Genomic DNA, 132,714 nt, shown 5'->3' with positions numbered 1-132,714 from the left:
GTGCCTCCGTCGAGTGGCGCCGCCGCCGCCGCCCTTGGCACCTCCACCGCGCGCCCCGACCGCACCGGCCGACCCTGCCGTGCGCGCGTCCTGCCATGCACCCACCGGCCTTCCGAAAAACCTCCATTTATCACCGGAAAACCTATCCATCTTCCGGAAGGTTGGATATCATTGAACCTTCTGGTGTTTGAGATTTGTACAAGTAATGCCCTCCCTCTCCTGCGCCGCCGCCGCCCACCCCTCCCTCCCCTACTGCCACCGCCGCCCCCCGCATGGGCCACACTGCCGCCGCGGTCGGAGAAGAAGGTTGGATTCAACTTTTTTTTTGAAATATTGCTGGTGCATTTTTTTTAAAAAATGTTGGATTCAATTTTTTCTAAAGAAATGTTGGTTCAACTTTTTCGAAGAAATGTTGGTTCAACTTTTTTCCAGAAGAAATGTTGATTCAACTTTTTTGAAAAAATATTGAACAATATTTTTATCCAACATTTTTTCAGTAAGCCATCATCAAATCGAAGGTGGAGCCGCTGCATGCCTGACGGGAGAAGCTCTAAATTTGCATGGCTACATGCATATGCATGCATGCAAGTCTAGTCTCTCACACCATTAGTTGTTGCAATTTATACTCTCGTTGTAATTAAAGACATGTTTTAGTTTTTTACAACTTAAGGGCTTGAAGTACATGTATAGCTCATATCTAACAACAAGCACCCTACGGCTTGAAGCACACAAACAAACACATAAAATCCATCCATTCTTCCGTGGCATCTCTCCCTTCCAGCAACCGGTAGCGGTCAAAGAAACTTCAACATCTCATGCTTGTTCATCATCTTGCTGTGCTCACCGGAGTTGCCGTGCTTAGACTACTATTACGCAAGCTATCTGCCTATTGACAATTCATTTGATTTCTCATGCTAATTATACTTTTTGGTGCAGCCACGTTGTTTCGCTCTACGTAATATAGCACTTGAGTTTGTGTATCTACTGAGATTAGGATGAAATTGGCCTCCTTACTCTAATCTTAGCTCCGCCACTGATGGAAGGATTTGGAAAGAAGGTGAGGAAGAAAATAAAGTTGAGATGGATTTTGGTGGGCTGAAAGTTTCAACTTCTATCTATCGTCCAAAAGATAGATAGGAGCCCCTTTACCACCCCTAGTCTTATCCGAACAGAGGCCAAACATTTCGAACGCAACGCGCGCGACGACGACGTCACGCCGTGATCGACGCACGTAGGCTTCAGGTATGCGATCGAGAAATGCGACACGACAAAATGAAATGGAAAAAAAAACATGCCTGCTATGCCATGCACGCACACGTAAGCGATCAGGTAATAAAGCTCATCCGTTCGAGATGGGCAGTGCTACGTGTGCTGTGTGCAGTCCAGCTAGCTCGAAAATCAAATCTGACTTCAGGAACACGCACATAGAATAGAACGAGCACGACCGACCGAGGAGGGAGGGATCGTCGCGGCGGTCAGCGGTGGAGAACTTGGAAATGTCCAGCCCAGCCAGCAAATCGCGCGCGGCGACACACGGGACGTGGGCGCTGCTCTCTGCCGACGCCATCGCTTGTGAGTGTTGTGAGGAAAGTCACAGGCTCACAGCACTGTTATAATACAACTCAAAGCTTCCACGACTCCGCGGCGCTGCCGCCGGCGGCCGTCACCGGGTCCCACGGAGGGCCAGCCAAGCGTCACCGACCACGTCACCTCCCACGCGCTGCACGTTCCTCGCGCCCCGTCACGCTCCCCCCCATTCCTTCCGTCGTCACTGATCGTCTGATCGGTTGTCCGGGCGGCCGGGGCGTGGCGGGCCCACCAAACCACCTCCAACCGCGGCTGACGCCCCGCCACGCCACACCGCGCGCGCGCCGCGGTTGGCGCGAACGCCGCGGTCGCCGTCCTCCTCCGGCTCCGGTCCTCCCCACCGCGTGGGCCCTCCCCCACGGGATGACGCCATCCCCTTTCCCCGCTGACCTCACCGCCCTTTATATATCCGGGCCCTCCTGCCTCTGCCCGTCACACGCACACACAACACAAGTCGCAGCTCGCATCGCAAACCGAACCAAGAAAAAGGAGAGCGAAGTCGTGCAAGCAAGAGGACGCCAAGGAAGGAGAATGTACCAGGCCATCCCGTACAGCGCCGCCAGCCGGCCGTGGCCGCCGCGGCCGCGTCCCGCGCCGATGGCCACCGCCGAGGCGGCAGCCGTCGTCGATGCCGTCGCGGCGGCGGCAGCGGAGGAGAGGCTGCAGGCTGCACAGCAGCCGGCGGTGGCGAGGGAGGAGGTGAGGCGGGCCGTGGCGGAGAGCCCCGTGCTGGTGGTGGGGAGGCGCGGGTGCTGCCTCAGCCACGTCGTGAAGCGGCTGCTGCAGGGGCTCGGGGTCAACCCCGCCGTGCACGAGGTCGCCGGCGAGGCTGAGCTCGCCGGGATCGTCGCCGCCGGCGACGTCGCGCTCCCGGCGGTGTTCGTCGGGGGCAGGCTCCTCGGGGGCCTCGACCGGCTCATGGCCGTGCACATCTCCGGCGAGCTCGTGCCCATACTGAAGGAGGCCGGCGCGCTCTGGCTTTGAGGAAACATGGGGCTCCGCTGGCTCGTGGCCGTGCACATCAGTTCTTCCTGCTGGCGGTGGCGCTCCTCCTCTTCTTCATCATTTTCTTCTTTTATTTTACTCCTTCGAGTTACTGAAGGTGTGTTAACTTATCTTAGATAGGACTTCGATTCTTTTAGAGAAGCATATACTATATAGTTAAGCGATTTCTATTTATTTTCCATCATGTGAATATGAATTGAAGAGTGCTGGGAATTTACCTGAGCTTCTGCCAGTGTGCACATTCTATTCGTGAATCATGAACGCTACGAGTTCGCGGTCGGTTGGAGCTGCAAAAATCGCATGATTGGGATTTTCAGGGGTTAGTTCAGGTTCCATCGACTAATTTTTAGTTTGGGTCACATCAGATGTTTGGATAAGACTAAACGTAAAATAATTATAAAATTAATTGCATAAGCCGTGGCTAATTCGCGATATAAATCTATTAAACTTAATTAATTCATGATTAGAACATATTTACGGTAGCATCACATGGTTAAATCATGAACTAACTAGGCTTAATAGATTCGTCTCACGAATTAGCTTTCATTTATGCAATTGATTTTATAATTAATCTATATATAATACTCCTAATTAGTAAACATTCAATATAACATGATTAAACTTTAATCCCTGTCTCCAAATGAAACTTTATAATTAGCGTTCGGTAGTGATGGCTGTGGCTGCCGCTGCAACAGCCTGCCAGCAGCTACAACACCTGCAGCTAGCTGCCGAACGGCTCAGCCACAGCTGCAGCCGAGGAAACAGCTGAAGCGAACAAGGATGAATGTGTGATCATCATTCCCCTGATGTACCCGGCAGCATAACATGACTGCAAAATGAATTGAAATAAAATGTTTCTGATCAAAACATTTACCGACACAATCAGTAAGGAAATCCTCATGTGAGACCATGTACTGTATTCAATTCGCTCGCATCTTTGTCATTGTCGCCTGTTCCAAAATCCACGTTAAGGCTAACATAGTGACACAATATTACCAACAGACAGAAAAAGTGCAAATTGTAAAAAAAAATACAAAAGCAATGCTGCCAGTTTGCCACGTTGGCACGTCGCACCATGTGCTCCAGCATCCAGGAGGTACACGAGCTTTCCAAAACTAACCAGACAGAAGCCAACGGCACGTACTATGTATAATCACGCATCACTAATGAACAAAGACTAGTACCACGGAGTAGGAACCAAACGGGTGCTTGGGTACGCATATTTCGCTGCGGCTGGCCCGGCCGGTGCGAAAAATAGCAGCGGATGAGTTGTCACGGGACAAAGCTTGCACGGAATGATCTAAAAAAGAAAAAAACTTGCACGGAATAAAAACCTGGATTAGTAGACGTGTGCGCATCCATCCGTGCTGTCAGATGCCATCTGAGGTGAATGTACCGTACAAAATCGCGCGCACAGAGTGCATCACAGTACACCGCAACGGCGAGTTTGGTAGAGCTCCAGGATCGGCTCACCGAGCCGTTTTAGGTGAAGCAGTGCGCAAAAGTTTCTTTGCAGAAGCTATCGTGAAGCCGGAGCCATTTTTGTATGCAGGAGACGGAGCCGGAAACTGTGGTTCCGTGCGGCTTCTCCCGCAGGCCAGCTCGGATGCTTATGTAATTGCCCATGAACTTCGCCAAAATTACATGGAAAATACCACCGCACCACCTATCCCAACCGGCCATCTTTCGCAACCGGCGTGTAGGGAGGCCACTCTGGGTGGGGAAAACAGTGGATCCACCGTGGTTGACCTTGATCTAGGGATTGGGGCGCCGGAGCCTCCGCATCTGGTCCTTATGGCGCCCTGCCCAGCCTGGCGGCGACCGGCCAGGCAGCGGCTCACCAGGACGGCGGCTCATGGGCCAGCGGTCCGGTGGTTGCCTCGACCACGGGCGCAGGAGCATGGCCCGACGGCCCCCGCTGTGGTGTGGGTGCCGGCGTGCTTCCAGGAGAGGTGTCCATGGCGGGCGGCGGAGTGGTGCTGGATTGGTGGAGCAGCGCAGCGGCCAGCGGTGACCGTGGCTCTCGGACCGGAGTGGCTCTCTAGCATCTTGGTGACATTGTCGCCATCGGCGTCGGCGCCGGCATCGGCCGTGAACCAGAACACTGAGGCAAGGGAGGCAAGGGCGGTGCCATTTTGAGAAGCCTTTGCTCACCGTGGAGGAGGATGTGCTGGCCGGGCACCTAGACCACAAGCGCCAGTCCCCGCTACCCCTGCAACCGTCGACGTTCGCAATGCCGATCCAAAGTAAGAAATACTTTGTCATACTAGCAATTCATTGAGCATAATTGGAATGTCGTGTCATACATCTCTGTGTGAAAATGGAATTTGTAGTATGCTTGGAATGTGTAGGTTACTTGATATTTGGTGCTTATAGTACTGATTTTATTGGCAACAGAGATGTCGCTTGGTGTGATGAGAATACTAGAATAGTCTGTGAGATTTTTGCAGATGAAGTTCAAAAAGGAAATCGGTCAAGCACTCATTTGAATAAGACCGGTTACAAGAATGTGATACAAAGGTTTCATGAGAGGACCGGTATTCTATATACTAGACAATAGTTCAAGAACAAATGGGACAAATTGAAAACTGATTATGGAATTTAGAAGCAACTGACCAATAAGAAGACTGGTATAGAATGGGATGAATCAGGAAAGAATATAGTTATGTCAAAAACTTGGTGGAAGGAAACAGCAGCAGTAAGTGCAAGTTATTTTCCATGCTAACAATGCTCCATTGTGTTGCTGCATGCTTTGTTTCCATACTGATAATTATTTCTTGCATTACAGAAAATAAAGAGATGTACCAGATTCAAAAATAGAGGGCTCCAAAATGAGGAAAACTTGGGAATTATGTTCGAAGATCTTCGTAACACCAGTGACGATCATTGGTGTGCTTCTAATGGTGCAAGACCTTCTCAAACAAATCTGTCTTCTGGTACTTCTCCCATTAATCTTGATGATGAAGATGAAGCTGACAATGACGATGATAGTGAACCGGAGGAGGTGACACACCTACTAGTGGGAGAGGGAAGAGAGGTAGAGGGGCTGATAACAAGAAGGGAAAGAAACCTAAGACAAGTGTAGGTCATTGGTTTTAAGAATAAATGGGGAAGATTGTGGAGATGAATGAGCGAACAACTGCATCTTGTGAGTTCATTGTAAGGAGGGAGGACAAATATGGTTATTCTATCTAGGATGTCATGGCTTTGGTGAAGGACTATGGTGCTGTTCTAGGAACAAATGAACATTGTATTGCATCTCTTGTTTTTTTTTAAAAAAAGGCTGAAAGACAGATGTTCATGACATTGGACACACCTGAAGAAAGATTTGATTGGTTGACTAGAAAGCATGAGTGGATGACTAGAAATGATGTGCCTAAGTTGAGCATTTATGGATGTTATTTATTTGTTGGTAACCAGTGTATCCTTCCAATTAGGACTTTTTATTTCTGAATGTTATTTATTTGTTGCTTCCAATGGCACTAGTTTAATAGCTTGTAATAATTTGTAGGCTCTGTATGACTTTCCAATGCTACCATTTCGACTTGTAATAATGGTACTATTTTAATGATTGTTCTCTGTCTCATGCACAGATCTGATAATACTTCTCATGAGACTGATGATAGTGCTTCTGATGGTGATGAATGGAGTGTAAAAACTCTTGCATTGTTGAGGGGTGCTCAAAATATTCAATTTATGACTACTATTCTTACTTCTAAATATTTCATGACATACCATGACAAAAATTGGACTAGAACTCTAGCACAGAGTGGCTTTGGTTGGACTATGGAAAAACTTCACACTCCAAGATAGAGCCACAAGATGTTCAGGATGGATCCACACCTATTCTACCAGCTGCATGATTTGCTAGCGAGTACATATGATCTTGAGTCATCTGTTCACATTAATTCTATAGAATCACTTGCTATGTTCCTACTTATGTGTGGTCAAGGTATGTCGAACAGTGTTATAGATGGTATATTCAACCATTCTTCAGAGACCATCAATACAAAATTCAAGGAGGTATTTTATTGTGTGGTGGCTATGTGTAAGGACTACATAAGACCTATTGATCCTAATTTCGGTACTATACACCCAAGGATCAGTAATGATCGTAGAATGATGTCACATTTTGGCAACACCACCTCCTGATGACTTTATTAGATATATTGGCCGAAGTGGCAAAGCGACACAAAATGTTCTTGCTGTTGTTGATTTTGACTTGCGATTCACATATGCATCTATTGGGCAGTCTGGATCTATGCATGACACCAATATGTTGTTCCATGCACTGAGGCATGATTATGACAAATTCCCGCGCCCTCCTGTAGGTATGTTCATATTTCGTTATTGTTGTCACAAGTGTCTACATGGACATATTTGGAATGCAGCCATGCGTTCTTAGGAAAATATTACAATGTTGATGCCGGTTACCCAAACAGACCAGGGTACTTGGCTCCATACAAGAGCGCAAGGTACCATGTGCCAGAATGAAGGAGGGGTCCTGCTCCAAGCGATGAGCATGAGCTCTTTAACCATTTGCATTCAAGTCTTTGTAATGTGGTAGAGCGTGCTTTTGGAGTGTTGAAAATGAAGTGGAAAATACTTCTCAAAATGTTGACTTTTCCGTTGGAGAAGAAAATGATGATCATTGCCGCAACCATGTGCCTCCATTACTTCATTCGTGAGAACAATGCACAAGATAAACATTTTCACAAATGTGATCGGAATCTTGACTATGTGCCCACCATACCATCAAGATATGCAAGACATCTTCCTTCCCAAAATGCAAGCGATACATCAACTTCAGAATTGAATGATCAGGCAATGGATAGATTCCGTGATGACCTTGCAAGGGTGATCTTTCTTTCTAGATCATCATGAGCATCTATGTTGGCTTGTATGGTTTATGTGAGGATTGTGCCTCATCTTCTGTAAAAACCACTACTATTATTGCTGAACAGCGAGGAGAGAGTCAGAAGCTCTTGTGCTGCTGCCTTGGTTACTACCATTGTTTGTTGTTAGCTACGGTACTGCTTGGGTCCAATTTCCGTTTCTTTTTTATTGATGTACAACCGAAACTAGCAATTGGTATTACTAAGTAGCTAGTAATTGCATACCAACTACAACAAATGAGCAAAGACGAGGCCATCACGAAGACACAAACCTTCTGTGCATGAGATCTAGAAAATATTTCTATTTATTTTTTTAATTTACATGAACTAAAATTACAAGCGGAAGGGAAACATACAATGCAGCTTAACAATCTAGTCATATATCAAGGGGTATATTGGACATTTGACATCTTCAATCCATTCATGAAAAATAGGATGAAGCAGTTTTGCCAAACGTTTTTCAAAACGGCTTCAGCTCCACCAGAGAAGTCACTCCACCAGAGGAGCTCGAGCCGGAGCTGTTTTCAGAGGAGCCGAAACCTTACCAAACGAACTCCTAGTGTATCCTTGCTCAAAAGAAATGGTTACTCCCGCTTTCGTTTTAACAAGCGCAACAGGTGTAGGATCTGCCGTCGTTGTGGTTAATTGGTACCAAATCGAACTCAAACGCATGCATGTTGACATGGACTTTGCTTCAAACAAATTGTAAAAAAAAAACGGGGTGGCGCCCGGGGGGTGGGGGGTGGGGGGGTTGGGTTTAACACGTCAGCTTCATCACAGTGAGGATTAGCTCATTAGCATGAGCACGCAGGAGTAGGAAAGTAAGCAATACTGCAATTACTCGAGAAGCACGTGGCAAGAAAAAAGAGACAATGTAAAGGAAAATGGCTGAAAAGCGAGGAGCTTCACACATCAGCTGCAACTCCACAACCAATCGGAGGAGAGATGCAAAATATCAAGCTTTAACCAGCCCAGCGTCTAGAAGCTGAAAAGGCCCTGAAAACGCACTCGCATGGTCTTGCTCCACCCAGCTAATACGTTGCTTCCAGTTGCGGCCGCTGGGGGGCGTCAGCAAAGCCGAAGCACACGCAGCATCGATCTGCACAAGAATATGGTTGGCAGTTCACATCCATGGAACAACCAACCAGGAGACGTGCAGGCAAACCAGTGGCCGGACGAGGGGCGTCAAGATCTCACGAGCAGTCACCGGCGCATTAAAAAAAAAATGGGCGTCGCCGATGTAATCCGGTGACGACGGCAGTGTGCTCGGTCTCGCGCGCCGACGTGGCCCGAGCACGGCCACGGTCCAACGTGGGACGGAGATCCGGGAGGATCGCGCCCTGACGCCAACAGGTTTGACAAGTAGCAAGTGGTTGGGGGCGGCGAGTGAGATCAGACAGGGCTACTGGGAATGCGTTGCCAGGACTCCTGTTGACGTCACCGCCTCCGCGGATCTGCGGGTTAGAGGACGTCAGCTTGATTTGTTTGTGCATGGTGGTCAGCTAACTAACGCCGCCTGAGGTTTCCAGCGCGTCCTAATGGAGGACTTTGGGTGGGGGTTAGGACCTGGTCTCTGTTCAACGAAGTGTTGTCAAGACCCGTGGTGTGGTTGGAAAATCTTGCGGTTTTCTCTTGTTTCTTCAGTATGTCATTCTTTTAGTATTGATAACCATGGAAGGAATCCAAAGGCATATTACCGTGGAACACCGTGTATTGGGGTTTGGCCAGTCACAACTTGCGTAAAAGATGTTGGAACAAACAAGCAGGCTTTGCTGTGCAAGACAGAAGCTAGCCAGGCAGTGACGAGTCATTATGCTGAGGTCCTTTATTCTACAAACTCACAAGCAATTTGTAAAGTAGAAGCGTCCACGTTGTAGGGCGGATAGCCTTAGACACAAGGGAGGGTGACAAAGACTCAAAAGTAAGTAAAATAAAAATGCTTGACTCTGGCTGGCCATTCAAGTTAGGTATGGTTTGGTACCATCATTATTTTCTTTTACCGTGCCTTGGCCTCCTAATAGGTTAAAACCCACCCTAACCCGCAACAAAACTCATTCACCCACCCGCTCCGCTTCATACTTTCTCTGGTTTTTTACATGTAACATCAGGTTTGTTCTAAGTCAAACCTATCCAACTTTAACCAGATATATAGAAAAATACAACAACAACAACTATACATGCACTATTAAAAGATATTCCTTAGTGCATTCAACGAAACAAATTAGGTATTGTAGATGTTGTATTTTTCTATAAATTTGGTCAAAATTGAACATGCTTGACTTAGGATAAACCTAATGTGACATGTAAAAAAATCCAAAGGGAGTAATTCTATTGTCTAAACCCAACCTGCCCCACCCCACCAATTGATATAACCCATGGGTTTGGTATATGAACCTATAAGTTTATATAAACCTCGTATTCACACCTTAAAACTTTAGAGAAATTGACTGAAATTTGTTGCAGATGAATCAGTTTGACATCCGCTACTTTGTGCAAAGTAGTGTGGCTGGACCTATATGTGAGCTTTGCATCAAGAGCCGGACCCTAAAACTAAAATCTCGCGTTCACAGCTTAAAATTTTAGAAAAATTGATCAAAATTTGCTGGAGATGAATTGACAGTCTACTACTTTGTACAAGGTATTGAGGTAGTGCAGCTGGACTTACATGTGGGTTCCGCATCAAGAGTCGGATCCTAAAACTAAAACCTTGCGTTCGCACTTTAAAATTTGAGCGAACTGAATGAAAATTTGTTCCGGATGAATCAGCTTGACAATCCACTATTTTGTTCAAAGTATTGTGGCTGCACTTACATGCGGCCCCGTGTCAAGAACCGGACCCTAAAACTTAAACCTCGTGTTCACAACTTAAAATTTTAGAGAAATTGATCGAAATTTGCTGGAAATAAATCAGTTTGACATTCTGTTTCTTTGTGCAAAGTACTGACTAAATCTATATATGGATCCCACGTCAAGAAGCCTATGAGGCTATGAGTTAAACACATGCAAACTCAAACAAAAAAACCACTTCAACCCGCATTTGTGATGTACCCAACCCGTTCAACCCATTAGATACTAAAATCCATTTTAACCCATTCAAACACATCTCGCATCACAACCCGTTCCGTGAAACCCATTCCAACCCGCTCCATAAGCAGGCCTACGTGCCTACCTATTTACCTGTTACAGGGTAGAAGATCCCGTGCGATGAAATAAATTGTACTGTGTCTTATACGTAAGTCGAAGACCTTATCTACAATGTTTGAGTTCAGACCACTTACCCAAACATGGAGCTGAAGTCACGGGATCAGCAAGAGCAATGTTGTCATGTGGTTGGCCCACGAAAGTAACTAGTTTTGGCTCTACTAGTCTAGCCCACGTAGCCCCTGGGATAAGAGCCACATCGTCTCTAGCCACGTGATAATACCAGGATCTTTTTGGATATGGACAGAAGGTGTCAAGAATCAAAGATATGCTCGAGTCTAGGCTACGAACCATGCACGAGTGCAAACCAAACGAGCGATGAAATCAACAGACCTCACACTGAAAATGATAAAAGCCAAGCCAATTTAATTGAGTCACTATAACGACAATTATATTCTTCTATTCAAAACAAATGAATACGTCAAAAGCAAGCTTTCATCAAATTATTTTACAGTTCGGAAAAGATCAGTTTCGCAGCGACAACTGGTGAAGGACGAGACATCGTACCTTTTCAACAGAGATCTACCTTTTCTTTCTTTTTCCAGATGCTAGCCCACGAAGTAACCCATCTTAAGTGGTCTTCAACAGAATCATTGGCCAGCGGGAGTAGCACACAGATTAAACATCTGAATCAGAGGACAACGCTAAGAAGGACCAACTGTTAGTTGCGCAGGTTTTGAAGTTTGGTGATTGGGTCCCACCATATGAGTCGTCTAGCTCAGTACAGTTTAGCTTACATGTAGCATAACAAATTGCGCATCAGGAAACAGACCGAATCCCGGAACGCACCCTTAAGTCTACTGCTAAGAAGGGGGCACGAACTGCGAACTGTTTGCATTAGTTTGTTTCTGAAACAGTTCGCAGATAATGGTACAACAGCAAAAACATGCTTAGTTCAAGGAGGTGCATATCCCATTCAGATTTCACAGCAGCCAGCCAACTGAATCAATATGAACCACACGATGAACCAGCACAGATGACCTTTAGCTTTTATACAATGCTCTATCCACTTCATCACTTCCCATGAAAACCTAACACAGAGATAGTTCTCTGGTGGACCTCCATAAAAAAAAAAAAGAGAGAGAACTTTGAAATACAGCTCCCTGAACACGTTTACCAGTTAGATTCAAGAATTGAGTGAATAATGGCACAAAGGACCTTTGCGTCACAGAGAAGAATCCCTCAAGTCAGGCATCACTTCCTCACAGCACCAACCTTTTTCTCCCCTATAGGGAATCAAACCATGAATCAAAATCATCTGATGCATTTGAGGGGCCAGAATGAGTGGGGACACTGTCATGTGGGGTGGTGTTTGGTCCTTGTACCGTTGTAGTCTCCTTTGGCTCACTTAAGCACAGTGAAGTGCCTTCAAGCAAATTATCCACTGAATCATCAATAGATGCAATCACATCAATCTTCATAGCATATCCGGAGTCAAAGTTCTGGCCAGATCTAACAGTTGGTTGAGAAGTTGAAACTTGTGTAGCAAAACCTTCATTCTGTTCAGGTATGGAAGTCTCTGAAAGCAAGTCATCTAGAGCATTGTCCACAGGTGCAAGAGGTGATTGGGAAGACATGCTAGGTGTAACTTTCTTGTTCGACCAACTGATCTTTGCACCTTGAGAAGTTGAATCATGTCCAAATGATTCATCCAAGTTGGAGCTAGAAAGGTGAGTTCCACTAAATGAATTGAGGAGCATGTCAAGTTCTTCTTCTGCAGAGCCCACCTCAAACTTCAACCCTTTGCTAAGCCCTGTATCAGGATCAGTATCCATGGTTCTTTTATATGTCTTATCTTCTTCACTGTCCGAATTCACTAAATGAGTACTAATCTTGGGTGATGTAGTAGCTTCATGTTCAAAACATTGCGACTGACGTTCTGATTTCATTTGATCATCAGAATAGGTGTTGCCGGCACATTCATGATGACTTGCATCTTTCCATGGCTCAAAGTTCAAGTTATGCCCAACTGAACTGACTTTAGCATCACTTTCCACAGAAGTGTCACATTCAATCAGTATTTCATTGTCTTTCGATGCATCAGCCTAGAAATAATCAAATGAATCCAGAAAGATGAAGTCAGAAAAATGGACATGAAAAAGCCTCAAATAAAATGGCATGCTTATAAAATAAAAACAATATCAATGAGAATCTTGATAGAAGGCATACAAGGGAAGGTAAAACAGCTAATTACAAACTAAAATGCAATAACAAGCAAAAAAACATTAGTTTCACCTACTTAAAAATTGTATATATCATGCACAAAACAAGATAGGAACAGAAGTTTTAATCATCAACGCAAATGGATCAGATAGTGCAGCACTGTTGTGATGTAACAGCAAAAACACTCTGATCAGAAACTTTGGAAAGCTAAGATAAGCTTAGCTGCCACAAATGATAGCAGAGTGAGCCATTGAGGCAATTCCCATGATGGCTAGTTTTTGCAGAAGGAAGTGGTTGTGACCAAAACAGCAAGAAGTGCACATGTAGCTGCATGACAGGAAGAGCACCAAAGCACCATATCCTTGTCATGGGTGATGAAATCGGTTGCAACTAGGGGCGAAGCCACGTTAAGCTTCTCTGGTGCCAATGCATCATGGCAAATAAAACTTTCCCAACAAATAGGCTCATATTTACCATATACTGGCATATTGCTATTAAACGTATTTGTGCTCTTTAATGTCATATCTATGGTCGTTTTGTCACTAGCTTTGCCCCTGGTTGCAATGGAAAAGCCAACGTGTGTCGACAATAACAGTAGCAAGAGCTCTAGTTCATGCACCATGTTCGCAAGATTATAAAAATAAAGCTCCGGAAGAAAAGTGAAGTGGTGGTTCTGTGGTTGCGGATTTAGTAATCAAGACAATATTAATCTTAGTGTGTGGTTGGAAACCTGGCAAACTTAGGACCCCTGATTGCTTTAGCTTTGGATTGTAGATTTTGGTTCTAAGAGTTGAAGCTAAAACATGCAGGCGATTTTTAAAAGCAGATTGTTAGAATCCAACCCTGTTTATATTACAATCCACAAGCTGCATCCCTTCAGCTTACAGCTTTTAACAACCCACAATCCACAGCTAGCTTTTAAGGTCCTGTACAACGCAATGATGTGGCAGACCACCTGTGGGTAGTTGCTCAAAAATCATGCCAGGGTGGAGGCCAGGGAGGGTTCTTATGGGCAGCATTGCCTCTCAGCCTGGCGGTTGACAGCGGTAGCGGGCTCCATCGATCCTAGGGAGCCAGGCTCTTTGCATCACATTTCAGTAAAGTAAGTAACATGAGCAAATTAGCACAAAAATTGGTCGGAGCAAATCAGATGCATTGTAGGCTGTGGCTGACTGGATGAATGCTTAAACAAGCTCTTAAATTACCTGCTAATCTAAGCATTCTCGGAATAGCTATTTTCCTTGTAGGTTAAGGTACTTCACAGACACTTAATGGCCTAGCATTTATTCTCTCTTTATATTATAGTCTTTGCACTGTGCATGCCCTAAGAATCCAAGTCTAAATAACTAGCTTCTTAACAGAATAGCTATAAACAAGAGCATACCAGATCCTCAGGTAGTAGATCTTCTTCTACAAAAAGTCTCTGAGAAAGCTTAAGCTTTGAAAGCTGGTTGGCCAATGCATGCAAATCCATTGAAAGAAAAGGCACCTGAAAGTTGGGGAGAAGAAGAGTTGTCATGTGAGCATGAAAAAAAATAGGTATAGTAAGCCCACAACCACAGAGGAAGAGAATGCAAGAGTTAATTGTTTCTATATGCATGGTAAACCCAGAAACCACAGAAGGTCCACCAATCCAAAAATGTTTCTACATTACTTCACATACAATATTCTAACTGATACTCTACTAGGACATTATTGTCTGGTTAACCCATGCAAAACTTCCTTCCACAAAATCAACAATAAGCCAAAAGTGTGGTTACTGTCACAATCCCTCTACGTTTTAACACTGTATTAGCTACTAGTACATCATTGGATGCTAACAATTTAAGATGAGGCACATTCTGTACAGCAAAGTAAAATCCACAGGGTTGATATATTGTACCTCGAAATCTGGTGCTAAATCGTCCTCTAATATGAAGTTATCATCAGCACACCAGGACAAGATCCCTTCACCTTTAGCTTCGAACATAGATGTAGAGGCTTGCATAAAATCTAAAACATAGCGAATCAACAATCATGAAGCAACATCAGAAACAAAGACTCTACTTATCAATTTGAGTAACTATTGAACAATGTATATGCAGAGATTATGTGCTAACTGAGTGCTGCAGGAATCTCAACACTATATCAATTCAGTTTAGGATATATGGGAGCTTAACTCAATGGGCCCCCCGGAGGCTTTTTCTAAAGCAGCCTCCACGTAAGGTGCCAATATTTTGAATTTGTCTCATTCGCTATCGATTGAGTCAATCAGGAAGAGGAAGACTTGATAAAAGACGAGTTTCCCGGAATCAGTATTGCTAGAATTCCCCACACCATCGGATTTCAGCATACTTATGGGAATTGGGATGATAGCATCACCACTCCTACTTGAAGCGAAAATATCAATAAGCTTGCTCCATGTACAGGTAATGGCAGAGCAGGATGAAACTAGCAATGGAAATGAAAAGTCGCGGCGCTCACTCACCAAACGGCGAATCCTGGGAGGGGAGCCACGGCGCCCAGAGGCCCCGGGCCTCGCGGGGCTGCGCTCGCGCCTGCTCTAGCAGGAACCCGAAGTCGGCGCCCTTGCTGCGCGGGGCCACCTCGCCGGTCCATTCCGCGGCGGGTGCGGGGTCTTCTGCCTCGCCCTCGGCGTCGTATCGGTCCCAATTCGAGGGGAGGTTGCGGCTGCGGGGCCCGGACGAGGTGGCGGCGGCGGCGGCCCGCTTCTGCCTGTGCGCTGCCGCCGCGGCAGGGGTCTGGTGGGCGCGGCGTCCATGCACCGTGTGAGAGCGCTTCGACTTCGCCGCCGCTTTGGGATCCATCACGGAGGAGCGGAGGAGAGGCGCCGTCCGAGATGGGAAGACTGAAGAGAACGAGACGGAGGGGAAGGTTTCGGCGGTGCGCTGTTGCTTTTGCTGTTCGACCCTTTAATTTTTTTTATTACAGTTTGTGTCGCTAACTTGCTTTGCTAGTACTAAGGGCGAGTTTGGATTCACCGTTTAACCTCCTCGGATGGAGTGTTAAAATTCAACATATTAGGATATTTGGATGATCTGTTAAACTTTAACATCTTTGATGGGAATTGACAATATTGCCCCTCCTTTCCCTCCTCTCCTTTGCCCCTCCTGCTCATCGAGGCTGCAGCGTCGGTCGAAGGAGGACGAGTCGCGGCGGCGCCAACTGGCTGGGGAGGACGTGGCTGTGACCGGGGAGCCGGCCGCCGCCCGCGCGAAGCTGCCAGCTAGCTTAAAGGCGCCGTCCACCGGCTCGCCGCGCCGTGGATCTGGGGCGGCGTGGGGAGGAGACGAAGGTGGGCGGAAGGGGAGGACCTGCGGGCGGGGATGGCCGGCGAGATGGATGGCCCGGCGCTGCTTGCTTCCGCCGCCGCCCTCCTCCCGAGATCCCATCCCCACGAATTGCGACGGCCCCCAGCGCGGCGGAAGACAGCGTGGGAGCAACGGCTCACGGCGCGGCGTCCTTGACGGCGCAGCATCCCGGCGCGAACCGGCGGTGCGCGACGGGCGGACCGGCGGCGGCGGGCACAGGCGCACAGGGAAGGGAGCGCTGCGCGCGGATCGGGGGAGGAAGATGGGGGGCAGCGAAGGAGAGGGGGGCAAACCAGGGGATATGTGAGCTAGGGGACCACTTTTAACACCTTTAGCAAGTTTTAACACCCCTTCATGTGTTTATGAAAAATAGGGTGTTAAACTTTAACCCAACCCTTTTAACATAATTGTTTGGCTGCCAATATGTTAAAAAAGTGTTAAAAGCGGTGTTAAACTTTAACACCCCTTCCCAAACAGGGCATTCTCTCCAATATGCCTACATGAATGTTCAGGGGCTCGTATTCAATTATAAATTTAACGAGGGCCTCGCACTTAAGATTCTCTCCAAGCCGGCCAAGGCCAAAACCCTTCGCTTCGCTTCGGTGGACTGACGGGCCGGCGGCGGCGGCGGAGAGAAGATGCGATTCACTGCATCTCCGGTGGTGGAGCTTCCGGTGGGCGGAGCGGTGCTGGCGTTCGAGCAGGACAACGACTCCTTCGAGGTGGGCACCTCTGTGTGGCCCTCGTCACTGGTCATCGTCAAGTTCGTCGAGCGCTGCCTCGGCGACCCGGCCCTCCCCTTCGCCGACGTGCTCCGCTTCCCCGGCACTCGGGCCGTGGAGCTCGGCTCCGGATGCGGCCCGGCGGGACTCGGCCTCTCCCGCCTCGGCCTCACCGACCTCGTCCTCACCGACATCGCCGCCGTCCTCCCCGCTCTCCGCCGCAACCTGCGGCGCAATCGCCTCCACCTCCCCCGCGCGCCCCGCCTCGCCCAACTCCACTGGAACTGCCCCGCGCATCTCGCCACGCTAGCCACCCCGCGCCGCTTCGACCTCGTCGTCGCCGCAGACGTGGTCTACGTGCAGGAGTCCGTGCCGCACCTCATCGCGGCCATGGACGCGCTCGCCGACGCCGAGCGCGGCGTGGTGTTGCTCGGCTACCAGATCCGGTCGCCCGAGGCGCACCAGGCGTTCTGGGACTCCGTCCCGTCCGCCTTCCCGGTGATCGAGAAGGTGGCACGGGAGCACCTCGACCCGGATTACGCCTACGAGGAATCCGATGTTTACATACTCCGGAGGAGGCCACGGCAGTGAGGTCAGGTGGTGAGCTATTTGGCCTATTGCTAACAATTTACTCTTGAAGGTTGCTTATTCAGCTCACAAGTTATGAGCTTTTAGTCATGGTCATTGATTAGTGAGGATATGTAACAGAAATCCTATCGCTTTTTCTTGATGATGAGTGGACGCATTGTTTTGGGTTAGTCGACAACTTGACATCTCTATGATGCATTAGATACTCAGATCCCGTTGATAAGAACTCTGCTATAGTACTTTATGGAGAAGTCCTTTATGTGGAGAAGAGCTTGCAGCATTGGTTTGGTTGCAACTTGCAAATGCTATACTTGTATTGTTTGTTGCTGTTGTGTTCAGAGAAGAGTTAAATGGTTTTAAGGATGTTTAATGTTGGGATTATTCTAAGTTTTTCATGTTTGTGGTTGCCTTATGCATTACATTGTGTGATTGACGAGTAAGAATTTAACTTGTACACTAAAGGTCACTAGGCATCTCAATACTCAACATTTGCAGTAAAATCGAACATCTTTTGTGAGTGACTAACCTTGCGTAGTTTTATGCTTTTTTCTGGCTGATTGATGTTTATAGTAAAATCGAACTTCCTGGCTAGCATCTGTTTGACTTCAGCTCCGTCCTGCCTCTAGTATGCAATCCAAACTGAACATGTTGGTAGGGCAGTCTTAACAGCTTATGTTGTTTCAAATAAATATGTGTTATCAAAGATTGGTTGAATCTTGGGAACAGTGGTTTGAATTACTTGTCTCCTGGTAGCCAGATAAGATTAGTAAGACACCATGAGTTCTGATGCAGCAGTGCTTGTAGCACTGCAAGTTCATGTTCTTAATACCATGATAACTAAAAACAATGTGGAATGTAGTCCTTGGATGAGGCTTGAACTGACTAATTCGACGTGAACGTTTTGTTATGTAGAATGTGGAATTTTAAGTGCATCGAGCACTGAATTTGTAATACAACTGACTATATATATCCATGCATATATCTGATGTAATAAAACTACGAACCAATTATTACGCTTATTGGACATGTACATATGTATAATTGCAGACCGCATAGTATCTTGGTGTATCCCTTCACTTAGGGAGTTGAATTGCTCAGATAAAATGTTAGGAGTTTTTTTTTTTTTGCATGATGCCACCATAGCGTTTTGTCTTGTGTTTATCTTTTTCTTCAGTTCTGTATCAGTTCGTGCTTGGGCATTAGCATGTGTTTATATTCTCCTTCAGTTCTGTATCTGATCATGCTTGAGCATTAGCATGTCTTGCTTGCCCATATTAGGAGAACTTTATACATTTTTCTGGCGTTCAGCGTTAGGGGTGGCAACTCTGTTGTGTGTAACCGGAGTTATGTCTGACAAAAAGAGTTGATCGTTTATCATCTTCTGATTCTGATTCCGATGCCGTTCTCGTTCTTTTGCCAGTGTTTTATATCATTGCTCGATGGCCCGTCGATATTATCGCCAGTTGTCATGTGTGGTGGTGGCTGAAAGTCTTGAGACTTTCGTCCGTCACTGTTATCGGCTGGGGTGCTCCGCGACTAAAGATCGGAGAGCTAGTGATCCATCTATGCTGCTGGATTTCGATATGGGTGGATTTGTTGTGCATGTGCCTACTTCAGGGCTCGGTGTTATGCCGATGGTGGAAAGTAGTATCATTAACATATATGATATGCGTTTTCAAAAACAATTACGCACATGATATGTTGCCTTGAGAACCCAAAATTTCATCTAGATCGTTGAAAAAGGGTCTGTTTTACTACCCCAAGTAATTTACCTTATTCATTTTGACCCCATGAATAAAACATCGTCTTGATCTATACATCAAATTATTTCAATTAGTTAAACTAGCAAATATGTCCGTACGGCAGCGAGGAGCTCCTCGCCAGTCGGCTGGAGCCGGAAGCCCGGCGGCAGCGGCCGCCCAAATGTTCTCTCCATCCTGATTCCTGAATCAATTTCACACTGGGTGGAGAATCTATAGCGAGTTAGGCGGCCGATCGGCCGGCAAATTTGTTGCTGCTGGATGGATGCATATGCACCCGCGCCGCGACACTGGGTAATCGTGAGATCGACCTGCTGGGGAAGAAGAGGGATGGGCAGAGACGGCGGCGCAACCGTCCGGCGTGAGTAGGACTAGACACTTCCTCACCGAAAACCTACCATCGTACTGACGATTTTTTGATTTTCGGTGTCGGTTTTGATTTTTGGGACGTTCGGTGGTCGGTTTCGGCGTCGATTTTCGAGCACCATCGAAGCGAAGCAACGATAAACCAACTTGGGCCATCAGCTCCTTCTCAAGTCTCTTGAACACGAGTATGCGACACCCAAATGCATGTTGCCCCTGCCTAAGCCTCCTCGATCAGTTCACTTCGGCCTACTACGGGCTACGGCCCAGGGCCACCTCCTCCTAGTTCGGCACCGACGACGGCACTCGACGAGAGGACTGCCACCTCGCGACAAGCGAGTGGCAGGTGGGGCGCCGGCCGCGTAACGCAACCGAGCGGCGGGACGAGGAGGCATCCGCGCAGGCATGAGGCAACCGGCGCATTGCGATTAGAGGCGACGCATGAACGCAGCCTCGTGTGCGTGTTTTGCTTCCTTGTTTAATTCAATTTCCTTGCTTGCTTCTTCCATTTGGTATTTGTGTTATTGTTAAACATGAGTGCGGATTGGGACGAACGAGGAGCGCGGCATGAACCTGAACACAGCACCGACTAAATCAGCACCAAAGATGTTGGTTTCTCTTATGTGCATGCACCGTGCGATAGGGAGGGACGAGCGGAGAGGGAGGCGCGGACGGGGAAAGAAGCTCCCGACGTAAACGAACGTCCCGAAATAACGGAGTCTGAACGGCTGAACCCACATGGAAATCATAACAAATCAATAAGCATGTCCAGCAATTTCTTAATAAATATTTTTCAATAAGTAGTTAATAGAGATATTCTAATATCACTTTCACTGTCATTGGAAGAGTTGCTTTTGTAGTCTCCCAATAATCTCATCCCAATCCAACTACCGTATTGAAAGAGTCACAACTCCTCCTTTAATTAGCGAAAGTTTAGGTGAATTATTGGGTTGTTCCAATAATTATTGGGAAATGGAAAATGTAAAAGCAGACTATTGGAGCATTATTTTCTTATCAACTCTCCTAATATGATTGTTAGATTGGGGAAAGGGAGATTGTTGGAGATGCTCTTAGTCCTTTTGTCAGTGATATTAGATCGGATCAAATCAAAAAATTAAGCAGAAACATTACTATTTTAATAATAATTTAATTTAATAATAGGTAAGATACATTCTCTAACTAGATATATTTTTGTCACTATGTACAAGTTGAATTTTAAGTTCAAAAGAGACATCCTAAGTTGAACAAAATACATTCAGAATGTTTTTTAGCAATAGCTGAAAGTGAAGACTATGAGCGTATAAAACTAAATTAGTCGTATAGTTACACATTTACATGAAAAATAATGGATATTATGTTTTTATAACAAATGGAAAAAATAGATTGTTAGGGATAATAAAATGAACATTTTTCCGCATCTTGATGGAGGACAGGCCTGGTGCAGTGGTAAGTTACCCCATCGGGGTCAAAGGTGTCCTGGGTTCAACCCTACTACGTGGGTGTTGCCGCTACTGGGTCTTAGACATTTTTTCCTTCTCCCTCCATCTAAATTTATTTTAGGCCCTTAGGTCTAATCTCAAAGGTTCGTGATCCTTCTTCCTCTTCTTCGCGTGTTCGCAAGATTCTCTAGCACTCCATCACGTCCTTCCTCACTCATCTTCGATGACTCCTGTAATATAGATCCATCGCTGTTTTCTACTACTAAACTAATTCATCAGTGTCTTACTCCGCTTTATGTGCCATACTAACTTGACATAAAGTAGAATCAGGTGAGTCCTCTTCCTATAGTTAGAGATTATGATTGACATGGGAAGTAAAAAAAAATTGGAGGGAGAGAGAGAAATACGAAAACATCATATTATATTACTCTGTTTACAAACTTATCCAAAAATCAGCTTCCTAATAAGATGTTCGAAGACTTGCAAAAACACATGATAAATTATTACGTGCAAATTTTTACACGTTTTATTTGTGTTACAGGTTTTCCTTACAAAGAATGAACAGGAGCGATCAAGGGTTCGTTTAGTTCCTAGGTCAGCTTGCCTGCTTGGTCCAGCCTAACCTATGCAAGCATTGAGGATATTTAATAGGGTGCTACTAGCGCCCGGACATCCGATCCGGGACGCTAGCATTGGACGGTTGGGAAGCGAAAAAAAATTCTGCCGCAACATGGTCACATTTGCATGCAACATGCAAAAGAATAAAAAAAATTCCGCTGCAACATGGTCACATGTTGCATGCAACATGCAAAAGAATAAAAATTCTGGGAACAAAGTTCTAACACATAAAAGAAGTCCATCGCAACATTTGCCAGTGTTCAATCACCGTTTCGTTGGAAAAATTCCTTTAATCCAAAACATCTCGCAACACCTTGTGCAACATCATACATCATCTAATGCAACATCTCGATTTCACAGTTGCAACATCCCGAACCTAAAAATAAAATCATCATCAACTTTCGTAAAAAAAAGTCATCATCAACCATGCAATATAAAAATATTACTGCTGCAACATCTCAAGTTAGATATTGTAACATCAAAAAATCGAACGTACTATAGAACATCTAAAAATCAATCTTGCAACATTAGCGAACACTACGCAAAACATCTCAAAATACCTGATGCAACATTACAAAATTTAGATGCTACGTGAATGGTTGGTGTCCCTCACGTTTGAGTCTTCTTCCTCCTAGAGTATGATAGCTACCACCATGGATTCTTCCCTAGCCCCACGCCTGCCGACCGCCGCCGCCGTTTGAGGCACGCGCGAAGCACGACGCCATGGAGGTGAAGCCGGCGTCGGCAGCGGAGAGGCTGCTGTCGCTAGACTGGTACGGCAAGGCGGCGAGCCGCGTGCCGGAGAGCGCCATCAGCTCGCTGCGCGCGCTGGCCTGTGGAGCGGCATGCTCAGCGGCGCTAAGACGTGAGTAGGCATAGGATCTGAGTTGCTGTAGAGAATGGGCAAAGCTGGATTTAGTTCATGGCTAGAGAGGCAGAGAATGATTAGAGCTCACAGAAGATGAACAAATGGATAAGAAGCTGGACTAGAGAAAAAGAACGAGTGGCTGAAATAATCAACGGAGGGAGATGTTGGCGGGTCCCGCGTCCGATATTTATCTCCAGCGTCGGCCGTGCGGCTCCCAGTATTACCGTATTCAATATTGTCGATCTAGGTTAGTTAATTTAGGCAAAAGAGGTCTTGAGGAGACCTTAGGCCCTGTTTGGGAACCAAGTGCTAAATTTTAGCACAGTGCTAAAGTTTATCACTCTCAAATAGAGGGCTAAAGTTTAGCACCTTGGGATGTTTGGATAGGGTGCTAAACTTTAGCACCTTTGGTGGCAAAAGATAATTATACCCCTCCTTTCCCTCCTCTCCTCTACCCCTCCTCAACTTCTTCCTTCAGTATCCCCCATCTTCGCCGCCTCCCGTCCCCGTCAACTCCTCCTCCTCCTCCTCCTCCATCGATGCCAATGCGTTCATCGGGGCATCCGCGGTCGACGCGGTGTTCTTGGACCTGGAGGGGAAGGCGCGACGGTAGGGTCCAGATCCGGCAGCCGCCGTCCTCTCCGCCTCCTCGACCGACCCGACTATGCCGCTCAGGGAGGCCCAGATCTACCGCGCGCACAGGCAGGAGGGGTGAGTGCGGAGGTGTGGCCGGCGGAGGAGGCGGCGCCAGCGGAGGAGGCGACGCCGGCAGAGGCAGCGGGGCTGACGGAGGTGGCGTGGCCGGCGGAGAGCGGCGGGGGCACGCAGTGCAGGAGGGAGAAAAGGGGCCGCGGAAGAGAGAGAGAGGAGCAGCAGGGAAAAAAGTGAGCTTGGGATAACTTTTAGCACCCTTTAGCACCCCTTGGGTGTGCTAAAGAAAACAGGGGTGCTAAACTTTATCACACACCTTTTAGCAACTCTGTTTTGGAGCTCAAGTGCTAAAAGGGTGCTAAAAGTGGGGTGCTAAAATTTAGCACCCCCTTCCAAACAGGCCCTTACTTTGTATCTAAACGTTTAGCTGTGTCTCCCCTCGCTTGTAAAGGTAAAGCAGTAACAAGTTAAGCCTTGTTTGGGAGGAAGGGCTAAAATTTAGCCCACTCAAATGAAGAGGCTAAAGTTTAGCACTTGGGGTGTTTGGATGAGGGGCTAAACTTTAGCAACTAGTGTGCAAAATGACCCATGTGCCCTCCGGCGTTGCCCCTCCCGCAACAACTCCCGCAAGGTAAGCAACAGCAGAAGAACCACCGGCAGCAGAAGAAGATGCTGCGGCCGCCCAGGCGGTGCCGTTGCCCACCGCCACCACCACCGCAACCACCACTAGCAACAACGCCTCCTTCATGTTGAGGAGGTTGGTGCCCGGCTAGCCCCGTGTGGTAGCTGCAGCGCAACAAGTTGCAGCATACCACCATGGAGCAGAAGCAGGCCAGCGCCAAGAAGAAGGCCACCCCCGCCCCGACCGCCGCCGCCACCGTCGAAGCCACAAACGCGGGGTGCTCGGAGGGCGCCGCAGAGGAAGGGAACCTGCCGCAGGGGCTGTTCGGGCGTAGAGGCGGTGGGGCCAAGCGAAGGCGGCGGGGCTAGCGAGGCGGAGGCGGCTGGGCCAGGCGGATGGCAGTGGGGGTGCGGTGGGATCAGCGAGGCGGAGGCGAAGTGCGGCGGGATCGGCGAGGTGGAGGCGGAGGCGGCTGGGCTGGTGGTGGGGGTGCGGCGGGATCAACGAGGCGGAGGCGGCGAGGCCGGGCGGATGACGGCGGGGGTGCGGCGGCGGGAAGAGAAAGGGAGCGCGAGGAGGGGGCAACGGGGGAAACTTGGGACAGGGGACCACTTTAGCTCCCTTTAGTCCATTTTAGCATCCCTTAGAAAAAGCTAAAGGATATGGGGGATAAAGTTTAGCCCTCCTATTTTAGCCCTCCTGCTTGGGAGCAAAGAGCAAAAATTTAACTAAAATGGGGATGCTAAAGTTTAGCTCCCCTTCCCAAACACCCTCTTAAAATGTAACTTGCGCCTTTTAAGATCTAATTCTCTATATTTGATAATTCTTTCTTAAAATTGTAGAGAGTGTTTTGTCCAGATGATTCGAACTTCCGGAACAAAATCCTACACGGACACGGCAAATTCGTTTCCGTCAATCAAACTTCTAAAAGAAAGTAAGGTCATTTGGAGTGTTAAAGTTTAGCACTCGTGAGATCGGATGTTTGGATGCTAATTAGGAATATTAAGCATAAGTTAATTATAAAACTAATTGCACAGATGGAGTCTAATTCGCGAGACGAATATATTAAGCCTAATTAGTCCATGATTTGATAATGTGGTGCTACAGTAACCATTTGCTAATGATAGATTAATTAGGCTTAATAGATTCGTCTCACGAATTAGCACAAGGTTCTACAATTAATTTTATAATTAGCTCATATTTAGTCCTTCTAATTAGCATCCGAACATCCGATGTGACACTGCTAAAGTTTAGCACCTAGTTTCCAAACACCCCCTAAGAAACACTAGAAGAAAAACCACAACAAATAGGGGGTGTTTGGGGACACCGTGCTAAACGTTAGCACGTGTCACATCGGATGTTTGGATACTAATTAGAAGTATTAAACATAGTCTAATTACAAAACTAATTGCACAGATGGAGTCTAATTCGCGAGACGAATCTATTAAGCCTAATTAGTTCATGATTTGATAATGTGGTGCTACAGTAACTATTTGTTAATGATAGATTAATTATTAGACTCCATCTGTGCAATTAATTTTGTAATTAGCTCATGTTTAGTTCTTTTAATTAGCACCGATCATCCGATGCGACCCTGCTAAAGTTTAGAACATCGTATCTAAACCCCCCCCTGAAATAGGCAGATATTTATATATACATACCCCCTTTCTCCAGCTGCCCTAACAATTCGATCCTCTTCCTCGCGACCTCGCGGCGGCGAGGCGACTTCGCTCGACCCCTTTTCCTCGCGGCTCCCTCTTCCCCATCCCGTCGTTGCGGCGGGTGCAGCCATCGATCAACGCCTACTCCCTGATTCCCACCCGTTCACCGCCCCCCCGTTCGTCACAGATCCATCAGGAATCTGGATCGATTTGGTAAGGAAACCGTAGTTTTCTTAGATTAAATTTGCTGGCTATTTTCTGAGCAGTCGAACCCGCAACGTTCTCGATCGGATGAATACTCCAACCATCCGGTTTGTCGCGGATTCGGTTGCTATTTGTAGGAGTAATTGCAAATTGCTTTCCCCAAAATTTTTTGGGTTCAGCTGAACTCCATGCCCCACGAAGCCCGATCTAGGGTTTTGATTGGTGTAACGCATGCTGCCTCCGGTGCTGTTGCTCGTTACAGCTGTGCGGCTGTTGAGTTCTTCATCTTGCAGTGGAGAGCTAGTATGGTGGGCAATTGGCATATGCAGGAGTTGTAGGCTTGTAGCCTGTAGCCCCCCTTTTAGCGGATTGAATTCAGAAAAAGCTCATCTTCTTTGTGATTTGCACCTTTAGCTTGTTAGCAGTTGTAATCGTGTGGCATGGTGACATGCAGATTGCTTGAATTATGAACAAAACAGTAGTCAATTCAGAATATGAATGGATTTTGCTTTTATCGGTGATAGATTTAACTGTGTTTTGGGTCTTTCTTTCGATCAGAGATTAATAATAATCTAAAATGGTGTGCAGCTTAGGTTAAAATCAAATAATATTTTGTCGGGCGGAAAATACAAGGCCTACACCAGAAGGAATAGTGGAATACCCTTGTGCCGCAGACGAAGAGCTGTCTCTCTGTGCAGTTTTTATTTGGTTTATTCTTTTTGCAGTTGCAGGGGGAGAATCAAAACATTATAGTGGAGAAACAATTTCATTTTGCTTACATTTAGTTGATTTGTTGGGCCATTAACCTAGTTGAACACTGTGCAGATTTATATAGGTTAAAAAGTGATCAGTTTACCAGGAGCAAGATCTAGCCCTGATGGGTACTGAAGTAGAGTTATTTTGGTCTTTCTATTCACTCTCTCCTGATATTTAACGTTTTGAGTAAGTGTGCAGATTAGGTCTTAAGAATGGATTGGATTAGGATTTCTTGCAAGGGCATGAGCTTTATAATTTCCAATCACACAGTGGGCTGTACAGGGTTAAATTTACAGGAATACTACTTGTTGGTGATCCTAAATGATGCATATGTTGTGAACCCTGGTTTGTTTTAGCTGCCTGTGTACCTTTTTGTCTACTTAGTCTTGCACACTGACGACCTTTATTGAGGTATTCCTTTATTCCCATGGTTTCTAGATAAGAAAATATGTATAGGCACTCTAGTTCTCCTTATATTGAAGATGTTTCCTGATACTGTTCTTGCTTACACTTGCAGGTTTAGTGTCAGTTAGAGAGCTGAATCATGGCAGAGCACTTGGCTTCGATATTTGGCACTGAGAAGGACAGGGTCAACTGCCCTTTTTATTTCAAGATTGGGGCTTGTCGTCATGGGGATCGCTGCTCCCGTCTGCACAACAGGCCAACCATATCACCAACTCTTGTGCTTGCTAACATGTATCAGCGCCCTGATATGATAACCCCTGGAGTTGATGCTCAAGGCCAACCTATTGATCCTGAGAAGATGCAGGAGCATTTTGAGGACTTCTATGAGGACATCTATGAGGAGTTGGGCAAGTTTGGTGAGATTGAGAACCTGAATGTCTGCGACAACCTTGCTGACCACATGATAGGGAATGTCTATGTCCAGTTCAGGGAGGAAGAACAGGCAGCTGCAGCATACAATGCTCTTCAGGGCCGCTTTTACTCTGGCCGCCCGATAATTGTGGAGTATTCTCCTGTGACCGACTTCCGTGAAGCAACCTGTAGGCAGTTTGAGGAGAACAGCTGCAACCGTGGTGGCTATTGTAATTTCATGCATGTGAAGCAGATTGGCAAAGATCTCAGGAGGAAGCTCTATGGGCGTTCCGCTTCGAGGAAGTACCATGGGAGAAGCCGAAGCCGAAGCCCCCCACCTCAAAGGAGGGGCCATCGTGATCGTGATGACTACCATCGAGACCGTGATGATTACCGCGGTGGTGGTGGTGGTGGCCGGGGTAGAGGCAGCAGGCATGACAGGTATGATGATGGAGGTGGCAGAGGCGGCAGGCACGACAGGTATGATGATGGTGGAAGGCGCAGGCATGGTAGCCCACCCCCAAGGCGTGGGAGGAGCCCAGTCAGGGAGAGCAGTGAGGAGCGCAGGGCCAAGATTGAGCAGTGGAACCGTGAACGGGAGGCAAAGCAGTGAGATTTCCGTGGCAAGTGTCTCGAGATGAGCATTTGCTGGAGTTGTTGCTTGGCTCGTCAATTACTGCTATATTCTAAGTAGTTTTGTGTTGGTGATATTCTGCTCGGCTAAATTTGTAATCAGACATGTAAACTTCATTTATTTCTATCTGTATTGCGTTGGATCATTTGCTAGTTTGCTGTCCAAGCTAGCATTGGTGTGAAATCATTTGTGGTGTTAGTGTTATGTCAATTGTGGCCTGTCATTCTGAATCACCATCTGGTTTTTGGCCCTGTGTTAAGTTGCTCCTTTGCTTGCCTGCATGGCCATAGAGATGTGCTGGCATTTTGGTCTTTGTAGTTACTTGCAGCAGGTGTAATTCAATTTCGGGGTCTTCTTTTGCTTCCCTGCTCCTTCCTTTGTTGACTTCTGAACCGGTTTAGACTGGGTGTGGAAACACAACGAGCCAGGAGGCAAAGCTGTTGACTTTGGACTTCATACGCGGTGCAGAGCCTAGAGCTCGAAAGCAGGATGCACATTCCCTGATGTGGCCCCTCTCCTGCATAGTGCATTGCTTTCACGTGCCTGGCTTTGAGCTGGATCGGCGGCTTGGGCTCACCGCTCGTGGAGGAAGAAGATTCTTCTGTTGGCATCTTCCACCGTACCGGGAATATCCTGCTCCACAGTCGATGCTCGATACTCTTTTGCCGCAGTTTCGCTCGTTCATTCTCTGGCGCTGGCGCTGCTTCAAGTTCGGACCAGGGAAACCGCGTAAACAGAGCTTAAAACAAATCGAAAGCACGTGATGGCGTGAATGGCGGTCGGCCGGTCGATGCGCGCTCGGCCGCGTGTTAGTGTTACACGGCCTCATGATCTTCCCGGCGGGGCGCGGCAAAAGCAAAACCAGGCGCCGAGGCCTGCGCTGCGGTTTGGCACATCGCCTACGACGACCACCCGTTTGACGAGCTGGTGCGGTGGCCATGTGCCGCCCGAGGCCGTTGGCTTCGGGTGACGACGAGCGTTCCCCCGTGCCGTTGCGTGCCACGGCAAACAGGAGGATGCATGCCCCGGCCCGGGGCTTTGAACTTGAAGCTTGAAACAAGATGCGCTAACCCCCCTAGTCCCTTGAGCTTTGGCCCTTGCACACTTGCGCTTTATCCGGAAGAGGTGTCCCTTCTCTTGTCATCATTCGCCTGAGCGGCACGCTAACGCTAACAGTGACCTGACGTAGACGATATCTGGCCCAACGCACTGGCGAGCACGCAATGATTCGAGGACCAGCTCGCTCACATCGTCGATAATCAAACAGCTCACGATCCGTAAAACAAAAGGCGTCAGCAACGATCTCGGGTTCATGTTCATCCGATGATCCACTCTGCCCCCAGGCTCTCTGACGTGGACGTCGAGGGGGACTGAGACCGGGTGACTGACAAGCCGAGCAGCGTCTCTGTGCGACTGTGTCTGTGGGTGTCAAATGGACGGGTACCGAATTGATAAAGCGTACGTACGTCTTTGCAGGAGCCACTCGCAGAATGGCAGCGACGGAAGACTGGCGTCGATATCCGGATGGAGGTGTCGCGATCACCGGAATGCCTTTCTGCGAGGTGGATGCGACACAACGACATAGCAAAGCGCGAACAATAAGCTTTGCTGTTAAACTAATAAGTCGAGCAATAATTGTGCCGAGGAGAGCCGAAGGGAGCTGCGACCTGCCGCCATCTCGGTCGTTTTAACTTTTCTTTTCTAAATTCATAAATACTATTATAAATACTATTATGCATCTAGATATAGTGTGTGGACAGGTGCATATGAATATAAAATTTTTTACCATCTCATGATCGGCGAGATCGCGACCCTATCCTATCCATCAGCAGACACACAGGAACGGAAGAACCTTTTTCTTTTGGTCAAAAGCGTTAGCTGGTTAAGAACGAGACGCAATCGCACGTCGATGAGTATGAGATGATCCAGGTAACGCAAGCATATGGAAACAAAAATCACGTTTTTGACAAGGCTAAATGCCTGAAAACAGAAAAGCTGTAGGACAGAGACAAAACAGGGGACGTACAGATATCCTTTGACACAGGAATAGAGATAAACAGATAAGCATAGTCCTAAAGAAAGATAACAGCAGCGCTGGCCGAGAGAGGCCCGCCCGAGAGACCCGATCGAGGGAACTCGGAAGCCAGCACGAAACCGCCCCATCCAAAGGAGCCGAGAGGAAAACGTGGAGCTAGTGGTAAAACGAGGGGAGAAAAAAAGGGGCAGAGCCGCAGAGGGCAGGGACGACGCGGCCGCAGATGATTCGCTGTGAATTACCGCACATTTTGTCCAAAAATCGTTAAAAAGCAAGAGAGCGTCCCCTGCCCCCTCGGTCGATTTCTTTCTCTCCCCCTTCCGTTCCCGAAAAGCTCCCCGTGCTTATAAATACGCGGCTCACCCCGTCCCGTCGCCCCCTTCCGATCGATCGATCCCCACCCCCCGGATACCACGGCCACCGCCTCCACCAACCGATTCCGTTCCGCGCCCCCCTCCCCCGACCCCGAGGGCCGAGGCTCTAACCGAGGCGAAGGCTCCCCGGCCCGCGGATTCCCGCAGCTCCCTGCGCCGATCGCGACCCGCCCCGGCCCCGAGGTGAGGCTCCCCGAATCCTTCCAGCGAGGTTGTGTTCCCTTCCCTCGTCGAATTGTCCTGGGCGGGCGGGGGAACTTGCTCTGCTTCTCGGTGTCACTGTGCCCCCGCGAGCGATTGGACCCCCCGGGCGCCGCGATTCGGGCCGCGATTGGGCGCTGGGGGGCGCAGTTTGCTCGGAGCTGTGAGGGAGGGGGTTTCGTTCTACCGCCTTGGTGCGCCTTTGGTTTGGGCCGGGGGCCGGCATTCCTGCTGCGGTCTCCGCGGGAAGCTACTGGGTCGGTGTTCAGCTGGCTCGCGGGGTTTGTTTCCCCGACGGGTTTTGTGGTGTAGCTGCACGATCGATCGATTGAGGCAGCCGAGCTCATTTCGGAGTTCAGACTGTGGACTGTGGAGCTACGGGGTCAGCATTGTCGTCGGTGATTCGGTTGTGGAATTTGACTTGTGGTGGATCGAGGACGTATATGGTTTGAAATTTGTACCATGGAGTATGGTTTTCCATTTGGGCCGGCTGTACAGATTGGAAACTCGCCTAACCAATCACCATAAGCTTTTGGTAGGCGCAGAGAGTTTTACTTGGGAATGAGAAACTCTTAGTTGAATGGGGTTGGGAGATAGCTATGGCAGTTCTCGGCATGATCATAGCTGATTAGTGATGAGATATGGTTCTAACAATTAGGGAATAATTTGGAGTTTTAACAGTTCTATCCAAATTTTGGTTTGGTTGGAAGAATTTGGTTCTAGTTCGTTCTTCATTTTGTTCTTTAAATTCGGTATTTCCAGTTAGTCACTACTGGGCCTTGGGATTTTGCAGTTGCATGCATTTTGGGTCTAGGTAGTTTATGGTACGGTTGTGGTGCTTTAAATTGTTTTTTTTTTTTTTTTTGCTTTGGTTGTTGTGATGCAACGTGAGCTATGGAATAAGAGCATGAATGGGTAGAGAGGAACAAAGCAACACCAAGAGAGAGGCTAACATGGCAGTGGAGAAAGTAGATAAAATGTGCTAGACTGCTAAATTTGTCGACCCCTCATCTCAAATAGAAGCCTCTAATCTTCTCAGACAAGGAAGGTGACAACAAAATAAGGCAAGTTGTCAATAAAATGGGTAATTGATCAATTTATTCCTAACCTTGGGATCTGCATTGCTGTTGCATTGTAATATTCGTGAGTTGTCATAACTTCTTCTGCTGCTTACTTTTCGCCCACTTTGCTGCTTGGACATATGCTCATAAGTACTACTCTCCTAGTAAAATAACTTACTCTCAAGCTTTGCGGTGGTGGACATGGTAGTGCTATGGTGCTGAGAAGTTATGATGTCCATGCAACACTGCACGAGAGAAACCACCCCCCAAAAAAAGAAGTGTTGCTCAAACAGTACTCGTTGACTCCTCTCTCTCTCATATATTTCCAGTCCTCCTTTGGCAAGCTCGACGAAAAGGAAACTTAGGCCAGCTGATTACATTATTATTTCCATTGTGTCATGTTGTTTGTTTGTAGGAGAGATGAGTGAACCAATCCTGTTAGGTGAAAACATTCAATGGCTAAACTTTTCTTCTTCTTTTTTCCATCCTACCACTGCAATGCATTGCAAGCTTGATACCCTCTGTTAGAATGTTATTTTTTAGTGTTCCCATGCTACCTTCTGCACCCACGCATGAATTTCTGTTTAGCAACTGTTTAAGTTCTTATGGACTGTACTGCATCATCTCTCAATATGTGTTTGAAGCCTGAGATTTTGTTCACCTAGCAATTCTTGTTCATTAGTCAAGATTGTAGTAGTCGTCATGCATCATGACCTAGTCTCCACAAGGCATCATACCCAGGCTTACTAATTGACATCGTAACAGGACTGTTAGCTACTCCCTCCGTCCCAAATTACTATTCGTTTTGGCTTTTCTAGATGCATCACTTTTGCTATGCACCTACGTATATACTTATGTCTAGATACATATCAAAAGTGATGTATCTAGGAAAGCCAAAACGAATAGTAATTTGGGACGGAGGGAGTATGTGTGAGGCTTAGTAGTTGATGGCATGGAGATTTGAAAAAAAAGAAAGAAAGAAAGCAGTTACTGTTCAACCAGGTAGCTGTACAGTAGGCTTTAGAAAATTGCTCCAATTACATGTTGCAAGATTGGTCAGCACTTATTATCGACTGATGGTAGTAACCATTATACCAAGTGATTCCGACTATGGGTACATCTAGAGTTGCAGAGTTGTGGTTGCAGATGGTGGCTAACCAAATGGCTGCCCGGGTTTGAATGTCGAAGTGCCTTATTGAAGCCATTTAGTCCTTCTTTCTTATCTTGCCACACCATACACTACACTGGCATTAGATTTGAACTCCTGCCTAATGTTAAATTAATATTGCCAGTCAATATCAACCACATGGTTGTCACTTGCTCACACATGGTCATTAGACCGAACGTGGCCCAGAGTCCAATACGGCTAGACTATGGTGTGTGTGTGTCTTTGCCCGGTGTAAATTCTCACTGCCTCTGTTGCTCCTGACTCCAATGTTATTCCAAGACTGCGGCAGCAGGAGTAATGCTTAGGCGGCACGCTATCTTGCACCCCTGGTAGACCCCTTGGTGCAGAAGGGCATAGATTAATGCAAGATTTCCACAAGTGGCATAAACTTTTCTGTTTGTTTTGCCAAGTCTTCTATTCCTCCTTCCTGGTTGACATGTAAATAGTGCAGTAAATGTTCAACGTTATTGCCTACCTGGTAGGAAGTTACATTGTTTCTTTGTTTCTTAACATAACTACCTACATGGTCACCTGTGAGCAAATAAATGAGTAACTCAATAATGCATAGCTGTAACTTGATATGTTCTGTCATAAGTGTGGCCCCATTGGCGTCGAAAATTGCCCATCAAATGCAATCTTCATAGTGTGGGTTATCAGGATATGATGCATAGCCTTTTATAGAGCTGGTTTGGTCTGTCATTTAAGATGCAACACCATCTGCAGCATTTCCATTTGAACAAATCATACTAGAGAAGATCCACATCGAACCAAAATCTGATACAAAATAATGTATATGAGCTAAATTAGGTCAGCTAATCTAGTAAGTGGGTACCTTGTATTTCAACCGCTATTGTAGCTGCTACAGTGTCACGCTATAGTTGTGTTGTGCCGCTGCCGCTGTTAATCAGCCTTGCACCTATGATGCTATGAGCCCATGACCTGTTACTGGACATTTTAGTTGCGATTTTGCTATTGATTATTTAATGCTTTGAACATGCTTCCGTTGCATTTTACATCTCTACTTACCAAGGTTAGATTGAATGCTGACCATCTTTGAACATTCTTATATGCAGGGAGAGGTGATGATAAAGGATAATTACTAACCAAACTTGCTGTAATTTTCCTTAAGGAACATCATGTCGCATAGAAATATGGTCTGGACACATCAGTCTGTTAATCCTGGATGGGAGCAAGTACATGTCCAAGTTCAAACTGAAAGTTCCTATTATGGAGGTCCTGGAAGTGATCCGTCCAACCTGGGTGTGCAAGTTGCTGTTGGAGTTCCAGGAAGTACTGCTAATGTCGGTATCTGTGATCTGCGGAATCATGAGCACCAGCATGTTCATAATTCATACCCACATGCTGGTGTTGCTTCAAGTTTTGTCTTCCCAACTACTGTGTACAACCCTAGCATGGCAACAGCAGCTGTGAGCGTATATGTTCCTCAGACTCAAAGCTTTGGACTGGGCAATGCGCAACCACCATCTTTATATCATTCCAGAGGAACTATTGATGAGAGTAGCAGCAGTGTCAATTTTGGTGATGGTGCTAGTGGATTCATCAAAAGAAAAAATGCAATGGTGGCTGGTAACCATCATTTTTTTCATGGATTTGCAGGCTCAAGTTCATCTGCTCATGTGCCTCAGAATCCTGCATATGGGCCATGGAATGCTTCGTTTCAATCAAATTGTTTTCCCAATTCTGCAGCTTCAAACCCACCAGAGTACCGCAGTAACAATGGCTGGCTATTCTTAGAAGGATCTTCTGCAGATGTTCCTAGCAGTTTCAGTTCAATGGCTGCTCGTCCAGAGTTGGTACCTCATGGTAACTATGTGTTTCCAGCCTGTCACATGAGCCAGTGCAATACGTGGATTCCACAGGCTGCAAATGGTGTTGCTCATGGAGTACCACAATGGGGATATATTAATGCAGTGGCCAATCCTCCAGGTATGTAAACCTTCTGAATGAAGATAAATTGATCTGATGTTTTGCTGAATGATGAATTAAGGGACCATTTCATTGTTTACTGTTTTTTTTAGATTTGACAAAGTCAAATTACTATTTTTGTTAGCTTTGCTAGTATGTTTAGCAGTAAATTTCTTCTATCATGAACTGTCTGGCCATAAAATCGAAATCTTTGAGTGTGAGATACTTGGCAACACTTGATTTTAACAGGCATTGTTGTTCATCAGGGACCACAGACATGCCGAGTGGAAATATTCAAGCTGGCCATTCTTCTATTCATGGGCCTCTACCTCATTTCTGCCAGAATTCTTTGCATACTATGCAAGTACCTCAAATACAAGTACCCCATCAGCAGTTCCTCAGTAACAATGTGGTGCATGGTTTAAATCCTTCTGCCGCAGGCCTTCCATTAGATCCAAGAATGCTGGCTCTCCCATTCAATTCTGAGCACACTTTTGGGCATCCAATGCATCCACCTCTTGCAAACCAAGTTAACAATGGGGTTTTAAGAATTCTGCCATATCAGGTAGCCTCATATTTCCAAATTTTACCCCTAAATTACTTGCATAGTTGCATGTATCTACTAATGACATGCTGGATGCTGGAAAATATGTCTTGTTGAATATTTTACGTGTCCACTGCAGTCTTATCTTTCTTGGTAATCATGTAAACTTGCATTACAGTTCATATTTTCCATTTGGGCCTGTGTTGTCTATCGTGCTTCATACTCATTCTCGAAGCACAATTCATTTTTATATAAATAAAAAATAAACCAGGAGGCACGACAAATATAATCGATGTCAGAATTTTGCTGCTGATGTTCCCTTCATAGTCATGGAAGCCTTGTAGCCCTTCTTCATTGACATACTTCATAATGTTGGCCATCAAGTTCCAGAAATTTTGTTCCCTGACTTTTTAAATTTGGTACATTATACTTAAGGGAAACACATAGCCATCATATCACAATGTATCTCTTCACTGCATTCATGGTTGCTTGAATAACTTGCATTAATTATTGTCTGAAAATCCCTTTCTTTTTGCTAAGATTTATAATATGTTTGTTTTATTGCCGTGATATGTGAATCTCTAATCCCAGCTACCTGCTAGCCTAAACTAGAAAGATGTATGCAATACAAAGTTACAAACGTTGTCACTGCCATGATGTTACAGCCTATCTGCAATATCTGCATAACTAAACATGCTCCCCGTGAATGATTCCTATTTCATACAGCTATCTCAATTAATTGCTGCATCGGTGCAGAATGCTACAGTGATGGATCGATCAAGGATACATGAAGCAGGACATGTTATTGATGAACATAGAGACATGCGTCTGGATGTGGATAACATGACTTATGAGGTATGCATCTCTTTGGGCTTGTGAATTCCTTATGTGCCTTTTTTCTGAACATGTGCATAACATGACTTATGAGGTATGCATCTCTTTTGGGCTTGTGAATTCCTTATGTGCCTTTATTCTGAGCATGTGCGTATCTGATTAAATTATTTTTCTTTGCATATTCTGCAGGAGCTTGTAGCGTTGGAAGAGCAGATAGGCGATGTCAATACTGGTTTGACAGAAAGTTACATCCAAGAGAACTTGAGGTCAACTTTCTATGTTCCAGGAGCAGCTGGCGTGTCTGATCAGTTTTCTGAGCTTTCTTTGGAGAATGATGCTTGCATAATATGCCAGGTTAACATCTTGCCATGTTCACATGTGAATGATAATATGTTGACTTTCTTAATCATTAACCAGCTACCTGGTACATGACAGATTCCACCGTTGCACATTATCATAGTATAAATGACTTGTACCTCATGAGTTTTAGAAGTACTAAATTACTGATAACAGTCAACCCATCATGTTCGGCATTTACTCAAGGTAACCAAATGCATGCTTTCTTGTTGTCAGGGATAATTCGGTTCATGTTTTGCAGGATGAGTATGAAGCTAAAGAACTTATAGGAATCCTTGAATGTGGCCACAAGTACCATGCCACGTGCATAAAGCAATGGTTGATGATGAAGAACCTCTGCCCCATCTGCAAGACAACAGCGTTGTCATCAGATAGGAGGAATGGATGACCGTCGCCAATAACATTATTGGTTATTTACCGCGAGCAAAATTAGCTCGATTTTGTATATAGACACGGTGGCCTGCTTGTATTTGCGTCCCCTTTGCTGTGGACATAAACTGAGCTTCCGAAAACTGTACAGACATTTTGTAGGATAATTTAGGCGTTAAACAGCCCCCATGGTGTGTAAAACTCCCCCATGATGGCCTTGCTAGATGATCCCTTCTACTGTACATTGTATTTATCTTTACTTTTCTTTTCTTTTCAAAAAAAGAAAAGCACGAGAAACGTGTTAGTTCTGTACATTCTGGAATTGAAAGAACGAAAAGATTTCGTCGCTTATGGAGCATTCTCTAAAGCTTTATGAAATTTGAGTCTTAGCAGACGCTAGTACCCACATGCCATGCTACATCGGGCGCATTTGTAGATCACGGGCTCGTACAGGCCACATGCTTTTGCTAACTTCAACGGTAACACTTCCATGCCAATTGCCAATCATATTGATACAGAGTAACCTTGTAACCAATACGGAGTAGGATAGCAACTTTCACCATGGTAGCAGCCTAGCCAATTTCCACTATGGCAGTATGGTTAACAGTTTAGCAATTTTCAGCAGTCTAGCAAAGCAAATAGCCTGCTGAAGGATGCAACTATACCAGCAAATAGACAAGTTGGTCAGAAAGGAGACAGTACACAGACACAAGAAATGAAAGCAACAAGGTAGAAAGGCCTATATGAAAGAATCTGAAAGCCGCACACTTTCACATCCCTAGCTATACCAGCAAGCTTAAGTCCTGAATGAATTAATGTATCAAATGGCAAAATGAACACGAGACACCTGTAACACATGAATACAGATTGAGGACCATGACTGCAATAACATCCTGCACCCTCTACTACAAAAGTATCAACCAACCCAAGTACATGTTCTATCCTTCCAAGCTAAGACGAACAGCAAGCAGACTTCTTCACTGCGGACACGTCGTCCTTGCCGCCGACATTGATGGTCTGGCCCTTGGGAGGCGCCGCGGGGTCATCACCGATGTCAAGGGCCTTCTTGCTTACCACACGGTAGATCTGCGTGAGCACCTCGGTGAAGGCATCCTCCACATTCATTGCCTCCAGGGCTGACGTCTCCATGAAGAAGGCATTTTCTTTCTCAGCGAAGGCCTTTGCATCCTCAGTCGGGACGGCCCTAAGGTGCCGCAGGTCTGCCTTGTTTCCGACGAGCATGATCACGATGTTGGCGTCCGTGTGGTCCTTGAGCTCCCTCATCCACCTCTCCACGTTCTCAAAGGTGACATGCCGTGTGACATCATAGACAACTAGTGCCCCTACTGCTCCACGGTAGTATGCACTTGTGATAGCACGGTATCTACATAGGCAATGGAAAGTTATTGTTAGTTGAGTGCGGGAAATGTTTGAATGGCAAAAGCCAAATAAATAATGCTAGTCCTAAATCAACTACAGGAATCAATGCCACATATCAATCTAACTGTTGTATATTAAATTTGCAGGCCCGTGAATCCTGTCTAACAAAGCAGGCCGTGTCAGCTCCTGCCCCTGAATAATCTGCAGATTCTGGCTACTACAAATGTGATAGATTGAGAAACGGTACGTGCAATTACGGAAGATATGAATTAAGTGCAGATTCTTTTCATTTCTCTCTGAAGCATCGAAGCAGTCCGGTTGCGTGAATGTGCAGCAGCAATTAAGGGGTCACAGACCAAATTAAGCTACAAAGATCCATACGACGCGGACATCCACTCGCTAACGAATGGACGGATCAGATAAGCGGAAGGAGATCGATGAGGCTCGTCGAGCTCGGCTGGATCTGGGGCGTGTACCTTTCCTGGCCGGCGGTGTCCCAGATCTGGGCCTTGACGACCTTGTCGTCGACGTGGATGCTGCGGGTGGCGAACTCGACGCCGATGGTGGACTTGGACTCGAGGCTGAACTCGTTGCGCGTGAAGCGCGAGAGCAGGTTCGACTTGCCGACGCCGGAGTCCCCGATGAGCACCACCTTGAAGAGGTAGTCGTAGTCGTCGTCCGCCCGGTACGCCATCGCCGCCTGAACTGGGCGCTGGAAGTGAGGGCCGCTGGAACTGCGCTGCGGCGGCGCGGGACGGGGTGCCTCGGCCCTCCCTCCCTGACTCTGGGCCGGCGGGGCGGCGGCGGCGGCGGCGGCGGGGAACGGGCGGTGGAGGTGGAGGAGGGGGAGCGGATGGGAAGGGCGGAGCGGAGCACGCGGACGCGGGTGCGGGTTTTTCTCAGTTTTCCACCACTTTTTTGTTGGGTTTCCCTTGGGTTCGTGCGGCGGGGTCGGTACGCGTTCGGGGCGTCGTGCTCGGTTGGGCTAGTCGCCTAGTCGGGCGGACGCCGAGCGGGCCGGGCGGTGGTGCCGCCGTGCCGGGTTGAGCGAGGTGACCGAGGACCCGTGGAAAAGGGCGAGAAAACGAGCGAAACGGCCGTGTCCCGGCTCGTTTTTGGGCTGGTGGCAGATTGCGCCTTGTTTTCTCGGCAGATGGCGTGGAAATGTCCAGCAGCAGTTTTTGAGCGGTGCAGATTCTGGCTGAGCGTGCTGGGAGAGCCAGGGACCAGGTTGTCGAGAGATCAAACGGTCGCACTCAGCTCCGGACGCATCAGGATCTGGATCTGGTCCTGTTGCTGTGGCTGGCGCACGTAAATTGAGGCCTTGTATAGTTGCCAAAGTTTGGAGGTGCCAAATTACTGTTACAGCACTGTAGCACACTGTAGCGTTTCGTTTATATTTGTGAATTATTATCCAAAAATTGACTAATTAGGCTCAAAAGATTCGTCTCGCAAAGTACAACAAAACTGTGCAATTAGTTTTTAATTTCGTCTACATTTAGTACTCCATGCATGTACCGCAAGTTTGATATGATGGGAATCTTCTTTTTGCATAGTGCCAAAGTTAGGAGTTGGGGGTGAACTAAACAAGGGCGGAAACTCCACATACGGTGACGCTACCTGACAAGATCAAAGTTTCCGTGCCACAGATTAATCAGTGGGTATGACCTGGACACACACTATCGAGCTTATTACAGCACTGGTGTGTTTGGTTCCATGGACTCATATCACATTGAATATTGGATGCTAATTATGAGGACTAAACATAAATTAATTATAAAACTAATTACACAGAGGGAAGCTAATTCACGAGACGAATCTATTAAGCCTAATTAATCAGTCATCAGCAAATGGTTACTGTAGCACCATATTGTCAAATCATAGACTAATTAGGCTTTATAGATTGATCTCGCAAATTAGTCTCCATATGTGCAATTAGTTTTATAATTAATCTATATTTAATACTCCTAATTAATATCTAAACAGCCAAACACCCCCTCCATGTGCTGGCTGTAAAACACTGCATGCATGTGGAAGAATATGGTGCCTGCGTGCCTCTACGGTATGGCGCTCTCTGCGTCCGTACAATGGATTTCATAAGATATTGCGTGCCATCTCTTCCAGGTGACCAGGTCTGTGTGAGATACTGATCGAGATGCCACGAGCTGGACGTTCTCGTCGGTGCTTGTCTCGTGCACACTGAAGTAGCCCCCAGCTGGGAACATATGTGGCCATGTTTCCCGGGACCGGGAGTACTTGCTTGGGAATCATGCGGTGGTTAGCAGCTGCGCTGCTGCTGCTGCTGCTTCTGCCGGGAAGAGATCATGAGATTTTTTTTTATCAAGGCAGACTTTATTAGAAAAGCTTAAAAATTCAAGACCGCCAGAGACTATCCATCAGCACATACTTTTTCACTTGGTGAACAAACATGGCCTCACTCCTCTGCTTACCTCTCCCATTGATCATGACAATTGAAACATGAAGGTGTTTTCATTGATCCATCCACAATTTGACAAGCTAGTATATTGATCAGTTATTGGAATTCATTCATTCATTCATTCATCAGGCATGCTCCCCGAACGTGCAACACCTACATTACTTTACGTCCACTGCCGCACCTGCTCCCCATAAATCATGTCGCGTTTGACACGGCAACAGCGGCTAGAAAGATTCCCGAAGCGGAGGCCTTTGAATGGCATGGCAGGGTGGCCCGCGCCGGCCATTCGTTCCGACGTCTCCGGCCGGCCGGCCTAATCCCTATGCAAGCAGTAGTAGCGCTGCCATGGCTGTGTGCTGTGGTCCTGTCCTGGTCTGGTTCCCCAAAAGCCAGGAGAAGCTCTCCCGATTCGTGCTTCACTGGCAGGGGGCAGCCAGGCGCTGGCAGTCTGGTGGTACAGCGCGGTTTGTTGACATCGTGTCACGGTGCCTTAACCTGTTTCAGCCAGAACAACCGTGACCGTGACTCCGTGAGTGGAGTGACCGTGATGTGGACGGGAAGAGTCTAGTGTGGAGGAAGGAACACAGCACGGGGAAGAACGAGGTGTGGTGAGCTGGTGGCTGGCCGTCTGGGTTCGCGGACCATGGCAGGCAGCCAGGCAGGAGCAAGACCGCACGGGCGATGGGATCGGTGGCGTCGTCGACCGCGCAATTCCAGCCGCCCGCCGTCCGTACGCTCCTCTCGCGTCCCGCTCCTGTATCTCCGCCATTACTGCAGTCGTTGGGAAGGCCTCGTCTCTCCTCTCTCTTGATCCGTGCGCGCAGCGGTCGCCGGCTGCTATGTTTCTATCTACGAGGTGTCAGAGTCTCCTGTGGGGGAGCACACGGGTCGTGCAGGCCGACCGTGCGCCAAGGCTTCGACGATGGCCGTGTTCCGTCCGGAGCGGCCACAGCGCCATAGCAAGCACCGTGAGAAGGCGCGCGAGACGGTAGCCGATCGATCGGTCAAGAACACAGCGCACACCACCAAGCTCTCCCCGCCCGTGCGCCGTGCCAACGTAACGCGCGTCATCGGTCACCCGTCACGCGATTTTTGCCCGTGCGCCCGGCCGATGCGGAGACATGGAACCCGGGCATCCGCCGCGTGCGCGCGTCGTCTCCACGGGAGTCATGCAACGCGCGTACGTGCGGTGATCTCGGCTGCCCGCGCCCAGAACCCTGGATGGGCCGTTTCATTTTTATTCGCCATGCGCGTAGGTGTGGCGAGCGCTCGGTTGGTTCCTGCGGACTTCGGCGCCGCACAAAAGACACACCTCCCCCGCGATCGAGTCAATCCACTTGCAACCGCGCGCACGTACGCCCGTGCGTGCGTGCCGTCGGGCGTCGGTGCCTGCCACTGCCAGCGCTGGCGCTGGCCGGCCGGCCCGAAACGCGGCGGCCATTTCCCAATCAAGAGCCTCTTCCGGGTCGTCTTCTTCCTCCTCCCGCCTTAACTCCGCGCGAGCGAAAACGACACGCATCCATGCGCGCGCGCGCACGCGCGGCCCTCCGGGTTTCCCTCCAACCCCTTGCTAGCTCCGCGCCATTTACTCGGCAGTACGTCTGCGCACCAGCTGCAGCGTCCGCTAGCTAGAATACTGCGAGTCCTGCGATCCTCCTCGCTCGGAGCCCGGCGATCCTCCCGCTCCGTCTCCGTCGCCATTCATCATTCGATAGAATCGATACCAGCAGCAGACCGAGCAAGCGTGCGTTGCCGTGACGCGTCACCTGTGAGATCGGATCGTCAGGCAGGTGGGAGCATCTGGGGGAAAACGATCTCCATCTGGAAGGGGGGCGTCTGTTCCTCGCTCGCTCACGCAACGCTGAATTGAAGGGAAAGAGTGGAAGACCGCTCCATTCGCATTAACGCAGCGATTTGACTGCACACGAGTTGCCACTGGAGAGGAGTAAATTCTAGATTGTGATCCTAGCTTGCTAGTTTTCGAAATGTTCCCAATAAATTCTACCTTGAGTAGGTTGCATTGTGGGTTTTCTTTTTCATGCCGGTGTAATTCAACTTGTCAATTCTAGTTTTAAACTACCCCTTTCGTTCATGTTTACAAGACGCACACGCATATCAAAATTCAAATTTTACGATCTTTGACCAATAATTTAGCTATCGATTTTTTATTTTTGTAATGTAAAATTTGATATGGTTGGATTTGTAATCAAATTTATTCTCTAATGGTTATAAATTTATACTCATAAATAATATAATATAAGATAAATAAATGATCAAAGTTTAATTTTGAAGATTGTGCTATATCATACCACGTCTTATAAACAGGAATGAAGGGAGTATACAAGTACGTGCTGTTTTAGTTGTCACTAAAAGAATGTTGTTGAAATATCGATTGAATTATTTCCTTTTGAAACTCACAATTAGTTCTACCATTATACTCCCTCCGTCCCACAAAGAGTGTCTTTTTAGACTCTAAAATTTGTCCCATAAAAAATATTCTTTTACCTCCTAGTAAATCTTATCTAATTAAATCAACACTCACAAAAAAGCGTATGGAACAACGCAGCACTCACAAAAAAGCGTATGAACAGCGCGTACAGCCAATCAAATGATTAACTAATGTTATTTCTCTGATTTCAATGCACGTGCATTTATTTAAAATCCAGAAAACTAAACAGACCGTATGATTTTCAATCACAATTAGTATTAGTTACTAGAGGCAACATAGATATTTCTCACCACTACTATTGTATTTGAAATTTTCTAAAAAGACACTCTTTGCGAGACGAAGGAGTATACACTACCGGAGAATGGATCTTTCGTCCACTGCATTAGTGCCGATTGCAATTGGGCCCAGTAATAATGTGAGTATTAGTACCGGGCCTAACAGCTAGTCCTCGAGGGCCGCCTCGTGACCCCCTTTAGTACCGGTTGACCCAACCGGTACTAAAGGGTGCACATTGGTACCGTTGGTGCCCCACCTGATACTAATGTACCATCGAGCCTTTAGTACCGGGTGGAGGCTCCACCCGGTACAACCCTTTAGTACCGATTGGTGCCCCTAACCGGTACTAAATTCCCTCCTATAAATCCGCCTTCTTCTTCCTCCTGCCCGAGCCATTCACCACAGCTCGAGCTTCATCCTATCAATGGCGCCATAGGGAAGGTGCTACCAGATTGAAGATCATTTTGTGGGGATTTCACTCATTCAAGTGTTCTGAAGGTTAGAAACTTCATCCTCCCTCGATACATGGTTAGCATACTAAGTTATATGCTTTAGAGATAGAGTAATTTGTGATTTTTAGAACAAGGTACAATGGAAAAAAATTCATTTATATGCATGTGTTATTTAGAGCTCATATTTGTGATTTTTAGAATAAGCTACAATTTTTTGGATGCTATGTTTCATATTAGTCAAAGAAATTGATATGAGGTTAGAGGAATAATTCCATAGTGTAGTACTTTTCAAATATGAGCTAAATAAATTATGGCAAATGTGAGCGAGATAAATTGTGGTACATAAAGGTAATAAAGATAATAAGATGAAATAGAGGTATGTAATTAGTCATTTTTAGAATAAGCTACAATGGAGAATTTTTTTTCATGTATATGTTATGTTTGAACTAAGTAAATTGTGGGGAAAATATAGAATTTGTTCATAGTTTAATCATTTGCAAATATGAGCTAAATAAATTGTGGTGCATAGAGATGGCTTGCTGCTGGAGGTAGTGGTGATGGTGGGAGCGATCGTCGTTCCTCTCGCGGCAAGGGGAAAACCATATGATAAGATGAAGAAAATGAGCATATGGGAGAAAACAATACTTCGTTATTTGCAAAGATGTCATGAAGATGTTGTTGCGGCGGGTCAGGAACCTCCTTTTGGCGGTCATTATGCTCCACCGCTAGTCCCGGGTGTTTCAGGTCCACTTAGTACTACTATTGCCGAAGGCACAAATAAACAACAGGACAAGGTTGGGTCAGTGAAACCTTCGTCTTCACCGTCCAAGAATGTTTAAAGTCCTCCTAAATAGTACTCAGTGGAGGGTTTGTCATAGTGTATCATACTGTTTGGGTCTGAAATTTAAATTTGTATATTTCTATCTAAACTTTCAACAACATTTGAGTTTGTCGTAGTATATCATGTTGTTTGGGTCTGAAATTTAAACTTGTATATTTCTATCTAAACTTTCAGCAATATTTGAGTTTAATGGTATTTGTATCATGTTTGTTATGTTTCATGTACAATTGTATGGATGATTAGAATATCTTTGGTTCGGTAATACTTTGTAGATGAATCGGCAATGGATGTACAATGCAGGCAAACGTTCCATGTAGTACATTAATAGCTTGCGTGGTTTTCTCAATCTGGTAGAATCCAACAAACCGCCGTCCGGTTTCATTTGTTGTCCATGCAGAAATTGTAAAAATAAGAAGGATTACTCATGTAAAAAGACTATTCACGCCCATATATACTGTTTGGATTCATGCCTATATATTTGTTTCATTGCACTTAATGGAGTTTGCTAACAAAAGTATAGAATTTTGACTTAATGTATTCCCTTCTACTCGTTACATCTCTATTTTTTATTCTAGCAAAAGAAATCCTAGTCGCAACCACACTATACTATAGACTCGATATCGTCTGTAATCCAAACATTGGATCCTAGTATATTAGACACAACATGCAAAAGTGTGATTAAAAGTTCATAGGAGAAAAATGGTCAAATGCGCCTGCCTTTCTCAAATTGCTACTGCTCCGAGTTTTGAAAGTATCTACGGCCTTGTTATCCTAAAATCCCAATTTTGGCACTATGCAAAAAGAAGATTCCCCATCACATCAAACTTATGGTACATGCATGAAGTACTGAATGTAGACGAAATCAAAAACTAATTGTACAGTTTGGTTGTACTTTGCGAGACGAATCTTTTGAGCCTAATTAGTCAATATTTGGACAATAATTCACAAATACAAACGAAACGCTATAGTATGCTACAATGCTGGCGCAGTGATTTTGGTTGTCCAAAATCGGGCAACTAAACAAGGCCTAAGGCAATCATACACGCAAGCAAATCAGATAATTAAAAATGGTACACCAATCATCATATACAAAACTAGAAAAACATGTTACACTATCATACACTTGTAAGATCGCTTCAGTGCAAGAATCACTAAAAAACAAACCAAAACGATAAATATATCTACTAAAGTTCAGATAACCGTATAACGTTTTAACCCCGTAACGCCTGTCAAAACTCAAATTTCTCCGTCACCTGCAGAAGTTGCATCAAGCAACGCAACCATTGTGTATCTAGATGCCCTGCATTCTCAGTACTAGCATCGCATAGTATTAACCACTATGCCAACCTCATACTCTCTGATGCAAAGGTACTGACAGAAGGGCCAGGCAAAAAGGCACCTGCCAGCCATGTCATCCTTGCTTGGCAAACTGGAAGAAGGATCAAATCACAGTGTACTTTCGTCTACTCCAGCTAGTAGCTAGCTCTCAGCACTGTAGCTAGGCATGTCCATCCATGTCTCCATCCATCGGTAATCCCTCTTCAATTTCCCCCCTTTACCCTGCAAGATTCAACCCTGCTCCCCCTATCTCACCAGTCACCACCCCTCCATTTTTACGCTCTCACAACAATTCCACGGGATCCAGCAAAACAAACGGAAGAGTGTGCGCGTGGTGGCATTAACTGTGGTGTAACTCTGCTGCACTGCACGATGGGGTAGTAGGTGAGAAAGCCCATTTATAAGCACCGGGGGGAAGAACAGGAGAAGAGCCATAGCCAAATGCCCAAATCCATAGGGTTCTTCGTCCTCCCACAAACTGTTCCTCCACAGATTACAGGAGCAGCAACAGCTGGGAGACACAACCCCCCTTACTCGACCTCTCGATCTGCTTCCTCTGGCCTTCTCACCATCTCACCAGTCACCAGCCAGCACCCATCGATCGAGCACAAACCACCACAGCTGTCTCGCCGAAGGCAACAAGGCAGGAAGGGCCACCGGGAATCCGTTGATAAAAGGGGGGCAAATCGAAGCAAGCATGGCGTCCTCCAACAGGCACTGGCCGAGCATGTACAGGTCCAGCCTCGCCTGCAACTTCCAGCAGCCGCAGCCTGACATGAACAACGGCGGCGGCGGCAAGTCCTTGATGTCCTCAAGTATGTCTCTGATCTACTTCATGTTGCACCTCACCACCTGCATGTTACTGTTTCTTGCTGCATGCTGATCACCAGCAGCATACGTAGCTAGGGTTTGGTTTCTTGAAAGTTTGCGCCGAATCCGCCGGCTTTTTGCTTAAACTCTTTGTGATGTGCGTGTGGTTCTCTGATGTTCAGGGTCCGAGGAGAGTGGAAGGAACCCGGAGCCGAGGCCGCGGTGGAACCCGCGGCCAGAGCAGATCAGGATCCTGGAGGGGATCTTCAACTCCGGCATGGTGAACCCGCCGCGCGACGAGATCCGCCGCATCCGCCTTCAGCTGCAGGAGTACGGGCCCGTCGGCGACGCCAACGTCTTCTACTGGTTCCAGAACCGCAAGTCCCGCACCAAGCACAAGCTGCGCGCCGCGGGCCAGCTGCAGCCGTCCGGCCGCGCCGCCCTGTCGCGCGCGTGCGCGCCGCCGCCGCCTGCGCTGGCACCCGCCCCCATGACGCCGCCGCGGCACCTGCTCGCGTCCCCCGTGGCGCCCACCTCCTCCTCGTCGTCTTCCTCTGACCGGTCCTCCGGGTCGAGCAAGTCGGCGAGGACGGCTGTCTTGCTGCCGCCTCCCGCGGCGGCGGCCATCCAGGGTGTTCTGCCGGCGACGGCCATTGACTTGCTTTCACCGAAGCCGACGCCGGCTCTGGCGGCACACCAGCTCTACTACCACAGCCAGCAGCTCATGGCGCCTGCCGTGCCGCCGCCGATGCCCGAGCTGATCACCTCCCCCGAACCGTTCCTCCTGCAGTGGCAGCAGCAAGGTGGCCACTACCTGCCGGCCACCGAGCTCGGCGGCGTCCTCGGCGCCCACACGCACGAGCCGCCGCCGGCCATGCACCCGGCCGTCTCACCCAGCGTGCTCTTGGGCCTGTGCAACGAAGCTCTAGGGCAAGACTGCGTCGACATCATCAGCTCCAAGCAGCAGGGACTTGGCCATGGCCAGTACTGGAACACCACCTGCGGTTCTGATCTGAGCAGCAATAACAAGACCGACGCCGTGAGCGACGTGATCAGGGACGACGAGAAGGCCAGGCTCGGGTTACTCCACTACGGCTTCGGCGCGGCCGCCGCCGCTGCCACTTCGGCGCCTCTTGCCGCTCCTGTGCAGCCAGCCGCTGCGGATGCCAGTACGGCCATGCTGCTTCCAAGTTCTGCGCCGAGTAACGTTGCTGCTGCCACGAGCTCCGTACTCACCGATCAGTTGCAAGGTACGTGGCAACTTAGATCATGCATGTTTGATCCTTGTCTGTTGTCTTTTTCCCTTTTTCTGTTTGGTTTCCACAAGCATTGTTGATTGTTCATGCAAATCGTGTAAGCATGCGCATAGAAGTGTACGGTCTTCTTGTCCTGGCCTGTCTCGATCTACTTCCAAGCTTGGCTGTAGCGAGAGCTTGGCATGCCTGGGGCAAGGAGAGTACATGCCACTTCGATGATAGGGATGCATGGCTCCAATTTCTCGCGATCACATCGGATGCCAACATGTGCATGGTGTGTCGCAGGCAATGAGACAAGGTTAGGCATGCATGCATGTAAAATCTCCTGTGCGAGCACCGATCTTGTCACGCTGTGTGGCGCACCCTGTTGATGCGTAGGGATCGACGTTTCCATGACAAGGATACACAAGGGTAGCTTGTCAGCTTGTTATACAATACGCATTGCACGGTAGCTTTAGAGGTAGAAAGAGCCAAAAGTTGTGAGCTGTTCCCCATTTCATGATTGGAAAGCACCGTGGTGGTGCAACAAAGTCATACAGTACTAGAGGTACATTACATACAGTACTGGACACATAGAACAAAGTCGGTAAACACAAACATAGGACAGGAGAATATGCACGCTCATGAAAAAGGACCGTAGTTAGCATTACTGGCCATTGTCCAAATTAAACATTGAGCATAAGGATCCAAAAGAGGACTTTATGGTATAACTGCAAACATGTTGATTGTTTAACTGCAAGGATTGGATTTTTATGCATGACACTGCACGGTAATTGGACTTGCGCAACAGTAACGCTATTCCACGTTGTACTACATGATTTATGTGAAAAGACTAGGATGGGATGATGTGAAATGAACCATGGGGACGATCCAAAAGCAGAGATCGATAGCTTCGTGAACAGTGGCAAACTTGGGTATGGTTCGAGGTCATAAATGGCGCCCTTGTATGGTCTTGTCGCGGTGCTTCTTTCAAGATGGGGGGTGAAAGATCGTGAGGGCTTAATTTGCATGCGTACGTTTGTTGAAAAGATTGAGAGCGATGGCTGTCAAATCGTCTCCCTGCTCCATCACCAAGCAAACGATCGAAAAATCTCGCTCTTGATTTCACATAGTACTAGCTAGGGCATTATTCCAGTAGTTTCTGCCAAAAGCTTCGAAAAGCTGCTAGTTTGGTTTCAGTATTAATTCCATACGCGCTCTCTGTTAATCTGTCAGCAGGGCTGTTGGACCCTGGGCTGATCGGAGGGACGCCGCTGCCGCCGCCGACGGCGACGGTGGTGGTCGTGGCCCGTGACGCCGTGACGTGCGCGGTCACCGCGCAGTTCAGCGTCCCGGCGATGCGCCTGGACGTGAAGCTGGCGTTCGGCGATGCGGCCGTGCTGGTGCGCCACACCGGCGAGCCGGTCCTCGTCGACGAGTCCGGCGTCACCGTGGAGCCGCTGCAGCAGGACACCCTCTACTACCTGCTGATGGTAATGAACTAGTGATCATACATTTTGCTAGGGTTCGTTCAGAAAATAATGCTCAGTTGCACTTCTCGTGTTAATCTGTATTTGATCCCCCTTTGTTTCTCAATGACAGGTGACTCACTGAATAAGCTGCCGGACGGGTCAAAGAGACCGAAGAGCCTTTATATTGATGTTAGCATGGCATTTACCAATGCAATGCACGCGTGCATTTGGGAGTCCTGCTAGCTGATCATCGTATCTGTATTTTCCTTAAAGTAATTAGGTATATTTTGTCATGTATTTTAAGTCCGTATCAAACAGCATTATGTCTGTGTTTAATTTGATGCAATAAAGCCATATCCAGGTTCTGGGGTAGCACTGAAATATGATTAAAGCCTCTGACCTTTTTATTTTGAACGGAGACTATAGCTATTAGCTATGAGCTCTGGAACATGACAATTGACATGCTATTGCGGCATTGCCATGGTCTGTGATGAGAGAGGCAGGTGAATCTATGGTATGGCCTGCAGGGTGCAGGGGGGAGGTTTGATGATGGAGGGTATCAGATGCGCAGCGGCCTTTCCGTGGACTTGATGATCACGACGACCTTGTGGCACTGTGGATGTAGGGAACATACATTACGTGTGGGCAGGCCTCTCCGTGTGCAGCCTGCTTTGCTGCCCCGGGCAGAACCGCAGGAGGACTGATCGTATCGAGCGGGCGCCGGCTGACCAACCGGACGGTTCCGCACCTGTGCTCAGGCTCTGCCTCATCCTCTGTCTTCTGCCGCACGCACAGGTTCATCTCAGGGGAAAAGGAGGGAGTTGAATGAAGCCGTCTCTCTTATCACTGCGTGCGTCTCCCTTGTGCACTGGCCTCGTCTCTCTCATCCACACAGAATCAAAGGGGCAGGTCTGTCGTCAACAAAGTGACAGACGTGCCTGCAGCACCGCTCCGGTACAGAATGATCTTAACGGTGATGTTTCGTGGTCCATTGATCTGCGGCAGCAACAATGCAAGTAATAACTACTTTTTCTTTAATTCAGATGCGCACGCAACGGTTTGGCCGACGAGGCGGTGCTGCGGTTTCATTCAACTCCCTCCTTGACCTGCGCTCACGGCTCACCTACAGTTTATGCGTCGTTCTTCCGTCCGACGAGAGAAGCACTTGAATCGCACAGCCCACACGGCCCATCAACCAGACCCCTATGGCCCAACTACGTGCAGACAGGACAACACACCGTAGTTGGGTGCATCACCAGTTCACCACACGGCCACACCCTGCGGACCTGCCGCTCTCTTTCTGTCTACAGTGATCCCGTCCTCCAGCGTCGCCGCGGCCACCGCCTCACGCGTTTGCTTCCGTCGATCTCCCTCTCGTGCTCGTGCTTGTCCAGACTCGACCCAGAGCGTGCACGGATCGGAGGCAGCCGGACAACCCGCGGCGGGCAGCCACAGTAATCGTCTAATCTGTCAGATCACTTGGGTTTCTCAGCTCCTCTCCTCTCCTATCATTAGTTTGACTATACTGCGACATTAGCGGCGTGCGTATTCTTAATTAATTATGCGTACGTACGTGCGGGTGCATGTGCACCTGCACGACCGGCTGGCCTTTCATTCGGGCGCTCGCCATTGGTTCCTTCAACCCTGCGCCCATGGGCATGTGCATTCTTGCTTACGGCGCACACTTCGTGCATCATACACACGCCCACGTACGTACCGCCATCGCAGCTCTCGGTTCGGACCAGCAGCAGTTCAGGTTCAGTCGTCCGAGATTGCAAATCTAAGGAACCAATCGTCAATTTTGAGAACCGTATAATTCGTCGGACGCTGATGATTTGCAACTCAGGATCCATTGATCCAGTTTTTCACTTAAGTGAGAACTAGCTCGATCGGTGCATCGGATGGTTTACGTGCATGGTTGGTATGAACTTGATCGGATCCTATTTGAACTTGATCAATACAAATTACTGCTGGAAATTAATTAAGAGATTTACCTAGCCTTTTCTTTGCATGGATATCTTGGTATGAAGCATTTTCTTTCTCTTTGGAAAGCCCTAATAACTAGTGGCATTTCTCGTACATGAAAGATCATGTAAAAACTCTGTAGCAACCTAAAAGAATACTATCTATATAATAACATTATGAATACTATCTATATACATAATATTATGGAGGATCAACTAATGAATCACCTTGTAATGATTGGCTACACACAGTTATGACTAGTCGAATTTGATCTATACAAATTACTTAGCTAGCCTTCTCTTTTCATGAATCCACAACCCTATCTTGGTGTACCTTTTTTTTTTCCTTTGCAAACCCCTAATAACTAGCTTAGGTGTACTTGATCATCCTCCCTACACCAATGGTGCGAACAAGTAGTCCCAGTACTCGCCACCGATGTCCTCGAACTCGATCACTGCTCCTGGATCACTGATCGAAGGCTCTTGCACCATCGGTGATGATGCCCCTTGATCTTTCCTCCCACAAGCGAACGACACCATGGTCTGGTCACAACCACCATCGGTTGCCGACACGCTCCCATGGCTTCTCGTATCAGCAGCAGCATTGCTACCTCTCCTCCTCCGGCGCAGCACCCGGCTCGCCTCGCCGAAGCCGCCGTTCCCGGCGAGCTCGCGCTGCACCACGTCGAGCGGGAAGTTGAGGTGCGCGCGGGGCCCGCGCATGCGCAGCGCCGCCTTGTCGTAGGCTAGCGCGGCCTCCTCGGCGGTCGTGAACGTGCCCAGCCACACCCGCGCGCCCTTCCTCCGCGTGTCGCGTATCTCGGCGGCGAACTTGCCCCACGGCCGCCGCCGCACGCCCCTGTAGCTCTTGCACGCCACCGCCGCCTTGTTGGAGCTGGCCCGACGATCATCACGCCGGTCTTGATCCTGGCTCGCCGCCGGCGAGGCGGCGAGGAGCAGCTCGCCGGAGGCGTCCGACGTGAGCGCGGCTCCGCTGAGGAGGAGCTCGTCCCACTCCTCGGCTCCCATGGAAATCCACCTCCCCAGGCTCGGCAGCCTCTGCAAGATGGCCTCCGGCTTCTCCTCACCAACCTCCGACGACGCGGCCGTCGACGACGCCGGGGTAGTGGTGGACTCTGTCATGATGGTAGCCCACACGTTCTCCAGGATGTTGGCTGCCTCGTTGCCGGGCTGATGATGGGAACCTGGTGCTCCGATCGTCATGGCTGCTGCGTTGTGGAATTGATCTGATTTTTCTCTTTGTGAAGATTGGAACCGTGGATTGCACTGGGGTTTATATATCTGCGCCAAGGAACTGGTGGTGTCACGGCTGACACGGGCTGGCAGTTGGGGTTTCCGGCAAATGAAGTCAGTGTGGCTCATTCGTCAAGCGAGCTCGCGAAATGAGAGGGAAACTTAGCTGGCATGCAAACTTGAACGAGTGAAAGATTTAATTTTGTGCAAGATCTCTGCAGAAATTCAGGGACGCTCCTGTGCATGGTATCTTGCGGCGGTTGATATTTTTTGTGTTCTAGATGTGCATTTGTTTATTTCTTTGCAGGGTTGACTAAAAGCCTGGATGCCATGTAATGCGTAGGTCAGCTGCAGCCTGCAGTATTTCAGAGTTCAGACTTTCAGGTACTAGTGTCCGAGTTTTCTACCGTTTGGTTCCGAAGTTTAATCCATATCACATTAGATACTAATTAGGAGTATTAAACATAGACTAATTACAAAACGAATTGCACAGATGGAGGTTAATTCGCGAGATGAATCTATTAAGCCTAATTAGTCCATGATTCGACAATGTGATGCTACAGTAAACATGTGCTAATCATAAATTAATTAGACTTAATAGATTCGTCTCGCGAATTAGCCTTCATCTGTGTAATTAGTTTTATAATTAACTCATGTTTAGTCCTCCTAATTAGTCTCCGAAGATTCAATGTGCCATGGACTAAACTTTAGCTTAAGGATCCAAACACCCCCTATACTGGCTTTAGAATTCAGACAGCATTCTTGTTGGCTTCAGAATTCATTCTGAATTTCGGTATTCAGGGTGTACGAACACTGATCGAGTGGTGGTCGTATTTATGAAAAAGAAAAACTCCGAATTTCTTCACTTACGAAATTCGACGAATTTATAGTTCGCCATTTGAGTTGCGGATCGAATTACTATGTTTCTGGAGCACTGTAACTGTAATACTGGAAGTGTTATGCTCCATTTTGCATAGGGCATTTCTAAAGAGAATTTGACTCAAACAGGCATGGCAACGGCAATATTTATATTTTAGTGCCTTGGCGGTCATGTATACTACTACCAGATTACTAGCATTGGCATACAACATGCTCATCGGTTCTCCAAAAGAATAAGCTAACATCTCGGCCATCGAGGCCGGAGCACACAACATCGTCTCCCCATTTCTGACCAATTCCCTTGGCGAGTAAGAAAATCTGCTCATGATTGGGTCATCTCCTCCTTCCCTGACCTCAGTCGCCAGCTTCAGAAGCAAGCCATGCACATGCATGTTCTCTAGGTCTATCATTGCACACCGATCATTCAGATGCACCGATACAGCATCCAGCCCACTTGTTTCTATCATTGCGTCGCGCCGATCTGTGGGTCTTATCTTTGAACGCTTCCTGCACGATATATAAATAAATAAATGAAAATTCACAAATCCTTATCTGACAAGTCAGTTGAACTGACGAAATCATCACTCGACCTGGACATATTAGTGAGCACATAGTAATATATAATTTTTTTAATCTTCAGAGCCACACGTATACAGGTCGCTTAATTCTGAGTTCTGACGACCGATGCAAGCTGCCGTTTAACTAGTTTATCCTTCAGTTTGATCTGAAAGCTAGGTTAGCAGTTTCATTGGATGCACTTCATTGAAGCCGGAAGCCAGCAGTGTGCATGCTTGGATCGACGGTTGGGAAGACCTGGCTTTCTGGAGGAGATCGCGTGTGCCCTTCCGTTGCGCTGCTCCTACGCCGCGCCGGAGCCGAGATCTCAAGACGCGTCCGGGCGCAGGGACTGACTGCCATTCGATTCAATTCGATGGGCGTTCTGATCATGGCTGGTGCACTGTCTCATGAGGGCAGATCGCTTTGGGAGGTTGCGGATAGAATGTTCGAGATCTCTGTCCCTCAACTTGTGCATGACGCACAGGGATTAGTGCTTGGAAATTCGGTCTGAACTATACTAAGCCCCCACTTGCCGACTTGGTGATCTTGGATGACCATTGTGTCATTCTGATTCGTTTTGCTGTGTTGATTAGGTTGCCGTTCGTGTCCAGCCTGTCCAAGTGGAGCTGGATTGTTCAGTCAGCATTTGTATGCAGATTGAGATGAGATCAGTGAGACCACATGAGGTGCATGTAGATAATTACCCTGTTCGCTTCAGCTTATCAGCTGGCTTATCAGCCAGCGAACAATATTTTTCTCTTACAACAAATCAGCCGTTTCAGCTTTTCAGCCGGCTTATAAGTTCAGCCGACCAGGCCCAATGTTAGTGTCGATATGTAAATACACGCAAATAGCACTCGGTAACTCGTAAGTATAATGTGGAGTAAAAAGGATCCTATGCTAATATTTAGGGTATGTTTGGATTCTATCCAATCGTTAGCCATGCCAAAGTGTCGGTCGTGGCTAAAATTTGGTGGAAGATTCGGCCGCCCCGATTTGGCTAGCCAAATGTGTAAGAATGAACTAGAAAATCGTCGGTCCGCCAAATCTTAGCTAGTGTCCAAATGGTCACCTCATCCACGGTGAGCGGCTAAAATTTAGCTTGGCAGAACGTGATTGGCTAGGTTCCAATTCTTACCAAGCTAAAATCAGGGCATGCTAAAGTTAAGGCATGCCAAAATCAAAGCTTTAAACTAAGCATGTTCTTTACATGCAATGCTTTGCATGGTTTTGGGCTTGCCCATAGCTTCATTATCATTTTGTTTTTGCAAAACTATCACTTTTCTGAGAGATGAGCAATCACGGACTCCAAGGGCCCGTTTGCTACCAATTCAGTTTCTCAGAGAAATTTGCTAGAGTGAAACTGATTCTGAGAACATTTCTGGTTTTGTCTCTAAATACCTGAATCGTTCGGTAGAGATTGTTCTGTTTCTCTTCCGAATACACTTCCGTTTTGTCAGATCTAGTGACCGACAATCCACCAGGGGTTTACCTAAGTGGTAGATTTGTAGGCGGGAGAGATCGTAAGACCAAGAACTCGAATGGTAACATAGGAACGCAAGGTTTAGACAGGTTCAGGCCTCCAGAGAGTAATACCCTACGTTCTGTGTTCTGGTGGATTGTATTGCTGATCGCAGATGCGAAGATTTAACGTGTCTTGGGTTGAGTTACCCTCGGGGTGTCCCTGGCCACCTTATATAGGCCGACGACCTAGGGTTACAAGTCAAATAGGATCTAATCCTAGTCGGTTGTTACATGGAAAGCAATCTGAGTCAGACTATAAAAAGTATCCCGCGATATCCGGGCAGAATCCGTTCACCCAGTCTTCGAGCTTGTGCTCCAGATATCTTCATGTCTTGGCCCGCAGAGCATGGTTGAGCGAGCCCAACTGTCAGGGCCGACTAGTAACCTGGTCGGTGGGGACTCGTGGGTACCCTTGTCCCTCAAGCTCCCCAGCAATGTGGAGTCGAATAGGAGCCTGACGGATGAACAACAGAGCTTGTAATGTACTCGACTGAAGTTGCTATTTCGTCATAGTGACAAAGGGGTTGTGCAATGCTCAAAAAGAAAAAGGAAATTTAAATTTGAGGAAGCGTGTGACCAAGGGCACGTGCTAGGGCGACTGCCGAGCTTCGGGATGCTGGGTGTCCTGTAGATCGAAGGGAAGTACATGGAGGGCGTCGCAAGACATACTCCATATGGAGTAGCCCCTGAGCATCGAAGCGATTAGAATAATCAGACCAATGGTCAAAAATTTTGTGTATCTTGTAGTTGTCTCCATCATTGAATATCCAAATATTGCGACCTGCACCCGTGCACAAAGACTGGCGGAGCCGCAGAGGCAAGCCAACCAAAAACAAGCATCCAGCCCCCCAGCGCGAGGACTGGTGAGGCCGCGGAGGCATGCCAACCTGAATTATGAAGCCATGAAGACACGCCGACCTGAATCCTAGCCCCCAAGTGCGACGGCTGGTGGAGCCATGGAGGCACGCCGACCTGAATTAGGCGCCAATCCCTCGAGCATGAGGCCTGGTGACACCACGGAGGCATGCCATGAAGTCAAACCGGACATGAGCACCATAGATCTCGTCCATCAACGTTCAGTCAAACTTTACTGTGAATAGGTCCTTAACGGAAAAGTCGTGGATTCCGTCTTCAGCGTTTAACCTAACAGCACACTGACGTGGCAAGTCGTCCATCGGTGCTCTTTTCAAAAGATGAAGAACGCGATTTCTTTTCACTTCCACTTTATTTTGCCCCCAAACGATGTCGCCGCGCACCCTGTTGCTGCCACGCACACGAGCCCTAGATCGCTCTACCACCACCTCGAGCCACATCCACCGTCTCGTGCCTGGAAGCTGTAGCCGCCACCGCCGCGCCGCCATTCCCCGCCGTATGTGAACCAAGAGGCCCGCCTACATTAGATCTGCATAGCGAGGAGTGGAGACTGAATAAATGGCCGGAGAGCAAGCACCGGATCTGTCCACCTACTGGCACAAATCAGTGATGATGGAGAGAGGATCCATATGCTCATCAATCTGTGGAAATATCTGTATCAATTGAAAGTGGTGACAACCAAGGGGAAGACCATATTAATCAGCAATTGTGGATTTTCACTACGAACGAAGAAGGTCGCCGAGTATTTCGATTTGATGCTGAAGGACACGAACAAGGGGTGGCACAAGGAATGGTTCATTGACACCTACCAAAAGCCTGAGTTGCCACCTCGAGCCGGGTACGCGCTCGTGATGACGCCTAAGTTGTTGAACCAGCCAACCTCCAAGGAGATGGTCCAAGTGAGGTAGCTGTTGGAGGAGATCGCTGACCTGAAGGCGCATGGGCTTATAATGGGGGCTGTGAGCATCAATTTTGGCCAAATATTGATGCAGCCTATCAATGATAGGGTCCATCCGGCGTACGAGTACTCGGGTCCGCTGGATCTGACCCGTGAGGTCCAACGGAAGGTTACCCAGGTAGAGGTCACTAGTCGGGTGTTCGAGTTCTTTCACGGCGTCATCAAGAACAAATGCTGCCCCAAGGCTTACTCCCTCAAGAGGCTAGCTGATCCGGTAAGATCTTGACTTCATCATTTAAACTATCCTGCTTTGCTTCACTTTTTATCTGCCTGATGCTTTTTATCAGCCAGAGCCGGGAGTTTGAGTTTTTCTGTCCCGCGCCGCTTCCCAGAGGGGCCGAGGAGCAACGACCCAAGATCCACCTAACCACCGAGGCCGACCAGCCGCCTGCTGCCCTCGACTGGGAGTCGGACTCATCGATCGATACCTCCAATGAGGACGTACTAGTCCAAGGTAGCTGAACGGAGGCTGGCAGTTCGACTCCTGCTGGGTGGCGGACACGGCAAACCGTGTGCAAGGTGGTGTAGTCCAAGGTGCCGGAGACAGAGAAGCCGGAGGTGGAAACAAAGAAATGGAAGAAGAGGGGTGCCACGAAGCCGAAGGCGCCTGCTGGGGCCACAGCATCTCTTGCAGAGACCTCATCTGGGGTGCTAAGTGACAACTTCGAGTCGCCTAGCTCGGCTTCCAAGAAGAAGAAGGCTGAGCTCCTCGAGACGACAGTGGCCGACGTGGAGCGGCTCAAGGAGCGGCTGAAGATGGAGATCCGCAGGGGAAAATAGAAGGAGCCGACCTTGCCATCGCCAGTGCCTCTTCGTCCGAAGTTTCGAGGGAAGAAAAGCACATTGTAAGTATGATTGTGATGTCATTTGTTGTTGTAGTTGTATTTGTATGTTACTTGACTCTTATCCCTGTGCTGCGCCGACCAAGCAGGGAGGCGGTGATGGAAGATGAGCTGAGCTTGCAGGATGCTGGCATCATGACCCATGCAGAAGGTCGGATTCCTGATTCGACCATGAGGACTACATCTACGACATCTTTCCAGGATGTCACCAATGATGCCGCCGTTGCTACGCCCAGGGCCACAGGCGCTAGTGTTGAGGTGCAGACGGAGGAGACCCCTAGAGGATCGCCGACTGAGGCGAAGGCGGTGGGTTATAACGCTGATGTCGATTCCCATGCGGAGGATGACCCCACCACCCTGGACTTCTTGTTGGGATATGAGGTAGGCTACGCTAGCGCAAATTAAAATTTTTCTACCGCGTAAGCCAGGAAAACTGTCGTATAAGGATCACGGGATTACCACTCGATGCACTGGTGCGAAAGATGTAGAATCACGTCGGGGTAGCGAAGTCGAACACGTAGTTGATCTCGTCGATGTCGAGCAGCTCCTCAGCAGCTCGTCCACGTGCAGCAAGATCGTCTTCGTGCCGCGGCTCGTCGTCGGCTCGTCGTGGCTCGTCGGCGGCTCGTCGTGGCTCGTTGGCGGCTCGTCCAAGTGCTGCAGGCGCAACACCTCCAAGGTATCCACACGTGCAGGGAGGAAGCGTCGCAAGCCGGACTGCTAGGTCCGCGAGTTGCAACAGGCGAGGGTGTGGGAGGCGTGGTAGATGTGTTTCGGCCAAAGGGATGAAACCCTAGGGCGCCACACCCCTCTATTTATAGAGGTTCCTAACGGGCCTCTGGGTCCGAGGCCCATTAGTACTTCTAAACCTAATCCAACTCGGATCACATCCGAATTGCGATTCCAGCCCCCTAAGTGTGTGACCCTATGGGTTCAGATACGTATAGACATGGCCCGAGTACTCCTACTCGGCCCAATAGTCGGTAGCGGCCTCTAGCAAGATGTGCAAACTCCTATACGCACACGAAGATCATATGAGACGAACCATCACAATATTATATACATGCTATTCCCTTTGCCTCATGATATTTGATCTAGCTTCAAGCCGACCGCTCTTTCTCGATCCTGTGATTCGGAATCCCTTTCTAGGCTAACTCTTAACCGTACGTAGCATGGCCATGCATTTTCGAATCCGATCGCTCGAGGGGCCCAGAGATATCACTTTCAATCAGAGAGGGGCAAATCCCATCTTGATTGACCATGTCTCACAGCATGCTTCTTGACAAACCCGAAAGCTACCTTTTTAACTACCCTGTCACGGTGTAGTGTTTGATAGCCCCTAAGTAAGTTGATCCACATCTTGAGTACATGCGACAATCTCAGGTCTAAGGACAAAGTGTACATGTTGTCTAAAGAGAGAACTACTTCTCGTGTTGGGTCAGTCCTAGCACATGTCTCCACATGTGCCCACATTATTAGTTTAACATCTCCATGTCCATGACTTGTGAAACATAGTCATCAACTAATACATGTGCTAGTCTAATATTCATGTGTGTCCTCACATGAACTCCGACTAGGGACAACTTTAGAATAACCATAGAAGTAAAGAGTTTCACATACAATTCACATAATGGCAAATCAATTCAAGTAACCTTTAATGGATATTCAAGGAACACAATATAAATCATGGATATAAATGGAATATCATCATCTCTATGATTGCATCTAGGGCATACCTCCAACACTTCTCCGGGACGGCCCTGGCGCAGGATGTTGCCGCCGACAAGAGATATCTTGCCGACTTGAAGGAATCTTCGACCAAGGTTGGAGAGGTGTTATACGTAAGTTGGCCGACTTGTCTTGGTGTTGAACTTCATCCTCATCTTGTTTCGTTGAGTAGTCGGAGTAACTTTTGTGCAGAACCTAGCCGAGCGTGCGCACAAGAGGGCGGATGCCATCCATAATGCCGAGGAATACCGCCTCAAGGCCGAGCGCCTAGAGGCCGAGCTCTAGAAGGCTAAGGAGGACGTTGCGGATCAGATCCGACAAAAGGATTGTGAGATTGAGGAGCAGAAGAAGATCACCAGGGGGTCCAAGGAAGCCTTGATGCCATGCTGACTGGTATGGCTTCATCCCTTATGGAGGATCTACCTTGGGTAGATGAGGTCGGTATTTTTTCTCGAATTCCATTATGTTGCAGATGCCCAGAAGAAAGAGGAGAGGCTCAAGAGAAACCTGGAAGAGTGCGAGGCCACCAATACTCGGCTGTAGCAAGACCACTACGTCGTCGTGGACCGTGAGTATGTTGTGTCACAGAAACTGGCCTATGAGGCCAACTTACGCAAGGATATGGACCGGTGCTTGGTTTCTGCTATGCATAGTCTTCAGCGTTATTAGGTGACCATTGCAGGGTTGGAGCTGGAGCTGGAAGACCTGTGGTCAGCCGCATGCTACGTGATGGACATGGTCCAGCCCGAGGCCAATCCTGTCGAGCCGCCGCCGCTACTAGATCATCTAAGGAGTGCTCCTTATCGGCTGAAGGTGCTGATGAAGGAGACCGCCGTGAAGTGCGTGAAGAATGTCATTGTGCTTCTCAAGACACATTTCCCTCACCTGGCTGTGGAGCGCGTCAGAGCAGGGGTTGCTAAAGGCTTCGATCCTGATAGCCTTTCGGAGTTGGCCGACCAGTATCAACAGGCTGTGGAGGAGGTTGTCAAAGAGTTGGATCTGTAATGGAAAAACTACAATGTGCATCAATTTGTATTATGAGATAAGTAAGATATGAGATTAACTTGTGCAAATGGAAAGCATCCACCCCTCTTTTGGTGTATACAACAGGACATCGTGTAGATTAGGCTTGTAGCCGCTAGGCTCCCAGCCTTGCCTGGCCAGCACTCTGCTGAGAACAGATCTCGAGCTTGTAGAGGGGGTAGATGCATGGTTGTCTGGGTTTCACGAGCTAGGACACCGTCGACACGAGTTAGTTGTATTTGCCATGAGAGGGGTAGGAGAATAGGTGAGACCCGAGGGTCGGCTCGTAATGGGGGAAGCCCCCGAGTGTAATAGTGAGGGTGTGGTCTGTTGATCAGGTCGGATAGCCCCCCGAGCTTGAGTAAGGGCTTGGGTAAGAAAGCAAAAAGGTAGTAGGTACGCAAAGAACTGCATGGGCTTTATTTATTCAATGTAAAATGTAAAAAGAGTACATAGCTTTAAGTTCCTAGGGGTAGAAGCGCCATAGGTGTTTCATGTTCCATGGATTGAGGACGCCTGAGCCGTCCACCCACTGCAATCGGTATGTGCCTGGCTGGATAACCTCTTTAATGATGAAGGGATCCTCCTAGGGGGCCAACAGCTTGTTCATGTCCTTGGTGGACTGGATCCAGCAAAGCACTAGGTTGCCGACATTGAATGAGCATTCCTAGACGCTCTTGTCATGGTAGCGTCGAATCTGCTGCTCGTGCCTCGCGTGCTGGATGAGAGCTGCCATGCGATGCTCTTCCAAGTTGTTGATGTTGACCTGTCGACTCTTTTCTACTTCACTATCCTCATAATATTAGATCAGCAGGGCGCCGAAGGCTACGTTTGAGGGCAGCACAACCTCGGAGCCATATACCAGGAAGAAGGGAGTATAACCGGTAGCCCGACTCTTTTGGGTTCGGAGGCCCCAAATGATGTGGGTAACTCGCGAAGCCATCTGGTGGTGTACTTGGATGCGTCATCAAAGATGCAAGACTTGAGGGATTGGAGGATCATTCCATTTGCACGTTCAACTTGATCGTTGCAGCGTGGGTGCGCTACTGAGGAGTAGTACATATCGATTAGGTTGTCCTGGCACAAATCCCAGAACTCGAATCCTGTGAATTTCTTGCCAAGGTCAGTGATGATCCAATTGGGATCCCAAAGCGATGGGTAATTTCTTTGACAAACTAGGCGGCTTTGGCCGACTCTGGGCTGGTGATGGCCTTGACCTTGATCCACTTGGTGAATTTGTCGACTCCCACAAAGATGTGGGTGTATCCGCTCGGAGCAATCTTGAAGGGTCCGACCATGTCCAACCCCCAGCATGCGAAGGGTCAGGATGGTGGGACAGTGTGTAGAGCTTGGGCTAGGAGGTGTTGCTGTTTGGTGAAGAACTGAAATCCTGTACACCTCTGGATGAGCTCTTTTGCATCGGCAATAGCAGTTGGCCAGTAAAAGTCAGAGCGAAAAGCCTTCCTGACCAGGCTACCTGATGTGGCATGGTTCCCGCATGAACCTGAGGAGTTCGAGGCCTTCATTGCAAAGGATGCACTTCATCAGGATGCCGGTAGATGCGGCCTTCCTGTACAATTTCTTGCCGATTACAACGTAGTTGATGCTGCGTCATGCGAGTTTTTTGTGCTCGGCTTTGTCCTCAGGGGACACATTGTCGATGATGAATGGAACGAATGGTGCTCACCAGTCTTCCTCTGCCTCAATCATGAGGACATCAGTGGATGCTGGGTCGGCCTGAGGCTGGGCGTTGCTGTCAACTTGGTCTGCGTCTAGGATCTGGATGGAGGGTTTGCTCAGGTCCTGGACGAACACGCCGACCGGGAGTTGGGCTTGTTTCGAGCTGATTTTGGATAATACGTCAACAGTGACATTGTGTTCGCTAGGGATGTGATAGAACTCGAGACCGTCGAAGTGAGCCTCGAGTTTGCAGACCTCGGCGCAGTAGGCGTCCATCATTTCCTTGGTGCATTCCTAGGATTTGTTGACCTGCTCGATGATAACCTTGGAGTCACCAAATGTGAGGATGCGCTTGATGCCGAGCGAGGCGACGATGCGAAGCCCGTGTATGAGGGCCTCGTACTCAGCGCCGTTGTTGGTAGCCTTGTAGTGAATCTAGAGGACGTACTTGAGCTGTTCGCCTTTCAGGGATATGAAGACGACCCCCGTACTGGCTCCTTCAAGGTTGAGGGCGCCGTCGAAGTACATCGTCCGGTGCTCCGGCCTCTACAGGGAGGACGGCTCTTGAATCTCAGTCCATTCAGCGACGAAGTTGGTCGGGATCTGGGACTTGATCGCATGATGTGGGCAAAAGTCGTTGTCGAAATTGCCGAGTTCCACGGACAATTTGATGACTCGGCTGTGGACATCCCAGTTATGCAGTATTTCACCGATTGGGTAAGATGATATCACTCGGATCTTATGCACTTGGAAATAGTGATACAGCTTGCGGGAGGTGATCAGGATTGCGTAGAGCAATTTCTAGACCTATGTGTAGCGAACCTTAGAGTTGCTTAGGACCTCGCTAACGTAATATACCGGTCGTTGCACCATGTGGGTGTGGCCGGGTTCTTCGCGTTCTACAACTAGCACCATGCTCAGAACATGCATTATCGTGGAGATGCAGAGCTGTAGCGTTTCTTGGTCGGCCGGGGCCGTCAAGATGGGAGGGGTGGAGAGGAATGTTTTGAGCTCCTTGAGGGCCTTGCGGGCCTTATCATTCCACTCGAATTTGTCCACTTTCTTGAGCAGTTTAATGAAGGGGAGTCCCTTTTCGCCAAGCTTGCTGATGAAATGGCTAAGGGCGGCCATCATGCCTGTGAGCTTCATGACATCCTTCTTGCCGGCCGGCTGTGTCATGTTCCTGATGGCATCCACCTTGACTGGGTTGGCTTTGATGCCACGTTGGCTGACCATGAAGGCCAGGAGCATTCTAAACGGGACACTGAAGACGCATTTTCTCGGGTTAAGTTTCCACTGATAGGCCCAGAGGCTGTCAAAGGTTTGGGCGAGGTCGATAATGAAATTCTCTTTGTCTTTGGTTTTGACAACCACTTCATCGATGTAGGCCTCTACGTTTTTGCCGAGTTGTTTCTTGAGGCACCCCTGAATTGCCTTTTGGTAGGTGGCACCGGTATTTTTTAACCCAAATGTCATGGTGCTGTAGCAGTAGATGCCGTAGGTCGTAATGAACGCAATCCTATCTTGGTCGGCGGGATTAAGGGCTATCTAGTGATAGCTCGAGTAGCAATTGAGGAAGCACAACAGGGTGCTGCCGGCCGTAGTGTCCATGACCTGGTCGATGCGAGGAAGAGGGAAGGGGTCCTTAGGGCAGTGCCTATTGAGGTCGGTGCAGTTGATACACATTCTCCATTCACAGTTTTATTTTTTACAAGGACTGGATTTGCTAACTAGTCGGGGTGCTTACATTCACGGAATGAAATCGGCAGCTAAGAGCTTATTTAATTCTACCCTAATGGCCTCCTTGCGATCTTGACCAAAATGGCGAAGCTTCTGCTTGACCGGCCTTGTTGTCTTGCTTAGGTCCAAGGAGTGCTCAGCCAGCTCCCGCGAGACACCGGGCATATCAGATGGTTTCCGAGTTGTCCGGAGGAAGCTGGTGAGCGCGTCTTCCTATTTGGGGGTGAGGTCAGCCCTGATGAGGGCCGTCTTGGAAGGGTCCTCCAAGCCGAGGCTAAGCTTCTTGACTTCTTGGTCGGGCTTGAGCGCCAGGGGCATCAGCTCTGCTTCTAGGATCATCAGCTAGTTTTGGTCCACCTTCTTGGACTCGGTGAGCATTATGGTGGCATTGGTCGAGTACTCTACGGTCTCGGCGAGTTGCACGGCTTCCGTGTCGCACTTGCAAGATGTCTTGACATCACCGAAGATGGAAAGGACGCCGTTTGGAGCTGGCATCTTGAGGATGAGGTAGGTGTGGTTGGGAATCGCCATGAAGCTCGCTAGCATCGGCCTACTAAGGTTGGCATGGTAGGAAATCTTGAAGTTGGCTACCTCAAAGGTGAGGTGCTCGGTGCGGTAGTTGTCGAAGGTGCCGAACGTGAGTGGCAGGATAACTCTCCCGATAGGATAGGATCCTTTGCTAGGTACAATGCCATAGAACAGGTCTTTGTAGGGAAGGAGGTGCTCAAATTTGAAGTCCATGCACTTCAAGGTCTCGGTGAAGATGATGTTGAGGCCGCTGCCGCCGTCGATCAACACCTTGGAGAGGAGGACTCTATCTATGGTCGGGCACACCACGAAAGGGTAAGACCTGGGGTCCGGAATGTGCACCCAATGATCTTCCCTGGAGAAGGTTATGTGCATGTTCGACCAGTGCAAGTACTGGACTGGTGAGACGGAGATGAAGTGCACTTCCCGCTTTTGCATCTTGTGCTTGCGATTGCTGCAGAAAGTTTTATGGCCACCGATGATGATGTTCACCTCGTGCTCGGGGCACTAGAACTCGCTGTTGTCGTTGCCAGCACCCTAGTTGGCGTCGGGGTTGCGCTGATCGCGGTGCTCTTCTTTGCGTTGGTCGTCACGGTCGTCGTGGCAGCGATTGTCGTGACGGTTATCTTCCTTGCGGTAGCCGTTCCGGCGAGGCCGCTTGTCCTCCAACGGGGCACCAAGCTCTTTCTTGAGAACCGTGTAGTCCTGAAGATTGTGGCATGCGTCCTTGTGAAAGGGGCACGGGGCGTTGAGCGTATCGTCAAACTCCTCCTGGAGGAATGTTGTTTGCCTCACAGGGTCGGTTTCGGCAGCGAGGACCTCAAGTCCTCTCTTCCGAGGTCGGGAGGTGTCCTGGGAGGAAGTTTCACCATCTTGTGGGGGTTCATCGTTGGAGATGAAGACTTCCCGATCTGGTGAAGTGAAGCTTCCACCCTTGTCCTCTTCGTAGGAGTTTGGAGTTAAGGTGAAGCGAGGGATCTGGAACTCATCGCAGTCCGAAAACTTGGTGGGTTGGGGTAGGTTATCAGATAAGATTTGGACTGATTGCGTGAGTTTTTCAGAAAACATGGCAGCGAGTTCTTGAGACCAAATGGGGTGCGCGAAGGGGCCTGGCTCGACCCCCCAGAGCGTAGAGCCGATCGGAGAGGTTGATGCATTCAGCTATGGTGTTGTCAATGCGATCTAGCCCCACGATTAGATCGGAGGGCGTGGGTGGGTGGGTTGCCATGAGGATGCGCAGGATCCTCTCTGTGTGAGAGAGGGGGGGGGGGAGAGAGAGAGAGAGAGAGAGAGAGAGAGAGAGAGAGATCACCGACATGCTGAGCAAGCAGCGTGATGATCCTCGGGTGAAGACCTTTCTCCGTTGATGTAGATTCGACGAAGGCCGAGCTGGCGACGGAGGCGGTGGAGTCAGAGTTCACTAGCATGCTCCTAAATCGGAGCTGGATCGGATTGGCGAGGAAGTCATTCATGCTCTCAGGGAAGATGATGCCGGTGCAATCCATAGAGCTCGCTGGGAAGGATCTCACGATCACCCCTACCTGGCGCACGAACTGTCGAATTTGGTGACCAGTAGTCCACCAGGGGGTTACCTAAATGGTAGATTTGTAGGCGGGGGAGATCGTAATATCAAGAACTCGAATGGTAACATAGGGACACAAGGTTTAGATAGGTTTGGGCCTCCGGAGGGTAATACCCTACGTCCTGTGTTATGGTCGATTGTATTGCTGATCGCAGATGCGAAGAGTTAATGTGTCTTGGATTGAGTTACCCTCGGGGGGTGTCCCTAGCCAGCGTATATAGGCCGACGATCTAGGGTTACAAGTCAAATATGATCTAATCCTAGTTGGTTGTTACATGGAAAGCAATCTAAGTCAAACTATAATAAGTATCCCGCGATATCTAGGCAGAATCCATTAGCCCAGCCTTCGAGCTTGTGCTCCACGTATCTTCATGCCTTGACCCGCACGGCATGGTCAGGCGGGCCCAGCTATCAGGGCCAATCCGTATCCTGGTCGGTGAGGACCCTTATCACTTATGTTTGATGGGATCTTCTTTTTTTGAAAGGATTTGATGGAATCTTCTGTTTCTATGGAGAAATGGTTTGCAGAATCCCCTGCCAAATGGTCCCTAATTTTTATGAAGTCAACTTATTTATTTGAGAGAGAGGGAGAGAGGAGCAAGAGCAAGGTTTTGAACAAAGAGGAGCCAGAACAACCTTCTAGACAGACAGAGGAATATTTGTAGATGGGCTAGATTTAGCCCAATATCGCACTAAGGGGGTGTCTCGCAGCACTCCACTCTAAGAAAAATAGCTCCAGTCCACCAACTCCATTTTTGTTCGGCTCTACCCCACTAAATCCAGCAAAATATGGAGCTGCTACACCAGTTTTGGCTAATGAGATGCTCTCTGTGGGCATTGTCCATTATACCCTTGTTTGTGGGACCCACGTGTTAGTGACCATTGGAGGAGTTCGTCCTCCAACCACGGTCTGCTCATGGAGATGCAGCGCGGAGGCAGACGCGACGTGGCTATTCCAGCAGGGGCGGCGCGGCAACGGCGCCCTTTGAGGAGAAGAAGAACTCAAAAGGGAAACAACGAGTGGAAGAAGGAGAAAGTGAACCAGAAAGGAGAACGAGCAAAGATCCCAGGAAAAGCAGTAGCGATTGATAACTTCAGATCCAAAGTTCAGATACAGAATTACCCTAGAAGGGCGACCATGGCGGCTACTGCTAAGCTACAAGATGTACTAGGGTTCATATTTCTTCCATAACCCCCCAAAGACCCGGTCCTTTCCCTTACATACTCATCTAAGACATGGTAAAAAGTAACTGAAGTTTTACAGCTTCATTTAACAAGCAGTGAATATTCACAGTCTGACAACAGTAGAGTCACTGTCTGACAACGGTGAAAACGCTTGATGAAACCAGAAGCGATGCCAGGCGTTGGATGGCCGACGAAGGGTTCACAGGAAGCCGATGACTCGGTTAAGGCCCCATTTGGTTCCTCCCCCTAAACTTTAGCTCCTATCACATCGAATGTTTAGATACTAATTAGGAGTATTAAACATAGACTTTTTACAAAACCCATTGCATAGATGGAGGCTAAACGGCGAGACGAATCTATTAAGCCTAATTAGTCCATGATTTGACAATGTGCTGCTACAGTAACCATTTGCTATGATGAATTAATTAGCCTTAATAGATTCATCTCGCCGTTTAGCCTCCATTTGTGTAATTAGTTTTATAATTAACTCATATTTAGTTCTCCTAATTAGTCTTCGAATATTCGATGTGATACTGACTAGGAACCAAAACACCCCCTAAGTTGGGCGCCGACTACCAACTGAATGGCTCTGGCGCTGAATGAAGAAGGAAAACTCCAAATGGCTTCGCTGTGAATGGCTCTAAATGGCAGGTTGCCTAATCCTGACACGCCCCGAGGCCGCGGCAGCGAGCGGCCTGGCATGGTCTCGGGCGCGGGAGCCTGCTCCGCCTCCGAGCCGTTGGTGGTGACGCCCATGGCGAGATCCGAGCGAGGAGGGCTAGGGCCATACTCTTCTTTTCTCTTGTCCTTTTTCCCATTTTCTTCTTCTCTCTTCTCACCTTGCTCGCCTCCAAAATTCTCCAAAATTCAAGCTCCCAGTCTATATGTGACACAAATTGATTAGTCCTCTGGCCTCATCACGACTGATTCCACCAATCTCTTGAAGCAATTTGAGTTAATTCAGTTAGATTCCCAACAAAAGAGCATGAACGAGCGCAAGCACGGGGCATATGAATGATGGTCCTCTGCAGCGGAACTTGGCGCCGGGCGACGACGGCGCGGCCCCACGCATGCGGTGGTGGTGTGGCCCCGAAGTGCGGCGCGGCTCCGCGGGCGGCAACGCGGGATCGACGGTGGCGGGGACCTCGGCGTGCGGTGGCGCCGTGGCCCCGCGGGCGCAGCCCCCGCGTGTGGCGCGACGGGGACCTGCAGTAGCGCGGTGAGCAGCGTGTGGTGCAACCCTGCGCCCCCTGTGGCCAGCGGCGCGGTCCGGCTAGCTGCGGCGGCGCAGCCCGGCGCTCGCGAGGCCCCGCGGCCTGTACCCACGGCGCGGTAGCGGCGCTTGCAGCCCCGGCATCCATTTTCGACGTAGATGGAGCTGGCGGCGCTAGTTCGAGGAGGGGGCGACGGGAGGAGGGGATGGGGGCGACAGGAGAACGGAAGTGTTTTGTTTTTGTTTTGCGAAGCACCAGTGGCATGGCTAATTATCCCGTAGCTTCAGTACGAAACAGGAGTTTTTGAGCAGCTTTGAGGTACTCAGTAAAAAGCGTGGATCTAATCCCTAACTTTATCTTTTTCTGGAGCTAGAATTGGTGAAGCTGGACGTGTTTGGTAGGAAATTTTGTGAAGTTAGTAGCAATATTACCCTAAACGCAAAACGCTAAATAGTAGGTCCGTTTACCTCTTATTCGAACTAAACGACCATTTAAACAGGTTAAACGGCCATTAAACGAGCTAAATATGTGATTAAGTAGATACAGCTAGACACTGCGTAATGTGCAGATGGGCTAAACGGCCGTGTACGCAAACACTTGGAGTGGAGCTGTGTTTTGCAGCCTCCTAAAACCCATTATCGCATTTCTATCTGGCTGGCCCAAAGTTGTACCTGGCCCACCACGCGCATCGAAGCCAGCTCATGAAAATAGCGGGGCCAACTCCCAACTACTTCCTCCTCCTGACCGCGTCGCCTGGTCGTCTGTTCATCACCCATCATCACTCTCCTCCCAGATCCCACCGCGCGTCTCCCGCTGCGACACGCGCACGCGCCTCACCTCGTCGCGTCCGTCAACGGTCAACCCACCATCGCCCATGGGAAGAGGGCACGAGCAGGAGGCCGACGCCGGCAAGGCCGGGGGCTACTCCTCCTCCGGCCTCCCGCCGTCGGAGCCGCCGCACCTGCAGGGCCAGCCCCCGCAGCAGTACGGGTACGGCACGTTCCAGGGCTCCCGCGCCGGCTCGGGCGAGTTCCGGCAGCCGCCCGTCGGGTTCCCGCAGCCCGCCCCGCCGCCCGGATTCGGCGGCGGCGGCGGCGGCGGCGGCTATCACAACCAGCAGCAGCCGTACGCGCCCGCGGAACCGTACTACGCGGAGGGGTACCAGGCCGTGCCAGGTATGGTGCTCTTCTCCGCTGCTGAGATTGTTTGCTCGTGCTATATGTGCACTGGGACTGGGAGAAAGGGTTACTTGGGGGTGCGATTCGAAGTATTCAGGAGATCTTTCATGGTGGAATCATTTGGTTGATTCATGTTGGTGCGTGTTCTAGATTCCAAGTCCTCACCTTTTCCTCCACGATGGTAAACTCAGCTTAAACTGCAGATTCGGTGAACCAATTCAGAACCTTAGCACTTGTTCTTGGGTAGAATGGAATTTTTGATAAGGAAAACGAAATAATTGGTTTTAGTCTTCAGACCTGTATTTTCTATTTAGCCACTATTCAGCTACCGTAGTTGTGACCACTAGTTATAACAATAATTGAGTTGGTAGTGACATTAGAGATTTTTTTGAGGGGAGCAAAGACATATAATTCAGCTAATTCTGTTCCTAAAAAAACCAGCTAAATCTAAGATAATTGAATGCGCTGGCCACAAGCGATTGTGATGCGCAGACAACTTCTAGTTTGTGGGCTTGTTGGTTTCATCTCCTTTGGGCACCTTGTACTTGTCTGAAAGGACACAAGAAATGTAACTCCTGAGCTAGTCGGCATGAACTAAGTTGCAATAAGAATTGACGTGTGCCTAGCATAAAAATAGAAATATGTGTTAAATGATCATATGGTTTCTGTGCTGTAGGCTATGGTGAAGTTGTCGAAGGACGGCCTGTGAGAATGCGGCGTCTCCCATGTTGTGGCCTCGGCTTAGGCTGGTGCTTGTGAGTGTCTCTGGCTATCCCTGCACATTTGTTGTTTTGTCAATGTGAAGTTAAACAGCACTACTAACGAAGTCCATCTCTCTTCCTGGAACAAGGTTCATCACAGGGTTTTTCCTTGCCGCCATTCCATGGTATGTTGGAGCTTTTATTATGATATGTGTGCGGGTACATGACCACAGAGAGAAACCTGGATACGTAGCCTGCACAATTGCTGTAAGTTCCTTTCTACTAATACAATGCATCTGGCTGTTTAATTTCCTTTGGAATTTGAGACTGAGCTGCATGGAATTATTGAAACAAACTGTTTGATAATCATCTTTGTTGTAATTACTGATATGAAAACATAAGTGCACTAAATACAGTCAGGTACTTATTAAGGATTTAAATTTTTAATATGCTCAATATTAGTATAATGGGATTGACATGGTTGCTCAACATTTATACGCAACCTTACACGATTGCTTAATTATTGAATGTAATTGTTTACTGACCGTATCATTTGACGTGAATTCCTTCTTTTTTGGAATCTCAAGCTGATTTTTTCTTCAAATGTTGATGTATCTTAAACAGGCTGCCATTGCTGCAGTTGCCATCCTCTTTGGGATAACTAAAGGAACTCACGTATGGTGAATTGCCTCCAGAGTTTCGGCAATGGCCAAATGCAACCCATCGATTTATTACTTGTTTATGTTGTATATATATCTATATTATAAAGTGTGAACAACATCCATGTACTCATACATTCATGTGTATTCTACTTGTAATAAAATTTTAAACGTACAATCTGCTTCTCATGAGAAGCATTGGATCATATTATAAGATACCTTGTGGAAATCGACAATTTTCTGTTTTCGAGTGATCTGTTAGATCCGGTGCTGGACACTACAATCCATCAAGGATCAAAGTCCACCAAAACAAAGAAGAAGGTAGACAAACAAGGAAAAAAAAGAACTACAACAAATGATGGCCCGTTCAATAGGAGAAGGCCGAACTTATAGTAAGCCCAAGATCTCATAGGCCCAATACACACACTCCTTTGACGTGAACAAAATTGAAGCCCACAGTCCATTAGGGTTCCTCGCCCCAACACATAAATACTCCGCTGCCTCCTGTCTCCTCCCTCGACGGCCGCCATCCCCCCCCCCCCGTTTAGGTTTAGGTCTCTTCCGCCGCCCCCCTCCGGCCTCCCGAGCTCGCGGAGATGGTCGCCCACAGGGTAAGCCTCGCTCCGTCGCCGTCGTCTTCTGGTTCCCCTCTTCGATCCACCGCGTATTTGCTCTTCCCAGTATGGCTGATCTGCAGTTTTTGTGTGATTTGTTACGAGCGCGCAGTTCCATCAGTACCAGGTGGTGGGTCGCGCGCTGCCGACCCCCGGCGATGAGCACCCCAAGATCTACCGCATGAAGCTCTGGGCCACCAACGAGGTTCGCGCCAAGTCCAAGTTCTGGTCAGTGCCGAATACTCTCGTGCCGATGCTAGGATTCTCTGATTGCTTCTTCGGTGCGTATTTTGACGATAGCGTCTCGCTTGTTTTTTGTGCAGGTACTTCCTGAGAAAGCTCAAGAAGGTGAAGAAGAGCAATGGCCAGATGCTCGCCATCAACGAGGTACAGCCCGTTCACATCTTTCTCTAATGCCGCTATACTTTCTGTGTTGGTGCCCATCGAATGGTTTATTACTGCCAATGCACGGTAGATAGGTGTTCTTAGTGCGTTGCCATCATTGATCTTATGTCGTGAAGTTGATGCCTTTCCTGGCTGGGTGCCTCATTGCCTCCATCGTCATTGATTGGCTAGGTTAATAGATGAAAAGTGTAGTGTGCCCAAATTACTCGCACTAATAAGCAGTGATTTGTATGCAATAGGCCTGTTATTAAGAGCTCAAAGTCCTGCAATTGTAGAGATGACCCTTGTTTCAATGCTGAATGATCTTTTTGGTTCGGATCATGTATTGAATTCTAAATTTGTTGATCTTGTGGAGATTTTAGGTTCCTCTTGGATTATTACCTGGACCCTACACATGATGCACATGTACTAATGGATCCATTGGTGCACAAGATCTATCATAACAACCTCTGTTTGCATTTATGTCATGACTTTGAGCGTTACCTTTCAAGCTGCATAAAAGTGAATAGCCCTAAATATACAGTGTTTGCAAAGAGTCAAAAGTGACAAGTAATTCCAGTTTTCAGCATTAGTGCTTAAACCTTGGAGTCCTTTCAACTTGCCAATGCATGTTGGAAACCTGCCGGAGCTGTCTTAACTGGTTCACTAATAGTGCTGTTATGTTCCCTACCTCAATCGTAATGCATATGAATGCTGCTGATCAAATTTTGCAACCACATATGGTAGTATGGTAACATATTGGGTGACACAGTTGTAACAAGTGGAGTATTTGGCTATTGACTGTTGCTTAGCTGTTGAGTTGGTGGCATTTTGATTAGCCTGCCTTAGACATAGCCGCGATAGAGCTGGATGAGGATGGCCTTGCAATCCATAAGTTAATTTGACCCCTCAATCCATGGGAAAATTTACTAACCTAGATTTAATGGAAATTTTGAATGTGTTAAATGTGGCCCCCTTCAAGTATAGTTTCTTCACTATACTTAATATAATGCTTGTTTTCTTTGTAACGTCTGCTTCCAAACGTGTTTGATGTTTCTCAGATCTTTGAGCGCAACCCAACCACAATCAAGAACTACGGCATCTGGCTGCGCTACCAGAGCAGGACAGGTTACCACAACATGTACAAGGAGTACCGTGACACCACCCTGAACGGTGCCGTGGAGCAGATGTACAATGAGATGGCCTCCCGCCACCGTGTGAGGGCCCCCTGCATCCAGATCATCAAGACGGCGACGGTCCACTTCAAGCTGTGCAAGAGGGACAACACCAAGCAGTTCCACAACTCCAAGATCAAGTTCCCGCTCGTGTACCGCAAGGTGAGGCCACCCACCAGGAAGCTCAAGACCACCTTCAAGGCGTCCAGGCCCAACTTGTTCATGTAATAAGTCTCAGCAGGATGGTACCTGTGTTCTGTGTCTTAGCGCACAAGAGAGATAAGATTTTGCATGTGGAAGTTTTGGTGCCCTGTGGATTGAGCACTTTGATGTTTCCAGTTACGAATTTGAATGCTGCTATGCCAACCCCTGACTTTGGTCAAATTAGCTATCAGCAGACTTCTTATTTACTCCGTGCTGTCAAGTTTGCTGCCATTGTTACTTATTGATGCCATCTTTTCCAGATGTGCCTACTGCCTAGTTGCTCGATGGTTTGGTAATGGTGTTTGTACTGTGACCCCCGTCAGTGAGGCTCTGGTTGGCCCGTTGATATATGTTTTGAAATGCAATTCTGCATACCGTTCAGAGAATGCCCGTCGCCGTTGCTGCATGCCACATCGCCGTTTCTCGCGAGTTCGAGACTGATGAAGCGTTGGTGCCGACCTGAGATGAAGAGCTGCTGATGGCATGTCCAGCGCTAGCGCGTCGAGCGCTTCAACTGCATGAGATCCATGCCCTCGGGGCCGGCCGATTTCAGCGGCGAAGTGCCAAGCAACGTCAACGGGATGCAGCTTGAGGTCCATCGAAGTGCAGACAAGCAGCTCTGAAAAACACGGAGAACTTCATGCCTGATCCCATTACTATTTCAAAAAAAAAAAACCTTCAGCGAGTTTGGATTCTATTTAACGATTTGGTGTGTCATCAACCACTGATATGGGACAACTGCTTAGCTGCCAATTGTTGGTGGAGGACGGCCCCAAAATGAACTCAGCCACAACAGTCTTTTAGTTTTCCGAAGGGGGTGATGGCCCCTAGACGAAGTTGAAAACGATTAAGTGTCTACCCTAACTCCTTCCTACGATCCGAAATTAAATGCAGAAAAAAACAATAAATGTGAACAGCTTGCATTAACTTCGGACTAGCCGTCCCATCAGTTACAGTGGCGCCTCTATATGATCAACCGCCACAAAGTACAATTACATTCTACCGTTACCCAACGGTTAGATTCCGGGAATACGGTCCTCGTACGGACACATCCAGCTGGCTCCTCGTACGACTCCTTCACTCCACGCGGCGGACAGCGTGGCCTTCAGCGAGCGCTCCGGCTTCATATGTCGAGGTACACTTCGTCAAGCATCCCTGACCTCCTGTCTAGGGAGGGGTCGAGGAAAGGACGAAGCGATCGTTGCCCCTTTCCCGGAATCATGCGGGCTGGCCCCTCCTCGTTTGCACCCGAAAGACCCTTCGTACGCCTAAGGACCCTTCGAAGACGTCCTCTTCTTCCCTACATCCAGAGATCGTTGCGACATAAACAAACCATCAGCGTTAGTTCCGAAGGTGTTTTCCTCCGAAGGGAGCTCTGAAGATGGTTTCCCCAACAGTAGCCCCTCGTACATGAGGGCCATCTTTCCCTTGATGGGCCGAACTTACGACCTTGACAAAGCTTGCTGCGGTTTTTCTCAACATGGTTTTTGGGGTGAAATCTCCGGTCAGATTGTCCATGGCAAATTTGCACCTCGGTGTAATGAGATTCAGAATCCGACTCTTCGCTTGAGGCACAAGTGGCTTGCCATCACTCTCTTTCCAAGAGAGGATGTTAGGCCTGTGCGCAACGATGAGTTGATGACTTTATATGCCATGGTCAAGAAGATCAAGATCTCCCCCGTCAAGGCAATGGTTCAGCAATGGCTTGGGAATTTTAAGATGACGGGTCCCATTGAGTGTATGTCTTTGATCACTCGCGTCGCTTTGAGGATCGGGGTTCTAGATGAGATTACTATTCCTTTCATTGAGACACCTCATCCTCACATCGGCGAAGTGTATTTGGTTTATGGCCACACACTCAACAAGGGACCGGATGATTCTTTGGTTTTCTTCTTTCCCGGCTATACAAATGAGATCCCATTACCTAACCTGGGGCTTTGTTTGTATAATTGCCGATTGCTAACCATACCTCTTGAGCCACAAGAGGAAGCTCGCAGGAGCAATGTTTCTGGTGGCAGGATAACCCAGGAGCATGTCGAGGATTGCAGCCATGTAGCCGCCGCCACCACCACAACCACAGCCACAACCTCCTGTACCGACAATGCTGGCAGGATGGGCTCCGACTGGGTACATGCCCGGGGTACACCCGGATATGCTCCTGGTTGGGACCAGCCCTCCTATTAGTACGGGGCGAGTAGCTCGGCGTGGCAAAGCGCGGGCAGTGATGATTGGGCCCAACCGATCCATCGGGACCGGTCCATGGGCCCAACTGATCCACTAGTTCCAGCTCCGATGGTGTTCCTTCCACGTCCACCACTCGGCGCTCGTTCTCAGCTCGAAACCACTCTGGTCTTGCTTAGCAGCTGAGTGAGCTCACCATGAATGCCGGTGACATGGAGGAGTCGCTGAGCCAGCACATCCAGTCCACTCAGGATTGGCAGCGACATATGGGTGAGAGGATCCACGAGATGTAGTAGTTCCAGCAGCAGCAACAGTGAGAGGAGCTATAGGCTTACTTTCATTGGACGGGGTACAACCCCAACCAGCAGCAGTGAGCCTGAAGCTAGTTTGGGGGAGGACCCCTACAAGAGAGGTAACTTGTATCTTCAACGCTTTCAGAATATGCATGATAAAAACAAATAAAAATCAAAAAAACTAAAAAGACCAAAAATATTTACTGATTTCCTATGCGCGGTAAGAATGTTTTAATTTTCCAGGGTTGAAATGATGAATAGTTTCTCTATTTATTTCCTCTCATATGTCTTGCTACAACTGAGTATCCTACCTATGTTTTTGAGTTTGTTGGCTTGCATGATCAAACCTTAGCTTGAAACTTGTGGGTAGCAAAAATCATGATCCATGTCTATGTTATTGTGAGATTTGATATGGTAGAATACAGCTGCTATGATTTTGTTCTAAGTGATGCTTGGTATCCAAAGTTTTATTTATTGAAAGTGCTAAAATGATATGTTCCTCAATGATGAGAAATTCCTATCCAAGGCCATATGTTGATCCTGTTATATAGCCCCCACACATGCAACTTGTTCTCTCATTGAGCTTTGTCAAATTTTTGTGATTCTTAGTGAGAAACTTGTCATACTCCCATGATCAAGATCACGTACACGCCACCATCAAATGCTAAACTTCTACACTGGAAGTTAGCAATCATCATTTCATCCATCCACAAAATAAACTCCATGCTGTTTTATGACCTCTCTCTCCAAAGTTATCCTTGTAAAGAGACTTGGGCTATGCAAAAAGAAATAAAGTACATGCTCATGAAAGCATGATGAAAAAAAGAAAGCCCATGTCTCCAAAGAAAGAAAGCAAGGAGAGAGAAGGATCATACAAAAAAGGGGGGAGTACATACACCATCCACCATATTCACCATCCACACACATGCATATCTTGATCAGGTTGTATGACTTGCTTCTCCAAAGGATCCGGTATTTGACTTAGCAATACATGAGGAACAGGTATGCCTTTATTCTTCCCCACCTACAGCTCCAAATATAAGCCTATTAGGAGTAGGTTGTGAAAGAAAGGCAACCCTATGCCTTGGTGAGGAATCATACACATTGAACAATCCAAGAGTGTCATTTGGGGAACTTTGATTTCTTTTAAAAAACTTTGCAAAACCTCCAGATTGATAGCTTATCAAAGGATGAGTGAATAGTACTCTATAAAACTATTCTATCTTCCAACCGCCCAAGCAAGGTGAAGCTACATGCGCCACAGAACTAAGGTAAGAGGTAAGATTAATGCCAACTTATTCAATTCTTGGTAGAATATTTTATTGTAGGCTTGGCATAAGTTAGGAATACAACACAGTAGCAATTCCTGATCAACCAACCTAAGTCTTAGCATTTACTCGGGATGAGCAAATCGCTAGCTTGGGGGAGTTGTTGACGGTCATTAAGTACCAAATATGACCGTTAATATACTCAAGAATAAAGGAGGATTGGTATTTCTTACATGCATATTTGGTTTCGAATAATGTAGTTCCACTTGTCCTTGGAGAATATTTGATTGCAGGTGAATAAGCACAAAAAGATGGAGAAAACACCCTCTAAAGATCCAAGAAACATGCTTCTGACCAATGGGAGGTTGCCACATGTGCGTCCCATGGATTGAAGGGCCCACAAACTACCACAACTACCTCAATCCACAAAAGAACACACACAACCGTCATTGGGACCCACCAGTCAGTCACCAGGAGAAAGGTGATTGAGAGGGGGCCCCACAGGGGGTCGGTCGAACCAGGGGTTCGGTTGAACCGCCCTTGTCCCCTCTCGTCTCCAGCTTCCATGTGGCGATGCCTGAAGTCGGTTAAGGGATATTCCCTGAAGATTCCCTCGTAGAACCACCTCTTGGAGCCTATAAATATAAGGGGAGGGGCTCCATTCTAGGACACACACACACAACTAGTGATTCACTCTCTTCCTCATAGTTTCCAAGTTAGTGGAGTTAGGCTAGAGTAGCTCTACTTCAGGTTCCAGGTCTCCTTGGAGTCTAGGGTATGGCTCTTGTACCATTTATTCCTAGGATGACTTTATTCTATTTAAAGTATTTATCTTTTTTATATAGTGTTGTGTTGGTTCTCATATGCATGAGTTAGATATATACCCTTGCTATGTTGTTGTGCTAGGCTTATACGCTCGTATGCTAGTTGTATACCCTTGCCATTATAGTATAGGCTTATATACGTCCATGTATGCCTTGAGACCATACTACATGTTATACTTTGTGTGCATATATGTCTTGTATAGCTTATTTGATTTATGTTACAGCATCGGTTCAATGGCCATTTCTATGGCGGTTTCAGCCATTGATACAATAGCTCGGTATGCCTGGAGTGTTGTTGACAATGCAAGCATGGTGATTGGATTGCTTAGCTTCATTGGATATGAGTTTGCCCCACGGGTTGATAGGGGTAGGCCGCAGTTGGTGATGGACCTGTTGGTCCTTCATAATCCCCCACGTTTGGGTATGTTGTAGGAGTTCTGAAATTAGCAGTAACTGTACTGGGTTGAACCATTATGGGATACTGTCACCCCGTGTGTGCCTGGGTGCATAGGCCTGAGTTCTATACAATGTATATGTATGTATGATCTGTGCACTATATAGGTAGTACATATAAACCTAGAGCTAAATCTTAGTCCTTCTCCCTAGATTAGTTATCTTGAGATGAATCATGTGTGTGTCACACTATCTATCTATCTATCTATCTATCTATCTATCTATCTATCTATCTATCTATCTATCTATCTATCTATCTATCTATCCCCTACGTTGAGTATTGTCTCTATCCATCTATGGTATACTCATATGCACAGTAAACTTTTTTGACCTACCCTCCTTCCTTTGGAAAATACGATACCCTTGGGAATACTCTTGGGTGAAATGCTACAACGGTATATCTATGCACTTATAGATTTATGCATGATTGTTAAATATACCAACAAGCATCAACATGGCCTCGGGCTGTCGGAGTCAACCCGTTGTAGAAATTTTGAAGAATGAGCCAATTATCCATCCCGTGGTGAGGACAGGCCAGTGAAGCCTTTCCACACCTCGAGGATTGATTCCATGACTGCTTTCTGGAAACTCAAAATCTTTCCACGAAGGGTGTTGGTTTTGCCCAACGGAAAGAACTTCGCGAGGAGTGCCACCAAGCATTTATCCCATGTATTAATCTCTGAACGGCTCACATAGAACCATTGCTTCGCTCTCCTGAGAAGAGAGAATGGAGCAATCGGAGACGAAAAAAAGCATCTTCACTCACCCCTTTAATGGTGAAGGTGCTGCAGAGCTCCATGAATTGCTGTAGATGGGCGCTCGCATCCTCGTTGGCTCTCCCATAGAATGGGCTAGCCTGCACCATGGTAATGAGACCTGTCTTGATCTTGAAGCTTGCATTCCCCGTGTCCACCTCAAGGCCTTTCAACACCTGAGAGGTTGAGGGAGCGGAGTACTCACAAAGAGTCTTCTAGGCTGTAGCGTTTGACATAGATGGTGCAAAGGAAGCTGGGTCAGCTGCCGAGAGAGTAATCTAAGGAGGAACGACATGAGATCGTACCCTTCTCACAGTGACTCCGGATTCTCAGTGAAATTAGTCGACAAGTCGAACCAGTCATACACTACCTGTCTTCACATCAAAGATAGAAAAGACATATCAAGGTTAGCCTGCTTGAGTAAAGATCTACTAACTATGAATATAAACATATACAAAGCAAAAACTTTTAACCAGTGCCTTCCCTGGCAACGATGCCAGAAATGCTTGGTGGTATATTTAATGATCATGAATAAATCCGCAAGCGCACGTATATACCGTTGTAGCATTTTACCCAAGAGTATTCCCAAGAGTATTATATAAGGACCAAACATAACACTATATAAGGAAGATGTATACTTTGAATAGAATGAGGTCATCCTAAGAATAAAAGATACAAGAGCCATACCCTAGACTCCAAGGAGACCTGGAACCTGAAGTAGAGCTAATCTAGCCTAACTCCACTAACTTGAAAATTAAGAGGGAGAGAGTGATTCTCTTGTAGTGTGTGTCTTAGAATGGAGCCCATCCCCTTATATTTATAGGATCCAAGAGGCGGTTCTATGAGAGAATATTCGGGGAATATCCCTTAACCGACTTCAGGCATCGCCACTGGAAGCTGGAGAAGAGAGGAGATAAGGGCGGTTTGGCCAAACCATGAGTTCATCCGACTACCTATAAGCCCCCCTCACAACCACCTTTCTCTGGGTGACTGCTTCGTGGGTCCTAATGGCGGTTGTGTGTGTTATCCGGTGGATTGAGGTGATTATGGTAGTTTGTGGGCCCTTCAATCCATGGGATGTACGCGTGGCAACCTCCCATTGGTCAGAAGCGTGTTTCTTGGATCCATAGATGGTGTTTTCTCCATCCTTTTGTGCTTAATCACCTACAGCCAAATATTCTCTAAGGACAAGTGGAACTAGATTATTCGAAACCAAATATGCGTGTAAGAAATGTGAATCCTCTTTTATTCTTGAGTATATTGATGGTCATATTTGGTACTTAACGACCGTCAACACTTCCTCAGGCAAATGGACAGCCAAGTGCACCATAACATCAAAGAAGGTAGGAGGGAAAAATTTCTCAAGCTTGCACAACATTATTGGGATATTTGTTTTCAGTTTGTTCAAAACATCCAACTTCAGAGTTTTGCAACATAGTTGCTGAAAAAAGTTTCCTAATTTCGAAACAGCTGAGTATATCTCTTTGTCCATTAAACCTCGAAGGAAAACAGGCAAAATCCTTTGGAGTAGGATATGAAAATCATGAGTTTTCAATCTTTGGAGTTTGCATCCATCAGCGGTAATACATCTTAATAAGTTAGAAGCATATCCATCTGGGAAATTCACCTGACTTAAAAAATCATAGAACACCTTCTGTTTCTTTTTACCCATTGTATATGGAGCTTCTGGCATTTTGCATGTCTCTCCTTCCGTAGTATTCAGCATGTGTAGATGTGGTCTAATGCCCATCTCTTCCAAATCAACCCTAGCATTGATCGTGTCATTTGCCTTCCCAGCAATTTTAAGCAATGTTCCAATAAGGTTTTCGAATATTTTTTTCTCAATGTGCATGACATCAAGATTATGTGGTAGTTTTAGAGTTGTCCAATACGGCAAGTCAAACAAACAAACCTTTCGGCTCCAACACTATCCGAGTTCCCGCTTCCTTTTCTGACCTTGAGGAGGCTTTCCTGGTTTAATGTCTTTAACCTTCTCTAGTTGCTACTAAAACTCCTCAGTAGTAAATTTCTCTGGCCTCTCTCGGTTTTCAATATTACCATCAAACTCTGCTTTCTTTCTTCTCCATGGATGGTTAGTTGGAAGGAAATGATGATGGCCAATATAACATATCTTGTTCTTCAATCTCCTTGAGCAAGGATCCTTGTCACAATGCACACAGGCATAATAACCTCTCGTTACTCGCCCCGTCAATGTGCTCAATGCTGGATAATCATGTATGCACCATATAACCGCAGCATGCAGTTTAAAGGATTTATGACTACGAGCATCGTATGCATCGACACCCTTCCAAAGGTCCAAAAGCTCATCTACGAGAGGTTGCAAGAAGACATCATAATCCTTTGATGGAGAACTCGGCTCAAGGATCAATAATACCATCATAAAGTTTGATTCTTCCATGCATACCCATGGTGGCATGTTATACGGCACAACAAATATTGGCCACATACTATATGAGTTGTTCATGTTGCCAAATGGATTGAAACCATCAGTTGCAAGTTCAAGTCTAATGTTCCTAGCCTCTCTTACAAATTTTGACCAATTTTTATCGAAGTCTTTCCATGCCTCACCATCACCTGGATGGCTAAGCTCATTGTCTACCGATTTTCGCTTCGACTTGTGCCATTGTGCATCCTTTGCGATTTTCGATGAAAGAAACATCCTCTTTAGCCTTGAAATCAGCGGAAAATACCTTAATACCTTCTGAGGAATGCACTTTGTGGTGTCTGCATCTTTCCATCTTGAACCCGCTTCACAACACACTGGGCACACATCGTGTTTCTCTAGCATCTTGCAAAACAATACACAATTATTCTTGCAAACATGAATAGATTCATAGCCAAGTCCCATGGCACGTATTTACTTCATTGCCTCATCATAAGGTGTCGGAACACATGCTTCCGGGAAAGCAATGGATAACACCTTCAGAATCGCATTGAATGCGAGATTGCTGATCCGATAGAAAGACTTGATATGAAGTAACTTCACAATAAATGAAAATTGTGTATATTTAGATCCCGGTAATACCTTACGTTTTAAATGATCCTGTATACATTCTAACATTTTTCCCTTCAAGCTCTTTAGCGTTGCACATGTCGGCTATCATTTCAGGAAGTCCATCTTCAGTGCCTTCATCCTGCTCCATACCCGATATGTGTTCGTTTTCCTGAACCATTTCCTGATCACCATCTTCCTGCAGGACTGCATTATCCTCAACCCCCTCATCTGGCAGAATTGCAATTTCCTCAACCCTATCGTCCTTCAGAATTGCATTTTTCTGAACCCCATTATCTTGCAAATTTGCATTTCCCCGAATCCCATCCTCCAATGCTTCTCCATGATTGATCCACCTAGTGTAGGTGCTTGCCATCCCATTCCTAAGTAAGTGCATACACACCTCTTCTATATCCGAAGTAAACTGATTCAGGCATCGACGACACGGCATAGAATTTGTTCATCCTCAGAGTATCTACTCTTAACAAATTTTCACGAAATCATTGACCCCTTCCTCATGCTCAGGATAAATAGTCGACAACTGTGTATCCAACGTCTATCCATCTGTCAAATGCTCATTATTTAGCTTTCGAATCAAGCAAAAGGTTGGAACTGTGCCTTACATCGAAAGACCTTAATACGGAATGAAATGTAGGTGAATTGAACTCAAAATTACTCATCAGATTGACGCGCTGCAGTAGGAAGCACCAGATTTGTGCTGTCGTAGGACTGAGCTGCGGCGGGGAGCCGCAGATCTTCGTTGGAGTGCTCCGTCGTGGCCGCCTTCTCTCTGTTCTTCTTTTTTCCCTATCGTGGGAGCGCGGCAGTGGGTAAACCAGTTTTTTGACTGCAGCACGGGCTTTTCTGCTGCTAACTACCACACTCACCTGAAACTTACCTTACATGTGGGACCTGGTTGTGGTAAAGACTTCTCATTCGATCGGTAACAGGTTCGACCCATGGGAGGAGCACATTTTTGTTTTTATTTTACCGCACTATTTATCAGCTTAAATTTACATGTGGGACCCTGGTTGGTTTATGACGTTTTCGCGGACCTTATATCGTCAAAAACCACCATGTAACAGCGAGTGACGATTTCTTTTTTGGCTACAGTGGTAACTTTTATGACGTTCCGTAACTTTGTCACTAAATTTGCCCAGATGTAAAATTTTATGACTTTTTGGCCAAAAACGTCATGGATCTATGACAAGAACAAACGTGTCATAAAATTTTCATCATAGATCAACACATTTCTTGTAGTGTATGTTGGTCATCCTCCTCCTCCTCCACTAGCAATGTGGGACTAAAGGTTTGCACCACTTCCACCACTTGCTCATATCCACATGGAATTTTGAGATTTATTTGGAATTTTTGAAATTTGCAATGGGCCAAGGCCATTATTCCATTTGGCATTCAAAATTTGTCCCATTTTCTTCACATTGACAGTACCATGTACAAAGCTAAAGCTAAATTTTGTACCATGCTGCTGGACAATTACCTTAACAGTACAATCTTATTCATCTGTCCTGCAGCAAGGAGGAAACCCTCAAAAACCTAAAGGATCACGTCTAACTTCGACCAAAATTACAGGTTCAGAAACTGAATCTCATTGCTTGTAAGAAGTACCTTGTACAATTGGTACTTTGTAGCCTTGGCGTGAAGTCCATGTGGATGGTTAGGATATTTTGTGGTTTTTGTACTAACCAAGATACCACGCATCTATATTTTTATCAAGTTTTGAGACCAACAGCCACACCACCGAATTAAGTGTAACTGGCATTTTCTTCATATTTGTAATTGTTCTTTCTGTTTGAAAGCTGATATCATCTTTTTTATTGAACGTGGTGATAGTTTCAAGCTGATATCATCTGCATTCGTTGGTTTAATGTTTCATAATTATCTTTCAGCCTACTCAACAACAAATTCGTTCGCGTCGATTTCTTGGTGTATCTGCTGAGAATGAGGGGACTTAACGGTGTCACATCGGATGTTCGGATGCTAATTAGGAAAACTAAACATGAGCTAATTATAAAACTAATTGCAGAACCCTGTGCTAATTCGCGAGACGAATCTATTAAGCCTAATTAATCCATCATTAGCAAATGGTTACTGTAGTACCACATTGTCAAATCATGGACTAATTAGGCTTAATAGATTCGTCTTGCGAATTACACTCCATCTGTGCAATTAGTTTTGTAATTAGCCTATGTTTAATACTCCTAATTAGTATCCAAACATCCGATGTGACGCGTATTAAACTTTAATACCTTGTTGCCAAACACGCCGTGAAGGTACCTATATCCTATGAGACCAAGAAAGCAGTGCTTTTATGTCTATGTTATAATTGCTACAAGCATCACTTTTGACTTGCAGAGATCGTTCATTCCCCTACTGAGGATGTCAATTCACCAACTGAGGATGCAGGCCAGAAGCAGGATCCGACTGAAGGCAAGGACAAGGAATGAAAGAAATAAGCGGCTCCAAATTTTGTCTACGATTTTCTGCTTAAAGCAATAAGCGCCCGGGTGCGTGTAAATATGTAATGATCATGCCCCGTGAGGTCAAGCTGAATTTTGAACCGTCAAATGACGTATCTACTGTGTTCTGTTGTATGTATGACGCAATCACAAATCACAATTCAGGATGGAATCGGGGGCAATTTGTGGATGGCGATGTTGTTTCACCGTTTGAGCAAACAAAAATGAAACATGAGAACATGAGATTTACATTGTGGTGACAGTATAATCGTGTCTGAGACGAGGTGAACTTAGCTGACATTTTTTTTAATGTCCTGTTTTCTTTCATTGCATTGCATTGCTCGTTTCTTTTGTGATGTACGGAGCCTGTTCCTGTTTGTTGTCTGCAGTCTGGGGCTTTCTTCTATATCAGATTATCACTTCTGCGCTCTCCAGCTACTGTTAGATCTCTGATTTCGGAGAAATAAGTGGCTCACGTGGGTGAAACTGCACTGTGGATTTGGTAGACGAAAAAGTTATGCTCAACTGATGATTTGGTAGACAAATGTGGGAGCCTTGTAGTTGTTGGAGCTAGATTGCTGAAAGCACCGCAAAACAGTACAGGATTCGTCATAGACGAAATCACGAAAGGTACACAAGACCCTGCAATCCTGAAACTGTTATGTGGACCCTCGAAACCGAATTGTTTGTGGGCCGGACATCGGGGCGGCCGTATAACAGGTAACAGCTCAAATATATTAGAGATTTTATTTTTTTCCCAAACCCTAAAAGCCTCCTCCTCCTCCCTAACACCACCCCCGCCGCCGCCACCTCTAACCTCCAGATCCAATCCACCGTCGCCGCCGCAACCATGGGCTTCGACATGGGCGTTGTCCCCTCCAATCCCGACGGCTGGGGTCCTCCTGACGTGCCGGCAATTCCGCAGTCCCTGGGCGGCGGCGCCTCCATCCCCTTCGCGCCCTTCTCCCGCTCCGACAAGCTGGGCCGCATCGCCGACTGGACGCGCAATCCCGCGGGCCCCGCCGCCTTCGCCGCGGCCTCCCGCGACTCCGTCTTCGACTTCACCTCCGCCGACGACTCGCTCGTCGCCGGGGCCGAGGACTCTTCGTTCCGCCTCGTCGACGCCAAGCCGCCGCCGCGCCAGCCGCGTTTCGGCCCCAGGTGGCGCTTCAACCAGCGCCCGCAGCTGCCGCAGCGCCAGGACGAGGAGGTGGAGTCGCGCCGCCGCTTGGCCGAGAAGGAGCGCGCCCGCCGGGAGCGCCACTTCCAGAGCAATCGCTCGCACCACCACCCCGGCTTCCGCGGTAACCAGTCCTCGTCGTCGGCCAAGCCCTCCGTCGACATCCAGCCCGACTGGACCATGCGCGAGCAGATCCCCTTCGCCAACTTCACCAAGCTCTCCTTCTCCGTCGCCGACCAGCCCGAGGACCTCCTCGTCTGCGGCGCAGTCGAGTTCTACGACCGCACCTATGACCGTGTCAACCCCAAGGCCGCGCGCCGTCTCGAGCGCTTCAAGTCCCGCAACTTCTTCAAGGTCACCACCACCGATGACCCTGTCATCCGCCGCCTCGCCGAAGAGGACAAAGCCACAGTGTTCGCCACTGATGCCATCCTCGCGGCGCTCATGTGCACGCCCCGCAGCATCCAGTCATGGGACATTGTTGTGCAGCGCGTGGGCAACAAGCTGTTCTTTGACAAGCGTGATGGTTCCCAGCTCGACCTGCTCACTGTCAATGAGACTGCGCAGGAGCAGCTGCCGGAGAATAAGGAAGACATCAACTCAGCACACTCACTGGCTGTTGAGGCCACCTACATCAACCAGAACTTCTCACAGCAGGTGCTGCACCGCGATGGTGAGAAGGTTACCTTTGATGAGCCTAACCCTTTTGCTTCTGAGGGTGAGGAGGCGGCATCTGTTGGCTACCGCTACCGCCGCTGGAAGCTTGATGATGAGATCAGCCTTGTTGCTCGTTGTGAGGTGCACGCTGTCATTGCTGATCCAAGTGGTGGTCGCCAGTTCCTTGCGCTCAATGCTCTCAATGAGTTTGATCCTAAGATTACTGGTGTTGACTGGAGGCAGAAGCTTGAGACCCAGCGTGGTGCTGTCCTTGCTACAGAGCTCAAGAACAATGCGAACAAACTTGCTCGCTGGACTGCCCAGGCTTTGCTTTCTGGTGCTGACATGATGAAGTTGGGTTATGTTTCACGTGTGCATCCTCGTGATCACTACAACCATTCCATACTCACTGTAATGGGGTACAAGCCAAGAGATTTTGCTGCACAGATCAACCTCAATACTGCAAACATGTGGGGAATCGTCAAGTCAATTGTGGACATTTGCATGAAGTTTGAAGAGGGCAAGTATGTGTTTGTGAAAGATCCAGCAAAGCCCCAGGTGAGGATCTATGAGGTGCCTTCTGATGCGTTTGAGAATGATTATGTTGAAGAGCCACTTCCAGAGGAGGAGCAAGTTCGCCCGCTAGCAGATGTTGATGCCACTGCACAGGAAATGGATGCAGCTGCTGAGGCAGAGGCTAATGGTACATCAGCTGCTAATGGTGGACAGGGTGACAAGAGTGCAGAGGTGACTGCTGCTTGAAGGGTATAAATCTTTTGCGAGATAGGTCTTTCTTTGAGCTAATTACCTGTTTTGATGGATACCTTAAAGAGTTGAACTGCTTGTTATTGATACATTTGTTTTGGTCACTGAGAATGCTGTAACTCTCATTTTACATGCTTAGGCATGTTAAATTTTGTTAGCACCAGTTGGTTCGAATTTAGTGACTTTGTTGGTAGTTAATCGTTTCTGCTGCCATGTTTCTGTGTTCAAGCCATTGAGTCTGCCTGAATATCTATGTTTGGGCTAAGCATTGTGAACTGTGCATCATTAATCTATCTGAATGATGTATGTTTTCTTTATGTTTTTGTGAGTCATCTTGCAATCAATTAACTGCTGCACTTGAACACTGCCGGTCATTTCGTGATTATGTTGCTGCCAGTGCATTCTAGTTGAAATGTTAGACTGAAGAGATCTGTGGATTAGAATAATGTCCTAGTTTTCAATATGATTGAGGTGCTATCTCCAATTGTAGGTAACCTACACATGGATTTTGCAACAATTTAGCATACCGTAGTCACATAGGTGAGACATCCAAAATGCCCAGTCATGATGTCTTATTACTTGTACATATGCATTGCAGGCTTCTGTATTGGAACGGGTTTAAATTTCCTCAAGTCTGCAGGTATAGTTTCAGATTGCATATTGCGTATTTCCTATCTTGCATCACAAGCATGTTGATTGCATCTTGCATGTTCCTGTTTTTTTGCATCACAAGCATGCTGAAGCTTGTGAAGAGCTTTTCCCAAGCTTGTTAGTTTTATCTCCTTTCGTTACAGTTTATATTTGGGTCCACTTTTTTCCTTTCGGAAAATGAGTTGGCAAAGGAACCTGAGCTATGACATGATATTCAAAGTCTCACAGGAAAATAACATGATACGGGCTTACAGACTACTTTTGGGAGAGCAAAGTGGTTTAATGATGCGCAAGTTAAGTTCCAACTTGCTGTAAAATTTGCATAGGCGTTCTTGAACTGCTAGTGCCTTATCGCATTGGAGTGTCTAAATTTTTATAATCGAAGTCATAAGTTAAGGTCCGTCCTAAATTGTAGGTCGTTTTAGCATTTTTAGGTTTATTGTTTTTGCTATGCATCTAGATATGCACTATGGCGAGATACATAGTAAGATCTATGCATTTAGAAATGTTAAAACGATATGCAATTTGGAACGGAGGAAGTACTGCATTTGTCGGCGCATCGCTTTCTCCTTCGAACCGACTGCCTGCTGTGAAATTTTTTTGTTGAGTTACTCACGGAAGCGGAACCTTGACAAGAAAAGGCAAAAAAACACCCTATTTACAGAGTGCTTCAGCTCTGAAAAATGGGAGCCCATCAGAGTGCTAGCCATCCGTCCGTGGGCTTCAGCTCTGCAAAAATGGGAGCCCATCCTGCCGAGGCAAGCGGACTGCGGGGGTGTCTGCATTGGCTGGTGTTTCTCTCTCTCGATTTTTTTATTTTTATATTTTCTTCCGATTTTGCAGAAATATATAGTCGAATAAAAAATTTGAAAAAATAGGTTTATACCGCCGGTTGAATTGGCGGTATGGCCTTACTGCCGGTTGAAACGGCGGTCAGGAGAAACGCCCCAACGGTCACCCATCGCGCGGTACCCGAGGAAGCTCCGCCATTTGAACCAGCGTTAAGGTCCTTACCGCTGGTTCAAACGGCAGGGCTTGCCCAGCATAAAAGGCGCCCGCGCCCCTCCCCTTCCCCCGTTCCAGAAGGCCGCCGCCCGTGCCAGACAGAGAAAGAGAGCGCCAGAGAAAGAGAGGAAAGGAAAGAAGGGAAGAAAAAAAAGGAGAGGAGAGGAGGAGGAGGAAAGAAAGGAGGAGGAGGAGGGAAGAAGGGGGAAGGAAATTCTTCTGTTGTTCCCAAGTAAATTTTTTAATCTCATAGTTTAGATAGTATAGTGTAGTGACTAGATCTAGATTTAGAAATATTAGTGGATCTGAGATTTAGAAATAGCTAGTGAATCTGAGACTTAGAAACATTTAGCTAAATTTAGATATAGTGAAATGTAGCTTAGTTAGTACAATAGATTTAGCTTAGACAGTAAAATAGATTTAGCTTCGGTGGTATAGTAGATTTAGCTTAGGTGGTATAGTACATTTAGCTTAGGTAGTACAATAGTTTTATTTTAGATCATAGTAAATTTAAGAAATCTTAGTGGAGCTGAGATTTATAAATATCTAGTGGATCTGAGATTTATTTGTCGTGCATATTAATTCTAGTACATGCCTATGATAAATTTAATTAGTAAGTTTGGTTTAGTGTTACATAGTTGTTTGTTTATTGAATTGAAGTCGTCATTGTAGTTAACTGATATATATTGCTGAGATTAATTTGGACTGCCCGTTTCATGTATGTTGGCAGGTATGTCGGATAGTTTAAATTTTCAAGTGTTCTATGGGCCGAGCGAGGTTAGATATGGTCTAGAAGGGGTAGATTTGAGTGGATTTCCCTGTTTCACCAAGTGTGTTCCAAGAGCAAGAGAGAGAACTTGGGGGCATTTGCAAGTGGCTTTGTAGGCACCTTGGTGTTGATAGAGATCAAGTGGATGTGTCTGTGAGGGTTGTAGTCAAAAGATGACCCGACATAAATTTTTGAGAGTTGCTTCCGCTTGAAGGAACTTCGAGCTACCGGACTTACATAAATGGTTGCACGAGAAAAGGTTTATCAATCATATGGTATGTTCAACTGTTCATGAAGGGTGGATCTAGCAGTCATATTGAAGAAGAAGTAAGAGGTGATGAAGTTGAAGTGGAAGAAGATGTGCAGAGTACTGAGGGTGGAAACGAAGAACTTGATTATGATGAACAAGGGGGAGATGCAGAGAATGATGTTGCCTCCCTCGCACTAAATGGGGAGGCTGATGAGGGGGAAGAAATTTCTGAGTTAGTAGAGCAGCTGGAGATGGAAGGAGAGGAGGCCAATGGTGCCGTGGATGGTGACTTGTCCGATGAGGAAGATGCTTATCCTGTACCGCGAAATTGGTCAAATTATGACCATTCCACCCTACAGGTCAATATTGGGGAAAATATTCCTTGGGATTATAGGGAGAATGAGGTATGCGTGGGGATTTTGTACCAAAGTGGGGATGAAGTGAAAGTGGCTATTAAGAGATGGTCCACTTTGTCTTTGCAGCGTCAGTTCAAGGTGGAAAAAAGTAGCCCAAAGGTGTATGATATCCGCTGTGTGCGAAATGATTGCCCATTCAGAGTGCATGCATACAAGGGGAAATGGAAGGATTACTGGGAAGTGACTAGAGTGGTTGAGCACGAATGCTTGCTAGCTGAATTGGAAGAAATACACTGCAACCTCACTGCTGATTTTGTTGCTCAATACATGTATCGATAGTGCAGAATCCTGACTTCGAGCCCAAGTCCATTGTTTGTGCCATAAAGGAGAAGTTCAAGTATAAGATCAGCTACAGCAAAGCTTACCGGGCGAAACAGAAGGTGCTGGAGATGAAGTGGGGTACGTTTGGAGCATCCTATGACAGCCTCCCTGTCCTTTTGCACACCATTTGCTAGAGAAATCCTGGAAGCTTCTACGACTTGAAAACCTATCCATGTGTTCAGTTTCCAGGGAAACAGGTGTTCAGATACGAGGTAGGCTACGCTAGCGCAAATCAAAATTTCTACCGCGTATAACCAGGAAGAACTGCCGTATAAGGATCACGGGATTACCACTCGACGCACTACTGGTGCGGAAGATGTAGATATGCGTCGATGCAGTGAAGACGATCACGTAGTCGTACGTAGTCGATCAACGTAGTCGTACGTAGTCGATCACGTCAACGTCCAGCAGCTCCTCAGCAGCTCGACCACGTGCAGCAAGATCGCCCCCGGTGCCGCGGCTCGTCGTCGGCTCATCGTGGCTCGTCGGCGGCTCGTCGGCGGCTCGTCCAAGTGCTGCAGGCGCAACACCTCCAAGGTATCCACACGTGCAGGGAGGAAGCGTCGCAAACCGGACTGCTAGATCCGCGAGTTGCAACAGGCGAGGGCGTGGGAGGCGCGGCAGGTGTGTTTCGCCAAAAAGGTGTAAACCCTAGGGCGCCCCCACCCCTCTATTTATAGAGGTTCCTGACGGGCCTCTAGGTCCGAGGCCCATTAGTACTTCTAAACCTAATCCAATTCGAATCAGATCCGAATTGGGCTTCCAGCCCCTTAAGTGTGTGACCATATGGGTTCGGATACGTATAGACATGGCCTGAGTACTCCTACTCGGCCCAATAGTCGGTAGCGGCCTCTAGCAAGACGTGCCAACTCCTATACGCACACGAAGATCATATCAGACGAACCATCACAACATAATATACATGCTATTCCCTTTGCCTCACGATATTTGGTCTAGCTTCAAGCCGACCGCTCTTTCTCGATCCTGTGATTCGGAATCCCTTTGTAGGTTAACTCTTAACCGTACGTAGCATGGCCATGCATTTTCGGATCCGATCACTCGAGGGGCCCAGAGATATCACTCTCAATCAGAGAGGGGCAAATCCCATCTTGATTGACCATGTCTCATAGCATGCTTCTTGACAAACCCGAAAGCTACCTTTATAACTACTCTGTTACGGCGTAGCGTTTGATAGCCCCTAAGTAGGTCGATCCACATCTAGAATACATGCGACAATCTCAGGTCTAAGGACAAAGCGTATATGTTGTTTAAAGAGAGAACTACTTCTCGTGTTGGGTCAGTCCTAGCACATGTCTCCACATGTGTCCACATTATTAGTTCAACATCTCCATGTCCATGACTTGTGAAACATAGTCATCAACTAATACATGTGCTAGTCTAATATTCATGTGTGTTCTCACATGAACTCCGACTAGGGACAACTTTAGAATAACCATACAAGTAAAGAGTTTCACATACAATTCACATAATTGCAAATCAATTCAAGTAGCCTTCAATGGATATTCAATGAACACAACATACAAATCATGGATACAAATGGAATATCATCATCTCTATGATTGCCTCTAGGGCATACCTCCAACAGTCTCCCACTTGCACTAGAGTCAATCTAGAAGGTACCTAATACCCATAGCTCTTACATGCGCATCATGCTTAGCCTGCGGGAGTGGTTTTGTCAACGGATCAGAAATGTTCAGATCCGTGTGTATTTTGCATATCTTGATCTCACCCCGGTTAACGAAGTCTCGAATGAGATGAAATCGCCGCATTACGTGTTTGTTCTTCTGGTGGTTCCTTGGCTCCTTTGCTTGCGCAATTGCCCCATTGTTATCACAGTAGAGATTCAATGGTCTGGACGCATTCGGGAACACACCAAGCTCAATGAGGAAATTCCTTATCCAAACACCTTCCTTCGCGGCTTCCGAAGCCGCGATGTACTCGGCTTCTGTCATAGAATCGGCCACCGTCTCCTGCTTGGAACTCTTCCAACTAACAGCACCACCATTTAGCGTGAACACAAATCCTGATTGTGACTTTGAATCATCTCTGTCGGTTTGGAAACTAGCATCGGTGTAACCTGTTACAACGAGCTCCTCCTCACCTCCATAGACGAGGAAGATATCTTTAGTCCTTCTCAAGTACTTAAGAATGTTTTTCACCGCTGTCCAGTGACTCTCACCTGGATCAGATTGGTGTCTGCTTGTCATACTTAGCGCATATGAAACATCTGGGCGAGTACTTATCATTGCATACATGATAGATCCAATAGCCGAGGCATATGGCACTCTACTCATGCGATCCCGCTCATCAGCAGTCGAAGGACACTGAGTCTTGCTGAGATGTATGCCATGTGACATAGGCAAGAACCCTTTCTTTGCCTCTTCCATGCTGAACCGCTTCAACACTTTGTCAATGTAAGTATCTTGGCTTAAACCTATAAGCCTTCTCGATCTATCTCTATAGATCTTAATACCCAGAATATATGCCGCTTCCCCTAAGTCCTTCATCGAAAAACTATTTTTCAGTGAAGTCTTTACGGACTCAAGCATAGGAATGTTATTTCCAATCAGTAATATGTCATCCACATATAAGATTAGAAATACTACAGAGCTCCCACTAACCTTCTTGTAAACACAAGACTCTTCTTCGTTCTTGGTGAAGTCAAACCCTTTGACCACTTCATCAAAACGAATGTTCCAACTCCTAGATGCTTGCTTCAATCCATAAATGGATCTCTGAAGCTTGCATACCTTTCCAGCATTTTTCGGATCGACAAAACCCTCGGGCTGTATCATATACACGTCCTCAGCTAGGTTTCCATTCAGGAAAGCTGTCTTGACATCCATCTGCCATATCTCATAATCGAAATATGCAGCTATAGCTAGAATAATCCGAATGGACTTAAGCATCACTACGGGCGAGAAGGTCTCGTCGTAGTCAACTCCTTAAACTTGTCGAAAACCTTTTTCTTCTTATAGGTCCACTTGCACTCTATGGCTTTAACACCATCAGGCGGGTCAACCAAGTTCCAAACTTGATTGTCTCCCATGGACTCTATTTCGGATTGCATGGCATTCTACCATTTTTCGGAGTCTGGGTCCATCATTGCTTCTGCATGTCACAGGCTCATCATTGTCCAACAATAATATTTCCCGCATTTCGCGGAGCCTTGCCGACCTTCGTGGTTGTGGCGGTGCTTCTCTTGCCATGGGCATCTCAACTTGTTCTGCTACGTTAGCATCACTCATTGATTCTTGCCCGATCGGCTCATCTTGAACTTCTTCAAGATGCACTGTCTTTCCACTCTTTTCTCCTTTGAGAAACTCTTTCTCTAGGAAAACCCCGTTCCGAGCGACAAACACTTTGCCTTCTGATCGGTTGTAGAAATAATATCCCAAAGTTTACTTTGGATATCCCACGAAAATGCACTTATCCGACTTGGGTGTGATCTTGTCCGACTGAAGTCGCTTGACAAACACTTCACATCCCCAAATCTTTAGAAAAGACAAACTAGGAACCTTTCCAGTCCATATCTCATATGATGTCTTAACTACGGATTTAGATGGTACCCTATTAAGTGTGAAAGCTGCTGTTTCTAGAGCATATTCCCAAAATGACAACGGTAGGTCCGACTGGCTCATCATTGATCGAACCATGTCTAACAAAGTTTGATTACGTCGCTCGGACACACCGTTTTCTTTGAGGTGTTCCAGGCGGCGTAAGTTGTGGAACAATTCCACAACTCTTTAGATGATTGCTAAACTCGTGGCTCAAATACTCGCCTCCACGATCAGATCGTAAGGCCTTAATTTTCTTGCCACGCTGATTTTCAACTTCATTCTGATGATTTTAGTAGACATAGCCATATCTACTAAAATCATCAGTGAAAGTTATGAAGTATTGGAATCCTCCTCTAGCCGTCGTGCTCATTGGTCCGCATACATCACTATGTACGAGTTCCAACAAGTCTACTGCTCTTTCAGGAAATCCTGTGAAAGACGTCTTGTTCATCTTGCCTAGCAAGCAAGCCTCACATGTCTCGTTTGATTCAAAATCAAACGAAGTTAGAAGTCCATCAGAATGGAGCTTCTTCATGCGCTTTTCACTTATATGACCCAAACGACAATGCCACAAGTAGGTAGGACTCAAATCATTAGGCCGAGGTCTTTTAGCACTTATATTACAGACAGGTGAACCATCAAGATTTAAAACAAATAATCCATTCACAATGGGTGCAAAAGCCATAAACATATTATTCTTAGAGATCACACAACCATTGTTTTCACTCGCAAATGAATAACCATCCTTCATCAATCATGAAGGAGATAAAATGTTTCGACTTAAACTAGGAACAAAATAACAATTATTCAACTCCATAATAAATCCTGACGGGAGGTGGAGTTGCATCGTCCCGACGGTCAACGCAGCAACTCTTGCATTATTGCCCACGCGGAAATCAACTTCTCCTCTTTCCACGCTTCTACTTCTTATCATTCCCTGCATCGAATTGCAAATATGAGCAACCGATCCGGTATCAAATATCCAAGAATTAATAATTGTATCAGCGAGAAATATGTTGTCTATAACGTTAACAACAAGCGTACCTGAGGTAGAAGTACTCTTACTTCCGCCATTCTTCAAGGAAGCTAGGTACTGCTTGCAGTTTCTCTTCCAGTGACCAAGTTCATGACAGTAAAAGCACTCTTTGTCTGGAGCAGGTCCAGGTCCAGCTTTAACCTTGGGCGGTGGGTTTGGCTTGGACGTTCCAGCCTTGCCCTTCTTCCTCCAAGAATTGCCCTTCTTCTTAAAGCTAGGCTTGTTCTGTATAGCCATCACATGGCTGGTACTAGCGCTTTTCTTGATATCAGCCTCTGCTGTTTTAAGCATGCCACACAACTCATTCAGACCCTTCTCCGTCCCATGCATATGGTAGTTCGAGATGAAGTTCCCATAGCTAGGCGGAAGAGACGAAAGAATGAAATCAGTGGCCAACTCTTGGCCCAGTGGGAAGCCCAGCTTCTCCAACCATTGAGTGTAACCAACCATCTTGATTACGTGTGGTCCTACTGCTCCGCCTTCTGCTAGCTTGCTCTCAACAAAGGCCTTAGACACATTGAACCTTTCAGTCCTGGCCTGTGTTTGGAATATGTCTCTAAGCGCCACGATCATATCGTGCACCTCATGGTTTGTTTCGAACTGCATTTGCAGCTCGGGTTCCATGCAAGCAAGCATAAGGCAGCTTACTTCAAGGTTAGCATCACATGCTTTCTTGTAAGCATTCTTAGCAGCAGCGGGTGCATCATCAGCAGGTTCTTCTGGTAGTGGGTTATCTAGAACATCTTCCTTTTTCTCAGCCCTGAGAACAATTCTCAGGTTACGGATCCAATCCGAGTAGTTTGTTCCATTCAACTTGTCCTTCTCAAGGACCGAACGCAAAGCAAACGGTGTAGTGCTGCTAGGTGCCATTTAATCTACAACAAAGTAATGCAAAATACAATAAGACAAACGTATCCATGATAGAGTAAATCATATTAAACTGTTTTAACAAAATCTACTCCCACTAAAATCAATATCCCTCTATTGAAACTTAGTGATTCAGGATCCACAACTAACAAGTCTACTAGTGAGCTTTAGCATCACCGCTAGCAAACGAGATAGATCGGTAAGCAACTTTTGCTAATCATATCACATATGACTCATGTTGTTGGGTGACATCTCTATGTCTCGGCGCCCAACCTTTATGCCCCAAGGTCCTTAACCGTTAAGATAACCTTGTTAAGCAAACCAACCCTTATGCGTGTAAGTGTCCGACACAAACCCGTCTAGTCAAGAAAAACTAGTGGCACCCTAATTTCATAGACCCATCACTAATTGTACAAGACATGGGATGGTGCAAGTTTTAGTTGGGAGGGCATACTAACTTAAACTTTGTGAGGGATCGTTCTACTTCTAACATCACAGCATGCAGAAAATAAAACATAAATAGAATAGCATTCACACAGCTGTGACACAGTATGGCCCGTTTTCATATGGTGATCTCCATCTCCATAGAACCTGTTCACCATGGTGATCTCCATCTCCATGTTCCATGTGCGCCATCCTCCTGGTGATGAGTCCTCCAAGAACTAGAACATGCTATTACGCCTAATAGCTAGTAAAGAATCTAGTAATGAAGATTACATAGTTGCTTGGATCATCACAGATTGGTACGCAGACCATTAAATACAATAAGGTGACAACACATATGGCTCCTGCCGTGTTGCCGTACGCGTGACACGCAAGTCACGAATGAGTTACACACATGCATCACATACACAAGGGGGCCATACTGATCACAAGATACAAACATACATCCTGCAAAACAGAGTTAGGCGTCCTAACGTTCCAAACTTCGGATGCCCGAAACACCATCTTCCAAGCCGAATTTGGGAAATCTAATTTCACCGAAAACGGCAAAGCCATTGAATTTCATGTGTAACTTTTTCTGTAGATCAATTTTTATATAAAATTCGCCCCGATCCGAGATCGTACCGAAAAGTTACGGCTGATTTACCGAAGCATACGCATACGGCAAAAATCCTGACCCCGGTAGTAGATCTCATCTACTATTGCACATCTAATGCGCCTGGCGTATGACCCTGGATTTCGATTCGACCAATCATATTGATCTTCGCTCACTGCAACTGGATTTACGTGTATCACTTAACTCCGATGGCGGAAACCGACCGGTAGGAGTATGTCGTTACACTACCATTGCAGGAAGGGCACGAAACCAGGACATAGATCAAACGGAAAACTCGCATATCTGCATATGCACACATCCCGAATCCAAAACTAAGCAGCTACGGCTCTTGATACCACTGTTGAGATACGAGGTAGGCTACGCTAGTGCAAATCAAAATTTCTACCGCGTATAACCAGGAAGAACTGCCGTATAAGGATCACGGGATTACCACTCGACGCACTACTGGTGCGGAAGATGTAGATATGCGTCGATGCAGTGAAGACGATCACGTAGTCGTACGTTGTCGATCAACGTAGTCGTACGTAGTCGATCACGTCAACGTCCAGCAGCTCCTCAGCAGCTCGACCACGTGCAGCAAGATCGCCCCCGGTGCCGCGGCTTGTCGTCGGCTCGTCGTGGCTCGTCGGTGGCTCGTCGGCGGCTCGTCCAAGTGCTGCAGGCGCAACACCTCCAAGGTATCCACACGTGCAGGGAGGAAGCGTCGCAAACCGGACTGCTAGATCCGCGAGTTGCAACAGGCGAGGGCGTGGGAGGCGCGGCAGGTGTGTTTCGCCAAAAAGGTGTAAACCCTAGGGCGCCCCCACCCCTCTATTTATAGAGGTTCCTGACGGGCCTCTAGGTCCGAGGCCCATTAGTACTTCTAAACCTAATCCAACTCGGATTAGATCCGAATTGGGCTTCCAGCCCCTTAAGTGTGTGACCCTATGGGTTCGGATACGTATAGACATGGCCCGAGTACTCCTACTCGGCCCAATAGTCGGTAGCGGCCTCTAGCAAGACGTGCCAACTCCTATACACACACGAAGATCATATCAGACGAACCATCACAACATAATATACATGCTATTCCCTTTGCCTCACGATATTTGGTCTAGCTTCAAGCCGACCGCTCTTTCTCGATCCTGTGATTCGGAATCCCTTTGTAGGTTAACTCTTAACCGTACGTAGCATGGCCATGCATTTTCGGATCCGATCACTCGAGGGGCCCAGAGATATCACTCTCAATCAGAGAGGGGCAAATCCCATCTTGATTGACCATGTCTCATAGCATGCTTCTTGACAAACCCGAAAGCTACCTTTATAACTACCCTGTTACGGCGTAGCGTTTGATAGCCCCTAAGTAGGTCGATCCACATCTAGAATACATGCGACAATCTCAGGTCTAAGGACAAAGCGTATATGTTGTTTAAAGAGAGAACTACTTCTCGTGTTGGGTCAGTCCTAGCACATGTCTCCACATGTGTCCACATTATTAGTTCAACATCTCCATGTCCATGACTTGTGAAACATAGTCATCAACTAATACATGTGCTAGTCTAATATTCATGTGTGTCCTCATATGAACTCCGACTAGGGACAACTTTAGAATAACCATACAAGTAAAGAGTTTCACATACAATTCACATAATTGCAAATCAATTCAAGTAGCCTTCAATGGATATTCAATGAACACAACATACAAATCATGGATACAAATGGAATATCATCATCTCTATGATTGCCTCTAGGGCATACCTCCAACAACAGGTCCTGCAGCGGTCATTCCTCACGTTGGGTCCTTGCATTCAGCCTTTCCGGCTATGTCGACCAGTCATTTGTATTTTTATTGATGGCACATTTCTGACTAGAAGGTACAAGGGAACAATATTGACAGCTGTTGGGACCGATGGCAACAACTAGGTGTTGCCTCTTGGGATCGCATTTGTGGGGGAGTCTGGAGATAGCTAGTATTGGTTCCTCGAGAGGGTGAAGAACATGATTGTGATGGATGTTGAGGGGCTTTGTCTTATTCATGATCGGCACAAAGGCATTATGCAAGCAATCGAAGACCTATAGAATGGAAGTCAGGAGCGTTTCAGGGCGCCGATATGGCCGGACTTGAAGAGTAGGTGGTGCATGAGGTATATGGGTGCAAACTTTCATAAGCAATTCAAGAGCAAGACCCTTATGAAATTGTTCAAGCGCTTGTGCAGCCATAATCAGGAGAAGAAGTTTAACCTGTTGTGGAAGAAACTTGAGGACCTCACAAAGAAGCAATGCGAGGAACTGGGTCAATAGTGAGGCCGACCACCCTGTGTCTCTGGAGGATGTCGGGCTCAACGGTCCAAATGTCAGGCACAGACGGGGAAGATCCATCAAGAGCTTCTCACAGTGGATTGAGAATGAACCGAAGGAAAAGTGGTCATTACTCTTTGATGACGGAGGTGCACAATGGGGTATAATGACGATAAACCTAGCTGAGGTTTACAACTGGGTCCTGCGCGGTGTTCGGGGCCTGCCCCTTGTTGGTATTGTGGAATTTTACCTATACCGCACCATGAAGTATTTTAGGGAAAGGTACCAGTTGGCTGATAACTCAATATGCGGCAACCACATAATCTATGGGTACAAGATGACAGAGTACATGGAGGGTGCGATTAACAAATCTCATTTGCATCGTGCGAAAGAAGTGGGAGCCGTGGAACGCTGGTTCGAAGTTGTTTGCAGGGACAAAGTTCGAATGGGCGGGAGGCGCGAGAGACACACACATGAGTGCACCATTAGCAATGAAGGTTGTGTTTGCTCTTGCCACATGCCAAGGTTGCTTCACAGGCCTTGCACCCATGTCATTGTTGCATGCATCGAGGCGGGGGGCTTCAACCCCGTCGTTTCGTGTCGCACTATTTCCTGAAAGAAATCATATGGCAAACTTGGAGGAACGAGATTTATGGATATCGTTTACTAGGAGAGTTTGTCAACAATCCTGAGAATGCCGCCCGCTACATTCCTGACCTTGATCCAGAAATGTTCCAAGGGGTCGGGCGACGTGGGAACAGACGTATCCGTAACGACATGGATCAATCTGAAGCAGGTCCTGATGTTCGACACTGCTCCAAGTGCCATGAAGCCGGTCACACCTACAAGAACTGCCCGGCAACGACGTATGGAAGTGCGAGCACCCAAGCTGCATCTAATAACTTGTAATGCAATGTAATATTTATCTTAAGTGTGTTATTATAACTTAAGTTGTGGCCCTAATGTAATGTAATGTTTATTTGGTTTTGTGGTCAAAACGTAATGTAATGTAATATTTATCATGGACGCTTTTATTTGTAATAACTCATGTGCTGTGTATTTTATTTCTCTTACGTCTTCAAATCTTTATTTTTTCATTACTTGTGTTACAAGTATGGCGCACCCAGTTCCACAGGGGTACCAGACCCCTGAGTTGCTTGACCCTACCTTGGACGGCCTGCACAGGTCGTAAATGTCAGCCGTACGAGGTTCGACTCTCGGCACGTTTCGGGCATGTAACATGCTCTCGACCATGCCGATCGACACACGTTGGATCCCCAGGTATATCATACTTAGTAGAACTTGTGTGTTAAGTTCAACGATTAATTTGTTTAAACTAATTAATTTTTTGCATGATACAGGTTACGTGCGGTGGGCCTTCTCCATGTAGCTAGGTTAGTGGAGGGTGACATGGTCGACAGCGCTGCGCGACGCGGTGAGAGGTCCACACGGTTCCAGTTTGACATGTCGCTGTTAGCAGCTCTGCTAGACTGGTGGTAGCCGGAGACGCACACCTTCCACCTCCCGGTTGGTGAGATGACCCCCACACTGGAGGACATCTCCATGCTACTTTGCCTTCCACTTGCAGGGCTCGCCGTAGCCGCGATGGACGCGCCGCCTACCTGGCATGATGAGCTGCTGGGTCGGTTTGCGGACATTCACCGTGTGGATGGTGCCCCGCCGTACCGCACTTTTAGCTCCACACACGGGCCCACGAAGGCATGGCTCCAGCAGTTTAGTGTGAGTATTTAATTACCTGCATGTCCAATTAATTTTTTGTAACTTGTTCATAATTTTGACCCAAATTTGGAATTTGTTTGCAGGCCGAGTACTTGAGAGCCGCCGCCGCCGATGCCACAGTAGCGTGACACTTAGAGGTGTACCTGTTGTGGCTCTTCGGCTGGATCTTGTTGTGCACGTCGCAGGGGAATTCGGTGCCTAAGCACCTTCTTCCTTACGCGAGGGCTATTGCGGAGGCCCCGCTCGACGAGGTTCCACAGTACAGTTGGGGTTCAGCTGTATTGGCGGCCACCTATAGGGGTCTTTGCACGGGCTGCTGCAAGATAATTTTGGCGGAGCCAATCTTCCTTGGCTGCCCGTTGCTGCTTCCGCTGTGGTCGTACGAGCGGTTCCCGATAGGGCGACCCCATATTGACATGTCCCCCTACCCCGAGGGTTTCAATGATGACGACGTTGACAGGCCCACGATGGGGTCGTTGTGGTGCCTGAGGAAGGTATGATTCTTCAACTACAATTATTCGATTCATATTACAATTATTCGAAGTCATAAATGCCAAATTGTGATTTTATTTGTTGCAGGGAATATGGGTGGGGGTGCAGACGAAGAAGTCATACCCAGACTTCGTCGGTCTGTTCGATGCTCTTGTCGACACCAACTTGAGGTGGAGAACCTACAACTTCAAGGAGGTGCAGGCTCGTGCCCCGCATGGCCTCTCTTCACTGTGCCATCGGGACATGGAGTACTGGAGGACGATGAGGCCACTAGTCTACGACATCCACATCGAGGACTACGCGGTTCACCGTGTGATGAGGCAGTTTGCCCTGTACCAGTACTCCCCACTTCCGGTTACTTCTGTTGTCCCGACCGCCGTTCACAGGTACACCCCCAGCCTTTTGATTCACCTTGAAATATTAATTTTTCATTTATTTAACTTGTGCAACGATGGTTCCGTTAGGGCTAGCCATCAGGGTGGTGGTGGTGGTGGTAGGCCCGGAGTCCAATGGGCTCCGAGGATGGTTCAGTGGGTCGACATGTGGATGACCGCACTAGACGAGGTGGTGCAGGAGGCCCGTGCACACGACGACGGCGCTTTCATAGCGTACCTTCGGTGGTTCTTACCGAGGACCAGGACGCAGGTCACGTATGTTCTGAGGGAACCACCGATGGAGATCGCGTCAGTCACGCAGACGTACCTGCGTTCGAGAGATGTCAACTTCGACTACGTGGTAAGCTACTGTATTATTTTTGTTACTCAACTTGCATCATTTGGTGTGACTAACTTGAACCATTTTCTCTCCCCAAAAGTATGACGTTATTGCTGAGGTAGCCACAGAGCTGACGTATGGCATCGACCACTACGACGACATGACTGCTCATCAGCACCACATGCTGTACAGGAGGGCTCGGGACGCCTGCAGTAGGTTCATGAGGGCCGTAAGCTGCTGTGGCGGTCACGGGGATGTCGTATTTCCACCACGGGCGTCCTACCCCCGTTCGTCCTCTCCAGCTCCTACTCAGCAGGCTGGTACGTCCTCTCAACCGCCTGTTCGTCCGCCACCGGCCGGGACGTCATACGCCGCACCAGCACCACCACCGTCTTGGTATGTCACACCTGGTCCGTCCACCGTTCTGCAGACCGTGGATGGGTTTCGGAGGACTCCATCGACGAGGGACAGAGGTCCAGTGCCCACGCTTGGATTGATGACCTTTTCCAAGTCGAGCCTGACGTGATCGGTCGCTCCTAGTTGCCTGACGCCCTGAGGGTCCTCCACCAGGCGCAACCCAGTACTTCGTGACACCACCTACGGCGGCACCACCAGAGGCGGCATCGGGAAGATGTCCGACTCGCGACGTTGGCTCGCCGAAGCTGTTGATGTACGACCAGCAGCAGACCAGAGCAGCGCAGCGGGCAGCGAGGCGTGGTCGTGGTGCCGGTGAGCCTCGTTTCAAGCGAGGACGCATTTAGTGCGTAGGATGACTTGTATCTTTTATCATGTGTACGATTGTGTAACGTACGATGTGTACTCATTTGCGAACTACTCTATCTAGATCAGAAGTTTAATGCTTTCAATGATTCCATGCGTTCACTATACATGTCTAAACAATTTTGAAATAATTATTAAAACTACATAATTGAAATAATCGATCAAAAGGAAGGACAAATATGCGGCAAATAACGAAGTACATGACCTAAGGACAACACAACAAAAGGTCCAACAGTACACAACATTATCCATGAATAAACCATGAAACTAGCCAATAATAGAGACTACTCAGTACAACGAGGCCACTTTCCCTTCCTTAGGGCATCGGGATTCTCCTCGATCGCTGCTTTTCGCTCGGCGTGCACGCTCAAGCTTCCCCTCCCTCTCCTCCCTCTTCGCAGCAACACGCCTCCTTTCCTCCTCTTCCTTGTGCTCCTTCTCTGCAGCCTCCTCTCTGAGTCTCTTCTCCATCATCTTCTTGTTCTCTACCGCCCACTGCAACATGTACTACATCTCCTCCTTGTCTTCAAGCTTGATCTTAGTGTCAATCCACTGCTTAAAATCCCAGAGCGGTGGAGGGTTTTGCAACAAATGTAATTGTTACAAAATAAAAAAATCATGCAAGAGGTCATATGACACGAAATAATTATTACAGAACATCAATTCCTCACCATCTTGTTAATGCGGCGCTGATGAAGCAAAGGCTCAAACTGAAAGTTTGAACACATCCAGTACCTCTGCCTGTACGTGTCCTCTACATCGGACTTGGCTACCTTGCAAGGATCGCCGCAAAAGCACATGGGTACTGGAATACCACTAGGCAGAGGCAAAAGGTCGAAGGCATTTCCGATCAACGGAACACCACTCCACCTTTACCATTTTCGTTGTAAGAATCGAAAGCAACTAACATTAAACCATACGACTAGCAGTTAACGTAATAACGTGCACTGAGATTACCTTGTTTCCTAGCTTTTCCACGTCTTGACATCCTACGGTTGTATAATATAAATATTAAAATTGCATCAAACTATACTGCGCTAGATTTACTATGAACTAAATACTGAATCTACTATACTAACTAATCTAGATTTTTTACATCTAAAACCACCAGATATTTCTAAATCTACTATACTACGAGATTGAAAAACATACCTGTTGACGATAGCTTCTTCCCCTTCTTTTCTCTCTTTCTTTCTTTCTTTCCTTCCTTCTTTCCCTTCTTTCCTATCTTCCTTTCCTTCCTTCTTTCCCTTTCTAGTTCCCCTTGCACTCTTCGTAAACCGAGCGAGCGTGGCACTTAAATAGGGTGAACCCCCGCCAGTTCATCTGGTGGGGGCACCTCGATCCACGTGCGCACTACTTTAGCGGCAGCGGTAAGGGGGTGAGGGCCTTACCACCGGTTGAAACGGTGGTAGGGCTCTCCCGCCTGCTGAAATGGCGGCAGGAACCCGCGTAGGGGCTGTCAGACCCCTTACCATACCGCCATTTCAGCGACCGGTATAAGCCTATTTTTACAAATTTTTTATTCGACTATATATTTCTGCAAAATTAAAAAAAATATAAAAATAAAAAAATTGCTCTCTCTCTCTCATCTAGCTAGCTAAGCCAGGCCTTGCATATCCGTTGTGTTCCGTGTGTGCTCTCACATCATATATTATGGCCCCTTTTGGTAGGGCTTCGGCTGCGGCTTCTCCACCGGTAGAAGCTAAATCCCTACCAAACGATCTCCACCAAAACGGCTTCGGGGAAGAAGCCCTTCCGAACCCGCTCTCTAGAGCCATTTGACGGAGAAGAAGCCCAAAAAACCGGCTCCCCGTGGCTTCTTCCCGTCGTTCCCACCCTTGCCCTCGGGGAGCCCGCGGGTGGAGGTGAAGGGTGCGGTGGAGGCGGTCTAGCGGCGCAGTGGAGTCGGAGCAGCGAGATGGAGGCGGAACGACGTGGTGGAGGTGGCCTGGTGGCGCGGCGTGGCACTGGAGGCGGAGCGGCGTGGGGATGGAGGCGCAGCGCGGTGGAGGGCAGGGACGGCGGCGCTAGGGGCCGATGGCGAAGCGGAGGCGCTGGGGCGGCCGACGGTGGAGCGGAGGCGCTGAGGTGAGCGGATAAGGCAGGCGGAGGCGCTGAGGCGAGCGGATAAGGATGGCGGAGGCGGTCAGGCGGATAAGAATTAAAGGAAAGAGAAAAACAGAAGGGAGAAAAAAAAAGGGAAAGAAAAAAATAAGGAAGTGTATTATGGACATTTCATATTTTTATCCATGTTACTCATCCAGGAGAGCCCGTTTTGCCAAACATTTTTCCATCCAGACTAGGTGAAGCTAAAAAAATTGTTTCATCGAAGAAGCCATAGCCACAGCTATGTTAACCACAGCTACAGCCTGCCAAACTAGCATGCCTATTTGTAGTTATATCGCTGGAAGATTTGGAGGTCTGCCGGAGCCTCTCGGTTGATTGGCCAATCCTGTCATGCCGCGTGTGACTTTATCGTGAAGGAAAAATATTTACCGCACGGAGCCACGCGAGTGTCGGCACGCGGCAGTTTTCCGTAGACTCATCCGTTCAACGCAGGCCAACGCGTGAGACCTACGCGTCATCCTTGCCCGCGCACGAAATCGCCTGCATCTGCTTGGTCACGCCTCGGTCTTGTCCTCACCTCGCACGCCATCACCTCGTCGCCGCCTCCTCACCCTCTCCTCCCGCGCCGTCGCCGGCCTTCTCCGAGCCAACGTTCCGCCTCATCTTACAAATCGGGGGCCTTTGGCTGCCCTGTGCTGGATCCGCCGCCGCCAGCTCCAACTTCGTTCCTTTTGCCGTCAGCAACCACGATGGTGCGGGCGGCGGGCCAGGCTGGTCCGAGCGGCGCTGGTCGTCGCCTCGGAGGCGCGGGCGATGTTGGTGGTGCAGTCAGTCGGCATCGACGGGATGCCCCGCCCGGTCTGTTGGTGGTGCGAGCGGCACATTCAACAGGACCGACCGGTCGGGCCATGGTCGAGCGGCGCGGCCACGATAAGTGACGACGAGGTGAAGAGAGCACTGGCCGGTGGCTCACACCGCCATCTTTGCCATGCATGAGGTCCATGACCGCTCGCAGCTGTTGAGATCGAGGTTCGTCCCCTTCCATCATCCTCTGGTGCGCCTGCCCGTGCTGTGCTTCCTGTTCTGTGCGCTGCCACTGAGCTCACCAAGGCACCATGCCCTTGTGCCAGGAGCGCGTTGCCGACGGCCATGCTTGATGCCCATCGACTCAGCCACCGTCCTCATGGGTCATGGCCGAGGTGATTTTGTTGTTCTTGCTGCTGCCAGTACTTGCACTTTAGGTGCTTGATTAAATGACCGTTACAGATGATAAATTCATTGCATCTTTTTTCAATACATATCCCCGATGGCCTTTGTAATCAGTATGAGAAATTCATAGGACACGTTGAGATCTCTATTATTCTATTTTGCAGGTAAATGTTCCTTTCAGTTTCATAGCCATGCATATTTTTGCCTTCCATTTCTGAAAGCCCTCCTTGAGGTCTGCTGCTCAGCCAGATAACGATATCTTGGTGCTGCTTCTATGAGAGTGTGAAAGGGCAACTTTTCTTCAATAATTGGAAACTATTCCAACTGTTATGGTGATATAGCGAACCAACCAATTGAACTGGTGTCCTCTTAATAAATTTGTGGCTGCAGTACATGACTCCGTACCTTCACTTTTGGCATGTGCAGCAAGCTCTGTTTCAGTCTGAGTGCTCTGTGAACCACTCAGCCTATCTATTGGATGATGTTCTGGAGTGAGTTGTATTTTCCACATGTTAGAAGGATACTCACAAACTAGCACTATCTAAAACTTTGCCTTTCAAGTTGATGGAGACTCACAGAATTTTATGGAAGAATGTTTGAGATAATTGCCTACAAATCATAAATTTCTAGGTTTCTCTTTACAGAAAAGTTTGTTACAAGGTCCATTAGCACAATCTGTGGCATTCAGTGCAACTATTGATATGTTATATCATCTGTTCCCAAAGACCTGATGAAATACTCCTTTGTTTCATTGCTTACTAAATAGATATGGAAAATTATCTGTATATGTAAAATGGGTTAGATGCTCTCATTGGATGTCTTTTACATATTTATTTGTATGGAGTGAAATGAGCTGTTCTAATTATATATCTTGCCTTTCCTGTCATTTCAATATTTGTTCATTTGAGTAATATCTTTTTTTTTTCATGTAATGAGCCTTCATAAACTATGTCTATTCAGATATCAAAGTTTTGCTAATTAATGTTCAATTTTTCTGTATAAGGTATATATCTTAGTGTCCTTAAATTGGATAATTTATAGTTTTCTTGGCTATGCTTATTTGTATGGATATATTTGAAGGATGCTGAAAAAAATCATATTAAGACCACTCGGCTATGCTTATTTGCTGCCACTAATGTATGTTAATGATGAAACTACTTTTCTTTCTTTCTTGACGTTCCTTCCTTTTTCTCATTCATTCATATCGTCAATGATCAACTTCTCTTTCAACATTCGTTTCAAATTGTGTGCAGGATGGTTGTCTACTCCTAAATTATTTATTTTTGTGTCTTTCAGGTAAGCTCCATATTTCTTTTTCTTTGCGCCTGCACACTTCATTCCAGCAGAGTAATTGCTACAGTGTTAAGCTCATGACCTTCCTTTGTTAAAACCCAGTATGCTGTTTATTTTCATTTGCTAAAGTTTAATGGTAGGAAAAAGAGAAAAGTTGATACGGATGTTATCCCGATCTTCATGACGTAGGATCCCGAACAAGATAACTAGCTATAGAACAGCTAAGATAACTTGTTGCAAGCAGCGATAACTAGTGCAACCTGTCAAATAAAACTTGAAGCCAACCACCATCTTTTTTTTTTCTAGAATACGCAGGAGAACTGCGCATCATTCAATTAAGAGGAAGGTAAAAACGATGTTTGTACAACGCGGGCTATTAACCGAGCACTAGCACACGGTAATGGAAATAGACAGAGATTACATTTGTTAAAAGGGGGGCGTCTACTAGCAGAATTTAAGACATAGAATTTGCAATGCTAGCTAATGATTAGGAGGCTTCCAACCAAAAGCTTCCATGTTTCGGGCACCACTTTGAGCCCAAAGCGATGCTTCTTCGATAATGAGCGGCATGAGCTGTTGCGGTGTTCTAGCAACGTCAGTTGCAAAGGCTCGGCCGTTCCTCTCTTTCCATAACCTCCAGCAGACCAGCATGACTGTAGAATCCAGGCCTCTAGCTTTGATGTTGGTCATATTAGCACGGATAGACAACCACCAATCAATCAAGTTGGAATTTGGGGTGAGGTTCGGTAACTGGTTGTTAGTCATTAGCCCAACATGAAGCCACACCTGACGGGAGTAGTCGCAATGACTGAATAGGTGATCCACCGTTTCAGCTTCTTGGCCACAGAGATTGCACTCATCAGTATTCTGCAACCCATGCCGTTTGCGCCTTGCGGCGGTCCAGATCCTGCCCTTGGCCGCGAGGCAAATGAAGAACTTAACTTTCAAGGGTGCCCAAGTGCACCACACGGTCCTGAAGATCGGCGAAACAGTGGAGCCACGGAAGAACATATGGTATGCCGATCGGGCGGAGTATGTCCTGCAGGCTTCCCAACGCCAGGAGATGACATCCTCGACGCCGGCCTGCAAATGGACAGTGGCAACCGTATGCCAAAGCTGGACATACTGCCTAATGCCGCTGACTGTAGCTCGTCCGACAATATCGCGAATCCACACCTTGTCTGTCAGGGCAGCCGCTACGGTTCTGGTTCTTCTTGTTTTGGGTTTGACCATAGCACAAAGGTCTGGTGCGAGGAAGCATGGTGAGGAGTCCCCCAGCCAGTTGTCCTCCCAGAAAAGAGCCGCATTACCATCACCTAGCTGAACTAGGATCGATGCTTGGAAGATACTTCGCAGGTTCTTGTCTCTGTCATAATCAGTGCTTAATTGGATCCACTGGCAACTACCATCTTTAACCGGCAACCTGAATCGAGGATTCGCCCAACTACACTCTCAAAGAATCAACCAACACAACCTGGAATCAATGGATCAGGAGCACCAATTGGGAGCTGATGACACGGCCGCTTCTGTAATCCCTCAAGGAAATCACAAGAGCAAAGGGGTAGAGATCCCTCTTTGAATTTGTTAGCACATAGCTGAACAAAAGGGGTTCTATTTCATTATCAGAAAGTCTTGTGTAATCTCTAAGATACATGGGGTATTTATACTAGGAACATTCCTCCAAGTTGGGTGTGAAATTGACTTGAAGTTTCTGGAGATAAGCTAGCTAAAAGGTCATCCCGAGAAGCAACTCCCGTCAGTTCTGGTGCATCTCCTCAACTTCTGGCAGTGGTCATTAAAATGACCATTACTCCGTATTGGGAAGTCCAAATGACGAGCTGTTTGTTGGGTTGGAAACTAGACTTGAGTGAGCTTCCAATCATGTGTATCATGTACCGCGAGTCCTTGCAGATTGGTACAGACTTGCACGAGAAGTTGAAGGTGTAACCTGTCTCAACTCAAGGTCCTGCGCATGTAACTTGTCTCAGCTTGGACAGCCACCTTGTTGGTCTTCATGTAACCTATCCTTGACTTCACATAAGCCTCTTCTTTTTTCATGTAACCTTTCTCCACCGAGTGTCATCTATGACCTCATGTGTAAACCTTAAAATAATAAGAGTACAACACTTAGATAGTAAACAATTCTCATTCGTGTGTAACTTAAATTCAGCAAGGAGAGAATTCACCTCTTGTTGTAGCTTCTTGGCACGACTTCATGTAACCGGCCCTTGGTTTACATTGTTTGGTGTGGCTTGTTCATCCACTTGTGTAACTGGTTCATGGTTTACGTATGATGTTTTAGGATGGGGGGGGGGTGTCCGTATCATCCTCCCCCTCTTGAAAAGGAGTCATCCTCTACTCTAATTCTTCTAAGCCCATGAATGGTTATAGATCAGCAACATTGAATGTTGTACTGACACCATAATCTTCAGGAAGGTCAATCTTGTATGCATTGTCATTGATTCGTGCCATCACTTTGAATGGACCATCTCCTCGTGGCATCAACTTTGATTTACACCTTTCAGGAAAGCGATCCTTACGTGGATGTACCCAAACTAGATCACCCTGTTCAAATATCACTTTCTTCTGATGCTTGTTTGCCTTGGCTGCAAAATACTTCACCTTCTTATCAAGTTCTTCCTTGGTCTTCTCATGTATCTTCTTTATGTATGCAGCACGCTTGGAGGCTTCCATGTTACTTCGTTCCTGCAAAGGTAATGGCAACAAATCTATGGGAGTATTTGGTTTGAAACTATAAACAATTTTGAATGGACACATTTTGGTTGTAGAGTGTATTGCCCTATTATATGCAAATTCAACATGCGGCAAACACTCTTCCCACTCCTTCAAATTGTTTTTTTATCACAGCTCGCAATAGCATTGAAAGTGTTCGATTCACCACCTCAGTTTGTCCATCTATTTGCGGATGACATGTGGTAGAAAACAGCAGCTTCGTTCCAAGTTTTGCCCAAAGTGTCTTCCAAAAATAACTCACAAACTTAGTGTCACGATCTGAAAAAATGGTCCATGGCATTCTGTGCAACCTCACAATTTTCCTAAAAAATAAAGTAGCTATGTGGGAAGCATCATCACTTTTATTACAGGGTATGAAATGCGTCATTTTTGAGAACCTATCAACAACCATAAAAATGGAATCCCTCCCCCTCTTTGTCCTAGGTAAACCCAAAACAAAATCAATGCTAATGCCCTCCCAATGAACACTAGGAATAAGCAATGGAGTGTATAAGCCATGAGTGTTCTGCTTTGACTTAGCTTTGTGGCATGTGACACAACACTGCACAAGTCTCTCAACGTCTCTTCTCATCTTTGGCCAATAGAAGTGGTCGCCCAGCATCTCATAGGTCTTATCTCGCCCAAAATGACCCATCAAACCACCTGCATGTGCTTCCTACAGCAACAAAAGTCTAACAGAACAATTTGGAACACATAATTTGTTAGCTCGAAATAAAAATCCATCATGCATGTGGTATTTTTCCCATCCTTTCCCTGTTGTACATTTGGCATAAGGTTCTTAAAATTCATAAACAACAGAGTATAATTTTTTTATGCTCTCTATTCCCATCACTTTTACCTCAAGTTGATTCAACAGAATATTTTTTGCGGGATAAAGCATCAGTAACAATGTTATCTTTACCTATCTCATACTTCACAATGTATGGGAAAGTCTCAATAAATTCAACCCACTTGGCATGTCGACGGTTCAGTTTAGCTTAGCCTTTCAAGTGTTGCAAAGCTTCATGATCTGAATGGATAACAAATTCTTTTGGTCACAAATAATGTTGCCAAGTCTCAAATACTCTTACTCTTACCAAAGTGTACAATTCCTTGTCATACACGGAGTAATTCAGCTGTGCTCCTCCCAACTTCTCGCTGAAGTATGCAACTGGTTTTGCATCTTTCATGAGCACTCCTCCAATTCCAATCCCACTTGCATCACATTCAACCTCAAAGGTTTTTGTGAAATTTGGCAACACAAGTAGGGGTGCTTCCGTCAACCGTTTCTTCAATTCATGGAAAGCTTTTTCTTGTGGCTCACCCCATTTGAACACAACACCTTTCTTCATCAACTCATTTAATGGAGCAGTGATGGTACTGAACTCTTTGACAAATCTTCTATAAAAACCAGCAAGGCCATGAAAACTTCTCACTTGTCTTACATTCTCAGGTGTTGGCCATTCCTTGATTGCTGCAACCTTGGATTCGCCCACTTGAATTTCTTGTCCAGAGACAACAAAACCAAGAAACACAACTTGATGTGTGCAAATGGTGCACTTCTCAAGGTTAGCAAACAATTGTTCTTTCTAAGCACATCCAAAACTTGTTGTATGTGCTCAGCATGTTCCTCCAATGTCTTGCTGTAAATTAAGATGTCATCAAAGTAAACAACAACAAATTTTCCAATGAAAACTCTCAAGACATGATTCATCAATCTCATGAAAGTGCTAGGGGCATTAGTCAAACCAAAAGGCAACTAACCCTTCATATAGCCCAAACTTTGTTTTGAAAGCAGTTTTCCACTCATCTCCAATTTTCATTCGAATTTGATGGTAACCACCACGCAAATCAATTTGGAAAATATCATAGAACCACTCAATTCATCAAGCATATCATCTAGCCTAGGAATAGGATGTCGATAGAGAATAGTGATATTATTGATGGCTCTACAATCCACACACATTCTTCATGTACCATCTTTCTTTGGAACCAAAATAACAGGGATATCACAAGGACTTACGCTTTCATGCACAAAACTTTTATCTAAAAGTGCTTGTACTTGCCTTTGAATTTCCTTTGTTTATTTCAGATTGGTGCGGTACATGGATGATTGGGCGATGCAGCCCCTGGAATGAGATCAATTTGATGCTTAATGCCTCACAATGGTGGCAGTCCAGCAAGGGTTTTCTCTGGAAAGACATCCTTGTAGTCCTGCAAAAGATGTGAAATAACACTAGGAAGAGATCTTATGTTGTTAGCTGAAAGCAATTTGTCTTTGTACACAAGTACAATGAATGTTTGGTATGGGTTGCGCCTCACATCTCTCGATTTGGTGACTAACATTATCAGATTATTCCCCTCTCTTTTCTTTTGATCTCTCTCATTTGGCTTGTGGCTCTCACTTACCGATTTGTGGACCACAATCAAATTATTTTTCTCTCTTTCTTTCTCACTCTCACCCTTTACTTTAGAGCTCTTTTGCAAGTGTTCAGCTAGGATTTGTTGAGGTGCCATTGGCTTAAGTATCAAGCTCTTTCCCTTCCACTTGATGGTGTATTGATTTGTGCGACCACAATTGAGAGGTGAACAGTTATATTGCCATGGCCTTCCCAACAGCAGATGGCATACTGTCATTGGCGCCACATCACACTCTATGGTGTTAACATATTCACCAACTTTGAATGGAACTTTCACCCTATATCCAATCTTGATATCTTCAGTATCATTTAACCATTGTACATGATATGGATGAGGATGTTGCAGCAACTTCAAGCCAAGTTCATCAACCATCTCACGGCTAGCAAGATTGTGGCAGCTTCCACCATCAATGATCACCTTGCATACCTTGCCTTCAACCTTGGCTCTTGTTTGGAATAAATTGTGCCGCCCTTCATTTGCACACTCAAAATTTGAGTTACAACAAGAGCAACACCTCTCTCAAATTCACATAAGGGCTGATATTCATTTTTAATAGCATCCTCAAGTTGTTCTTCATTAATAGTTTCATGCTCCTTCCACTAGTAGATTCATACTCTCCATGGTCATTGACAATGATGGTACGGTTGTTTGAGCACTCCCTTATAACATGACCACGGCCTCCACACTTGAAACATTGAATTCCACTACTTTTTGCTGTGGAAGTCATTGATGTAGATGATGATGTTGCAGGTTTGCTCTTCTCACTTTGAGCAGCCAAGTCTTTCCCACTGGAAGCAGCATGCGAAGTAGAGCGTGAACCACCACTTGAGTTGGTGATTGCACTCGATTTGCATTACTTCTTGGTGTAAATTTTCTTCCACTTGGGGTAACCTTTGCACTGAATGAACCTCCTCTATTGCTCTTCATGTCTTGCTGCAATTGGCGCTCAGCTTTGCTTGCTTGATGTACCAACTCAATAAGATTGTGGTACGGCTGAAATTCAACAATGCGCTGAATATTGCGATGTAAACCAGACATGAATCTTGCAATTGATTGCTCTTGATCTTCAAATACATTGATTGCTTCTTCTCTATCATTGAGCATTTTCTCCTACCAGATTAGAGCATAGTCATCAAACTCAAGTGCAGCCATTGCCATCTTCTTCTCTTCAGAGTAATTATGCAAGCAAAAAATTTTATCAACCTTCAACTCCCATGTGAGATAAGTTTCCAGATCAGATCCTCCATCAAATTTGGGAATGGTGAATTTTAACTTGCCAAACCTCTCCTCATTGGGCTGGTTACGTTCATGATTGCCTCGATGATGACGGCCATAATTTTGGGGCTGTTCAACCTCTTCTTCTTCGTACTCATCATCAAATTCAGCATGGTCATTACCTTCATTTCCACGACCTCTTCCTCTTCCATGACCACCTCCATTACCTCCATTTCCACACCCTGGACCGCAGGTCTCCTAGCATGGAGAGCAGCTCGCTCTCGACGTTCTTGTTGTTCTCTAGCAAGTCAATCAGTAGCTTCTTCTTCGGTTTCTTCAACTCCATCTTCATGGTTACTTGCATTTTCAGGTGCACGAGGAATATGTCGTAGCTGCTCTATAATGGCTTGCAAATCATTGGATAATCTATTTTGTCTCTCCTCTATGCTTCCCCTCATTTCATTGAATTGTACCATGGTGACACAATCTTCAAGGTCGGGTTGTCCAAACATCTTCCAGAATGGTTAGTAAAAACACGAACAACAAGTATACGTGGAATGGAAAATTATGTGGATCTCACAACTTCGCTTGCAGATTACAAAAGTACTATGTGTGGTGGTAAAAAGAGTGATGGTTAAGCGAATACACGGCTTGTGTTTAGTTTACAATGGCTTATCTGTGGAGCTCGATGGGGAAAGATGCACAAGGAGCAATCTGAATTCTAGTTGTTGTAAAGGTAAGTAGCAAGCCAAACTAGAGATCCAATGCCTAGTGCTGATCACGAGATATGAATGATGTAACCAAAGCAACACCCGCGCAAACGAAATTTCAGAATTGACGCAAACAAGGGTTACGCTAGGGAGTGGCGGGTTACATTGAAACTCACCTAGCAAGAAATGCACCAATAGAAGGATAGCACACTGATTACGCAACTTGATGTGCAGGTTCAACACTTGTGCATATCAACAATCTGATAGTTCTTCTTTCTTTCCAACGTTTCTCTTTTTTTTTCAAGGTCTTGCGCATGTAACGTGTCTCAACTCAAGGTCTTGCGCATGTAACTTGTGTCAACTTGGACAGCCACCTTGTTGGTCTTCATGTAACCTATCCTTGACTTCACATAAGCCTCTTGTTGATGCCAGATTTTGACACGTATGAACTCGGCATCAAGAAGGGAAGGAATCAGGTGATGCGGCGAAGCGCGGAGGTCACGATTGGAAATCGGCCGATTGGTGCTACAGTTGAGGGTCGGCTGATTGGCGCCGCAGTGTTTCGGCGAAGGGAGTTGATGGAAATTGGCCGATCGAGAGGCTCTGATCACGAGGATTAAAAGGGGACGGCCCACGGAACATAGCAGTCAACTCCGACACGAATCATACTTGTAAATATTCGTTTTCGTTTAAAATTAGAGATAGAGTCCTAGTCGGTTAAGAGATTTGTTGTAACAGGCTATAAATAGCCGCCTTCATAGATCTGTAATCATCATCAAATCAATACAACAACCTACTATTTCCTCGCACTTTACTTTCGAGCAGGCGACTTCGCCAATACTTTTCTTCTTTTCACGAGTTCGTACGGGTTGGTGGGGCTGCATCAACTTGATCTCCGGCCGATTCTGTAAGTTCCGCTTATCGAGTAATATCTAAGCTTTAACTTCGGGCGCACCGCTGTTGTTTCGTTTAGATTTATTCACCAGTTATCGATATTCACTAGAATTCTAGGTTTTACCTGTTGTTCTAGTTTTATCACCAGTTATCCAGCTTGGAATTAGAACTTTCGGCTTTCTCATATCTTGTTACTTAATTTACCGCTTTCCACATAGCCGATTCAGATCTATTCCTAGTATTGCTACTGTAACGTTGTTTAAATTACTCTAGCAGTTCTCTTTGTCAACATTGCCTGGTAATCGGCTGTATTATTGCCGATTTCTTTATTACAGCAAATCGGTCGATTCGCTTATAAGCTTTCTCGAGATCGGAACCTTAGCCGATCGCAACCTCTGGGATCTGACACGTTTCTTTCCTTGCCAATCAACAAGTTAGATTGGTTGGCACGCCGCGCGAACCGCACCAGGGCGATCACCCGAACAGGAGTTAAGCAGATTCTCTCGGGTCGTGTGTCTGACGCTAGAGGCTCAATCGGCTGATTTTTAGCGCCAACACACTTTTGGCACGCCTGGTGGGACCAATACAACCGCCACCATGTCGAAAGCTGCTGAAATCTCGGAAGACAACGTCATCGAGGTAACAGAAGCAGACCTCAAGGATGACCAGAAGGAAGAGTTGGAGAAGCAGATAGCATACTGCCGTAAGACATGCTTACAATCCTTCAGTCGTACCAGGAGCGGGGAAGCTATCAGGAAAGCTCCTTTTCCAACTCCCCGCTAGATCACAATCGCCGAGGACTCGGGCAAGATGTCCGAGATGGTTCAACAATCCGTCTACCAAGCTTTCATTGATCAATCCCCGGTGATCTCTAATACGGTATACAATGCCGTCATCAGCTCCTTGGCCAACGACGTGTCCCAAGGATACCAGAGGCCGGCATATGCTCCACCTATCACAGCCCCGGCCAGGAGTTCTCCAAGTATACCCTACTCGGCTCCTCAACCGATCCAAGCTCAGACTGGAGGCTCCAGCGCCCCTTCATCGTCAATGCATCTGGGGCATAATGGCGCACCGTATCTCCAGCCGCATGCACCGCCCCAATCATTCAATTATTCTCCATGCAATTGTCCTCTCTGATCTATCGGTCGGCCATGGAAGCTCTCCGATCCAGGCACCTTTCCAATCGGCCGTGCGGCCGATGATGCCACAGTATCAGCCAGTCGCGTCGGAGATGGGCAGGGGGGCAGGAGCAACGGAAGCGCTTCGGGGTGCTGCGCCGATCGTGCTATATGACGAAACGGCCGGTTCACTGAGACAACCGATGCCGACTACACAGCCGGCCGTGTCGCAACAAGCGTTGCACGCTTTCGTCCACCACTCGGTCATCCCGCCGCCGATCTACCAACACGTGCCGGTTCCCCAGCCGATAGTTCATCAACAACAACCAGACTGGACGGCACGCATAGTGGAGGTGATTCAAGAACAATTCGGTTTAAAGCCGAAGGTGCAAACCTACACGTACAGAACACCATACCCGCCTACTTATGACTTACTGTCGTTTCCCCATCGGTACAAAGTTCCCGATTTCACCAAGTTTTCAGGGCTCGATGATACCTCAACTGTGGAACACGTGAACAGATTCATCATCCGATGTGGGGAGGCAGCTGCACAAGATTCTCTACGGGTACGCCTCTTCTTGTCATCCTTGTCCGGGTCGGCCTTCCAATGGTTTACTACACTGCCACCCAACTCCATAATTACATGGGCCAACTTGGAGAAGCAGTTCCACAAATATTTCTACGCGGGGGTACACGAGATGAAGCTTTGAGACTTAACCAGCCTCAGACAGAGGAGTGATGAGCCGGTATCCACGTACATGCAAAGGTTCAGGGAGATCAGGAACAAATGCTACACCCTAGTCCTAACCGACGCACAATTGGCTGATATAGCCTTCCAGCGTCTCCTGCCCCACATCAAAGAGAAATATCTTCACAGGAGTTCGAGAGCCTGAGCCAAATCGTGCATCGATTGTCTGGTCAGGAAGTACGTCCCTTTGACCCACGGAGGAATTTTTAGAAAAAGGTGGCGTACTTGGAAGGGGCTGAGTCCGAAGAAGAAACAGAAATCGGCCTGGCAGAGTGGGTTAAAGGGAAAAAGCTGATATCATGTCCGTTCGGGAAAAAGGAGCCGGAAGCATTCGGTTTTGACACGTCGAAGGCCGATAAAATCTTCAATCTCCTCCTTCAGGAGGGACAAATCAAGCTCTCACAATACCATACGATCCCATCAGCCGAGCAGCTAAAGAAGAGGAAATATTGCAAGTGGCATAATGCCACCTCCCACGATACGAACGAATGCAAAATCTTCCGACAGCAAATTCAATCGGCCATCGAGCAGGGCAGGCTCAAATTCGAAGTCCCGTCAAAGCCAGTAAAGCCGATGAAGATCGATCAGCATCCCTTCCCCACCAACATGGTTGATACAGGAAGGAACTCACTCCAGACCAAGGTGCTAACGTCTCAATCGGCTAAAAAGAGCGGAGTCGTAGACCCCAGGAATCAAGCAGCGCTCGAAGACATCAAGGGGAAACGACGGATGGAGGATGAAGGCGAGGGATCGGGAGAACCACGCAGGCCCATCACCTCCCAATTTCTGCTCAACAAGTATCAACGGCAACAGGAAAGTTCAAGATTCCGGGAAGAGATGATGCGACGACATGAAGATCACTGGCGATGCCCGTTCTTCATCCACTACTGGGAGTGTAACCTGAGGTTGTCGTCGGCCGATAATTGCCCTAAGTGCAACGGCCCATATCGCAACAATCGGCCATTCAGAAGGTCTCGCTCTAGAGATGAAAGACCAGAGTCGATCAGCAGAAACTGCCGCGAACAAGAGGACCGGCGCCCTTCAGTGCGTGATCGGCTGGGGGGCAGAAGTGACCGATATGACGGGTCGGAAGACACGCGTGAGCGAAACGATAGGCCGGGGGCAGATTCAATCGGCGCGACCAACCAGAAGGCAGGACCAATCGGTACAACCAACCAGAAGACAGAGTCAGCGCTCACGATTGGCTGGAGGAGATGGCCGATGCTCGGGTATCAGACGAGAACCCCTTGGGGCGCGAACCAAAATGGGAACGCGCCAAACCTTCGACTAAACCTGTAAACCCCAGGTGGTGCCCTGACGGATTGACTAAATCTCAAAAACGAAGAATCCAACGTCTCCGCCAATGGGAACAACAGGAGGAAGAGCAACAACAGATGATGGACAAGGAAAAAGACAGGCCTCGGGTTTGGCGCCCCAAAAGAAACAACAGGGAAGATGACGACAACCAAGAATCGGCAGCCGATGTCAGCATGGTTTTCATTTTGCTGATGGAATTCATGACTCCTGCCGACTGACATGACATGTCGGCGATAGAAGAACATATGGTGCAATTGGCATTGGAGCCAATGACAGCCACATTCGAGAAACCCGAGGATGAGAAACGGCAACACCTCAAGGTGTTATTCCTCAAGGGACATGTCAACAGCCGACCCATCACCAGATTACTAGTAGATGGAGGAGCTGCTGTTAACATCATGCCGTACGCCATGTTCCGGAAGCTAGGAAAATATGACGACGATCTAACCAAGACGGACATGATGCTCAAAGACTTCGAAGGCAACGTGTCCCCCGCCCGCGACACGCTCTACGTCGACCTCACCATCGGCAGTAAGACTCTTCCCACTACTTTCTTTATTATTAATGGCAAAGGGTCCTACAACATGCTACTCGGCCGAGACTGGATACATGCAAATTGTTGCATCCCATCCACAATGCACCAATGCCTCGTGCAATGGGTCGGCGACAACATCGAAGTGGTCACCGCCGATTCCGCATACAGCATCGCAGCGGCCGATACACAGCAATGGAGCTGCGAGAATGTCAAATGCATATCCGGGAGGATGTGGGACACTGATTTCCTGAAGGTGTCCAATTTTGGTCTACAGCCAATCCGAGCAGTCAGCTCTGAAGATTCAGATTAAATGGATCAGTTCGTCCGGGAAGACGGGAAGCTAGGGCACGGGTTCACGTCGGCCGATTCATTAGAGATGATAGACTTAGGCGATGGCACCAAGCCAACGCCGACGTACATTAGTGCTAATTTGGATCCAGAATACAAATGTAAATTGACAGATTTATTGAAAGAGTTTAAAAATTGCTTTGCTTGGGAATACCATGAAATGCCCGGATTAGACCCATCCATTGTCGAACACCGGTTACCCATAAAGCCGGGATATCGGCCATACCAGCAACCCGCACGGCGATGTAATCCTAAAATCCTACCCGATATAAAGGCTGAAATCACAAGACTAATTGAAGCAAAATTTATTCGGCAATGCCGTTATGCCGAGTGGATCTCCAACACTGTGCCCGTGTACAAGAAGAACGGGAAGCTGCGCGTGTGCATCGATTTCAGGAACCTCAATCGGGCCACGCCGATGGACGGATACCCAATGCTGACAGCTGATGTACTAATAGACGCCGCCGCAGGTCACAAAGTCATTAGTTTCATGGATGGAAACGCCGGATATAATCAAATACTTATGGCCGAGGAGGACATATCAAAAACGGCTTTCAGGTGCCCGGGTCACCTCGGTTTGTTTGAGTGGGTGGTAATGACTTTCGGTTTGAAGAACACCGGCGCTACGTATCAACGAGCCATGAATCATATTTCACAAACTTATCGGCATTCTGGTAGAAATTTACATCGACGACGTCGTGGTTAAATCAAAGGGACACCAGGAACATCTGGCCGATTTGCGGCAGGTATTGGAATGCACGAGAAAGCATGGGCTGAAGATGAACCCGAACAAGTGTGCTTTCGGCGTATCCGCCGGAGAATTCTTGGGATTCATGGTTCACGAGCGTGGGATAGAGATCAACCGGAAGACCATAGCGGCCATCAATAAAGTCATGGCCCCACAGAATAAAACTGAATTGCAATCCTTGATCGGCAAGGTCAATTTCATCAGAAGATTTATATCCAATCTATCCAGACGTATCCAGGCCTTCACACCGTTATTGAAATTGAAACCCGACCAAGAATTTGTATGGGGAGAAGAGCAACACAAGGCACTGGAAGACATCAAGTAGTGCTTGGTCTCGCCACCAGTATTGGTCCCACCTCAAACTGGTAAGCTGTTCAAGCTGTATTTATCAGCCGATGAGCGGGCTATTGGATCGGCGTTGATCCAGGAATAAGGAAAGGAACGAGTAATATATTATGTTAGTAGAAGACTTCTGGACGCCGAAACAAGATATCCCCCGGTAGAGCGGTTATGCCTATACCTTTACTTCTCATGCATCAAGCTCAGACACTACTTATTATCGGCATAATGTGTAGTCGTATGCAAAGACGACGTAGTAAAATACATGCTATCATTGCCGATTCTGAAAGGACGGATCGGAAAGTGGATTTTGGCTTTGTCGGAGTTTGATCTACGATACGAATCGGCAAAAGCCGTCAAAGGTCAGGTTATGGCTGATTTCATCGCCCAACACTGCGGACCGGAAGTCGCTGTTGTGGAACCAGTACCGTGGACCCTATATTTTGATGGCTCGTCATGTGGGGCTGGATCGGGAATCGGCATCGTTCTCATATCGCCTCGGGGGGCAAGTTATGATTTCTCTCTACCGATCGAAGCATCCGCCACCAATAACCAGGCGGAGTACCGAGCCATCTTAAAAGGGTTACAATTGCTGAGAGATATTAAGGCCGATGCCGTCGAGATTTTTGGAGATTCCATGCTCATCGTGGACCAATTAATAGGAAGATCCGAGTGCAAGGATGACATATTAAGGATTTATTACGAAGATTGCCTCCAGCTTCTGAAGGAATTCAAATCCGCGGTTATTGAGCATATCCCTAGGGATTATAATGAAGAGGCCAACAGGCTTGCCCAGCACGCGTCCGGGTATCGGCCGATTCAGGGCACTATGGTTCTGGAGCTCGCGGCTGACGACTGGCGAAAAAAGATCGTCGATTATTTAAAAGACCCGTCTAAGAAAGTGGATCGGTGAATACGATTTCAGGCTACCAAATATGTGTTACTGGAAAATGACTTGTTCTACCGGACGATTGATGGTGTTCTACTCAAATGTCTAGGGACGGAGGAGGCAAAGACCCTGATGGGAGAAATCCACGAAGGGGTGTGTGGAGCCCACCAATCGGCGCATAAGATGAAGTGGATGATTAGGAATAATGGATATTACTGACCGACAATCCTTGAGGACTGTTTCAAGTATTATAAAGGATGCCAAGATTGTCAGAAATATGGGAATGTGCAACGCGCGCCCGCATCGGCTATGAATCCAATTATCAAGCCGTGGCCGTTCAGAGGTTGGGGAATAGACCTCATCGGACAAATTTATCCTCCGTCAAGTAAAGGACATAAATTCATTCTGGTAGCTATAGACTATTTCACCAAATGGGTGGAGGCGATTCCATTAAAGGCCGTAACATCGGCCGCCATGGTCGACTTTGTGAGAGACCATATTGTCTATCGTTTCGGCATCCCTCAGACTATCACAACTGATCAAGGGACAATGTTCACGTCGGGAGAGTTCGAGGAGTTCACGGCCGATATGGGGATCAAGCTGCTAAATTCCTCCCCGTACTATGCTCAGGCTAACGGCCAGGCCGAATCTTCCAATAAAGGAATAATTAAGTTGATCAAGAGGAAGATCGAAGAACAACCCAAAAAATGGCACTTATGTCTAACCGAAGCTCTATGGGCGTACAGGATGGCCTGCCACGGGGCTACCAAGGTGTCTCCTTATCAATTAGTATACAGTCATGAGGTGGTATTGCCATGGGAGTTGAGAATAGGGTCAAGACGCACGTCGCTTCAAGAGCAGCTGACGACCGATGATTACTCCTCGCTCATGAAAAGGGAACTCGACGACTTGGCAGGTCAACGTTTGAGAGCCTTGATCAGTATCGAGGAAAACAAAAGGAAAGTGGCCAGATGGTATGACAAGAAGGTCAAAGTCAAGCAGTTCTCCCAAGGGGATTTGGTATGAAAGTTAGTGTTGCCGATTGGGTCAAAGGATCCTAAATTCGGTAAATGGTCTCCCACTTGGGAAGGACCGTATAGAATCGGCCGATGTGCCCCGGGAAATGCTTACATTCTGGAAACGATCGAAGGAGAAGAGTTTACTAGGGCCTTGAACAGGAGGTACTTGAAAAGGTATTACCCTAGTATATGGGTCGGAGCATAAGAATCGATCGCAGAGTATGACAAGACAAAGAGATCACTCCCTGAACAAATACACAGCCGATACGGGAGAAAAATCTCCTAAAGGAGAAAAATAATCGTTCAAATCGGCTGATTTGTCCTTCGGTACGGACGATGAATTACACGGCCAATGCAGTACAAGTCGCCCTTAGAACAAAAAATACTCAACTGCGTTTCTTCTTGAGTTCCCTCTCAATCCGACTTAATTCTATCAGAAGGCGGATGCTTTGTTCTTCCATATCTTTCATCGCGGCCTCCGCCTCAACTTGGCGAGGAAGAGGATGGCTCCGATCCATCTCCGGGCGCGATGTCCCTGCCGCAGCGTTTTCAAGAGCAACCGGACAAGGAAGTGGGTGGCTCCTGTCAACTTGAGGTCGCCCGTAATCATTGCCGTCGATGAAGTCCTAGATCCGTTGGACATCGGCAGGAACGTGATCTCTGAGTTCTTCACGGTGTGCCTTGATCAGGTCCTTGTCCTCTTGCGACAACGGCTCGTCAGAGTACACGAGTTCGATTGCTCGTTCGAGTTCGGGGCTAAGGCACCTTGGCTAAAAAAAGTTAATATATAACCGCCTAAAAGTTGGGATGATTTAAAGGAATCAAACTGAAAAAGGGTGGAGACGGATCTCATACCTGATTGACAGAAGGAGAGGAGAAAGAAGAAGACGAAGAAGACATGACTACAAACGCTCTGATGGAAACGTTAATCGGGGAAAAGGAATCAAGTGGAGCGAGTATTCTCAAGAGCGAAACCAGGACCGGTATTTATAAGTAGAGAAAGCGCGAAAGTTTGGTAAGACGCATCCCGTCAGAGTAAAAATGGTAATAAATAAGAGGGCGCCGTGAAGGACGGTCAAAAGGCATTAATGTTCTTACAAAACGGCCAGTACCTTTACAGATCACCCAGAAGGGCGTTAATGGCCGCGATCGCTCGACGCCTGATCTGATCGGCCGAGTCCAAGACCCGTTGGTCATCCTCTGCCGACCCTGGAACTTCTGACATATGGCGATGGAGTCTAAGGGCCTCGTGGGCCAGATGCTGCCTCTCGTGCTTTAAATCGGCGATAACGGAGGGGAGTTCTTGAAGCTTCTTATCTTTGATAGCTATTTCTTTGGTTACCTGCTCCATCTCCTTGGCCAGTTCCGCCCTTCAGCGCTTGAGGCGATCTATTGTGCCAATGAGTCCGGGTCGGGAATTCTCGAGGAAGTGAATCCGATGGTGTACCTCCTGGGCCCGATGCTTGGATGAATTCTCTTCCTCGCGAGTCTTGGCCAGCTTGGCGCGATCGACCATATGACGCAGAGCCCTGAAGACCGGGATCCGCATCGACTCAATATAAGCGGCCGGCGCCAAGGCTTCTTCTGCTTCCTCTGGGACCCGTTCGCTGACGTCACTGAAGACCTGCTGAATCGGCGAGGCGTCCTCCACCAATCGGCCGATGTCCTCTTGAAGAAGGGACCATATACTTTTGTGCTTAGCACGGACGTCATCGGGGACGGAGCTCAAAGTAACCTGACAAGAAGCAACTTCCTCGTCATCAAAGAGCGCGACCGCAAATGAGAAGAGGCTGTTATTGGGAGTATCCTGTTCCTGCAAAATGATAAATAGAAAAGAAAATAAGTCAGCCGATGGTGGTAGCAAATCGGCCGATAAGGATTAGATGACCTCTTACTTCTTTAAAGCGGATTTCTTCCATCTGCGTTTGCAGGACCGCCACTCTCGATTTGGGGACTGGCACCATTGGCTCATCGGAAGAAGAGGACTCGACAGCAATCGGCGTTCTGCTCGGGCTAGCTTCTTGAGGGATTTCTTTGACAGATGGCTGGTAGGATAGCGTAGTTAACGTGCCGGCGACCTACATCAAATTTGGTGAGATCATCATTCAAATATTAAGGAAATGAGTGGGGAGATCATGTACCTCAACGGGAGGGGGCACTGGCATTTCAACATCTGCTTGGGGCGCCGCCGATTGCTGAGGATTTACTGGGGCAGTCTGTGCGGCCTAATATAGGAAAGGTCAGTATTGAAATGACGACCAGGGAAATCGGATGGTGAGTTTACCTATATAGCTTCCGCCAATAATGACGCGGCAGCCGCTCCGGCCTCTGTAGCGGCTTGGAGGTCAACTTCTTCAGCAACCAGAATGGTCAGCGCAGCCAAGATTTCCGCCGATGCAGTCGCGGGTGGATCGGCCGATTCTGTGCGGGCGCGCACTCGGCGACTTATCTTCTTGATAACCTTCTTCTGTGCTTGCTTCGCCCGACAAGCTATGTCAGCAACGGAGGGGGCGTGATAGCCGATGAGGGGGAATTCTGTGTATGGATAACGGTCCTGTATCGGCCGGCCACTCCGACTGCGTTTTGGGGGAGCGTGGCTCTCAGACTGAAATAACAATAAGAGTCAGTGTATAAAAGAAAAGGGGGGTTGAAAATCGGCTGAAAGGAGAGCGATACCTCGGCATTCGGGTTGATGTTGTTGGGATCCAGGAGATTGCAATATATCGCCGCAGAAGTACAGAACAGGTATTGTTTCCATTCGGCCCACCATAGCTTGAATTGCTGAACGGCGAAAGGGGCCACTATCCAATCGGTTAGATCTATGGTGCTGGAGTCTGGGATCCGATCATACAGCCGGCTGTAGTCAAGACCCTTGGTGAGCTCGTCTCTGAATTTTGCTCGGCCGGCGAAGTATGCATAAATCGGCAGTTGGCCTAAGCCGAATTGCCGTGCTGCAATAGAGGGGTTGTAGAACTCATAAGTGGGAGCGTCCTTCCCCGAAAAGAAATTCGCCGGCAGGATTCCCAACTTGATCAATTCATCTGTGATGTCTTCATCGAATTTGCTGGTGGCCGAGTCAAAACAGGAAGGGAGTTCGAAGAGTGGTTCCTCCGTTTGATAAGGGAACCAGCTGGTTGCGTCTTCACTGAAGCCATTGTAAAAGCATCTGAAGTATTCGGACACCTTGGTAGCAGCATATGAGCAACCGGAGAAGGCCGATGCTGCTTCACCAAAGGAAGTGCACCGGCGCCGTACAGTGGGGTTCTCTGCTGATTCGATATTGGGGAACGTCATATACTCCACTCGCTGCTAAGAGATCTTGCTCATGTACAGATTAAGCCACAAATTGATGAACCACCAGGGTCCACCTGGATTTCCAATTGGCTCTCCTTTGGATAATTTGACACCGACCTGGTGTAGCATATGGTAAACCGATCCTAGTAGGTGCTTTCCAAGAGGAACAGAGGCCCCTATCGATAGCGCTTCGGCCAGAGCCTGTGTGTTAGTAGATGGACCAGCTGCCCTCCCGCAAAAAAGGTGTTTCTCTAGCCACATCATCAAGAAGGCCGCATGCTCTCTTTCTTGGACTGTCCCTGCCCTTCTGTTACACCTGATGAATCCTTTCCATCCGCCGATTCCTTTCGTATCCAGCCGATGAGACATTTTGGCCAGGTAACGAAAAGGGGTATCAGGGGAGGAAATGTCAAGGCCGGTCAACATGACCACATTGGCCAGGGTGGGGGTCATAGGTCCGTGTCCGAAGAGGAATGCGTTGAGGGCATCGGACCAAAAGTAGGAGGCTGCTATTACTAAGGGCTCGTTCCTTTCCATTTGGGACAAAGATAAATCGATGCACTGGCCGATTTTGTGCTCGTCCCATTGGACTCTTTTTGTGGCGGCTATCCGTTGGTACCATTCCCTCCAGCCGGGGGTTTCATTCGGCCATGATCTGAAGGTACCTGACCAGTGATCTAGGTCCATGGTTGATTGCTTGAAAGGGATCCTATGGGTTTCCAAATTGATTAGGTCGGTTGGATCTGGGTTTCCCATGGGACCAAGACAGATAAGGCCGGGAGTTTCGGTGAGGCAAATGGTAATCTGATGCCTAACCGCCTAAAAAGAGGAAAAAAGGGAGCGGAAGTAAGAACGGATCTAAGGTAAATACATTTACATTAAAGAAAGAGAAGTTTCGGTAAACAACCTCCGGGATGAAGCTCATCGTAGTTGGCGGGATCGCCGGTGGAGCTACGGGTGCTGAAGCCATTGATGGGACCTCAGTCGAAGCTCCAACTCCCACCGATGGAGCTCCCGCTCCCGCCGATGGAGCCACCGCCATTGCCGCTGGGGCCACTACTGGTGGAGCCATCTCTGGGGTTTCGAGTGTTGGTGAGGTGCCTGAGGGTGTCGCCATTGGAAAAGTGGGGTGGAATGTAGATGGAAGGAGATGCCGGAGAGAAAGATTGGAGGCTAAGGAAGACGTCGGAGGAAGAAGAAGATCAGTGCGCTAAAGGAGGAAGACGTGAGTTTGTGAAAAGAAGTACGGGACGTGCTGATATTTAAAGGTGGTCTGAGAAGGGGTAAAAGCAGGATTTTACCGCGCCGGTGTTTCGATTTTTTTGGGAGGAGTGGTTGTCGTGGGCGCCCGTTTCGAAAAGATTGCAATCATCAAGCTGAAGACCGCGAAACGGAAGGAGATTTTCAATGCGTTTGTTTCGGACGGGAAGTTGAAAGGAATTTCGAAGTAAAGATTATGTTTTACTCCGAAACTGGGGGCATGTGTTGACGCTAGATTTTGACACGTATGAAATCGGCGTCAAGAAGGGAAGGAATCAGGTGATGCGGCAAAGCGCGGAGGTCACGATTGGAAATCAGCCGATTGGTGCTACAGTTGAGGGTCGGCCGATTGGCGCCGTAGTGTTTCGGCGAAGGGAGTTGATGGAAATCGGCCGATCGAGAGGCTGGAATAGTTGGGCTGATATGGGCTCAGAGTAGACCACGAGGATTAAAAGGGGACGGCCCACGGAACATAGCAGTCAACTCCAACACGAATCATACTTGTAAATATTCGTTTTCGTTTAAAATTAGGGATAGAGTCCTAGTCGGTTAAGAGATTTGTTGTAACAGGCTATAAATAGCCGCCTTCATAGATCTGTAATCATCATCAAATCAATACAACAACCTACTATTTCCTCGCACTTTACTTTCGAGCAGGCGACTTCGCCAATACTTTTCTTCTTTTCACGAGTTCGTACGGGTTGGCGGGGCAGCATCAACTTGATCTCCGGACGATTCTGTAAGTTCCGCTTATCGAGTAATATCTAAGCTTTAACTTCGGGTGCACCGCTGTTATTTCGTCTAGATTTATTCACCAGTTATCGATATTCACTAGAATTCTAGGTTTTACCTGTTGTTCTAGTTTTATCACCAGTTATCCAGCTTGGAATTAGAACTTTTGACTTTCTCATATCTTGTTACTTAATTTACCGCTTTCCACATAGCCGATTCAGATCTATTCCTAGTATTGCTACTGTAACGTTGTTTAGATTACTCTAGCAGTTCTCTTTGTCAACGTTGCCTGGTAATCGGCTGTATTATAGCCAATTTCTTTATTACAGCAAATCGGCCGATTCGCTGATAAGCTTTCTCGAGATCGGAACCTTAGCCGATCGCAACCTCTGGGATCTGACACGTTTCTTTCCTTGCCAATCAACAGGTCAGATTGGCTAGCACGCCGCGCGAACCGCACCAGGGCGATCACCCGAACAGGAGTTAAGCAGTTCTCCCGGGTCGTGTGTCCGACGCTAGAGGCTCAATCGGCTGATTTCTAGCGCCAACACCTCTTCTTTTTTCACATAACCTTTCTCCACCGAGTGTTATCCATGACCTCGTGTGTAAACCTTAAAATAATAAGAGTACAACACTTAGGTAGTAAACAATTCTCATTCGTGTGTAACTTAAATTCAGCAAGGAGAGAATTCACCTCTTGTTGTAGCTTCTTGGCACGACTTCGTGTACCCGGCCCTTGGTTTACATTGTTTGGTGTGGCTTGGTCATCCACTTGCGTAACTAGTTCATGGTTTACGTATGATGTTTTAGGATTGGGGGGATGTCCGCATCAAAAGTAGCACATATTTGTTCTCTGCACTAAACATGCAAAAATAGTGCATTATATTATCTTTTGTGTTGCTCCTGTTAGATTAGTGTTGTTTCCGATTGATATTATTCTTTATACCAATTAAGGAATAGTGGAATACATGAATAGTCGGTCCATCTTTGTTGGAGGAAACAATCATTCTTGCTATTATATTTTACATGGTGAATACAACTGATAGAAATCTTGGATCTCTGCATCTAGTGGGTAAACCACTTCATTCTTAGGTTAAAATCAATGTCTTAGGTCGAAACAAGAACAGCTGAGAGAGAGAGAGAGAGAGAGTAGGGGCACCACCATCGGGCTTGGAGGATGAGCTCACCACGGTGGTGATGGCGGTGTTGAAGGAGAGGGCGCGGCGAGGTGGCGGCGATGCTTCCAGCTGATTCAGCGCTAGAGTGACCGGGTCTAGAGTTTTGTCTGTGGGTCTGGTGGGCACGGCGAACCTTGGCGTGTGTGCCCCCAGCCCCCACCTTCTCTTTTATAGCGCTACGCGATAGAGGCCCGCAACCATGAGTTGGTTGTGTGCTCTTGATCAGGGTGCGGGATTAGGGTCCGACTCGGTCGTTGGACCGAGTTAGTGGAGATCAACACTAACATTCTCCCCCTTGATCTCACCTTATACTTAAGCTTAGTCTTAAACTTGGAATACTTAACTTAGCACCCATTTTATCACAGATTATGCCTCGTCATAATAGTCAGTTACGTGCTATCAGATTCAACAGCTACAACACACCTTTCTATTTTGAAACAGATTCTTATTCTGAGCCCTTAGTATCTAGGAATCATAGGCTTTCCCGTAAACCCATGCCGGCTAAGTGTTCTCTAAACACATTGGGCGGTAAGCCTTTCGTGAGCGGATCCGCGAGCATTTCCTTTGTTCTTATATGCTCTAATCTAATGGTATGATCCTGGATTTTCTCTTTCACAACATAAAACTTGATGTCAATGTGTTTGGCAGCACCACTTGACTTATTGTTGTGAGCATAAAACACTGCTAGCTCATTATCGCAGTACATCTTGAGTGACCTTTGAATGCTGTCTACCACTTTCAACCCGGGTACAAATTTCTTAAGCCATTTTGCCTATCCCGTGGCCTCATAACACGCTACAAACTCGGCATACATCATGGACGATGCAATGATGGTTTGCTTGGAGCTTTTCTATGATATGGCTCCACCTGCGAGAGTGAATACATAACCTGACGTGGACTTTCTATCGTCAACATCTTCGCAAAATCTGAATCTGAGTACCCTTCTATTTCTAGGGAATAAGTTCTTCTCTATGTTAACATGAGGCCTTTCGTGCCTTGCGTATAATGCAATGCCTTCTTTACCATCCTCCAGTGATCTATTCCTGGATTATCCTGATATCTGCCAAGTATCCTGACCACAAAAGCTAAGTCAGGGCATATACATACTTGAGAATACATTAAGCTTCTGATAGCTGAAGCATGTGGAACTGCTTTCATTTGATCAATCTCGTATTGGTTCCTGGGACACTGAAATTTCCCAAATCTATCGCCCTTGACTATTGGGAGCAGACGTGGGTTTACTTGCATGCATACTATACTTCTTTAGAATCTTTTCCAAGTATGCCTTTTGTGATAATCCTAAAACCCCCTTTCTTCTATCTTAGTGAATTTCAATTCCTAAAACGAATGAAGCTTCAATTGGATCTTTCATATCAAAATTCGAGGACAAAAACTTCGTCATCTCCTATACCAGATTAACATCACTACTAGCGAGTAAGATGTCATCTACATACAAGATGAGGAAAATGAATTTCCCATTCTTGAACTTTGCATAAACACAATTGTCCTCCTTATTCTCATAAAACCCAAGTTTTCTTATTGTTTCATCAAACTTCCAATATCACTGTCTGGAGGCTTGTTTTAATCCGTAAATAGATTTCTTCAGGCGGCATCCCATACATTATTTTCCTTCCACGACAAAACCTTTGGGTTGTGCCATGTAAATATTTTCATCTAAATCCCCATTGAGAAATGCCATCTTTACATCCATCTGATGTATTCTAAGTCATAGTGCGCCACTGAAGCCATTATGATTCTAAAGGAATCCTTACATGAGACTAGAGAAAATGTCTCATTATAATCTATTTCTTCTCTTTGCGTGAAACCTTTTGCCACAAGTCACGCTTTATATCTTTCAACATTCCCTTTGGAGTCACATTTTGTTTTGTAGACCCATTTACAACCTACTGTCTTGGCTCCATTAGGAATTTCTTCTAAATCCCAGACTTTATTGCTACTCATACATCTCATTTCATCTTCCATAGCTTCGAGCCATTGTGATGAGTGAGCGCTTCTTATAGCTTCTTCAAATGAGGTGGGATCTCCTTCCATTTGAACTTCTTCGCTAACATAGACTTCATAGTCATAAGGAATAGCTGGCTTTCTAACTCTTTGAGACCTTCTGGGGGCCTCAACATTTGGCGCATCTTCCATATGGGGCTGTTGCAGCTCTTCCTCATGTGTGACAACAAGTTCTATAGGATCCTGAAGGACAGATTTCTCCTCTTCATTCGTTGTTGCACGGGAGAACTAACAACAGGTGTTGTTACCACAGTGTCCTGCACTGTCGGTGTAGCAGCAATAGGTATTAAGAAAAAAGGTTCCTGAATCATCGGAGTGGGTACGTATACCCGCTTCTCCTCAAGGCTAATTTCTTGGGGTACCGTGCTCCCCCTGATCATCTCATCCTCAAAAAAACAGTGTGTCTCGTTTCTACAAACTTAGTATGTCTGTCGGACAGTAGAAACGATTAACTTTTGATTTATTTGGATAGCTAATGAAATGGCAACTGACTGTCTTAGGATCTAGTTTCCCAATATTTGGGTTAAATACTTTAGCCTCAGCCGGATAGCCCCACACACACAAATAATTTAGTGAGGGCTCTCGGCCAGTCCATAACTCATATGGTGTTTTAGACACTGACTTACTGGGAACCCGATTAAGAATGTGAATGGCGGTTTTTAACGCCTCCATCCACAAATTAATCGGTAAAGTGGAGTAACTTATCATACTTCTCACCATATCCATTAAGGTACGGTTGCGTCTTTCAGCTACTCCATTCTGCTGAGGCTCGCCCGGTGTGGAGTAATGGGCAACTATGCCATTTTCCTATAGAAACCTTGCAAAAGGTTCAGGAACTTAGCCATATGGGGTATGTCGACCGTAGTACTGCCCTCTACGGTTGGATCTTACTATCTTAATCTTTAAATTATGATAATTTTCTAC

The 132,714-nt window shown here is 47.2% G+C and overlaps 13 protein-coding genes across 31 annotated transcripts; 9 read left to right on the top strand and 4 right to left on the bottom strand.

Moving 5' to 3' along the window:
• Positions 1–2,009: 2,009 nt before the first annotated feature.
• LOC117847747 (monothiol glutaredoxin-S9) lies at positions 2,010–2,814 on the top strand. The gene has a single exon (XM_034729028.2). The coding sequence runs from the start codon at positions 2,119–2,121 to the stop codon at positions 2,569–2,571; it is 453 nt and encodes a 150-aa protein (XP_034584919.1). The 5' UTR covers positions 2,010–2,118; the 3' UTR covers positions 2,572–2,814.
• Positions 2,815–11,333: 8,519 nt separating this feature from the next.
• Positions 11,334–15,738, bottom strand: LOC117850581 (uncharacterized). Its single transcript, XM_034732439.2, has 4 exons — positions 15,319–15,738; positions 14,734–14,843; positions 14,236–14,340; positions 11,334–12,733 (listed from the first exon to the last, which is right to left on the bottom strand). The coding sequence occupies exons 1-4, from the start codon at positions 15,656–15,658 to the stop codon at positions 11,915–11,917; spliced, it is 1,374 nt and encodes a 457-aa protein (XP_034588330.1). The 5' UTR covers positions 15,659–15,738; the 3' UTR covers positions 11,334–11,914.
• A 965-nt stretch (positions 15,739–16,703) lies between these two features.
• Positions 16,704–19,299, top strand: LOC117847032 (uncharacterized). Of its 2 annotated transcripts, none has more exons than XM_034728168.2 (2): positions 16,704–17,476; positions 18,893–19,299. In XM_034728168.2, exon 1 carries the CDS (start codon positions 16,801–16,803, stop codon positions 17,473–17,475), a length of 675 nt encoding a protein of 224 aa, XP_034584059.1. In that variant the 5' UTR covers positions 16,704–16,800; the 3' UTR covers position 17,476; positions 18,893–19,299. The 2 variants fall into 2 exon arrangements, with proteins under 2 accessions (XP_034584059.1, XP_034584058.1); XM_034728167.2 differs by having other exon boundaries at positions 16,704–17,481.
• A 6,162-nt stretch (positions 19,300–25,461) lies between these two features.
• Positions 25,462–28,074, top strand: LOC117849461 (splicing factor U2af small subunit B). 2 transcript variants are annotated; one of them, XM_034731022.2, is made up of 3 exons: positions 25,462–25,667; positions 26,247–26,825; positions 26,932–28,074. In XM_034731022.2, the coding sequence occupies exon 3, from the start codon at positions 26,959–26,961 to the stop codon at positions 27,841–27,843; it is 885 nt and encodes a 294-aa protein (XP_034586913.1). In that variant the 5' UTR covers positions 25,462–25,667; positions 26,247–26,825; positions 26,932–26,958; the 3' UTR covers positions 27,844–28,074. The 2 variants fall into 2 exon arrangements, with proteins under 2 accessions (XP_034586913.1, XP_034586914.1); XM_034731023.2 differs by lacking the exon at positions 26,247–26,825.
• A 2,195-nt stretch (positions 28,075–30,269) lies between these two features.
• On the top strand, positions 30,270–37,084 carry LOC117848303 (probable E3 ubiquitin-protein ligase ZFP1). 4 transcript variants are annotated; one of them, XM_034729650.2, is made up of 6 exons: positions 30,271–30,456; positions 33,777–34,650; positions 34,896–35,194; positions 35,930–36,028; positions 36,197–36,361; positions 36,606–37,084. In XM_034729650.2, exons 2-6 carry the CDS (start codon positions 33,840–33,842, stop codon positions 36,750–36,752), a joined length of 1,521 nt encoding a protein of 506 aa, XP_034585541.1. In that variant the 5' UTR covers positions 30,271–30,456; positions 33,777–33,839; the 3' UTR covers positions 36,753–37,084. The 4 variants fall into 4 exon arrangements, with proteins under 4 accessions (XP_072148777.1, XP_034585541.1, XP_034585542.1 ...); XM_034729651.2 differs by having other exon boundaries at positions 30,271–31,538; XM_034729652.2 differs by having other exon boundaries at positions 30,271–31,558.
• Positions 37,085–37,449: 365 nt separating this feature from the next.
• On the bottom strand, positions 37,450–39,039 carry LOC117848304 (ras-related protein RABA1f). The gene is made up of 2 exons (XM_034729653.2): positions 38,590–39,039; positions 37,450–38,117 (listed from the first exon to the last, which is right to left on the bottom strand). Exons 1-2 carry the CDS (start codon positions 38,805–38,807, stop codon positions 37,685–37,687), a joined length of 651 nt encoding a protein of 216 aa, XP_034585544.1. The 5' UTR covers positions 38,808–39,039; the 3' UTR covers positions 37,450–37,684.
• Positions 39,040–46,307: 7,268 nt separating this feature from the next.
• LOC117847965 (WUSCHEL-related homeobox 12) lies at positions 46,308–49,898 on the top strand. Its single transcript, XM_072292677.1, has 3 exons — positions 46,308–46,721; positions 46,899–47,966; positions 49,191–49,898. The coding sequence occupies exons 1-3, from the start codon at positions 46,604–46,606 to the stop codon at positions 49,454–49,456; spliced, it is 1,452 nt and encodes a 483-aa protein (XP_072148778.1). The 5' UTR covers positions 46,308–46,603; the 3' UTR covers positions 49,457–49,898.
• A 1,536-nt stretch (positions 49,899–51,434) lies between these two features.
• Positions 51,435–52,737, bottom strand: LOC117850528 (ethylene-responsive transcription factor ERF091). The gene has a single exon (XM_034732373.2). The coding sequence runs from the start codon at positions 52,609–52,611 to the stop codon at positions 51,781–51,783; it is 831 nt and encodes a 276-aa protein (XP_034588264.1). The 5' UTR covers positions 52,612–52,737; the 3' UTR covers positions 51,435–51,780.
• A 12,051-nt stretch (positions 52,738–64,788) lies between these two features.
• LOC117849021 (uncharacterized) lies at positions 64,789–65,187 on the bottom strand. Its single transcript, XM_034730631.1, has one exon. It carries the CDS (start codon positions 65,185–65,187, stop codon positions 64,789–64,791), a length of 399 nt encoding a protein of 132 aa, XP_034586522.1.
• A 4,513-nt stretch (positions 65,188–69,700) lies between these two features.
• Positions 69,701–71,729, top strand: LOC117849623 (large ribosomal subunit protein eL20z). Its single transcript, XM_034731238.2, has 4 exons — positions 69,701–70,130; positions 70,810–70,888; positions 70,984–71,101; positions 71,459–71,729. The coding sequence occupies exons 1-4, from the start codon at positions 69,830–69,832 to the stop codon at positions 71,516–71,518; spliced, it is 558 nt and encodes a 185-aa protein (XP_034587129.1). The 5' UTR covers positions 69,701–69,829; the 3' UTR covers positions 71,519–71,729.
• Positions 71,730–71,966: 237 nt separating this feature from the next.
• LOC117849624 (large ribosomal subunit protein eL20) lies at positions 71,967–74,076 on the top strand. The gene is made up of 4 exons (XM_034731239.2): positions 71,967–72,104; positions 72,220–72,335; positions 72,431–72,494; positions 73,553–74,076. The coding sequence occupies exons 1-4, from the start codon at positions 72,090–72,092 to the stop codon at positions 73,892–73,894; spliced, it is 537 nt and encodes a 178-aa protein (XP_034587130.1). The 5' UTR covers positions 71,967–72,089; the 3' UTR covers positions 73,895–74,076.
• Positions 74,077–85,880: 11,804 nt separating this feature from the next.
• Positions 85,881–91,315, top strand: LOC117848686 (eukaryotic translation initiation factor 3 subunit D). 2 transcript variants are annotated; one of them, XR_011897739.1, is made up of 3 exons: positions 85,881–87,736; positions 88,335–89,624; positions 90,123–91,315. XR_011897739.1 is itself a non-coding variant. In XM_034730195.2 (3 exons), exon 1 carries the CDS (start codon positions 85,985–85,987, stop codon positions 87,731–87,733), a length of 1,749 nt encoding a protein of 582 aa, XP_034586086.1. In that variant the 5' UTR covers positions 85,881–85,984; the 3' UTR covers positions 87,734–87,736; positions 88,335–88,376; positions 90,123–91,315. The 2 variants fall into 2 exon arrangements, 1 of the variants encoding a protein (XP_034586086.1); XM_034730195.2 differs by having other exon boundaries at positions 88,335–88,376.
• Positions 91,316–106,218: 14,903 nt separating this feature from the next.
• Positions 106,219–113,321, top strand: LOC117847888 (uncharacterized). Of its 13 annotated transcripts, XM_034729187.2 has the most exons (6): positions 106,220–106,794; positions 106,896–106,964; positions 108,228–108,270; positions 110,943–110,981; positions 112,454–112,568; positions 113,093–113,321. In XM_034729187.2, exons 2-6 carry the CDS (start codon positions 106,922–106,924, stop codon positions 113,111–113,113), a joined length of 261 nt encoding a protein of 86 aa, XP_034585078.1. In that variant the 5' UTR covers positions 106,220–106,794; positions 106,896–106,921; the 3' UTR covers positions 113,114–113,321. The 13 variants fall into 13 exon arrangements, 5 of the variants coding, with proteins under 5 accessions (XP_034585078.1, XP_034585079.1, XP_034585075.1 ...); XM_034729188.2 differs by lacking the exon at positions 112,454–112,568; XM_034729184.2 differs by having other exon boundaries at positions 106,220–106,964.
• The last annotated feature ends 19,393 nt before the right edge of the window (positions 113,322–132,714 follow it).

Source organism: Setaria viridis, chromosome 3 (genome assembly GCF_005286985.2).
Source record: "Setaria viridis chromosome 3, Setaria_viridis_v4.0, whole genome shotgun sequence".
Taxonomy (NCBI): domain Eukaryota; kingdom Viridiplantae; phylum Streptophyta; class Magnoliopsida; order Poales; family Poaceae; genus Setaria; species Setaria viridis.
The sequence above is the reverse complement of the archived record's forward strand: the minus strand, read 5'-3'. Positions and strand labels throughout refer to the sequence as shown.

Coding starts and splice junctions, on each gene's coding strand:
- LOC117849021 (XM_034730631.1), bottom strand. CDS start 65,187: ATGGACTTCAAATTTGAGCACCTCCTTCCCTACAAAGACCTGTTCTAT.
- LOC117849461 (XM_034731023.2), top strand. CDS start 26,959: ATGGCAGAGCACTTGGCTTCGATATTTGGCACTGAGAAGGACAGGGTC.
- LOC117848304 (XM_034729653.2), bottom strand. CDS start 38,807: ATGGCGTACCGGGCGGACGACGACTACGACTACCTCTTCAAGGTGGTG. Junction 38,118..38,589: donor GACACCGCCGGCCAGGAAAG/GTACACGCCCCA, acceptor TTGCCTATGTAG/ATACCGTGCTATCACAAGTG.
- LOC117848686 (XM_034730195.2), top strand. CDS start 85,985: ATGGGCTTCGACATGGGCGTTGTCCCCTCCAATCCCGACGGCTGGGGT.
- LOC117849623 (XM_034731238.2), top strand. CDS start 69,830: ATGGGAAGAGGGCACGAGCAGGAGGCCGACGCCGGCAAGGCCGGGGGC. Junction 70,131..70,809: donor GGGGTACCAGGCCGTGCCAG/GTATGGTGCTCT, acceptor TCTGTGCTGTAG/GCTATGGTGAAGTTGTCGAA. Junction 70,889..70,983: donor CTCGGCTTAGGCTGGTGCTT/GTGAGTGTCTCT, acceptor TCCTGGAACAAG/GTTCATCACAGGGTTTTTCC.
- LOC117848303 (XM_034729650.2), top strand. CDS start 33,840: ATGTCGCATAGAAATATGGTCTGGACACATCAGTCTGTTAATCCTGGA. Junction 34,651..34,895: donor TGCAGTGGCCAATCCTCCAG/GTATGTAAACCT, acceptor GTTGTTCATCAG/GGACCACAGACATGCCGAGT. Junction 36,029..36,196: donor TGGATAACATGACTTATGAG/GTATGCATCTCT, acceptor CATATTCTGCAG/GAGCTTGTAGCGTTGGAAGA.
- LOC117850528 (XM_034732373.2), bottom strand. CDS start 52,611: ATGACGATCGGAGCACCAGGTTCCCATCATCAGCCCGGCAACGAGGCA.
- LOC117847888 (XM_034729184.2), top strand. CDS start 106,754: ATGCATGAGGTCCATGACCGCTCGCAGCTGTTGAGATCGAGGTTCGTC. Junction 108,271..110,942: donor TTTATTTTTGTGTCTTTCAG/GTAAGCTCCATA, acceptor TTATGTATGCAG/CACGCTTGGAGGCTTCCATG. Junction 112,569..113,092: donor CAAATGGTGCACTTCTCAAG/GTTAGCAAACAA, acceptor TGTTTATTTCAG/ATTGGTGCGGTACATGGATG.
- LOC117849624 (XM_034731239.2), top strand. Junction 72,336..72,430: donor CGCGCCAAGTCCAAGTTCTG/GTCAGTGCCGAA, acceptor TTTTTTGTGCAG/GTACTTCCTGAGAAAGCTCA. Junction 72,495..73,552: donor AGATGCTCGCCATCAACGAG/GTACAGCCCGTT, acceptor GATGTTTCTCAG/ATCTTTGAGCGCAACCCAAC.
- LOC117847965 (XM_072292677.1), top strand. CDS start 46,604: ATGGCGTCCTCCAACAGGCACTGGCCGAGCATGTACAGGTCCAGCCTC. Junction 46,722..46,898: donor CAAGTCCTTGATGTCCTCAA/GTATGTCTCTGA, acceptor TCTGATGTTCAG/GGTCCGAGGAGAGTGGAAGG. Junction 47,967..49,190: donor ACTCACCGATCAGTTGCAAG/GTACGTGGCAAC, acceptor ATCTGTCAGCAG/GGCTGTTGGACCCTGGGCTG.
- LOC117847032 (XM_034728168.2), top strand. CDS start 16,801: ATGCGATTCACTGCATCTCCGGTGGTGGAGCTTCCGGTGGGCGGAGCG.
- LOC117847747 (XM_034729028.2), top strand. CDS start 2,119: ATGTACCAGGCCATCCCGTACAGCGCCGCCAGCCGGCCGTGGCCGCCG.
- LOC117850581 (XM_034732439.2), bottom strand. CDS start 15,658: ATGGATCCCAAAGCGGCGGCGAAGTCGAAGCGCTCTCACACGGTGCAT. Junction 14,844..15,318: donor CTCCCAGGATTCGCCGTTTG/GTGAGTGAGCGC, acceptor GCTATGTTTTAG/ATTTTATGCAAGCCTCTACA. Junction 12,734..14,235: donor ATCTACTACCTGAGGATCTG/GTATGCTCTTGT, acceptor GATTATTTCTAG/GCTGATGCATCGAAAGACAA.